Source organism: Neoarius graeffei, chromosome 20 (assembly GCF_027579695.1).
Source record: "Neoarius graeffei isolate fNeoGra1 chromosome 20, fNeoGra1.pri, whole genome shotgun sequence".
NCBI classification, from domain to species: Eukaryota; Metazoa; Chordata; class Actinopteri; order Siluriformes; family Ariidae; genus Neoarius; species Neoarius graeffei.
Genome location: NC_083588.1, coordinates 33,333,275 through 33,468,206, shown reverse-complemented (window position 1 = coordinate 33,468,206; position 134,932 = coordinate 33,333,275). Strand labels below are relative to the sequence as shown.

General features: G+C 41.2%; 2 protein-coding genes across 5 annotated transcripts; one reads left to right on the top strand and one right to left on the bottom strand.

The window, feature by feature from the left end:
- The first annotated feature begins 50,836 nt into the window (after nt 1-50,836).
- zgc:158403 (tetratricopeptide repeat protein 39A) lies at nt 50,837-125,433 on the top strand. 4 transcript variants are annotated; one of them, XM_060901528.1, is made up of 18 exons: nt 50,837-51,236; nt 73,325-73,429; nt 81,775-81,906; nt 95,591-95,649; nt 95,868-95,935; nt 96,353-96,417; nt 97,297-97,396; nt 97,487-97,552; nt 98,902-99,010; nt 112,385-112,452; nt 112,542-112,601; nt 113,090-113,251; nt 116,014-116,105; nt 119,315-119,435; nt 119,668-119,779; nt 123,462-123,576; nt 124,778-124,894; nt 125,103-125,433. In XM_060901528.1, the coding sequence occupies exons 2-18, from the start codon at nt 73,335-73,337 to the stop codon at nt 125,212-125,214; spliced, it is 1,653 nt and encodes a 550-aa protein (XP_060757511.1). In that variant the 5' UTR covers nt 50,837-51,236; nt 73,325-73,334; the 3' UTR covers nt 125,215-125,433. The 4 variants fall into 4 exon arrangements, with proteins under 4 accessions (XP_060757511.1, XP_060757510.1, XP_060757509.1 ...); XM_060901527.1 differs by lacking the exon at nt 50,837-51,236 and adding an exon at nt 69,499-69,741 and having other exon boundaries at nt 97,520-97,552; XM_060901526.1 differs by lacking the exon at nt 50,837-51,236 and adding an exon at nt 69,499-69,741.
- Nucleotides 125,434-129,838: 4,405 nt separating this feature from the next.
- gadd45gip1 (growth arrest and DNA-damage-inducible, gamma interacting protein 1) lies at nt 129,839-132,787 on the bottom strand. The gene is made up of 2 exons (XM_060901530.1): nt 132,357-132,787; nt 129,839-130,188 (listed from the first exon to the last, which is right to left on the bottom strand). The coding sequence occupies exons 1-2, from the start codon at nt 132,743-132,745 to the stop codon at nt 129,894-129,896; spliced, it is 684 nt and encodes a 227-aa protein (XP_060757513.1). The 5' UTR covers nt 132,746-132,787; the 3' UTR covers nt 129,839-129,893.
- Between the last annotated feature and the right edge of the window lie 2,145 nt (nt 132,788-134,932).

Sequence of the window (134,932 nt, the reverse complement as noted above, 5' to 3'; positions counted from 1 at the left end):
CATATACGACTCAATTTAGTGGAATAACTGATATATAACGTGTGTGTGTGTGTGTGTGTATATATATATATATATATATATATATATATATATATATATATATATGTGTATATATATATATATATATATATATATATATATATATATGACCCAAGATGGCGATGCAGACAGACACAGCGGCTCGGGGCTCTCAGTTATACAGCAGCATTTTTGTATTTTTGTGTGTGTTATGTTTACTTGTTCAGTATGCTCAAGCACTCAGTGGGCATTTATATTATGGACGAACCAAACTGCTTAAAATCGGAGATCTATGTCAGGATTACACCTCTGAAAGCATGTGCTCTATCCCACTGGAGATCCTGCGTACTGAAAAGCCCAGCAGAATAACAATCATCCCATCCGTGAGATGTTGTAAGGACAGGAAGCAAAAGCGAGGCAAAAGAGCCGGCATATGAGCTAGGCTACAGGCTAACCCACACAGACCATCCCTGTCAAGTCTCTTCCTCACCAACTCCCAGTCACTCATCAATAAGATGGATGAAATATGACTGAAGATTACCGCTCACTGCATGGATAGCTGTGTGATGGTAATAACAGAGACGCCCCAACACGGCTATCAAGCTAGCAGGCCACTCTGTTTACTGAGCAGGCAGAACTGATGACTCCAGTAAGTGCAAAAGGTGGAGGAGTGTGCATATACATTAATAATGACTGGTGCACATCTACAGACATTATTAGGTCACATTACTCCCCTGACATTGAATCTGCTTTGAAATGCAGACCTTTCTACATGCTGAGAGAGTTTACTGCTACCTTAATCACGGCTGTTTACATTCCACCACAGGCTAATGCTAAGTTCGCACTGGAGGAGCTGCATGATACTATTAACAGCCAGCTGAATGCACATCCAGAGGGAGCTGTGATTGTAGTAGGAGCCTTTAATCACATGGATTTAAAGATTATTATGCAGTTTGGGCATGACAATGTACATTTCCCAACCAGATACAAGAATATTCTGGATCAGGTTTACACCAATATTCCAGGAGCTTATAAAGCTGCCCCATCCCCACACCTTGGCCTATCTGACCACATTGCACTGGAAATGATTCCATCTTACAGACCTCTAATCTACAGAACACAACCAGCTGTTAAAACTGTCCATGTCTGGAGTGAAGAATCCACTTGCTGCAGGACTGTTTTGAAAATACAGACAGGGAGTTGTTTGCACAGAATACAGACTTGGAGGAATACAGCTCATCTGTTTTAGCCTACATAGCCTTATGCACTGACAGTGTTAACCACCGAGACCATTAAGGTGTTCCCAAACCAAAAGCCCTGGTTTGACAGCAATGTTCAGTCTCTGCTCAGGGCACGGGACACTGCCTACAGGTTGGGGGACAAGCTGGCTTACAGTAATGTCCGGAGAGAACTGAAGAAGGGCATTAAAGAAGCCAAGTGCAGACACCAGCAGCACATTGAGGGCCACTTTGATAACAACCACCCCTGCAGCACGTGGAGAGGTATTAAAGCCATAATGGACTACAAAAGTAGCACCCTGCTGGTGCTGACCAGCCATGACACTATGCCTTCTGACACGTTCTTTGCGTGCTTTGATAACCACACCAGCAGAGTGAGAGCTGAAATAACAATTGTGGATGTGATGTGACGTCACACCCGCCTCATTAGTTATTCAAAATTTTAGCTGGTGGTCTACCAAAGTTCAGTTGACAAAGCGTTTTTTCGAAGAAGGTGCATTGCTCGCATTTAAAAATGCCTTACGCTTGCGTTGTTTTAGGTTGTTCAAATCGATCAAACCATGAAACTGATAAAAGTTTCTCCAGGGTTCCCCGTGAACTAATAAAAAAGGGTGAATGAACACAGGATTTCACAAAAAAACAATCGAGAAAGGTGGCTTTTGAACTTCTCACTGAAATAGAAGGGAGCCGAGTCGAAGCATGCTCGAGTTTGCAGTGATCACTTCGTGAAAGGTTTGTATATCCCTCTCAGCTATGTCCTTAGCATTTTCTAAGTACGTTTCTTGTTATGTGCCGTTATTTTATGGTACTTTTTTTAGTCACAAAGCGCTAAAGTCCCCAGCTGTTTCTTTGTTTACTCCTCACAAAGTCCAAATGCATTAAAGTCACGACAAAATTCTTATCCAGCCATACAGTTACAATGCGCCGTGATTGTTTCTCTGTCTTGTTTAACTAAGATCCAGGTCTTTAAAGGGGTTTCTGATGATCTTTGTGAACGATTTACCCGAGAGATAAGAGCAAACACAAGTGAGAATCAAGCAAACTGTTGTTTGTTTACACTTCAACTTGCAGCATGTCGTTGTAAAAATGCGAACGAAAAACTAAAAAAAAAAACTTACACAAGCAAAAACAATACAGGATTCATTCGGCAGGCTTCCGGTTTGGGACATGTAGGAGCAAGATGTGAGAATGAGGGTCTCCTGAGATTTTGACTTTAACTACCTGAAAACACCTATATACACGACCTTACACCGAAGTGATAGTTTCATAAGTTTATTATTTATCATAACAGCTTGTTTTAGGTTACTAAACATGTCTAAGAAAGAGTCTGAGAAGAAGTCCAGCCGAACGCTAAGTAGTAAAGTAGCTAGCATGGCGACAGCTGCTAATGCCGACGACTTTGGTATGATATTGGCGACAGAAATGGAAAAACAATGCGAACATCTGAAATTGGACATGGCGGCTCTAATCAACACATCGTTAGCACCTATCCAGGCATCTATAGCGAATTTCCAAGAGACGGTGGATACACTTGAAAAGAGGGTCGCCATGGTGGAGTCCACAGCAGGTGACAATTTTGATGCACTGTTTAAGGCTGAGCAAGATATCACTGAACTGAAAAAGCTAAACGTTACTTTGATGGATCGCATTGATGACCTGGAGAACCGGTCTAGGAGGGTGAACCTTCGCATCATTAACGTGCCCGAGGGTAGCGAGAAGAAAGGGGACAACATGGTCACGTTCGTCTCGACTCTCTTGATGGATTACATGGGAGATATCTTCCCTTCACCGCCCAAATTGGAACGAGCCCACCGGGTTTCACTACGGAAACCTAAAAAAGGCAAGCAGCCGAGTCCGAGACCCATAATCGTCGCCTTCCTCAGCTTTCAAGACCGTGAGCGAGTTCTGAACTGGGCAAGGCAGAACGAAGTGATATACGAGGAACAAACCCTGAGATTCTACCCCGATCTTAGCGCTCATCTCTCAAGAAAGCGCGCAGCTTTTAAGAACGTCAAAGCGGCCCTTTACAAGAAGGGAAGGGGTGATAGCGTTCCGGCGCACCGCGCCGGATTTCCGGCGCGCCGTGGCTGGGGGAAAAAAAAAAATCTAGTTCGCCCATTGTCCTGTGTCATTCTGAGATGCGCAGATAGACAGTAAAGGGAGAATTCCCTTTACTGTCTATCTGCGCATCTCAGAATGACACAGGACAATGGGCGAACTAGATTTTTATTTTTTTTCCCCCAGCCACGGCGCGCCGGAAATCCGGCGCGGTGCGCCGGAACGCTATCACCCCTGATTCAACCTACTCTACCCTGCCCATCTCCGCATTAATTACGGAAGGGAAACACTACTGTTTGAGACACCCGCGGAGGTTGAGACATTCTACTCTCAAAAGATTGAGGGAAGCCCAGGCATTCTGACTGAGGAGAACTTGGATAGTCCAGCTGAGGAACAGGAGTAATAACGCAACATACATTTCCAGCGATGGATAAAGTAGCCTACGAACTGTTAAGGCATGCTTCGGTGGACACTGTTCTTGATTCGTTATCTTTGAGCTTAAGTTTATTATTCACTCGTTCATTCAATAGTGAACAAATATTTCAGGTTATAGATGGATTTCCCCCCTATTTTTTCTTTATGTCATTACTCAGGAGCTCTCTCGAGAGCGAGGTTACTGAACGAAAGTGAGTTTTTGGAAGTGTTTAGAAGAGGGACGAATCCTGCGTGCTGCTAGTTTAGCAGAGATAGGAGGGGTTGTGTTTTTTGGGGATGAATGGGTAGACTGGACCTTTTATTTTATTTGTATTCTTGCTGATTGTCAGCTTTTTGCTTTTCACAATGTACCTTTAACTTTAATGGTGTTGGATAGAGGTATGACTGACTTTTGGTATGTACAGGGATACAGGCTAATATTATGTGTATCAGTGTGTCTAATGTGTGGCTATGGCTAATAATAGTGCAAATAATGCTGGTTCAGCCGTGAGGTTTACATCTTGGAACGTTAAAGGCCTCAATGGTCCTGTTAAAAGAGGTAGAATACTTTCTCATATTAAAAATCTGAAAACAGATATCGCTTTTCTTCAGGAAACGCACTTAAGCAATTCAGACCAGCTGCGTTTAAAGAAACACTGGGTGGGCCAAATATTTAATTCTAGTTTTAACAGTAAAGCAAGGGGTACAGCAATAATAATGCATAAAAAAATTCAGTTCATCACTTCCAGCTTCATTTCTGACCCACAAGGCCGGTATGTTATAGTATCAGGGACACTTTATCACACTCCTGTCTTATTGGTAAATATTTATGCTCCCAATTGGGATGATGTGGGATTCATGCAAAAGGTTGTCTCTCAGCTACCTGACCTTGACGCTAACCTGTTGATTTTGGGGGGAGATTTTAATTGCGTAATGGATCCTAATTTGGACCGGTCAAATCCCAAAGCGCAGACTCTCTCTAAAATGGCTGGTAGGTTCTCAGAATTTTTCAGCCATGCAGCATGTGTGGATCCATGGCGACATTTCAATCCCCATAGTAAGGCATTTTCTTTTTTTTCAAATGTGCATCATACTTACTCTAGGATCGATTACTTTTTTATTGACAGAAGACTCTTGAATTCAGTAGAGACAGTTGAATATTCAGCCATTGTAGAATCAGACCATGCCCCTATACTAATGAATCTCATTTTTCGCCAAAACTACAGTTGTCAGCCTCAATGGCGTTTTAATACCACACTACTGTCAGATAACACATTCTGCACTTCAATTGAAATAGCCATAAATAGATTTCTGGAAACTAATAAAATTGATGATGTGTCCCCATCACTGCTTTGGGAAACTCTTAAAGCTTATCTTAGAGGAGAAATAATAGCGTATTCTTCTTATATTAATAAGGAAAGAAAGAAACAAAAACAACAGTTGATTGAAGCCATATTTGAATTGGATAAGAAAAATTCCATATCCCCAAGCGCATCACTTCATAAGGAAAGAATATCATTACAAACACAGTACAACCTAATATCCACATCTGAAACGGAACGACTTATTATGAGATCACGAGGACTATATTATGAGCAGGGGGAAAAATCAGGGCGTCTTTTGGCACATCAACTTAAGTCTAAGTCGGCAGCACAGATTATATCAGAAATTGAAGATGAAACGGGGAGGGCCACAACAGACCCCTTAAAAATTAATCACATTTTTAAAGATTTTTATTCTGATTTGTATAGTTCAGAATCTTTGAAGGACACATCACTGTTTCATGATTTTTTCAAAAATCTAGAAGTCCCTACCTTATCTTCTAATCAGAGAGAATGTCTGGATGAACCAATTGAATTGAGGGAAGTTAGCTCTGCTATATCGGCCATGCAAAATGGAAAGTCTCCAGGGCCTGATGGCTTCCCGATTGATTTTTATAAAAAAATTCTCTAAACAACTAGCCCCGCTGCTGTTAGATATGTTTGATGACGCTCTGTCAGAGGGCAAATTACCTGACTCTCTTAATGAAGCATCCATAACTCTTTTGTTAAAGCCAGGCAAGGATGCTTCTAAGTGTGGGTCATACCGACCAATATCCCTTTTAAATACAGATATTAAAATACTTTCCAAACTACTAGCTACACGTTTGGAAAAATTGCTGCCACACATCATATCACCTGACCAAACAGGTTTTATTAAAAACAGGCATTTATTTTCAAACATAAGACGTCTTTTGAATGTGCTATACAGCCCCTCATCAAATGATGTTCCAGAAATTGTGGTGTCTTTAGATGCTTTAAAAGCATTCGATCGTGTGGAATTGGATTTTCTTTTTTTTTGTTTTAAAGAAACTTGGTTTTGGTAAAACATTTCTCAAGTGGATTCAACTGCTTTACTCTTCCCCCCACGCCTCAGTTATTACAAATCGCATCCGCTCCCAAAATTTTCCTCTGTCTAGGGGCACCAGACAGGGCTGCCCATTGAGCCCTTTACTATTCACACTTGCCATAGAACCATTAGCCCTGGCTCTCAAATCAACACCCTCAATAAAAGGTATCAGAAGATGGGGATTGGAATTGAGGTCGTCATTGTATGCAGATGATTTATTGCTTTTCATATCAGATCCATTGAATTGTATTAATACAATAATTTCAGTGTTGCACAATTTTGGTCAGATCTCAGGATATAAGCTTAATTTAACAAAAAGTGAATGCTTACCCATAAACAAACTAGCTATGCAAATCCCAGACCATGCTCTACCATTTCATATTTCTAGGTCAGGATTTAAATACTTAGGTATCAATATAACACCTTCATTTAATAGCCTCTTTGATGAAAATTTTGCACCACTCATGTCTAAATTGAACTCAGATTTGCAAAGATGGGATGTTCTACATCTAACCATGGCAGGCAGAGTGAACTGCATTAAAATGAATGTTTTGCCTAAGTTTTTAATTTTTATTTCAATGCATTCCTATTTTCTTGCCAAAGTCTTTTTTCTATAAACTTGACAAACTTATATCTAGATTCATATGGAAAGGTCAAAACCCAAGAATTAAGAAGGATTTCTTACAATGATCAAGGGTGGAAGGCGGGTTGGCTCTGCCAAACTTTAGAGTTTATTATTGGGCAGCAAATTTCCACAAAATAGCATATTGGATTCAGTCTGCAGATACAGATTGGTGTGAAATGGAGTACATGTCATGCACATCATCATCTCTCCTCGCTCTGGTTTCATCCAACTTTCCCATGAAGATTTCCAGGTTTACATCCAACCCAGTGGTAATATCTACATTAAAAATATGGGCTCAATTCAGAAAGCAGCATGGCCTGAGGGATACTCTTTTGACTTATACTCCACTATGTAACAATCACAACTTCTTACCAGCTAAACTTGACCACACATTTATCACATGGCATAGGAAAGGAATTAAGAGGTTTAGTGATCTGTATATTAACGGATCCTTTTCTTGTTTTGAGGATTTGTGTTCTAAATATGAGCTCCAGCAAAAGGACCTGTTTCGCTATTTTCAAGCTCGACAATTTGCTAGAAGCCACAGCCCACAATTTCCTATCCTTCCAAGTGAATCACTTTTGAACTTAATTTTGAAGGCTCCTTTTTTTCTGAGGGGTTTCACTACACACTGTTACACAATCATCATGAAAACGGACATTGTCAACCTGGACAAGATAAAAAAAAAACTGGGAGAACGAACTTGGAGAGGAAATCTCAGAAGACACTTGGACTGGTGCTTTAAAAAAAGTGAACAGTAGCACGTCTTGTGCAAGACTAAGTTTGATTCAGTTTAAGGTTGTCCATCGCCTACACTGGAGTAGAGCAAGGATCTCATCCATTTACCCAAATGTTGATAGTAATTGTGTCAGATGTCATATTAACGTGGCAGATTTGACTCATGTTTTGGGCTTGCCATTTGTTAACAGGCTATTGGTCTGGTATATTTGATGTACTGTCCAAAGCTTTTGGAGTCACTCTACAGCCTTGGCAATGATAGCATTATTTGGGGTACCGAACAAGGAAGCAAATTTAACCAAGAACCAACAGAACATTATAGCATTTGTTTCACTGCTGGCACGAAGGCGAATTTTGCTTCATTGGAAGTCAGGTGCGCCACCTACTGTCGCTCAGTGGTTGAAAGATGTAATGCTATTTTTACACTTGGAAAAGATCAAATTTGCTGTAAAGGTGCTCAAATTTCAATCTGTTTGGGAACCCTTTCTATCATACTTTAGTGGTCTCCGAGAGCTCCCACAGGCATTGCAATAAATTAAAAGATTCTATGGGTTTAGCCTTACAATTTGAGCACACACAAAGGTACACTTTTGTTTGTTGGCCATAAAGACCTTTGAAGTCAGGTTGTCCCTTGATTAAACTATTTATTTACTGTTTTAATTTGTTTACTTTGACATCTACCTAGGTCTACCAAACATAAAACTAAGGTCTGTTATTGTTATTGGTATGGTTTCTGTTATTTTATTATCACTATTATTTTGGTCCAGTCGGGGTGGGGGGAGGGAAGGGAGGGGGGTGGTTTTGAATGTGTTCAAAAAAAAAAGTTTTAAAAAAATGAAAAATCTTTTGTAACCATGGTGATGATTTATCGCTGCTATCTCTGATTTTTCAATAAAAAGATATAAAAAAAAAAAGGATTCATTCGGCAGCGACTTGACACTGAGGTCCTTTACCCAGCCACATACAAAAAAAGTTGTAAGCCTCCATACTCTTCCACGCTTTCATCTGTTTTGCAGTGCAGAAGGATGTCTGCAACACGACTGAAGGGTAGTTTTTGAGATTGTATGATAAATCCTTCTTTCCTAGACTGTAGGGGTCTATTCCATTACACACAGCAATCTTCTGAATATACCCTGGTGCAAATCCTACACAGGATCCTGTAGGATCCTATAGGATCTTATTTAGGAATGGGATCCTGAATAGGATCCTACATAGGAACAGGATCCTATTTAAGATCCTGAATAGGATCCTATGTAGAAATAGGATCCTGCACAGGATTACATTCCTATTTAAGATCCTAAGTAGAAATAGGATCCTATATAAGATCCTGTGCAGGATCCTAAATAGGATCCTAGAAGAAGCCAAAATCTTGGAAGTGATAGGATCTTGAACAGGATCCTGTATAAGATCTTGAAAAAGTATCAGGATCCTGTAAAAGATCCTAAGTAGGATCCTGAATAAGATCCTAGCTCATATGCTTCAGGATCCTAAGTAGGATCTTGTAGGATCTTAAACAAGATCTTGAGTGGGATCCTGAATAAGATCCTAACTCAAATGCTTCAGGATCCTGAGTATGATCTTGTAGGATCTTAAACAAGATCTTGAGTAGGATCCCGAATGAGATCCTAACTCGAATGCTTCAGGATCCTGAGTAGGATCTTGTAGGATCTTAAACAAGATCTTGAACAGAATCCTGAATAAGATCCTAACTCAATTGCAGCAGGATCCTGTGTAGGATCTTGTAGGATCTTAAACAAGATCTTGAACAGGATCCTAACTGGATACCAACAGGATCCTGGGTATGTTCTTGAAGGATCTTAACAAGATCCTAAATAGGATCCTGAATAAGATCCTAACTGGATACCAACAGGATCCTGAGTAGGTTCTTGCCAAACGAATTCCCAATACTCTGATTCAGCAAATTCAGGGTAGCATGGAAACAAGGCTTGCTAACCCTAAATTCTTGAATAGATAGTCCATTTAAAGTTTTTTTGCGAGGTTTTTTTAAACTTAAATAAATATCCTTCTGTACAAGAGCAGAAGAGGGCTCACACATACTATATGTGATTTAGGGTTTAAATATAGCTAAATATGATGACCTTTATTTCAACAAACCATAATAATGTGAATATGGAAGACAATTTTAACTATTCCATGATAATATTTCAGAGTTACAGTTTTCATTAGGGGGCGGCACGGTGGTGTAGTGGTTAGCGCTGTCGCCTCATAGCAAGAAGGTCCTGGGTTCGAGCCCCGGGGCCGGCGAGGGCCTTTCTGTGTGGAGTTTGCATGTTCTCCCCGTGTCCGCGTGGGTTTCCTCCGGGTGCTCCGGTTTCCCCCACAGTCCAAAGACATGCAGGTTAGGTTAACTGGTGACTCTAAATTGACCGTAGGTGTGAATGTGAGTGTGAATGGTTGTCTTTGTCTATGTGTCAGCCCTGTGATGACCTGGCGACTTGTCCAGGGTGTACCCCGCCTTTCGCCCGTAGTCAGCTGGGATAGGCTCCAGCTTGCCTGCGACCCTGTAGAAGGATAAAGCAGCTAGAGATAATGAGATGAGATGAGTTTTCATTAGTTTGCTTGAATAAAGTTATAAAGAGCAGTGTTCCATATTTATTCAACTATGAAACCTAGTACAATCAACAGCATGTTTGGTTGAAAAATAACCTTCATAATAATGTGATTCATCTAAAAGTATGCATATACCTGGGTCACAGCTGATTCTTTATGAAAATGAATGCAAGCACCCTCTTAAATGTTGATTAAAACAATAATGACTATTCAGAACACCATTTGAATAGGCTTTACTTGTTTAACCTTTTCTACCAAAAAAGAAGTCAGGTCTTACAATATGGTTAATTAATCATGTTGATAACTCTTCAAGGTGGAAGAAACATAGCCATCAATACCATCAACATCATCCTGGTACACACATACAAGTTTGGCTTCTATAGCAGAACATTTGATGAGTTTCAGCCTTCTGCCCTGGTGCAAATCCTGGCCAGGATCTTACCAGGATCCTAACCAGGATCTTGTACAGGATCTGAAATATAATTCTAAAGGATCTTGTCCAAGGTCCTACAGGATCCTGTACAAGATCCTGTAGGATCCTATTCAAGATCCTGTAGGATGTTGTAGGATCCTGTACAGGATCCTGTAGGATATTGTAGGATCCTGTACAGGATCCTGTAGGATATTGTAGGATCCTGTTCAAGATCCTGTAGGACCCCCATACTCAAACAGCGGCCCCTGGGCCATTTTAGGCCCCCGGGGGGTCTATTTCTGGCCCGTGAGCTGTTCTGTGTTTTTTTTTTAATTCGTTTTTTTTTTCAATCGTGCTGTCCGCTCTTATTTTGAAAGAGCGCCCCTCGCGCTGCGACGAGATGTGAGGATTGCCTCCATGGCAACGATAAACAAATAGCAAGGCTAATCTAAGCCCTCGCAAAACTCCAGACAGTCAGTTTACCGGCCGTAGCCACAATGGCATGCTCGAAGTTTGCACCAAAAAGAAAACTGGACAGCGAGAACTGCCAATTCCAACCAGAATGGACAGAAAGGTTTGCGTTCTTTCTTCCACCGTCCAGCACTCGACCTTTGTGTTTAATCTGCCAAGAAAGTGTCGCGGCAATAAAAATGTCCAATGTGAAACGGCACTATGAATCAAAACACAAAACACTGCGGCCAATTTCCCTCTGCTCAAGAAGATGGCTATTCACATCTTGACCATGTTTGGGTCGACATACCGTTGTGAATCCGCGTTCTCCACCATGAACATTGTCAAAAACCAATACCGCAACCGGCTCACTAATGAACATACACATCAGTGTGTCTCCCTGGCTATCACACCATTCAAACCAAGGTTCCAAACATTGGCCAAAGACACACGAGGCCATTTCTCCCATTAAGCAATATTGAGAGTGTGAGTTAGTTCTTGAGTTTGTTAAACAAAGCACAGAAAATGGGCAGCTTGAAGGGTATTTGTTTTGGATTATTAACAGGGTAATGTTTTATTCAGTTATTTATTTGTTTTATTTATTTTATTCAGTTATTTATGCCCAAATGAAAAATATATTTTTATTTTAGGTAGGCCCTAATACTGTTGTGTTCAATGACAAAGAAATGTTAAAATAAATGCGTTACATTATTATGGCATGTATCATACACATTCTCAATAAATGGCCCTTTGAGTAAATGGAAAAAAAAATGTGGCCCCTCATCATTTCTATTTGAGTTCCCCTGCTGTAGGATGTTGTAGGATCCTGTACAGGATCCTGTAAGATATTGTAGGATCCTTCACAAAATCCTGTAGGATCTTACCAGGATCCTACAGGATCCTGTACAAGATCCTGGTTAGGATCCTAAAGGATCTTGTACAAGATCCTACAGGATCTTGTACAGGATCCTGTAGGATCTTGGACAATATCCTTTAGGATTATATTTCAGATCCTGTACAAGATCCTGGTTAGGATCCTGGTAAGATCCTGCTAAGATCCTGGTAGGATCCTGGCCAGGATTTGCATCAGGGTATCTAAAGCAAGCAGTGGCTTCTAGATTATAAGCATTTATTTATTTATTTATTTATTTATTTATTTATATTGATCCACATCAGCTTCCCCTTCACAGAAGGGTGCTGTTCTCCCTGTGGTCAAACATACAATATAAGCATATGCTGATAAGTTATTGCTAGTTATTTGCACTACAGCAGATGTTTAGACCACCACCTATTTCACTTCCGGTAAAACCGCTAAGAAGTGTCACGTGACTGAAACCCAGCAATACCATCCAGGGAGGAGCCTGTACTTGTCTTGCAGTGCCATCAGGTGAGATCCACTCTGAGGAAGGTTGACATCACCAAAGCAGCAGGACCAGACAGGGTGCCAGGCCGCACACTGGTCATGTGCTGACCAACTAGCAGGGGTGTTTACTGACATCTTTAACTTGTCCCTGCAACAGACTGTTATCCCCACATGCCTTAAACCCACCACTATTGTCCCCGTGCCCAAAAAGCAAGCACTCGGTTGTCTCAATGACCATCACCCAGTTGCTCTGACACCAATTATTATGAAGTGCTTTGAGAGGCTTGTACTATCTTACATCAAGGCCAAGCTCCCCATTGATCTGGACAGCCACCAGTTTGCCTAGCATGGAAACAGATCAATGAAGGATGCAATCTCAGTTCCACTTCATACAACCTTGTCTCATCCCAACACATACGTCAGGATGCTATTTATCAATTTTAGCTCCGCTTTCAATACAATAGTCCCAGATGAACTAGTAAACAAGCACAACACCCTGGGATTAATCACCACATTCTGCTCATGGATTTTAAACTTCCTCACCAACACACCGCAAAACATCAAGGTAGGCAACCGCACATCATCCACTCTCACCCTGAACACAGGAGTACCACAGGGCTGTGTCCCAGGAGTACCCAGCCCTTTTCACTCTATTCACGTACGACTGCACACCCATTCACTCCTCTAACACTATCGTGAAGCTTGCTGATGACACAACTATAGTGGGACTGATATCAGAAAATGATGAGAAGCCCTACAGAGAGGTGGTTTAACACCTGGTCCAATGGTGTTCGGACAGTAACCTGGTACTGAACACAACCAAAACAAAGGAGGTCATTGTAGACTTCAGAAGAGCCAGGAAAACAACACCCCACCCCCATAAATGGTGAAGAGGTGGAGAGGGTAACAACATCAAATTCCTGGGACTCCACATAACAAAGGATCTGACGTGGACTCTTAACACCTCACACCTAGTGAAGAAAGCTCAGCAGAGGCTTATCTCATTATCTGTAGCCGCTTTATCCTGTTCTACAGGGTCGCAGGCAAGCTGGAGCCTATCCCAGCTGACTACGGGCGAAAGGCGGGGTTCACCCTGCACAAGTCGCCAGGTCATCACAGGGCTGCAGAGGCTTTTCTTCTTCAGAAAACTTCCCAAACTTCCCTCTCAGCTCTTAGTAAACTTCTACAAGAGCACAATAGAGAGCTTGCTCTGTTACCGCGTCACAGTTTGGTACACCAGCTGTACTGCAGACAACCGGAGAGATTTGGAATGTATAGTTAAGACTGCACAGAGGATTGTGGGGATTAAAGGATATGGGACATGGATTTTTACCTGGGCATAATTATGTATAAAGGACATAAGAAATGCCATCTAAATCACTGCAGGGCGTCAAAAATGTGAAAATCATCACATTATTCAAGTTTTTTTATACATCAGCGTAAAACAAGGATTCATTAATGAGCTAGGTGGTCACGTGACCCGTGACATAACAAAAACTTTCCAAGGAGCCAGCGCTTGGGAATCTAATGTAAACAGGTTACCGAAATGGACACCATCGACAGTGATATTCCCGATGTTTCACAGAGATGTGAAGTTAGACCCTATCAATTCGAACCGATAGCTGGAAATTCACATGAACATAGATCTTGTCTTTACTCTGACGGGTCAGATGATTCTGAGAGTGAGAGTTCATTCAGCCCTCATGAAACTGAAAGCGGTCGGCTCGATAACACTTCCTGGTAAGTTAAAAACAATTCTGCTCAAAGGCTAATGATCTGTTGAAAGAAGTATTATTTTTGTATCATACATTGAAAGTTCATCATAGATCTAGCTAAAGTCCGTTGCAAGCTAGTTTTTTTTGCTGATATTTTTCGAGATTGATTGAGATACAATGCTTCCAGAGTCCGAGATGAAAACATTCAAAATAGCGAAACGAGTCAGAATTATGATAATCAATAATTGATACACCCAAAATTATAATACTAATCCTTACCTCAGCTTTCAGTCGCTTAGCGCAGAGGTCTTCAACAGGGGGGTCGCGAAATCGCACCGGATCACTCATATCAACAAAAATATTCCTGCCCTGTCCCCTGGCCTCCGTGCAGGGATGCAAACAGCGCGCCTTTCGACGGATGCCGCCTTTTTCACGGCTGAATCGCGCAGATTCAATTTAAAAAAAAAAAACGATATTAATTCATGAAACATGAAGTATAAGGATGAGAAAAAAACAGTTTAAATCGGGAAGCTGCGCACATTTGTGCAGCCTGGCGCAAATGTGCGCAACTTCCCGATTTAAACTGTTTTTTTTTCTCATCCTTATACTTCCTGTTTCATGTTTCATGAATTAATATCGCTCAGTACCTGAGTATTAATGTTGAAAGAATCCTCAGTGAAATGGTCCGAACACAGTTTGTGGGAAACAGTAGGTGCAAAGTTTTTTCAACAGGTGTTCTGTAAAGTTATCCTACCTCTTGGATTTGTCCTACCAAGCCTACTGCGCATGCGCAGGTGAGCCCACACTTTCCTCAGCTTCGGGTCCTTGGGGAATGCAAAAAAACTTACTCCAGGGCATTTCCCATTGGAATTATTGCAACCATAAGCAGTACAATACACCATGATGTCCAATGTACTTTAAAGACTATAAAAACAATTTTCTTGTCATCCACTTCTCCATTCATCTACCCGCTTGTGCTGTGCCCGAAAGTTTTTGTGACGTATGATCACGTGACAGCGGCTCTTCCGGTTGCAAAAAATGCATATCGGAAGTCAAGCAGAAATGCCATATAATCATCACGAATATAACGATTTTGCTGAATTTAATAGATGATTTTGTATTTGTTGATGCAATTAATTCATATTTTTAATGGAAAGAAACCGATATAGCGTGCATTTATGTTTCATGTCCCATATCCTCTAAGCTACCAAATCTGGACATAGTTTATGCTAACCATTTATGTAAGAGGGATAACAATATTATCAAGGACTCAACACACCCGGGTCATAAACTGTTTGTCCCCCTCCCATTGGGCAAAAGATACAGGACCATCAGATGGGGTGTGTTCAAAATGTTAAAATATTGTATTGTCATTAAGCATTACATATATAATGTGGTAATTAATAATTGAAACTATTTTACATTTTTTGGGAAAATTATTTTTATTCCAAGCATGTTTTTTTTAATTAAATGAATAAACATTCACACAAAAGAATGAGTAAACCAAATAATTCAGTAAATGTGTTCCCTGTGCCCGCTCATTTTACTGTTACTCAAATATACAGTCAGGATTATTTCAACCGTTATCCACAATGCCAAGTTAGCAATGTTCTCCCTTATAATGTGCACACGCAGAGAGAAAGAGAGAGGTTTTAATCTGTGTATACCTAAGGAGGTTGAATTGACACACACATACATATATAAAAAAATTATAAAACTTTATTAATCCCGGGGAAAATTCTTGTACCAGAAGTCACTCCATAACAATACAGTATAAGTTAAAATATAACAATACAAGCTGGAGGGGAGGGGGAAAAAAGTATGTAATAAGAACTGTGCAAGAAATAAATGCCTAAAAAACAGTGCAGAACAGAACAATAGAAACACTATAAGTTACATAAGGGGAATGGAAAAAGCAAAAACCAGTGCCTCGATGGTTAGCATTCTAACAGTAGAAATAAGGTAAGTTATGTAAGAAATTAACCTAATTGTGAAAGTAAATATTGCACATACGTTGGGGAATATGTGTCAGTTCAACTTCCTTAGGTATAAACAGATCAAAACCTCTCTCTTTCACGCACACGCGTGTGCACACAATGTTAGAGATGCAGAAATGTGTCTCATTTATGACACTAAATTAGTTAATCGCTTGCCTTATGGAATTAAATTTGATTAAAATGTAGCGACATTCCAATATCCATATGTGATTCCAGACCATATTGAAACATATTAGCGTTTTTCATACATTTATTTAATAATTAACTAGACGTACTTGAAAAATAATTGAACACTGGCAGCAGATTCGGCACCAGTTTCCCCAATTGACTGTGAGAATCCCTCGGAGGTGCATGCGCATTCTGTGTATTCAGCTGTGAGCAAATCGCTTTTTGTTTTGAACGAGTGGTCCGGGTCTCCCATAAATTCAGAGCAAACTGAATTTACTACTTGGGCTACAATATTGTTCGGGAAAACCACGTTAGCTCGACGATGGCTCTTAGGAGGTAATTAAAGATACTCTTGGCCTTAAGAGGCTTTTGGGAAATCCACCCCTGGATTTTTATCAGCAAAAAGTTGCAATTTATTTGGAAATAAATTCCCCTTCTTAGTGGACTACCAGGTGAAAATGATTAATATGGTACAAGAGACTTGCTTTTAATCAATTCACATTTGATGATGTCAAAAAATTAATGCACCTTTTAATATAAACAAGCTCTACAGTATTATATTTCTGCATTTTTGCTATTCATGTCTTTGAATACTCTAATCCTTTAAAATGAAATGAAACCAGAAAAAAGTTCTATCATATAATTCTCTTAAGCGTTCTTCTGATGTTATCATGGTAGCAGGAGGTCTTGCATATTAAGCAGGCAACATTCAACATCACTTATCACTTCCCTTTCAACTGTTGTGTGTGTACTAACTAGGTTTTATCTGGACAGGATGTTGTGTAATGTAATACATGTACCATATGGTCAATTTGAAGATCAAGATAGTGATTTTGAATTAAAGAACAAGCATGTACAATTGGCATTACATATTGGAAATTTTTTTAAAATCAAAAACTATAAGTTCATCTCGGCCAAAAAAATTTGGGCAGACGCTCCCGCGCGGCACATGCCAGCAATTCCGTCCCCCTATGAAATGAGCAATAAGTAGGAGAGTTATACACGGTATCATACCTAAAGTTTTATCAGAAACATAGATATGATACTATGATTCTCCCCAACATGGTACATTAGATAAGCTAACCCCATTTATAAAAGATACACACTTATATATGACATGTATTTGATATATATCATGGTTTTCCCCAAAGCATTTTAGCGTGTCGGGCCCGCTTCGAGGTCAGCGCGAACCCAGCGGCGGCCATATTGGAAGTCAAAGGTCACTGTGTCAGTGCATTGTTGTTGTTCAGCGAAGCAAAAAGGGGTGACAATGCCGAATACGTGTGTCATTGTTGGCTGTAGTAGCCGGGGGGAAAAGGGTGGCAAAAGCTTCCACAGACTCCCTAAAGTCGTGACTAACCAGGGAATTGCAGCACAGGAGAAAAGCGAGCGGAGGAGACGACAGTGGCTGGCTGCCATTAACCGATCAAATTTAGGACAACTTGACTGTATCCGGATTTGTTCTTTTCACTTTGTGACAGGTAGGTTAAATTGTCTTGAATTTCATAGTTACTAAAATAAATGTGATACAAACTATTATCTTTTCTATGTACTTTCAGCAATGATTAATGGATATATTTGTCACATTAGGTAACTTGTGTCTACTGCAGTGCATTGTTGCATCAAATGGCATTTAAGATCTAGGCCTAGTAATGTTTATGTACACATGCTTTAGTTCACAAAATGGACTTGGGTGAAACACTAGATAGTTCACAAGATCGATGTATGTCACATGCGGCAACAAGCTGGGGTCAGCTTTCCATTCCTTCTCACTAACAGTGTATGGATCTACATTCCCAATGAAACGTACCTTCTCAGCATAACGCTCCCGTGCCTGCTTATCCAAACTTTCACAGTAGTGCTCCATCACTTCAGATGTCTAAATTCTTAAAAAATCCAAGCTTCTAAGCCCTCTAACGCGGAAATGAATCGGTGAATGTGTACTCTATGATGTGTACTCTATGAGCGCTCTGGAGCGAGTGACTTCCAAGATGGCCGCACAGACCACAGTGTTACTATTTTTAGCATCATCTCGGAGCACTCTATACGCTTGCTCTGCCTGCCGATACACTTAGTCGCTTTAGTTAAAATCCAATACACTTAGATTTATACCGATTCGTTAAATTTCCTACCCACACGTAACTAGATACATAGGAGAGCAAATAACAGATCCATTTACATACTGATTGATATTTGTGTTAAACAAGCGCTCTTTTTTCTAATGTTTGTGTTGATTCTGTCAAAGTAATATGTCCGCATGGTATGATGTAAACAAACTAATCTGTTGGCTATGTCAAGATCATGTGTTCAAACCGTCCAATAAAAACATAGAAAGAAAACGTCAGACATCCCGGAAGTTTCCGATTCATTATAAGCGATCTCATTGGCTGCCGATGTTGTCCCCCACCAGACGGACAAAGCCGACTGATTTTAATAAGCTAGGAGAAGACTCGCTGGACAAATTAATCCACATCAGCATAGATGGCAGCGAGATGGGCTATGAGAGGGCTGCCCAACATTGGGCCAAGCAAAAGCCGAGGAGATGTCACTGCATATTTGGCAGTGACATCACACTGCCAAATATGCTTATCGTTATTATTCGCAATTATGCTACATTTGACATTTATAAATAAATTCCCTTCATGAAATGTGTTTAAACGTACATAATCTTTCTGCAAACTTAAACTGTAGAAATTAAGTTTTCTTTTCCTTTAAATACATGTTTTAATTAGGAGTCGACCGATAATTGGCCTGGCCGATATATCGGGCCGATATTCTGCATTTTTAGGGTTATCGGTATCGGCCATAATTTCCACCGATATGCCGATAACATGCCTTTTTGCAGCCATTTCGTTCCTAACGCGACTGTCACTGCACGTCCTTTCCTGCACTCGCCTCTCTGAGTCCAAGAACATGGTCCTGCCCACCACAACATCTGATTTGTTTGGCACAAGAGATATAGCCAGTCGGCACGTGTAGCTAAACGCTGTGAACTGTTTCAAGGCGGCCGTACGGGCACTCGGGCAGAAGCCGCACAAGGGATACAGCCAATCAACACGCGTAGCTAAATGCTGTGAACTGTTTCAAGGCAGCCGTATGGGCACTCGGGCAGAAGCAGATCCCACTTCAAGGTAAGGACACGCTGCTTTTGCCGCAATAAGTCACAAACACGAGTTGCAAAAGCACAACATCATTATATGTTTACATTCTTAATCTACTACTCATTAAAATTGTCCATTTGCATCTGTGTAGCCAGGCAAACTTAGCTTAGGGAAGGAAGCACTTGAATTAGCCTACAACCAACTAGTCTCGCTGAAACTACATGTAATGCTTCCTTCACTACAGTATAATCCTCCTAAATTGGGAATATTAGGCTTGGGCATTAAAAGCATTAGAATGTAGATGGTTACTTGTTAAGTTGTTACATAATAGGGAGTGATAGCCTACTTTATGTTTGATTTTACTTTTTAAAAAATGCTGCAGGCAGCTCCCTACACTTGATTTGTTATTTAAAAACTACTTGAAGTTGGTAAGTCTTACTTAGTTCTTAGTGTAAAAGAATCCAGAGTGTATTTTCATTTATTTTCCACTGAAAATGGTGAGCTGTAATATAGTAGGGAGTGATTTATTTTTTTATTGGTGAATATTTATTTTATTATTATTTTATTTCTCATTTTATTCTAACTAATGTTTGACTTTATTGTACAAATGCTTCTGGCATCTCCCTGCACAAAATTTCATGTTCAATTTTACAATTAAACATACATTTCATGGATATGAAGGTCTGTGTCAGTGTGTGCCATGTTTAATTTCATGTGAATTATAATGTTTACATTTATCGGTTGCACATATCGGTTATCGGCATCCCAATTCCATAATAATCGGTAACGGTATCGGCCCTGAAAAAAGCATATCGGTCGATCCCTAGTTTTAATCTTCATCTAGTCCATTTAATAAAGTGCCAAAATTTAAACTTTATAATATGCAGTTGCCTTACTTTTCTTTTCAGTGCATCTTAGTTATACATATATTACGGTAATTGCATCCGAAACATTCTAAATCATTACAGTTATAGTAATACAGCAACTTATTTTAAGGTGGCAGGTCTTAGGTTCAGATCCCTTTATGATCAACAGGAGGTCATGATGATCGATTCTCTTCATTGGATTGCATAAGACGGAGCAAACCACTGTTCATATTTTCATGCACATTTTTGTTACAACACCACTTGATCATAGGTAATTAAGGTATCCCCATAGATTTTCAGTCTATCATATACCTCAGTAATCTATAACAAAACAGTTTAACTTGCATGTTGAACTTTAAGGTGAAATTTCAAATGTGTATACATTAATACTATTTAGGTCAGAAATCACTGAAACACTGGTAAAATCTATCCTATAATCATCATGGATCTAAAACCTCTCAGAGACCCTGAAAATGCACCTGAGAGCATCTATTTTCAAAAAATTTTCAGGGGAAGCATGCCCCCGGACCCCCCTAGTTTCGCTTCGTGCCTTTGGCACTTGCTTTCACACCATTAGCACTCAATTGTCTGTGTATTATCATGCCAGAATTTAGGGCTTTAATTTTTTTCTGGGGAAAACACTATATATACATACATATTTTATATATATATAATATTGTGAAAAAGATCAATATTTTCCATCAGCTATTTAAGAAATTGAAAATTTTATACAGTATATTATAGACTCATTACACATAAACTAAAATGTTTCAAGCATTTTTCTATTTTAATTTTAATCAGTATGGCATACAGTACAAAAACAAAAAAAACCCATCTCCAAATATTAGAATATTTCATTTCGAGTTTGAGTAAAACAGTATGAACACAGTGTATCTCTCGGTCTAGTTCAGTACACACAACCACAATCATGGGGAAGACTGCTGACTTGACTGTTGTCCAGAAGATGATCACTGATGCCCTCCACAAGGAGGGTAAGCCACAAAAGGTCATTGCTGAAAAGAGTGGCTGGAAAAGGTGCACAAAGCAACAGGGATGGCCGCAGTCTTGAGAGGATTGTCAAGAAAAAGTTGATTCAAGAACTTGGGAGAGCTTCACAAGGAGTGGACTGAGGCTGGTGTCAGTGTATCAAGACCCATCACGAACAGACATCTTCAAGAAAGGGGATACAACTTTCACATTCCTAATATCAAGCTACTCCTGAGCCAGAGACAATGTCAGAAGTGTCTTATCTGGGCTAAGGAGAGAAAGAAATGGACTGTTGCTCAGTGGTCCAAAGTCCTCTTTTCAGATGAAAGTGCATTTTGCATTTAATTTGTAAATCACGGTTCTAGAGTCTGGAGGAAGAGTGGAGAGGCACAGAATCCAAGGTGTTTGTAGGCCAGTGTGAAGTTTCCACAGTCTGTGATGATTTGGGGTGCCATGCCATCTGCTGGTGTTGGTCCACTGTATTTTATCAAGTCCAAAGTCAACACAGCCATCTACCAGGAGATTTTAGAGCACTTCATGCTTCCATCTGCTGACGAGCTTTTTGGAGATGCTGATTTCCTTTTCCAGCAGGACTTAGTACCTACCCACAGTGCCAAAACTACTACCAAATGGTTTGCTGACCATGATATTACTGTGGTTGATTGGCCAGCCAACTTGCCTGACCTGAACCCCTTAGAGAAGCTATGGGGTATCGTCAAGAGGAAGATGAGAAACACCCGACCCAAAAATACAGATACGCTGAAGGCCACTATCAAAGCAACCTGGGCTTCAATAACACCTCAGCAGTGCCACAGACTGATCACCTCCATGCCACACCGCATTGATACAGTAATTCATGGTAAAGGAGCCCCAACCAAGTATTGAGTGTATAAATGAATATACTTTTCAGAAGTTGGACATTTCTGTATTGTAAATCCTTTTTTTGATTGATCTTAGGGAATATTCTAATAATTTGAGATACTGGATTTCTGATTTTCATGAGCTATAAGCCATAATCATCAAAATTAAAACAAAAGGCTTTAAATATTTCACTTTACATGTAATGAATATAGAATATATGAAAGTTTACCTTTTTGAATTAAATTATGAAAAAAAAGGAACTTTTCCATGGTATTCTAATTTTTTGAGATGCACTTTATATATATATATATATATATATATATATATATATATATATATATATATATTATACGTATACACACACATCATGGCATTGATTCGTGCGATATACATTATAAACATAATGAATCATTGAACAGGCAAAATAATTTTCAACCTACCTTTGTGTTTTTTGGTGTATATGTGAAGTTCGATAGTCCTTGCCCCTCTACTAGCGTAGTTTATCTTGTCAGAACACAACGAGCAAAGTACTTTTCCTGGGACATCTATTTTCCATATGTGATCACAGAGCTTCATTGTGACAGTCTGCTTGTCGATCTCGACATTCAGTGTTCTTTCTAACCAAGCCCATCGAAAACAGTTCTTTATTCCTGCTCCTTTATCAATCTCCCTCACTAGATCCTCTTCTTTCTTATCTAGGACTTTTGCCATTGTCGATATGCTAAAATACCCCGCCTGAATACACGTGTCTTTCCGATGTTACAAATCGTAACAGTTAAGCATGCACCGATACCGATACTGGCATCGGCATCGGCCCCGATACTCCACTAATATACTCATACTCGTACTTGTCAAACAGTTGCCGATACCATGAACCGATACCAGTGCCGATCCCATGCGCCGATACCAATGTTCCCCGCAGCGCTTTTTGTTCCATTCGAGAGAGAAAAAAAAACTGAAGCATTGTTGAGCTCAGGCTTGAGCATAATATGATAGGCTATACCATGCGCCGATAGTGTTCCGTGAAGCGCCTTTTGTCAGCGTCCGTTCGAGGTAAAAAAGCCTCTCCCAGGAAAAAAATTGTAAATCTCAAGCATTGAGCGTAGGCTAATTTCGTCAGAAGACAAAAAAAATTGTTCGACAACAACCCATTTTTTCATGACGAAGATGTGTTTGCGTAGTCATGAAACAGTGCCGTCACAACATCTTTCCCCAACACTGTCATTTTAAACATCTCTCCACACTCCACTCCCTTTCGCTGCCATACGCAGATAGGCCTACGCTAAGATCCCCAACGTTGTCCTTTTTTAATGTTGGCTATTCGCCTAGGTAAGGGTTTTGTAGGACAGGCTACTCACTAACAAACAAATGAAAATCGGATTTTTGTATAGGTGAATCCAACCGGCAGAGTTTTTAAGTACGAGTCCAACCGGGAGAGTTTAAGAGTGAAGAGTGAGAGAGAGAGCTTTAAGAAATGGCTGATTGAGTTTTCCAATTTGTTTCAGTTGAGGGCAATGCTAAGACCAAGGAAATTGACGTCCCATCTACAGGTATGGAGCTCCACGAGCATGGGACGCGATGTTGCGAATGGACAGCAACAGCGTCTGCCTAACAAGTTCTGCGACTGAACAAGAGTGTGCTCGAGGCATTCAACTCTCCTGCAGCACACAGCAGGATGTGCGCACATGCACATGAGAGGAGGGGGGGGCATATTTTAGTCTGCATTACTGGCGATGGAAATTAAATAATACATCGTCGCCGGCCGCCACTGTTATCTTGTGCGCTCTCTGTGATGTTGCGATGGTCACTGCTCCTCCCTTTCACGCCCTTGTCTTGTTGCTAAATGTAATTGGAGTAGTTTAAGCGCACCACCAGAACAACCCTTAAGTCAACCAAGACCGCAATGTTGCGGAAGGCCGATGATAGAGGGGGTAAGTGACCAGCTGAGTGAAATGATCACGCTGCATGTGGTAACTCACTGCTCTCTCCTCCCTTCATCAACAATCGGTCTTACATGTTGCAGGAGTGTAAGTCTTTCTTGACTTCGAAAGTTGGACATTGTAATCTAATCCAAATAAATAGCAGCCTTTTTCAGAAATTGCAGCAGCTAAATATTTAATTCTTTGTGTAGGCTATTTGCAATGAGTGTAGTTTTCTGGGAGTGAATGTTGCGCGACAATCGAGAGAGGTTGCACATGGAAGCGCAGATAGCCTTGTAGTCCACGTTACACTGCCAGCAGACAGCGCCTCTTCATTTCACAGTAGCGCTTCTTTTGCAACATTGTTATGTATAGATATGTAGGTAGCCTATATTTTAATAACATCAACAGTATTGGTATCGGTAGTACTCGGTATCGGCAAGTACTGAAATGATAGTACTCATACTCGTATCGGTTTTCACAAATGTGGTATCGGTGCATCTCTAGTAACAGTGTGTACGGTCGGTGAACGGCGATTGCAAGCCACGCATGGAGAGCATGCGTTCTTGTGTTTATACACTGCACATGATGGGATTTCCCGAAAATTCTACCGCAAATAAGTCGAACATTGTCGCAAGAATGAATGTTAATTACGACATATCGAAAGACTCGAGTGTGTTAACCCGGAGCCCACCAAGAATCAAGGCGTTATAAGGTGACCACAGATCGTTAACCATACACCCACCCACCCACCCCCGAAAAATTCTCAACGGCTTTACATCGATCTCAAAAACGATCATTTTAGTCTGAAAAAGTCGGAAATCCGCCGATCGGCAGAAAATTCTTATCCCTGCATATTAAATTTTATTCCTGCAGCAACAGTAACAAAAACACATATCAGTCCTGAGCATCTGTGCTGCTCTACATTACTTATACTGTCTGATGTCTCACTCTACTAGTGACTGGCATATGTCAAAACACACATTACAAATTAAACAAATCAAATTAAACACCGTGGCAGCATGGTGGTGTAGTGGTTAGCACAGTTGCCTCACAGCAAGAAGGTTCCGGGTTCGAACCCAGCAGCCGGTGAGGGCCTTTCTGTGTGGAGTTTGCATGTTCTCCCTGTGTCTGTGTGGGTTTCCTCCGGGTGCTCTGGTTTCCCCCACAATCTAAAGACATGCAGTTAGGTTGACGTGGGGCAGCCTTGGGTTGAGGTGCCCTTGAGCAAGGTGCCTGACCCCTGACTGCTCCCCGGGCGCTCTGGTGTGGCTGCCCACTGCTCTGTGTGTGTGTGTGTTCACTGCTTCAGATGGGTTAAATGCAGAGGATGAATTTCACTGTGCTTGAAGTGTGCATGTGACAAATAAAGGTGTGGTTTTTAAACATTCAAATTACAGTCATGTAATCATGTAACAAACACCTTTTAAACTTCTTAACTTACTGTCTTTAAAATCATCTGTATTTATTATTGCTTTTGTCCTACTCAATGTTCGCCAAAACAAGAATAAACTCATCTCATCTCATCTCATTATCTCTAGCCGCTTTATCCTTCTACAGGGTCGCAGGCAAGCTGGAGCCTATCCCAGCTGACTACGGGCGAAAGGCGGGGTACACCCTGGACAAGTCGCCAGGTCATCACAGGGCCACAAGAATAAACTTTAATACTGAAATCATGTCCTACATATAAACTCTTATTTTGAAATGTAACAGGAAAACCCATGTTAAATATATATTTTACGCTCTTATTCTGAAAAACCCACAGAAAACTGCCGACTGTCTTCTTAGACTATAACAGGCCATTTGCAGGAATTGGTCAATTTTCCCCATAGCAACAAGCCTGTGGTGGGCAAGCTAACTTGACATTCCTTGACAACCATAAGAGTTTGACTGGTGATGCGAGGCAATCCATTTCTATAATAGCTGTTTTTACCTTTTCTACCCGAATTTTTGTGTGTACTTGGAAAAAGTTTGTGGTTTTAACTTCTGTCGTAAGTTAAAGCGAATCATTGGCCGTAAAAGAGAGTTTTTTGGACTCAAGTTGGTCGCCGCCAAAAGAAATTCACGTGCAAAATGGTGGATTTCTCAGGTATGTTTATAACTTATAATTTCTCATTTTCTACCTTTATCATTCGCTTAATGTGTGAAGATTCTTGGAAATAAATACAGATATACAGTATCTGTAGATGTGGTTTTAGCTGATAAGAAGTAGATTTATTCGCATTTGAGGCCATTTTACATCCTAAAACTTCGCGTGTGATATCTTCGCCATCTTGAAGCTCAAAGAAAATTCGGGTCAAAAAAAGACAGTAGAAAAGGTAAAAACAACTGTTATAGAAATGGATTGCTTCGCATCGCCAGTCAAACTCTTATGGTTGTCAAGGAATGCCAAGTTAGCTTGCCCACCACGGGCTTCTTGCTATGGAGAAAATTGACATGTGACCAATTCCTGCAAATGGCCTATTGGTCAGAGCCGCACTAAACGCAGGCTTTATTATGGTATCATTAGCCTTTGCTCATTCACACACGCACACAGGCTTTTTAAACCTTTTCACATCAGACATTAGTAAGGGCTAGCTTCAAACTATCATCACTGTTTGTGGTTTTATTTACTGTTGCACATTTCTCACTGTAGAAAACAGTTTCATAGCTCATTTTCAATATCATTAGCATCTCCATGTCTAAGGCTTTTACACATTTATATTACTTTCATATTTCATTCTGGTTATGATTTCTGAATATCTTACCTGAAGGAACAGTAACAAAAACACATATCAGCCTTTAGCGTCTGTGCTGCTCTGCATTAAGCTGGGCATACACTGTGCGATTTTTGGCCCGATTTTGACACGATTTTCACTCGTGCGACTATTTTGGAGATCGGGCCGAGTTTTGGCTCAATCATGCGTCTCGGAACATGTAGTATACATGGGGTAACGACAAGCGATTAACACCTCACGACCTCCTCCCAATCGATCGGATGAAAATCAAACCTGTTTGAAATCCTGAGCATCGCATCCGAGCATCGGATCGTATAGTGTGAGGACAGGAATCGTAAGCTGCGTGCTGTTTACCCCTGCGATTCACTCGTACAGTGTGAGCAGCAGCTGAATACCGCAATTGAAAAAAATTGCACAGTGTATGCCCAGCTTTACTCGTACTGTCTGATGTCTCACTCTACTAGTGACTGGCGTCAGCTATTGACACCTTATGCACACAGCGCCCTCTGCTGACCAGGTGCTCCAACCATCTCATCTCATCTCATCTAATCTCATTATCTCTAGCCGCTTTATCCTGTTCTGCAGGCAAGCTGGAGCCTATCCCAGCTGACTACGGGCAAAAGGTGGGGTACACCCTGGACAAGTCGCCAGGTCACCACAGAGCTGACACATAGACAACCATTCACACTCACGGTCAATTTAGTGTCACCAGTTAACCTAACCTGCATGTCTTTGGACTGTGGGGAAAACTGGAGCACCCAGAGGAAACCCATGCAAACAACATGCAAACTCCACACAGAAAGGCCCTCGCCGGCCACGGGGCTCGAACCTGGACCTTCTTGCTGTGAGGCAACAGCGCTAACCACTACACCACTGTGCCACCCTGCTCCAACCATGTAAAACATAACCAGACCTGCTAGGAAAATGAATGAAATCTCATTATCTCTAGCCGCTTTATCCTGTTCTACAGGGTCGCAGGCAAGCTGGAGCCTATCCCAGCTGACTACGGGCAAAAGGTGGGGTACACCCTGGACAAGTCGCCAGGTCATCACAGGGCTGACACATAGACAACCATTCACACTCACGGTCAATTTAGTGTCACCAGTTAACCTAACCTGCATGTCTTTAGACTGTGGGGGAAACCGGAGCACCCAGAGGAAACCCATGCAGACAACATGCAAACCCCACACAGAAAGGCCCTCGCCGGCCACAGGGCTCGAACCCGGACCTTCTTCCTGTGAGGCGACAGCGCTAACCACTACACCACCATGCTGCCTGAATAAAATCACACAGAAAATATTCATACAGTAATTTTAACATATTTTAAGTCCTTATCTATTTTTAATGAGTCCAAGTTTTAAAGGGGGGGCAAGATATTTTAATCAAGTCTTTTTAATGTTAATGTCTTTGAAAACATAGTGCCACAATTGCAGCAAAAGGTGGCTCTACAAAGTATTGACTTGGGGGTGAATGCCTATGCCCACTCCAGATTTCTGTTTGTTCATCTTCATTATTGTTTGTGTCACAATAAAACAACAATTTGCACCTTTAAAGTGGTAGGCATGTTAGGCATGCTGCCAAGAGAGGCAGCAAGGAAGGTGCTAGGGTGGTCATCGGGAAGAAGGAAGAAAGACAAGGATACATGGTGGTGGAACAAAGAAGTACAGGAAATTATAAAAGAAAAGAGGCTAGCAAAGAAGAATTGGGATGATCAGAGAGATGAGGAAAGCAGGCGGTTATACAGAGAGATGAGACAGAAGGCAAAAAGAGCAGTATAGCGAAGGTGAAAGCAGATGCAGACCAGGAGTTGTACAAAAGACTGGAGACCAAAGAAGGATAGAAAGACCTGTACAGACTAGCTAGGCAGAGAAACAGGGAAGCGAGGGATGTACAGCAGGTAAGAGTGATGAAAGATGTAAATGGAAATGTGCTGACAAACAAAGAGAGTGTATTAAGAAGGTGAAAACAGTACTTTGAGGATTTATTAAATGAGGAGAATCCAAGAGAGAAAAGGTGAGATTTGCTGCAGACAGCAAATCAGGAAACAGAGTTGGTTAGTAAGGATGAGGTGAGGGCAGCCATGAAAAGAATGAAGACTGGGAAAGCAGTCGGACCAGATGGTATCCAGATTGAGGCTTGGAGATGTTTGGGTGAGACAGCTGTAGAGTTCCTAACGAGATTGTTTAATAAGATCCTAGAGAATGAGAAAATGCTGAATGAATGGAGAATGAGCATGCTAGTCCCAATATACAAGAATAAGGGAGATGTACAGAGCTGCAGTAATTACAGAGGGATAAAATTGATGAGCCACACCATGAAGTTATGGGGAAGAGTATTGGAGGCGAGATTGAGAAGAGAGGTAGCAATCTGTGAACAGCAGTATGGGTTTATGCCAAGGAAGAGCACGTCAGATGCAATTTTTGCTTTAAGAATGTTAATGGAGAAGTACAGGGAAGGCCAGAGAAAGCTACATTGTGTGTTTGTAGGCCTGGAGAAGGCATACGATAGAGTGCCGAGAGATGAGTTATGGTATTGTATGAGAAAGTGTGGAGTGAATGAGAAGTATATCACAGTGGTGCAAGACATGTATGAGAACAGTGAAACAGCAGTGAGGTGTGCAGTTGGAACAACTGAATGGTTCAGGGTGAAGGTGGGACTTCATCAAGGATCTGCTTTGAGTCCTTTCTTGTTTGCCATAGTGATGGATAGCTTAATGGACGAAGTGAGGCAAGAGTCACCATGGAACATGATGTTTGCAGATGATATTGTGATATGTGGTGAAAGTAGAAAGGAGGCTGAGTTGGGTTTGGAGAGATGGAGGTATACATTGGAATGAAGAGGAATGAAGGTGAGCAGTAGCAAAACAGAATACATGTGCATCAGTGAGAATGGGGATTAGAGTGTAGTGAAGATGCAAGGAGTAGATGTAAAGAAAGTTGGTGAATTCAAATACCTGGGGTCAACTGTGCAGGAAAATGGGGGCTGTGACAGTGAGGTAAGAAAGAGTGCAGGCAGGGTGAAGCAGTTGGAGAAGGATTTCGGGAGTCATTTGTGATAGGAAAGTCCCAGCAAAAGTGAAAGGTAAGATGTATAAGACAGTAGTGAGACCAGCTATGATGTATGGATTGGAGACCGTACCCTTAACGAAGAGACAGGAGGCAAAGTTGGAGGTGGCGGAGTTGAGGATGTTAAGGTTTGTGATGGGAGTGACAAGGTTGGACAGGATAAGGAACAAGCACATCAGAGGGACAGCACATGTGGAGAGCTTGGGAATTAAGCTAAGAGAGATGAGACTGAGATGGTATGGGCATATCCTGAGAAGAGATGCAGAGCATGTTGGAAGGAGAATGTTGAGGATGGAGCTGCCAGGCACACGAAAACGAGGAAGGCCAAAGAGGAGATACATGGATGTGGTGAGAGAGGACATGAAAGTGGCAGGTGTGGTAGAGAAGGATGTGGAAGACAGGGAGCAATAGAAATGAAAGATCCGCTATGGCGACCCCTAATCAGGAGCAGCCAAAAGAAGAAGAAAGTGGTAGGCATGTAATCAAATGGTGTAAATCAAATGGTGCTAACCTTCCAAAAATTCATTTTAATTCCAGCTTGTAATGACAAACACCACAGGGGATGAATACTTTTGCAAGACACTATATATAGATATAATTACATGCTCGCACGCACACACACACACCAAGAAATCAATGGCCACTCTAACAGAGCTTCAGAAGTCCTATGTAGAGCTAGGAGAAGCTGAGAAGCTGAGGAAAGGACAACCATAACAGAAATACTCCATCAATCAGGTGTTTAGAGTAGAGTGTGTAGACAGATGCCACTCGTGAGTGAAAGGTATATGGCAAGCAATAAAAGCACTCTGAGAGCATGAGGAAAAAGATTCTCTGGTCTGCCGAGACAAAAACTGAACTTGGCATAAATCAACAACTGGTTATACCATCCCTACAGTGAAGCATGGTGGTGGGCAGCATTATGTAATGGAGGTGCATATCAGAATATGTTGAGCAAAATCTGCAAAAAAGTGACAGCAGCTGAGAAAATTCAGTGTGTAAGGGTAAACATGCAGAGCATATGTCATAAAGAATACATACAAAATTAAGAATGTGTAGTTTTACTCTCATTAGTTCCTGACTTTTTTCGACACTCTGTATAGGATACATTTTCCATGTACTGTGTGCCATCTGGCACAATTTGCAAGCCATAGCTGGCACACAGCCACTTAAAAATGTATGAAACCCAAGAAATAAATTTCAATGTTTTCCATGCAAATTTGATGCTTAAAATCATTAAGATGATAAAGATTATGAACACCCTGTGCCCCCAAGCATGCCCTCACCCATGGGCACCGCCAGGGGGGGAAAGGTTAGAACAATTCTAGGGGCCCAGCACTGCCATGGGGCCCTTTAAGGGGCTGATAATATGCTTTTAATGATTTTAACAAGACTTTTGAAATAACAACAATGTAATATTCCATCTGGTAAAATGAGCTAATTGAACAAGGTTGTCTATTTCTTGAGTTCTTCAACATATTGTCATTTAACCCTCCCCCTTTTGCGAAATGGTACGGTCCAGTTCGGTCCGTGAGAGGGACCGGAGAGGCAGGCAACTGGTCACTCAGTTTTTCCCAAAGAAAGGTAGCTATCGCTCACATGTGTGTTCAAAATATTAGCGAATGGTAAATGAACAGTATGAACGTGGTTGGATTAGCCTATCAAGAGAACACTTTTACAGTTTGTACAGTGACATTTTTCCATTTTAATAACTGAACTGACTTGTGTGATAAACAAGATGAAATATTACGTTATGCTGGTGCTAATAACTAGTGCTAATAACCAGTTTCATAACTAATGGGGTGCCCTAAATATGCACAGATTCAGCCTCAGGGGGACCTCCGCCCCACCAAACCACTGAACCCCCCCTTTGGAGAAGGAGGTGAGCAGCAATACAACCCATACATGCTTTAGGATTGAAGTTTTTAATGAGTGAGCACCATATACAGTTTGCTAGATTAAAGTGTTGCTAATGTAACAGACGTTGTGTTGTTCACCAGTCTTTTTATTCTGAAGAAATGAGACACAAATACACTGCTGAGGACGGGCTGCAAACGTCCAGTGGCATTGGCGCTTACATTTCCAAACCTGAAAGAGGCCAGTAGTGATGTGCGGATCGATACTGAAACATCGATACCTCCGATACCAGATCTTTATGCTCCAAAATCGATCCTCAAATCAAGATATCGATACTTTTGATACTTCAGTCATTTGAGGTAATGTATATCATTAACAGGAACACAGTGGAAAGTAACTAAACTATTGAGATCTTGTCTAAATGATACGCGGTTGGTGGGAACTACTTTTTCTTCCGGCTGGGTAAGTGCTTAATGCGTAAGCGCTGCGACACGCTGCTCAGTCGGTCAGTCACTCAGTCTGTAGACGCAATGGCAGAACGTAAACGAAGTCATGTGTGGAGCTATTTCAGCTCCACAAACAGCCAAGACGCGGTTTGTGATGTTTGTGGAAAAACAGTAAGGAGTTGTGGCAACACAACAAACCTGGTGAAACACCTCAGGTTAAACCACAAAACAGAATACGAGGCATTTACGATGAGGCGGACAGAAGAGGAGAGCACAGTGTCAGGTGCTGGTGCTAGGGCAAGACAGACGTCTCTATCGGAGTCCTTCGGTGCTGCAGGCAGGCAATATCCAGGTACAGAGGGAGAAAATGCGGAGCTTTGAGTGGCGCTAAGCACCGTTGCTGTTGGAGTTATTCAAATTAATAAATATGGTCATGAAATAAGTAACGAAATAAATACACGCTTCAACAAATAGCTGCATGAGTTCAGCTTGGAGTAATAATATGTGTATCACTGAGATAATCTCACATAGGCAAAAAAGCCTAGATTTATTCAGGTAAGGTTTCCTAAAGAATTGATCATTTAAAGTGTATTACATAGACTAGGTGTCATTAAATTATACAGAGCAATTGCAATAAAACAGCAATGGTGAACTTATATACTACAAAAGATGGATAAAAATAACATTTTATCTCTAAAATATGTCTATTATTATTTACAATCAGTCTAATTTGCTTTAACTGTTAAATGAGTATTTTAAAATCTAGGTATTGACAAACTTGTGCAATTACTGTGGCATTTATTTATTTAATTAAATATTTTACTGGCAATTTCAATTTGAGTCACCCAGTATTATAAAACAGTAAGTGTTTGTATCCCCTTACTGTGGGCTATTTGGAGAGACTACATGCATAGTTGAATCTAAATAAGATTAAGCATTCAGTGCAGAGTAGCCCCATCATTTGTTTTGCTCTGCGATTTTATGTCATTTGAAGATGATTCCCCAAGAGCAGCAGCACTCACAAGATGCCTGGGAGAGATGATTGTGAAGGATCTCCAGCCTCTGTCCATAGTAGAAGACCAAGGTTTCCAAGGATTTGTGAGAGCTCTTGACCCAAAATATAAACTCCCAGGAAGAAAAAAAACTGACAGAGACCTTGTAAAGATGGTTTGATGAATGCAAAGGCAAAGTAAGGGCATCTTTGCAAAATGCTTCCAGTGTTGTACTTACCACTGATATGTGGACTTCAGTGTCCACAGAGGCATATTTGACTGTAACATGTCATCTCATTGAAAACTGGCAAATGAGGGAATTTGTTTTGGAAACCCACACTTTCCATGGGCAGCATACAGCAGATAATATCAGTTTAGCGCTTAAACGCATCACAGAAGAATGGGGCATAACTGACAAGGTTGTTGCAGTTGTGACAGACAATGGTGCAAAGATGGTTGCTGCAGTGCACAAGGCTGGATGGAGGCATCATCCATGTTTTGCACATACACTGAATTTAATTGTAAAGGACAGTTTAAAAAGTGTCCAGGAAGTTGTGAAAGTGCTGGAGAAATGCAGTGCGATCGTGTCCTTTTTTCACCACAGCACACAGGCCACACAGAAGCTCAGGGGTATTCAGCAACAGTTGAAAGTGGCAGAGCACAAGCTAATCCAGTCAGTAGATACTCGCTGGAATTCAGTTTTTTACATGCTGGAGAGACTCTGTGAGCAAAATGAAGCTGTGACCACAGCCCTCTGCCTTTTGGGGAGGAATGCATTGTGCTTAAATGAGGGAGAATTATCCCTCATCAAGCAAACAGTTGATGCACTACGGCCATTTGAAGAAGTGACACGGGAAGTTTCAGCTGAAAAGTATGTTTCAGTCTCCAAAGTGATTCCGCTCGTGTCACTCATTCACAGGGCTGTAGCAGCCTGTGAACATCAAGGCAGCTCCCTTGCCACGCAACTGGCACAGCAATGTCAGCGCAGATTCAGGGGTATTGAGAGCATTCACTGTCTAGCTGCCAGTACATTTCTGGATGTTAGGTTTAAACATTTTGGTTTTCGAGACAAAGACAATGTGGAAGTAATGAAAAAACGTCTCCTCTCTGAAATGCAGGAAGTCTATCAGACAGGAGAGGCAGCTCCCACTCTAGCCCCAAGCTCAACAGCTACTGTTAGTTCTACCTCATGGCCTTCTACTTCAGAGCCTTCTACCTTACGGCCTTCTGCCTCAGGGCCAAACCAGAGTCCTGCCCCCTCAGGTTCAGCTGTATCAAAAGGAGGGATATGGACTGATTTTGACATGCAGGTTTCGTCAGGACAACATCACCGGTCAGCTGCCAGTGATGTGCTCATTGAAGTACGTCGGTACTCGGAAGAAAAAGTGATTCCCTGAGATAGGGATGCACTGACTTGGTGGCAAGAACATGAACCAACCTTCCCAGCCCTGAGCAAACTAGCAGTGAGATACCTGGGAATTACTGCCACTTCTGTACCGGCAGAGAGAGTCTTTTCCAAGGCAGGAGAGGTTCTGAGCAAAAAACGTAACAGACTAAAGGGGAAGACGGTAAATATGCTATTGTTCCTTAACAAAAACATTTGAATGAGGGAAAGTGAAGTGTTATTTACATCAGTTCAGTATGTTAACATGTTCATGTAACGTGAATTAAGCAAGTTTTTATTTTTATAGTTCTTAATAATTAAACAATATATTTTAATGGTTGGGCGGCACGGTGGTGTAGTGGTTAGCGCTGTCGCCTCACAGCAAGAAGGTCCTGGGTTCGAGCCCCGGGGCCGGCGAGGGCCTTTCTGTGTGGAGTTTGCATGTTGTCCGCGTGGGTTTCCTCCGGGTGCTCCGGTTTCCCCCACAGTCCAAAGACATGCAGGTTAGGTTAACTGGTGACTCTAAATTGACCGTAGGTGTGAATGTGAGTGTGAATGGTTGTCTGTGTCTATGTGTCAGCCCTGTGATGACCTGGCGACTTGTCCAGGGTGTACCCCGCCTTTCGCCCGTAGTCAGCTGGGATAGGCTCCAGCTTGCCTGCGACCCTGTAGAAGGATAAAGCGGCTAGAGATAATGTGATGTGATTTTAATGGTTTTATTATTAGGGCCCGAGCCCTATGGGCGAAGGCCCTATTGTTCTTGTAAGAGTTCACTATTATTATTCTTCCGTCTTCTTCTTCTTCTTTATTTTTCTCCGCTGTTGGGCCATTTTCGGGGCGGTTGCCATGGGCGAAAACGCACGAAATTTGGCACCAGTTCCGAGAATTGCCACCGCTACTCAGAACCAAAAGCCCACACTTGGCCGGGGCTCAGGGCCTCTATAGCGCCCCCTAAGTCGTTGTGATTTTGGTCTCCCGCATTAAGGTGCCTGGTTGCCATGTAGTTTGTAGTAGTGGCATGCCATTTGGTACGCATATGTATCTCACTAAGCCGGACAAAAATGTAATGCCAATGCATTAGCCACGCCCAACAGGAAGTGAGGTCCTTTCACTTTTGTGCGAAATGCATGGCCACAAAGACGGCGCAACTCCTCCTAGACCGTTCATAGGAATGTCACCAAAATTGATGCACATCATCTACAGACATGGGTGACAAAAGTTTCTAAATACGTTTCACGTAGCATAAGGCGTTCAGAAGTTATACGTCAATCAATTTTCAATGCAAAATTTTACATGCTTAAAAATTCATATCAAATCTTCTAATTGCTCAAAACTGCTCATACTTCACACGCAAATCATTCATTGGGCTTCTGACATGTTACCCAATTTCTGTGATATTTCGCCACTGGGGGCGCTATTTTTGGGCAAAAAATCCAATCTTTCCTCAAATTTGGTCAAACTTCACGGCCACCCTCTTTCTACCTCCCATGTCATGTATACCACATTTTGGGAATTTTCGTCCATGGGGGGGCGCTGTTTTTGGCCGACGCAATTGCTCCAAAACGGGTTTTTGGTAAATAATTCCATAATGCTTTTCCTTCACACCACTACCTTGTGACAGTGCGTTGCTGTTGTAGACACTTATTTTTCCAACTCATATTCGCTCATGTACAGCATAGCGCCACCTTCTGACATGGGAAAAACCAATAAATTTATTCTTCAAAAATCTATATCTCATCTTCTATTTACTCAATTGTCATCAAACTTAATACGCAAACTCTTCATAGCTCACCTGACATGCATGCCAAATTTTGTGCACTTTCGCCCCTGGGGGTGCTGGTTATGGCAGAAATGATATTGCAGCTTCTGATTTGTCAAACTTGGCAAGCAAACTCTTTACAAGACCCTTATTGGGGCGCTTGCCATGGTCGACAACGCACGAAATTTGGCTCCTTTTTCTTAGACTGCCACCGCTACTGAGAACCAGAAGCCCAGATCCAGGCGGGCCTCAGGGCCTCTATAGCGCCCCCTAACTCGTTGTGATTTTGGCCTCCCGCATTAAGGTGCCTGGTTGCCATGTAGTTTGTAGTGGTGGCATGCCATTTGGTACGCATATGTATCTCACTAAGCTGGACAAAAATGTAATGCCAATGCATTAGCCACGCCCAACAGGAAGTGAGGTAATTTCACTTTTGTGCGAAATGCATGGCCACGAAGACGGCGCAACTCCTCCTAGACCGTTCATAGGAATGTCACCAAAATTGATACACGTCACCTACAGACATGGCTGACAAAAGTTACTAAATAGGTTTCACGTAGCATAAATCATTCAGAAGTTATACGTCAATCAATTTTCAATGCAAAATTTTACATGCTTAAAAATTCATAACAAATCTTCTAATTGCTCAAACCTGCTCATACTTCACACGCAAATCACCCATTGGGCTTCTGACATGTTACCCAATTTCTGTGATATTTCGCCACTGGGGGCGCTATTTTTGGGCAAAAAATCCAATCTTTCCTCTTTTCCTTCACACCACTACCTTGTGATAGTACGTTGCTGTTGTAGACACTTATTTTTCCAACTCATAATCGCTCATGTACAGCTTAGCGCCACCTACTGACATGGGAAAAACCAAAAAATTTATTCTTCAAAAATCTATATCTCATCTTCTATTTACTCAATTGTCATCAAACTTCTTACGCAAACTCTTCATAGCTCACCTGACATATACGCCAAATTTTGTGCACTTTCACCCCTGGGGGTGCTGGTTATGGCAAAAATGATATTGCAGCTTCTGATTTGTCAAACTTGGCAAGCAAACTCTTTACAAGACCCTTATTGGGGCGCTTGCCATGGTCGACAACGCACGAGATTTGGCTCCTTTTTCTTAGACTGCCACTGCTACTGAGAACCAGAAGCCCAGATCCAGGCGGGCCTCAGGGCCTCTATAGCGCCCCCTAACGTGTTGTGATTTTTGCCTCTCGCATTAAGGTGCCTGCTTGGCATATAGTTTCTAGTTATTATTATTATTATTAGGGCCCGAGCACCGTCCAGTGCAACACCCTATTGTTTTTGAAGGATTATTATTATTATTATTATTATTATTATTAGGCCCCGAGCACCGTACAGTGCCAGACCCTATTGTTGCCATGTGTCCAATTCTGTGCTTTGTCGCCATTGTGGGAGTAATGTCTCTTGCCGAGGAAGCTGTGGAAGGTATTTCGCGGGGACGCATGCCCCTGCCCCCCTTGGCCGCTGGCGCGAGGGCCCGTCGAGGCCGCTTGCGGCTTTAATTTTACTTATTATCTTTTTTTCGTGTTTGAAACACCATTTTCACATATTTTGTGTCCTCTGTTTGGTTTTTCTGTTATATTAGCTCGGCTATATTGTAAATGAGGCCGCTACCTCAATATACTTCCGAGTTTAAAATAAATAAATACATTACTCTGATGTCTTGTATTCTTTATGAAGCTATGATTTGAAATACACTACTTTTTTTAGATTTACCAGACATAGTTGGTGTATTTGCAAAAAGTATCGGTATCGCCGATACCAGCCTGAATTTTACTCAGTATCGGATCGGAAAGGAAATCGGTGGTATCGAACATCACTAGAGGCCAGCGCCTCGTTCCCATAACTACCTGCGCTCTTAAAGGGCCAGCACAGAATTTCCCCACCACTACACACAATGGCAAGTGGAAAAAAATAAACCCGTTACACTAATAACGGACACCAGTCAAGTGTTTGACATGGTTACGTGTGTGGAATGTTCACACGTTCTAAACCATAGGTTTCAACCATTGGTTAATACATAAAATGTAATAACAAAGTCACAAACTCAAGGTCCATGGGCTATCAAAAGTCAAATAATGACAGTCAGACACACAGCTTGTGAACAGGCAAGGCAGGCAACTGCTTGGGCCCCCCTGGCCCAGGGGCCCCCTGAGAGTCGGGGGCCAAGGGCTTATTTATTTTGTTTTTTATTGTTTTTATTGTTCTTTACCATTGTATTTTCACATTTGGAATTTAAAAAACTTTGGTTTCATACATTTTTTGTTGGTGTCAGATTATTTATAACATATTGGTGATGAACACTGGTCAGAAGGGCCCCCTGGAAATTTTTGCTTGGGGCCACAACAGACTCTAGAATCGCCTCTGATGACAATAGTGCAATTGTGACGAGGGTGGGCAAAGTTGGGGGGCCCAAAATTCTAATCTTTCATGGGGCCCAAAATTTCTGGCGGCGCCCCTGCCCTCACCCCAAACCCTCCCCACCTCTCCTTAGTACTAGACACTTTGACTCTGTCTGTAGGATAGTCTAACACACTGTACCTTAAACTTTTTACATTTTTACCATGCTATTTTTTCCTATCTTACCCTGCTGCTCACATTTACCATGTGGAAAAGTTTTGTGTAATTATTTCTGTCATATTCAGCTGGATATATCGTAACTTATCTCAGTTGTAAATTTTATATATATTTTAACCTTTTTAATCTGTCTGCGAAGTTTTACAGAATTTCTCTATTTTAGATATTATTCTTTATCTGTTCTGCACTGTTTGTTCTATGAGAAATGGCATTTCATTTTATGTATCCAAGTGCAGAAAATAAAGGAAATCTTGAATCATAACCAACAAAAAATAAATAACATTTAGAACGGTGATACTCCTAGTCAACAGGAAGGGGAATTAAGAACAAGAGAGAGAGAGAGGAGGGCTGTTGTTCTTTTTTATTAAACAGCACTTTTGTGCCCTATGCCCTTTGGTACTCAAGCACACACACAACATTTTTTTTTTTTTAATTTAAATTAATTTCAACATTTGTTTCAAGGGGCAGGACGGTGGTGTAGTGGTTAGCGCTGTCGCCTCATAGCAAGAAGGTCCGGGTTTGAGCCCCGTGGCCGGCGAGGGCCTTTCTGTGTGGAGTTTGCATGTTCTCCCTGTGTCCGTGTGGGTTTCCTCCGGGTGCTCTGGTTTCCCCCACAGTCCAAAGACATGCAGGTTAGGTTAACTGGTGACTCTAAATTGACTGTAGGTGTGAATGGTTGTCTGTGTCTATGTGTCAGCCCTGTGATGACCTGGTGACTTGTCCAGGGTGTACCCCGCCTTTCGCCCGTAGTCAGCTGGGATAGGCTCCAGCTTGCCTGCGACCCTGTAGAACAGGATAAAGCGGCTAGAGATAATGAGATGAGATCTGTTTCAGTTTAGCTCAGCTGGGTCAGGGGATTTAAGGTCAGCTCCATCTCTGTCTAGCATCTGCTAGGCATCTGGTGGCTTAGTGGGGAGGAAAAGTAAAACATAAATTGGCTGCCATTAACCACACACAGATGCAGGCAATCTTTTATTACTCATTTTTCCTTTCTCACTCTCTGCTTCACTCAACTGCACCCCCTACTGACAGAACAGCAAATACAAATCTATCATAAAAATTTTACTTTAAAAAGTGGCTCAAAGTTGATAAGAATATGCTTTCTCGTGTGGAAAAATCACTCAGTAGAATAGAAGATTCATCCATCCATCGGCTGTAGCCGCTTATCCTGTTCTACAGGGTCGCAGGCAAGCTGGAGCCTATCCCAGCCGACTATGGGCGAGAGGTGGGGTACACCCTGGACAAGTCGCCAGGTTATCGCAGGGCTGACACAGAGACACACAACCATTCACACCTATGGTCAATTTAGAGTCACCAGTTAACCTAACCTGCATGTCTTTGGACTGTGGGGGAAACCGGAGCACCCGGATGAAACCCACACAGACACGGGGAGAACATGCAAACTCCACACAGAAAGGCCCTCAGTGGCCACTGGGCTCAAACCCAGGACCTTCTTGCTGTGAGGCAACAGTGCTAACCACTACACCACCTGAGAATAGAAGATAAAAATATCAATATTGAAGCATGTGATGAACACTTTACATGTTCTGGTTGATGTCAGTTAAGTGCACAGTGATGTGATGTTTTGGGTGATCAGACGCAAGCAACATAACAATCACCAGTCAGTGACATTGCTTTCAGGTGATAGTCCAAAAAATCAATGAACAATGAAATAATGTGATAGGTCCTGTCCTTGCATTCTTCATCTATATGTGACACAGAGCAGAGCAAATAATAGTTAATAATTAGTTAAAGTTAGCCATTCTTTTGTTTAGAATGTGTGTCTTACAACTCGACTTTAAAGTGATGGTTCGGTGAGCAAGGGCATCTTATGTGGTGGATACTCTGTTCTTATATTTAATTTATCCTCAAAAGAAGCAGCTATGAGAAAGGAATGCAAGAAAAGGCAGTAAGTAAGCACAGTTAAAGGTGATAACCCTGTCTGTCTCTTTCTCCATTTCAGTCTTTGCAAGATTTCTGTCAGTGTAACGTTTACTCTGGTGAAAAGGAATATGAATGAACCCATACCTAACTTTGGACAACATGTAATTGGCTATCTTTGGTTCAACATGGACTTTGCCAATTTTCTAATCAACTTAATAGGGTTCTATGCAGCCTGGATAGAGAGTGATGAACTCTTAATTCTGGTGTGAAATTGTCTTTTTATGGTTTCTGTTCTCTTTCTCTCTCAGTAGCTTTATTCCCTGCTCACTAGCTCATATGTAACTTAAAATAAGGTGGAGAGGTATTGAGAAAATGATTGAGAGAAAGAACAAACTGACAAGTCCTTGTGTATGCAAAAACATTTCCAAGTCTGGTTATTTGATTATACAGTATACACTCACTTATCACTTATCACCGTGGGTGGCACGGTGGTGTAGTGGTTAGCACGGTTGCCTCACTGCAAGAAGGTTCTGGGTTCAAACCCAGTGGCCAGTGAGGGCCTTTCTGTGTGGAGTTTGCATGTTCTCTGTGGGTTTCCTCCGCGTGCTCCGGTTTCCCCCACAGTCCAAAGATATGCAGTTAGGTTAACATGGGGCGGCCTTGCGCTGAAGTGCCCTTGAGCAAGGTGCCTAACCCCTGACTGCTCCCTGGGCGCTTTAGTGTGGCTGCCCACTGCTCTGGGTGTGTTCACTGCTTCAGATGGGTTAAATGCAGAGGATAAATTTCACTGTGCTTGAAGTGTGCATGTGACAAATAAAGGTTTCTTCTTTATTAGGAACATGTGTGCCCCTGATCATCCATGTAATTATCCACTCAGCCAATCATATGACAGCAGCACAATGTGTAAATCATTTAGATACAGGCCTGAAACTTCAGTTAATATTGACATCAAACATCAGACGGGGAAAATGTGATCTCAGTGACTTTGACCATGGTGCAGCTGTTAGTGCTGCACAGGCTGATTTAAGTGTTTAAGAAACTGCTGATCTGTTGTATAGAGACAACCATTTCTAGAGTTTATGCAGAATGCCTTGTTGATAAGAGAGGTCAGAGGAGAATGGCCAGACTGGTTCAATCTAACAGGAAGTCATGAGAACTTAAATAACCACTCTTCACAACCATTGTAAGCAGGAAAGCATCTCAGAACGCACATCTGGAACCTCAAGGTGGATGGGTTACAATAGCAGAAGGCCAAAACAGGTTAGACTCCTATCAGCCAAGAGGAACAGGAATCTGAGGCTACAGTGGGCACAGGCTCACCAAAACTGGGTCACTGAAGAGTGGAAAAATGTCACCTCCTGTTCTTCCAGTTTTTAACTGTGTAGTTTCATTGATCTTGTGTGTTCACAGTACTGTTGCTTACTGGATTTTTTTACACCATTCTATATAAACCAGACACTTTGTGTATGAAAATCCGAGGAGATAAACAGTTTCTAAAATACTCAAACCAACCTGTCTGGTACCAGAGACCATGCCAATCCAGTCAAATTGAGATCATGTTTTTCCTTCAGTTTGATGTGAACATTAACAAAAATGTTTGATTTGTTTATGCATGATTTGGATAATTGCACAATTGAGCAGGTGTTCCTAATAAAGTGAATGTAACATAGCATAGTTAACACCCTTACTGTCCAAATATCTAAACTGTAATTTTGTTCCAAACTTGCTTTTGTTTTCCACAGTTTATCATCTTCCTAAAACCACTGAATTTTGTCAAACGTCTGTTCTGCACTACAACCACAAGCTGATGGTAAAATCCACCCTTGTTGTATTCCATCCATTTGACACTGGTTTATATATTACACACACACACACACACACACTAGTGCACCTCAAAATATTGGAATATTGTGAAAGTTCATTTTTTTGGTAATTTAATTCAAAAAAGCAAACTTTCATATATTCTATATTCATCACACAAAGTTAAATATTTCAAGCTGTTTTTATTACATTTTGATGATTATGGCTTATAGCTCATGAAAATCAGAAATCCACTATCTGATATTATTTGAATTAGATGAATATTTCCTAAGCTCAATAAAAAAAAAAGACTTACAATACAGAAATGTACAACTTCTGAAAAGTATGTTCATTTATACACTCAATACTTGGTTGGGACTCCTTTACCATGAATTACTGCATCAATGTGGCATAGCATGAAGGCAATCAACCTGTGGCACTGCTGAGGTGTTACTGAAGCACAGGTTGCTTTGATGGCGGCCTTCAGCTCTTCTGTATTTTGGGGTCAGGTGTTTCTCATCTTCCTCTTGACAGTACCCAATAGATTCTCTATGGGGTTCAGGTCAGGCAAGTTGGCTGGCCAATCAAACACAGTAATATCATGGTCATCAAACCATTTGGTAGTAGTTTTGGTACTGTGGGCAGGTGCTGGAAAAGGGAATCTGCATCTCCATAAAGCTTGTCAGCAGATGGAAGTATGAAGTTGTCTACAATCTCCTGGTAGACGGTTGTGTTGACTTTGGACTTGATAAAACACAGTGGACCAACACGTGCAGACGACATGGCACCCCAAATCATCACAGACTGTGGAAACTTCACACTGGACTTCAAACACCGTGGATTCTGTGCCTCTCCACTCTTCCGCCAGACTCTAGGACCTTGATTTCCAAATTAAAAGCAAAATTTACTTTCTTCTGAAAAGAGGACTTTGGACCACTGAGGAACAGTCCAGTTCTTTCTCTCCTTAGCCCAGGTAAGATGCTTCTGACGTTGTCTCTGGTTCAGGAGTGGCTTGATATTAGGAATGTGACAGATGTAGCCCCTTTCCTGAAGACGTCTTCTCTTGGTAGCTCTTGGTGCACTGACACCAGCCTCAGTACACTCCTTGTGAAGCTCTCCTAAGTTCTTAAATTGACTTTTCTTGACAATCCTCTCAAGGCTGCGGTCATCTCTGTTGCTTGTGCACCTTTTCCAGCCAGCTTTTCCAGCAATGACCTTCTGTGGCTTACCCTCCTTGTGGGGGGTGTTGATGATCGTCTTCTGGACAACTGTCAAGTCAGCAGTCTCCCCTGTGATTGTGATTGCGTGTACTGAACTAGACTAAGAGATACATTGTATTTATACTGTTTTACTTAAGCTTGAAATGAAATATTCTCATATTTTGAGATTTTTAAAAAGATTTTATGCTGTAGTCCGTAATTATCAAAATTAAAATAGAAAAATGCTTGAAACATTTTAGTTTGTGTAAGGAGTATAGAATATATTAAATTTTCACTTTCTTAAAACAAATGATAGAAAATATTGAACTTTATGATATTCTAATTGTTTGAGATGCACGTGTGTGTGTGTAACAGCATGGCTCTATGCGTTTGTTCTAATATATTTTCATTTCTCTAGCAACACCATATTCACAGGGACTTGGCAAACCACGTAATCTAAAGCTAATAATAAACGCATTATTATTTCTTCTTCTTTAGTGTTCTGCCTGATGGCAGGTTCACTCTGACAGCTTCACCCATCAAAGGGAAGAATTATAGTAGTGGTTTCCTGTTGCCTTCTACTGGATTATTATTATAGAGGTTTTCTCCTCTCAACCATTCACACATATGGACAATTTAGAGTAGCCAGTTAACCCAACACAGGGAGAACATGCAAACTCCACACAGAAAGGCCCCCATCGACCACTGGGCTCGAACCCAGAACCTTCTTACTGTGAGGCGACAGTGCTAACCACCATGCCGTCCCACATTATTATTTAACAGGGGAAAATGTGCAATGTTCGATATGGTTGCATTTATGGAAGGAGTCTCCTGCATCGTCACTGCATATTTTGTGTAAAATCTAAGAAATATGTTTTATGTTTGTATAAATGTATATTTCAGAGTTTTACTCTTATGCTTGCCCTACAATTTGATAGTTAGATAGATATTGATGAGGTTGAGTAGCATAGTGACTCAGCAAAGCCAACGTTTCGGTATGTTTCCAGTAATTCTTCCACAAGGCTACAAATATCATTTTACTATGAAAGATAAGGTTGAATTCATTTAATTTTAGTTTATATTTGTAAAAACCGATTTTAAAAAATCCACTATCCTTCAAAGAAAACCTCTAATTCAAAGACTGTAGAATTAGATACAACTTTTTAGCTTGTGCTGCCACCTCCTGGCAAAATTACAGCAGCTAGGCTAGCGTATAGCACATAATATCATGTGGAGACTGTTATCGTGTAGCATAGTCTTTAAATTTGAAGGAAATTACAGTTGATTTTACTAGAGCTTTCATTACATGTATACCATTTTGCTAGGAGAAAGTATAAAGGCTCTATAAAATTGAATTTACATTTAGTTTGATATAGGTTGGTGTTTGGGTCAAATTTACAATCACAGAGGTAAATTTGATTTTTCTTCTCAGTACAGTGGAGAGGATGATGAGGTTCCCAGAAAAAAACTGTGCTCAGCTTATCTTAGCAAAGTTAATGATACACAAAATAGTTTTCATTGTAAATCTTTTAATTTATTTTTTATTTTTGCGGTCCAAATCCTGCGCTCTGATTGGCTGGCGAGCGGGTCCGTATCCTACGGTACGGACCTCTGGCGACTCGCTCGTTCACAACAAACATAGTAGCTTTTTTTTTTTTTTTGTCAACATTTATCTTTTTTTTTATGAGATTTATTTATAAGATTATCAAAAATCTTGTAAATTTTTGCCAGCATTTCTCAGAAGAATAGCATTAATTTTACAGCATGGATAGTGATAACGACAGTGTTCACAGCGAAAGCGAGTTTTACTACCCTGAGGAAGAAATAAAAGAAAACATTTCAGGAGAAAGCTAAAAACTGATGCTGCGTTCATGTGCTATGGGAAGATGATATTTTCCAGTTGGGAAGTGGTATTTACCAGTGTGTTGTGTTCACATGCTTTTGTTGTTGTTGACAAATTAAAGATGGTGGACCAGATTCAGAATCAGGCCTGTTATTTGGCTAAAACAATTATAGATTGCCTTGTTCATCAGCTGCAGCAGGAATACGAGTTATCAAAAGTCAAAAAATGCTGAATATTTCCTGATCATGACAAGTAGAGATTTTCTTAACACATTGAATGCCACGCAGTTTTTGGAAATTTGGCTGTAGCCACAGTGAGAGTAGCCAGTATCTAGATCATTGTTGGCGTTCTTTGGACAGCCACAGAATATTTTGTATTAGGCTATAATATACATATTATAATAATATAATATACATAACATGACTCGTTTAAAAGGTGAGAGTCAGCTTTCCGTAGGTGAAAACCACTTCTTTCTTGGTTCATAAGCTAGTCTTGTACCGCTCGCCGCCATGTTGAAAAGGTTAAAGTTCATCTCATCTCGGCAACTCGTGTATCAAAATTTTCTACGAGTTGCCCAGTGGAAAATACCACAAGAGGGGGCGTTCATGTGTGCTTTCCATGTCGGTGTTTGGTATTTACCATAATTCCCATAGCACATGAACGCACCATAATTTGCTAACGCCGAGCAAAAACATGGCTGAATCCTGAATGACTCCTATTTGTATAAATAGGGGACTACATAGGCGGCAAAATGTAGTTGGTTTTATTCCTGCCATGGAAGTGCACTTGTATACCGAGGAGAAAGCAATTTGCATTACAGCCGTGAATGAGGATTCAAAATGGCGTTTCGGCTCGGTTTTCCCTTCCGGGCGCTCTCGTTTTCTGTTAGAATTTGGTAAAGAAAAAAATAAATTAGAGTAGCATTAATTTTACAGCATGGATAGCGATAACGACAGTGTTCACAACGAAAGCGAGTTTTACTACCCTGAGGAAGACAAAATAAAATAAAGCATTTCAGGAGAAAGCTAAAAACCTCTAACTTGCTAACAGTTTGATCTCATTAGTTAATGAGGCCTATTTTGGACCATGTTATCCTAATACATAATATTACGTTAGGTAAAAACTTTAAACCAGTACAATCTCTTCTTCAAAGTTTCACCAAATGGCTTTGTTTATGCAAATATAAAGGTCAATAATACTGTATAACTTTGGTCGAGCAAAAACATGGCTGAATCCTGAATGACTCCTATTTGTATAAATAGGGGACTACATAGGCGCCAAAATGTAGTTTTTTTTCCCTGCCATGGAAGTGCACTGAGGAGAAAGCAATTTGCATTACAGCCGTGAATGAGGATTCAAAATGGCGGCTCGGCTCGGGTTTCCCTTTCGGGTGCTCTCGTTTTCTGTTAGAATTTGGTTAAGAAAAAAATAAATATATTATTTTCCAGCTTAAGGTCAGTCTGTATGGTGAAATACCCTGACCTCGGCCCAGAAGGCCTCGCTCAGTACTTTCAAGACTTCGGTCACGGTATTTCACCATACGGACCTCCCAGCTGGTAAATCACACACACACACACACACATAAGGTTTAAATGTATTATGTCACAGTGATAAAATCATGGCAATATATTTCAAACAGATGAAGGCTTCCTGAAGAAAGACAAGCAATGAAAAAGGAGAGAGAAAGATTAAAAACATAAAAAAAACCCACCTCATTAACACATGATCACAGATGCAATTCTGCAACCACCATAAAAAATAAAACTAGGCAATATATAGAATATTTAGGGTGAATACCAAAACCTTTGACTTTCTGATCGTACAGTGCCTTGCAAAAGTATTTATCCCCCTTGGTGTTTGTCCTGTTTCGTCGCATTACAAGCTGGATTTAAAATAGATTTTGGGGGAGTTGGTACCATTTGATTTACACAACATGCCTACCACTTTAAAGATGCACAGTTTTGTTTTATTTTTGTGACACAATAAGATTTAAAAAAAAATCTGGAGTGTGCATAAGTGTTTACAGCAAAGTCAATACTTTTACAGAGCCACCACAATTGCAGCTGCAAGTCTCTTGGGGTATGTCTGTATTAGCTTAGCACATTTAGCCACTGGGATTTTTGCCCATTCCTCAAGGCAAAACTGCTCCAACTCCTTCAAGTTAGATGGGTTGCATTGGGGGACAGCAGTCTTCAAGTTATGCCACAGATTCTCAGTTGGATTGAGGTCTGGACTTTGACTAGGCTATTCCAATACATTTAAATGTTTCCCTTTAAACCACTCCAGTGTAGCTTTAGCAGTATGTTTAGGGTCATTGTCCTGCTAGAACATGAACCTTTGTCCCAGTCTCAAACCTCTGGCTGACTCAAACAAGTTTTCCTCCAGAATTGCCCTGTATTTAGTGCCATCCATCTTTCTTTCAGTCCTGACCAGCTTTCTTGTCCCTGCAGATAAAAACATCCCCACAGCATGATGCTGCCACCACCATGCTTCATTGTAGGGATGGTGTTCTCAGGATGTTGGGTTTGCGCCACACATGGCATTTCCCACAATGGCCAAAAAGTTCAATTTTTGTTTCATTTGGCCAGAGAATCTTCTTCCATGTGTTTGAGGAGTCTGCCACATGCTGTTGGGCAAACTCCAAACGTGTTTTCTTAAGCCATTTTTTCTGGCCACTCTTCCATAAACCCCCACTCTGTGGAGTGTATAGCTTAAAGAGGCCCTATAGACAGATACTCCCATCTCCACTGTGGATCTTTGCAGTTCCCTCAGTGTTATCGTTGGTGTCTTTGTTGCATCTTTGATTAATGACCTCCTTGCCCTGTCTGTGAGTTTTGGTGTGCAGCCTTCTCTTATCAGATTTGTAGTGGTGCCATATTCTTTCCATTTTGCTATAATGGATTTAATGGTGCTCCCTAGGATATTCAAAGTTTGGGATATTTTTTATGACCCAACCCTGATCTATACTTCTCCACAACCTTGTCTCTGACCTGGTTGGAGTGCTCCTTGGTTTTCATGTTGCTTGCTTAGTAGTGTTGCAGAGTCAAGGTCCTTCCAGAACAGGTTGATTTATACAGACATCATGTGACAGATCACGTGACACTTTGACTGCACACAGGTGGATCTTAATCAACTAATTATGTGACTTATGAAGTAAATTGGTTGGGCCAACTTTTATTTAGGGGTTTCTTACAAAAGGGGGTGAATACTTATGTACATTAGATTTCTGTTTTTTCATCTTAATTATTGTTTGTGTCACACAAAAAAAAAACAATGTGCACCTTTAAAGTGGGAGGCATGTTGTGTAAATCAAATGGTGCGAACCCTCCAAAAATCCATTTTAATTCCAGCTTCTAATGCGACAAAACAGGACAAACAGCAAGGGGGAGGAATACATTTGCAAGACACTGTAAATGGTAAGAAAATAAATGTGATCAAATATAGTGCTAGCTTAATAAATAGATCAACATGCCACAAAGGAAGTGACTAACCAGCTAGCAAATTAACATTGCACATCTGTTTATTTATGAAGGTGTGTAGACAACCTTTACAAATTGTACGTTTGTGTCTCGTCTCGTCTCGTCTCATCTCAGTGTCTCGTCTCGTCTCATCTCATTATCTCTAGCCGCTTTATCCTGTTCTACAGGGTCGCAGGCAAGCTGGAGCCTAGGTCATCACAGGGCTTCACAGGTCATCACAGGGCTTTTGTGTCTTATTATTATTATTATTCATCTCATCTCATTATCTCTAGCCGCTTTATCCTGTTCTACAGGGTTGCAGGCAAGCTGGAGCCTAGGTCATCACAGGGCTTCACAGGTCATCACAGGGCTTTTGTGTCTTATTATTATTATTATTATTATTATTCATCTCATCTCATTATCTCTAGCCGCTTTATCCTGTTCTACAGGGTTGCAGGCAAGCTGGAGCCTAGGTCATCACAGGGCTTCACAGGTCATCACAGGGCTTTTGTGTCTTATTATTATTATTATTATTATTATTAAAACAGGCCATAGAACACTTTCTTCGCTTTTTATGAAATTTATAGAGGACAGTCTTTGCTATCCTCACAACAATTTTGGTGTACGCCAATCAAGAACTCTAGTGCTTGGTTAATATGCAGTATGCTACAGATGAACAAAATACAGTTTCTGTGAGTCATACTGACATGATTTATGGAATGCATATATAGAAAGAGGAACCTTTTTGGAACCATGGAGCTACAGAGACAATAGCACCAGATAGTGGGTCGTGAATATATGCCACTGTATGACTGTGTATGTGTGTGTGCTGTGGTTTTCTGTCACCATATGCACAGCATACATTGTAGAACATGAGAGTCTTGCTCATTCCTCAGAAGTGTTTTTAAATGCACACAATTCAGCTTTGTACTAAAGTGTACAGATCTATCTTTTTCAAACATTTAATTCCACCATTATAGTGGCCTAACTTGTTTCGAGTTTGTAAAGCACTTTTTAGGCTTTGCTTACTTAAGCTATACACTGAAATTTTAAATTATCTGCATTTAATATCCTTTTTATGAGGAAGATGAAATTGGTCATAGGATCCAGTTACTTCTAGAATGCACCCAAGTAGGAAGATCGTAAAACAGGTTAGAAAAGATAACTACAGTATTGGTGTATATACAGGGGCGCAGATAGGATTTTTGAACTGGGGGGGACTGAGCTGTCAGCAAATGATTCCATTTTGTGTAAATGCATATATATATATATATATATATATATATATATATATATATATATATATATATATATATATATATGTGTGTGTGTGTGTACTGAAGCTTCAATATACATTCGAATTGTGAGTTTTCTAACTGAATGAACATTGGTAGACAAAGGCCTACCTGGTCAACATTGCTCAGTTTTTGAAAAAACGCTGTAATTGTTTTTTGTTTTTTCATTGTTGACCCCACCAGGGATTGCCTGCAGGCCAGGAGGACAATGTTAACATCTTGAATCTCATAATTTCAGTTAACAGTTGCTGCTTACTAAAATAACATTATACATAAAAATAACAACATTAAAAGATATTCACCTACAGCCTAGAATGCTGTTATTTTACATTTAGCCTACTTCAGGTAAGTCCAAATTCCTTCTTATTATTATCCGACTAGCTACTCAACATTACAAAACAAGTATTTGTCACATCTGGGAAAGGCAACAGGCATAGGATATTTACATCTTTTGGTTCTTGAAACAAACGCTGTGATTTTTTTCCCCTCTTCTCTGGCTTAATGTGGCAGAAAGATCACCAGCTCGGTCATTAGACAGTTGTTTATGATCACTATGGTTACCGCGACAGGTAAAGTCACAAGCTCCCCTTAGGACCCTGGGGTTGAGATGGTGCGTTACATTTACATTGGAAGTCGGAACTTGGAGCTCCGAGCAACATAACCTCAGAACTGAGCGCTTCCCAGTTTAAAAACTGGGACATCATGGAACATGGAATTCGAAAAAAATGGCCAGTTAATGAAATGAAACGAAAACCCCAACGTTTATGTTGGGAGATGCTGGATTTCAATGCTTTTCCGACTTCAAACTTCCAACTTATGAGTACACCTGAACGCACCATTAGTCGCAGCAGAAACACCGTTGCTATCAAATGGATGAGCTGTGCAGTGTTATTAACCGAGAATTACGTGGAAAATGAACACCTTGCTTTCCCAACTCTGGAAGGATCTGCTCCAGCCTACACCGATTCAAGAAGGGGAAAATGTGGATTGATCACTGACAAGGCTGCTGCTGCTGCCATTTCAACTTTGTGCTGCAATGTAAGTTAGTCTAACTAACGGAACATTAATCCTCACTTTTTCTACCTGTGTGTGGCGCCTTACGTAGGGACGGTGGGTGGGTGGGGGGACAGATGGGGGTCACTATAAATCTGGGGGGGACATGTCCCCCCGTCCCCCGTGCTATCTGCGCCCTTGTGTATATACTCGAAAGGGTCTACTACATGTATTTTTTTTTTAAGATTTTACTGCCACTTTGTATCTTCACAGGAGGTAAAAATATGAACATTACAATCATAACCTCTTGGATCTCTCTCTTTCTCTCTGGCATATCACTACAGTGCTGTGTGCTAACAGCTTTTTTTTTTCCAGCCATCAAAGTTTCTAGGGGAAATTACAGTAGTGGTTTCGTGTTGCCTTCTACTGGATTATTATAGAGGTTTTCTCCTCTCAACCACTCACATACATTCACACCTATGGGCAATTTAGAATAGCCAGTTAACCTAACCGCATGTCTTTGGACTGTGGGGGAAACTGGAGCACCCAGAGGAAACCTACACAGACACATGGAGAACATGCAAACTCCACACAGAAAGGCCTCCTTCGGCCATGAGGTTTGAACTCAGAACCCAGCTGCGGGCAGTTGGTTCCAGTGGAACAAACAGGTGTGGAAACAAGTTCACCAACACCTAGAGCACACTGCCCAGGTACCAAAGAAGTTTGCAGACAGATGCCATGGAGAGACACCCAGCTACGAACCATGGGATCAAGTATGACTCTTCACCCAAGACATTTGGGTCACTGAAGGGTGCAGAAAGCTAGTACACTACTATACTGGCTCATTAAAAGTCCTCCAATGCATTAATGACATGCACAAGCCACCTAGCCTCTTCCTTCCATGTTTCCCACTTGAAACCAATCATTCAAGGTCCCCTTACTGACAGTATCCCTCATCCATGCCACCAGCACCCTTGGACATTGAAGTTGAACCAGCCTACATTGTAAAGGAGATCATAAACTCACAGTGCAGACAGGGTAAGCTGTAATATCTCATAGAATGGGAGAGCTATGGACCCAAAGAAAGATGCTGGGTCCCAGCTCAAGATGTGCTCGACGCCCTACTTTGTCAAGAATTGCACATTCACCATTCAAATTGCCCAGGTCCACAACCTAGGCAGAGGTCTAGAAAAGGTCCCATTCCCGGAGGTAGCTCTTCAGAGGGGGTTCTGTCATGTCAATGTCAAAATTGACTTTCAACTACAATTCACAGAACACAATGTAGCCTACAAACATAGCCAGCAAAGACTACAACACCCAAATATCACAGATTCTCTCACATTCACCAGATTACTGATCGCACACACTTGAACTCAATTGCTTGACAGCCACACTCACAGTATTAAAGGACACTCAGTTTTCACAACCACTGTGAAGTATATGTGCAGTGTGTTTCTACGTGTTGTTACCAAGCCTTGCTAGATTGTCATGGTGTCGTCCTGGTTTCGATCATTGTTCTGGTTTCCTGATTCTTGCTTTGTCTAGTTTGTTTTTTACTCATTGCCTGACCATTGTGTTTCCTGACACCGAGTTGTGTTTGCTTGAAAGCCTTAATAAAGCTGTGTTTTACCTGCACCTGCATCCACATCAACCTTCCTGACAGAATACTTTGCCATCCCATGGATGCAGCAGGTAACCATGAGTGACGTCAGGCTTTAGTGGCGCAAGGCCATGCCATTGGAGAGCAATAGCAGCAACAGATAAAGATGTTCAGTGAGCAACTAATCCAACTCCAAGCTACTGCTGCAGCTCTGTTAACCTCAGACCTCCCAAAAATATGCAGGAAGGTGGACTGGTGACTCCAAGTTGCCTCTGTGTGTGAATATACACCGATCAGCCATAAAATCAAAAGTACTGACAGGTAATGTGAACTACACTGATTGTTGTTACAACGTCACCTGTCAAGAGGTGGGATATATATTATATACAGAAGAGCTACTGTAGCACAAACTGCTGAAAAAGTTAATGCTGGTTAAAATGGAAAGGTGTGAGCATGAACTTTTTCAGCAGTTTGTGCTATGTGAATTTGAAATTGTGATGGCTAGATGACTGGGTCTGAGCATCTCCATAATGGTGTATCTTGTGGGGTGTTTCCGGTATGCAGTGGTTAGTACCTACCAAGAGTGGTCCAAGGAAGGACAACTGGTGACAGTCATGGGTGTCGAAGGCTCATTGATTCGCACAGAGCACGAAGGCTAGCCCATATGGTCCAATCTTACAGAAGAGCTACTGTAGCACAAACTGCTGAAAAAATTAATGCTGACACCTTTCTGTTTTAGCCAGCATTAACTTTTTCAGCAGTTTGTGCTACAGTAGCTCTTCTGTAAGACTGGACCATATGGGCTAGCCTTTGTGCTCCATGTGAATCATTGAGCTTTCGACACTCATGACCCTGTTGCCGGTTCACCGGTTGTCCTTCCTTGGACCACTCTTGGTAGGTACTAACCACTGCATACTGGGAACACCCCACAAGATATGCCATTATGGAGATGCTCAGACTCGGCCATCACAATTTGACCCTTGTTAAAGTTGCTCAGATCCTTATGCTTGCTCATTTTTTTTTTTCTGCTTCGAACACAATTTCGAGATCTGACTGTTCTGTTGCTGCCTAATATATCACTCACACCCCTTGACAAATGCCACTGCCACTGTAACAACATAACCAATATAATTCACTTTAGCTGTCAGTATTTTTAATTTTATGGCTGATCTGTGTTTTTTGTATATATATATATATATATATATATATATATCTCATCTCATCTCATTATCTCTAGCCGCTTTATCCTTCTACAGGGTCGCAGGCAAGCTGGAGCCTATCCCAGCTGACTACGGGCGAAAGGCGGGGTACACCCTGGACAAGTCGCCAGGTCATCACAGGGCTGACACATAGACACAGACAACCATTCACACTCACGTTCACACCTACGGTCAATTTAGAGTCACCAGTTAACCTAACCTGCATGTCTTTGGACTGTGGGGGAAACCGGAGCACCCGGAGGGAACCCACGCGGACACGGGGAGAACATGCAAACTCCGCACAGAAAGGCCCTCGCCGGCCCCAGGGCTCGAACCCAGGACCTTCTTGCTGTGAGGCGACAGCGCTAACCACTACACCACCGTGCCGCCATATATATATATATATATATATAGTGCCACTCAACATATGGACACATACATACTACAACCTTGTTATTCAACTCATTATTTTATTAACGTATAAAGACCTAAGCCAAGGATGACACATAATTTCATTCCATTCACCAACTACAAGGCTCTCTTCAGTCTCATATAAATCTCTAGGATCTGTACATTTTTTTCTCAGACAGAGACTTAAATTGATAAGGCTCCTAAGTGACCGCATGCTTATCCAGATTATTATTATTATTATTATTATTATTATTATTATTATCACCACCTCTCCATCAGACTCCCACTGGTGTGGTGAAGTGTGCCACTTCAAATGATCTCTGATGTTTTGCTATCTCTGCTTGCCCCATCATTCTTTTGACATAAAGCTTCGTGTTATTGCTCATGCTGACAATCCCTCTCTTTCGGTGCCCCCTTATTCATGTCACACACTTGTGATCTGCACACAAAAATTCATTTTTCAAATCTGCTTAGACAGTAAGGACTAACCAAATTCAAAGGTGTAATTATTCTTTGAAGTTACTGGATGCAAAATCTGGCATTTTAAAGCCCTTTCTGGTAGAAAAATGCTATCTGAGAATGTACTCTCAGAAGAACATTTTCTGACATGGCTTGTGCTTCATACTTTAATCTGACACTGTCTTTTCTTGTACCTTCTAAACTGCTGCTGACTGTCCTGTGCTTATCCCAGGACTTCTGTTCAAAACATGCTCATCTTGTAAACATACTTAATACTGTTTTTTTGTCTAACCCAGAAGAAGATGGGTTCCCTTTTGAGTCTGCTTCTTCTCAAAGTTTCTTCCTCATGGCATCAGAGTGGTTTGATTGCCAGTGTCCCTGCTTCTCATTATGGCTCTATATCCATTGTATATTTTGAGATTTCTCAAGAGCAGAAAGCTGTTTTATGTCAGTGTATATTAAGTGCTGTAAAATTTTTAAAAAAGTACTTTAAATTGAACTAAATTATATTTATAGTAAGGGTGTAATGATAAAATATTCAAACAAGTTTAAGAAAAGGCCTATTTGCTATTAACTTTTTTCATTTGTAATAAAAGGAATAGTTTACTTAACTATTAGGCCTATATTTTACTCCGACCTGTACAAACATGGGTAAATAATTATTGTTGGTTATTAAGAAAATGGAATAAAAGGGTTTATTTATTTAACAAAATGAATATTTAAGTTGATAAATAATAGGAAAATAGATCTTGCGTCTTTGGTAATTTATTATTATTATTATTTTTTTTTCAAAAAACACCATGGGAAAATCGAATCGTGAATTGGGTAAATTTATTGGGTGAATTACATGCCTACATTATAGGTTATACTGTTACACAACCACATTATAACACAAAGTATTTCATCTGTAGCTTTCAAACAACACCATCGCCACTACAATTTACAGTGCCTGAGAAAGAAGCTGTGGAAGCAATCATTTTAGCTGACTTTGGAGCTGTATTTCTGGGTAAAATTATGCCTCAGGCATTGCTCTACTCATTAACTTTCAGTCATTTTCTCCAGGTCACAGATTGTTTATTTCATCAAATTTTTAAGAGAATTTGTAAATGTATTCATTTAAGATAAATAAGTGTGTAGCAAGGCGGCACGGTGGTGTAGTGGTTAGCACTGTCGCCTCACAGCAAGAAGGTCCTGGGTTCAAGCCCAGTGGCTGGTGAGGGCCTTTCTGTGTGGAGTTTGCATGTTCTCCCTGTGTCTGCGTGGGTTTCCTCCAGGTGCTCTGGTTTCCCCCAAAGACATGCAGGTTAGGCTAATTGGTGGCTCTAAATTGACCGTAGGTGTGAATGGTTGTTTTTCTATGTGTCAGCCCTGTGATAACCTGGCGACTTGTCCAGGGTGTACCCTGCCTCTCGCCCATAGTCGGCTGGGATAGGCTCCAGCTTGCCTGCGACCCTGTAGAACAGGATAAGCGGCTACAGATAATGGATGAAAGTGTGTAGCAAATATTCTAGTTTACAATATTAAACCTTTCAGATAATTGAATTGAATCTTGAAGCCAGTATCATGAATCAAATCAAACTATGATCAGAGTATATTGTTACACCCCTATGTCAGTGGTTATAGTGTGATGGCTGATTGGTGTATACTGCTGCTGATGTTAGTACCCTAGTTCAGCTAACTTGTTAGAACACAGTGTGGAGATCCAAACTTACAAGATTGGTCATGTTTGGTCTGTTCATTTTATTACCGAATCTGTGCTTTCCATGTATTTTGTACAACCCCAATTCCAAAAAAGTTGGGACATGGTGTAAAATCTAAATAAAAACAGACGCTACGTTCACACTGCAAGGCTTAATGCTCAATTCCGATTTTTTTGTGAAATCCGATTTTTTTGTGAGGTCGTTCACATTAACAAATATATGCGACTTGTATGTGATCCTCAGTATGAACGAAAAGCGACCTAAAAGTGTTCCGCATGCGCATTGCAGGATATGACGACATCACACGCAGTGAGCATGGCCAGTGTTTACGGAAGTAAAACCGCCCGGTTGCGGTATGACTCATCCAATCTAGCTTGAATAGCTGCATCCCCCCAAATGGAAATCAGCTCCCTAACCTCTGCGTCCTTCCATTGAGAAGATTCAGAACCTTCACAGCCCAAAGCGTCCCTCGCATTGATGTCATGCGCAGGGGCGCAGATACGTTTTTTGAACTGGGAGGGACAAAAAACTGGGGGGGGGGGACAAAGCTGCCAGCAAACCAACCCCGATATGCCTGTCAAACTTGTTGTTAGTAACCATAGCAACCAAGCTCGAGCTCGCAACCTGTGCAGTCTGCGCAGCTCAACCAACCGAATATCAGTCTTTGTTTTATGTGAGTTGTTGCAACTATGTATGTAGTGCTGTGCACCTCAATAAACCGAATGGTAATTAGTCTTTTGATTTTTCCGTGAGGTTTGCCTTATGCAAAGAAAGACAGCATAGACGTTTTTTCCTCCCTATAAGTGGGGGGACCGAACGAGGTGAATTTAAATCTGGGTGGGACGAGTCCCCCCCCTCTATCTGCGCCCGTGATTATGCGCCATGTTGTTGTAACTTTTTTTGAGAGACCCGCCGCCTACTTCAGCGCAGAATAGTGACGTTTGTGGCTTGTTGATGACGTGTAAGTCGGATGAATGCGACCTGGCGGTTCAGACTGAAGTCGCATATGAAAAGAGCGGATAGGGATCGGAATTAGGACCACATATCCAAACGGCCTGGGTCGGATTTGAAAAAATCGGATCTGTGTCGTTCATATTGTCAATAAAAGATCGGATACAGGTCACATATGGGCGAAAAGATCGGATTTGAGTCACTTCAGCCTGCAGTGTGAACGTAGCCAGAATGAGATTTTCAAATCATGGAAACCCTACATTTCATTGAAAATAGTACAAAGACAACATATCACATGTTGGAACTGAGAAATTTTATTGTTTTTCAAAAAATTTCTGCTCATTTTGAATTTGATGTCAGCAACATGTTTCAGAAAAGTTGGGACAGGGGCAACAAAAGACTGAAAAAGTTGTGTAATGCTAAAAAACTAATTTGGTTAATTGTCAACAGGTCAGTAAGATGATTGTGTATAAAAAGAGCATCCCAGAGAGGCAGACTCTCTCAGAAGTAAAGATGGGGAGGGGTTCACCGCTCTGTGAAAGACTGCGTGGGCAAACAGTGCAACAATTTAAGAATAACGTTCCTCAATGTAAAACTGCAAAGAATTTGGGGATCACATCATCTATGGTCCATAATATCATTAAAAGATTCAGAGAATCTGGAGAAATCTCTGTATGCAAGAGACAAGGCTGAAAACCGACATTGGATGCCTGTGATCTTCAGGCCCTCAGGAGACACTGCATTAAAAGCAGACACATGTCTGTAGTGGAAATCAGTGTATGGGCTCAGGAACACTTCAGAAAACCATCATCTGTGAAAGCACTTCATTACTGCATCCACAAATGCAAGTTAAAACCAGATATATACAATATCCAGAAACCCCGCCCCCTTCCCTGGGCCCAAGCTCTTTTACGATGGACTGAGGTGAAGTGGAAAACTGTCTAATGAATCAAAAGTAGAAATTTTTTTTAGAAATCGTGGACCCCACGGGGTGGCACGGTGGTGTAGTGGTTAGCACTGTCGCCTCACAGCAAGAAGATCTGGGTTCGAGCCCCGTGGCTGGCGAGGGCCTTTCTGTGCGGAGTTTGCATGTTCTCCCCGTGTCCGCGTGGGTTTCCTCCGGGTGCTCTGGTTTCCCCCACAGTCCAAAGACATGCAGGTTAGGTTAACTGGTGACTCTAAATTGACCGTAGGTGTGAATGTGAGTGTGAATGGTTGTCTGTGTCTATGTGTCAGCCCTGTGATGACCTGGCGACTTGTCCAGGGTGTACCCCGCCTTTCGCCCGTAGTCAGCTGGGATAGGCTCCAGCTTGCCTGCGACCCTGTAGAACAGGATAAAGCGGCTAGAGATAATGAGATGAGATGAGATGGACCCCACGTCCTCCAGGCTAAAGAAGAGAGGGACCATCCGGCGTGTTATCAGTGCACAGCTCAAAAGCCAGCATCTGTGATGGTATGAGGGGGCATTAGTGCACATGACATGGGGAGCTTGTACATCTGGGAAGGAATCATTAATGCTGAATGATATAAACATGTTTCAGAGCAATATGCTGCCATCCAGACTAAATCTTTTTCAGGGAAGGCCTTCCTTCTTTGGCAAGACAATGCCAAACCGCTTTCTGCACATATTAAAACTACATGGTTCCGTAGTAAAAGAGTCTGGGTGCTAAAATGGCCTGCTGCAGTCCAGACCTGTCTCCCTTTAGAACAGGATAAAGCGGTTAGAGATAATGAGATGAGATGAGAACTACAGCAGCTGATCTCCTCAGTTCCCAAACGTTTACAGAGTGTTGTTAACAGTAGAGATGATGCAACACAGCGGTAAACACGCCCCTGTCCCAACTTTTCTGAAAGATGTTGCTGACATCAAATTCAAAATGAGCATATATTTCTCAAAAAACAATAAAATTTCTCAGTTTCAATATATATGTTGTCTTTGTACTATTTTCAATTAAATATAGCATTTCTATGATTTGTAAATTATCGCATTCTCTCTTTATTTACAGTTTACACAGTGTCCCAACTTTTTTGGAATTGGGGTTGTAGTTCAATCAGATTTGGGGTCTCCAGTCTCTAACATTCGCCAGCTAACCCTACTATGGTTGACTAAAGTCAAATTTATTTATTTCAAGGCTAGGATGTGCTGACTCAAAGCTACTGCCAAATTGTACCTGAGCAGATCTTACTGAGAATTACTAATACAGGCTTGGCAGGGTGACTCTCAGCAGCATAGAAACACTCCATTTTAGAGCAGAGACACTCAGCTAAAATTTGTAGAGCAGTTACCTTTTAATGCTTAACCATTCGTGACAATTTGAAGTGTTTATGGTTTGTTTAGTGATGTCTAATGCTTCCACTTTTGATTAGCACCACAGAGTCGGAACAGATAAGACAAATATTTGAAATTTGCTGTGGGGAAAAGCATATTTTATCTATTAAAGTATCATGTAAAGTGACCTTGAGTTTGAGAAAGGCGCTATATAAATGTAACTTAATAATAATAAAATATTATTTTTATTATTGCTCTTTAAGTATTGGCTTTTCTTTAAACAAACCATGTCAGCAGTTCACTAACCAGACCAAAAAGTAAATAAAATCACAAATTAGTCCTGTAGCTTTTGTCCTTGGTTTGATGAGCTGCATTCAGCTCAGGACTATAAATAAATGCAGGTGATTCATGTTTCAAAAGCTTGTCACTGAACTCATCTCATCTCATCTCATTATCTCTAGCCGCTTTATCCTTCTACAGGGTCGCAGGCAAGCTGGAGCCTATCCCAGCTGACTACGGGCGAAAGGCGGGGTACACCCTGGACAAGTCGCCAGGTCATCACAGGGCTGACACATAGACACAGACAACCATTCACACTCACATTCACACCTACGGTCAATTTAGAGTCACCAGTTAACCTAACCTGCATGTCTTTGGACTGTGGGGGAAACCGGAGCACCCGGAGGAAACCCACGCGGACACGGGGAGAACATGCAAACTCCACACAGAAAGGCCCTCGCCGGACCCGGGGTTCGAACCCAGGACCTTCTTGCTGTGAGGCGACAGCGCTAACCACTACACCACCGTGCCGCCGTCACTGAACTCAACAATTGTAAAAGTTGTGTAAAACCTGTCAAGGAGTGATAAATGACATAGGTGTAGAGGTTGAAACCAGTCATAAAGGCACTGGGAGGAACTGTATGTTTACTTTTGGGGATGTACATTTAATCAGTTTAACCCACTAGACTTGGCCAGAATAGTGTTAGAATGAATAATGCCAGAAGGCTGTCAGTGGTGGAAATCACCACCCACCATTAAAAAAAAAAGTTACAATGCCAGTACATAAATGCCAACTGGAATAATATTTGTGGTTGGTAAGGAAGTATGTATGTACATCTCAAACAATATCATGAAAAAAAATAAATTTTTTCGTAATTGAATTCAAAAAGGTAAACTTTTCATATATTCTATATTCATTACATGTAAAGTGAAATTTCAAGGCTTTTTTATTTTAAATTTTGATGATTATGGCTTATAGCTCATGAAAATCAAAAATCCAATATATCAAATTATTAAAATATCTTCTAATCTCAATCTAGGCATATCAGGTGAAAATTCAATCCAAATTGCTTAAAACTGGTGGCACTGAATTCAGAACTGAATGCAGAATATACCTTTTACAGAATTAAAATGTCCGTTCTTGACATATTACAAATCAAAAATTGAAAAAAAGTCTTAATTTTTAGAAAACTGACGTAATATGTATTAGGACAACATGATCCAAAATGGTCCTCATTAACGAATGAGCTCAAATATTTTTTCTTAAATTTATTTTTCAAGATATTTACATGGAAATTGGCAGATACATAGATGGTTGTATACTGAAGATAAAATTAGTAAAAACAAATTATGCAAATGAGTATTTATTATGCCAATTTGGTAAAAACGTTAAATTGGTACACTCTTCTTCAAAGTTTCACCAAATGACTATTTGTGCAATATAAAGCTGATCTTCACTCTCATTTATACATCACAAAGAAGGAGAAATCAATGTTAATTACAAATACAGTTATAAAATATGCATAAATAAACATTGTGTCATTCACATCTACCATTCTCTATCAAAAAGTAATTTTTTTTTATATCCTCTTTGTGCTCTGTAGGCCATTGTATTTCTAAGTAGGGCCTACGAGTGTTTATGTGAAAGAATATAAATGATTATTTCAATTAATATTCACAGCTTTCAAGGCTAACCTTAAAAAAAAAAAAAAAAACACTGTGCGAGTCACATCCAATAAACAATTCCATCTAATTGAACTGGAATTAACACTCGCGTTTCTGACTACTGTTTTTTTTTTTTTTTTAATATCATTCCGACCACCAAGATCTCTCATCAAAACAACTAGTTACCGTATATGCCAAAATGGTTATTTATTTACACTAATCACTTTAATTTGAAAAAAATAATTCGGTAAAGCTATGAAAACTCACTTCAAAGTCTCCCGTGAAGCATAACATCAAAACTATCCATCCATCCATCCATCCATTATCTGTAGACGCTTATCCTGTTCTACAAGGTCACAGGCAAGTTGGAGCCTATCCCAGCTGACTATGGGCAAGAGGCGGGGTACACCCTGGACAAGTCGCCAGGTCATCGCAGGGACAAACAACCATTCACACTCACACCTATGGTCAATTTAGAGCCACCAGTTAGCCTAACCTGCATGTCTTTGGACTGTGGGGGAAACCGGAGCACCCGGAGGAAACCCACTCAGGCATGGGGAGAACATGCAAACTCCACACAGAAAGGCCCCCATCGGCCACTGGACTCGAACCTAAGACCTTCTTGCTGTGAGGCGACAGTGCTAATTACTACACCTCTGTTCAGTAACCGACCTGAACGAGAAATTTCTTTGAAAAGCAGAGATAAGCTTTAATGATAATATTCATTATCGAAAATATTCAAGAGTTAAGCAATGACAGATTTGGAAAGTTAAATGAGCATCTGCATGCAGAATTTTTGCAGCACATCCAGCAAGCGTCTATTCAATCAAAAAAGGATTAACAATACAAAAATGCCCAACTTCTGAGAAATATGTTCATTTATACATTCAATATTTGCTTGGGATACTTTTACCATGAATTACTGCATCAATGCGGCATGGCATGGAGGTGATCAGCCTGTGGCACTGCTGAGGTGTTATTGAAGCCCAGGTTGCATTGATAGCAGCCTTCAGCTCTTCTGTATTTTTGGGTCAGGTTTTTCTCCTCTACCTCTTGACAGTACCCAATAGATTCTCTCTGGGGTTCAGGTCAGGCTGGCCAAACAAGCACAGTAATATCATGGTCAGCAAACCATTTGGTAGTAGTTTTGGCATTGTGGGAAGGTGCCAAGTCCTGCTGGAAAAGGAAATCAGCATCTCCATAAAGCTTGTGAGCAGATGGAAGCATAATTTGCTCTAAAATCTCCTGGTAGATGGCTGTGTTAACTTTGGACTTGAAAAGCGCAGTAGACCAACACCAGCAGATGACATGGCACCCCAAACCAGAGACTCTAAAAACTTCACACTGGACTTCAAACAATTTGGATTCTGTGCCTCTCCACTCTTCTTCCAGTCTTTAGGACCTTGATTTCCAAATAGAATACAAGCATCGTAGCACAAATACAACCCTGGTTCCAAAAAAGTTGGGACAAAGTACAAATTGTAAATAAAAACAGAATGCAATAATTTACAAATCTCAAAAACTGATATTGTATTCACAATAGAACATAGACAACATATCAAATGCCGAAAGTGAGACATTTTGAAATTTCATGACAGCAACACATCTCAAAAAAGTTGGGACAGGGGCAATAAGAGGCTGGAAAAGTTAAAGGTACAAAAAAGGAACAGCTGGAGGACCAAATTGCAACTCATTAGGTCAATTGGCAATAGGTCATTAACATGACTGGGTATAAAAAGAGCATCTTGGAGTGACAGTGGCTCTCAGAAGTAAAGATGGGAAGAGGATCACCAATCCCCCTAATTCTGTGCCGACAAATAGTGGAGCAATATCAGAAAGGAGTTCGACAGTATAAAATTGCAGAGTTTGAACATATCATCATCTACAGTGCATAATATCATCAAAAGATTCAGAGAATCTGGAAGAATCTCTGTGTGTAAGGGTCAAGGCTGGAAAACCATACTGGGTGCCCGTGATCTTCGGGCCCTTAGACGGCACTGCATCACATACAGGTATGCTTCTGTATTGGAAATCACAAAATGGGCTCAGGAATATTTCCAGAGAACATTATCCGTGAACACAATTCACCATGCCATCCGCCGTTGCCAGCTAAAACTCTATAGTTCAAAGAAGAAGCCATATCTAAACATGATCCAGAAGCGCAGACGACATCTCTGGGCCAAGGCTCATTTAAAATGGACTGTGGCAAAGTGGAAAACTGTTCTGTGGTCAGACGAATCAAAATTTGAAGTTCTTTATGGAAATCAGGGACGCCGTGCCATTCAGATTAAAGAGGAGAAGGACGACCCAAGTTGTTATCAGCACTCAGTTCAGAAGCCTGCATCTCTGATGGTATGGGGTTGCATTAGTGCGTGTGGCATGGGCAGCTTACACATCTGGAAAGACACCATCAATGCTGAAAGGTATATCCAGGTTCTAGAGCAACATATGCCTCCATCCAGACGACGTCTCTTTCAGGGAAGACCTTGCATTTTCCAACATGACAATGCCAAACCACATACTGTATCAATTACAGCATCATGGCTGCGTAGAAGAAGGGTCCGGGTACTGAACTGGCCAGCCTGCAGTCCAGATCTTTCACCCATAGAAAACATTTGGCGCATCATAAAACGGAAGATACAACAAAAAAGACCTAAGACAGTTGAGCAACTAGAATCCTACATTAGACAAGAATGGGTTAACATTCCTATCCCTAAACTTGAGCAACTTGTCTCCTCAGCCCCCAGACGTTTACAGACTGTTGTAAAGAGAAAAGGGGATGTCTCACAGTGGTAAACATGGCCTTGTCCCAACTTTGAGATGTGTCATCATGAAATTTAAAATCACCTAATTTTTCTCTTTAAATGATACATTTTCTCAGTTTAAACATTTGATATGTCATCTATGTTCCATTCTGAATAAAATATGGAATTTTGAAACTTCCACATCATTGCATTCCATTTTTATTTACAATTTGTACTTTGTCCCAACTTTTTTGGAATCAGGGTTGTACAAAAGCTTTCATCTGAAAAGAAGATGAAATACAATACAAGCACAATACAAAAGCTTTCATCTGAAAAGAGGACTTTGGACCACTGAGCAACAGTCCAGCAGTGCATTTCCCAAAAACCTCTTAATGCTAAGAGCATCTTAATTAGGAGAGAACATTCATTGTGCTGCTTGCTCTACCATTTAACGATGATCTTTGTGCTACGATGCTTTTGGGAAACCCAGCCCTGAGAGATACACTGTATTTATACTGTTTTACTCAAACTCAAAATGAAATGCTCACATTTTCAGATTTTTTTTGCACTGTAGACCATAAACAAAATTAAAACAGAAAAATGCTTGAAACATTTTAGTTTATGTGAAATTAGTCAAGAATATTCCCTTTCTTAAATAACTGATGGAAAATATTGAACTTTTTCACAATATTCAAATTTTGAGATGCACTTTATATATATATATATATATATATATATATATATATATATATATATATATAAATAAAATTTATTACACACACACACACACACACACACACACACACACACACAGTGATGCTTGAAAGTTTGTGAACCCTTTAGAGTTTTCTATATTTCTGCATAAATATGACCTAAAACATCATTAGATTTTCACACAAGTCCTAAAAGTAGATAAAGAGAACCCAGTTAAACAAATGAGACAAAAATATTATACTTGGTCATTTATTTATCAAGGAAAATGATCCAATATTACACATCTGTGAGTGGCAAAAGTATGTGAACCTTTGCTTTCAGTATCTGGTGTGACCCCCTTGTGCAGCAATAACTGCAACTAAACATTTCTCGTAACTGTTGATCAGTCCTGCACACTGGCTTGGAGGAATTTTAGCCTATTCCTCCGTACAGAACAGCTTCAACTCTGGGATGTTGGTGGGTTTCCTCACATGAACTGCTCACTTCAGGTCCTTCCACAACATTTCAATTGGATTAAGGTCAGGACTTTGACTTGGCCATTCCAAAACATTAACTTTATTCTTCTTTAACCATTCTTTGGTAGAATGACTTGTGCGCTTAGGGTTGTTGTCTTGCTGCATGACCCACCTTCTCTTGAAATTCAGGTCATGGACAGATGTCCTGACATTTTCCTTTAGAATTCACTGGTATAATTCAGAATTCATTGTTCCATCAATGATGGCAAGCCGTCCTGGCCCAGCAAAACAGGCCCAAACCATAATACTACCACCACCATGATTCACAGATGGGATAAGGTTCTTATGCTGGACTGCAGTGTTTTCCTTTCTTCAAGCATAACGCTTCTCATTTAAACTAAAATTCTATTTTGGTCTCATCCGTCCACAAAACATTTTTCCAATTGCCTTCTGGCTTGTCCACTTGATCTTTAGCAAACTGCAGTTGAGCAGCAATGTTCTTTTTGAAGAGCAGTGGCGTTCTCCTTACAACCCTGCCATGCACACCATTGTTGTTCAGTGTTCTCCTGATGGTGGACTCATGAACATTAGCCAATGTGAGACAGGCCTTCAGTTGCTTAGAAGTTACCCTGGAGTCCTTTGTGACCTCGCCGACTATTACACACCTTGCTCTTGGAGTGATCTTTGTTGGTCAACCACTCCTGGCGAAGGTAACAATGGTCTTAAATTTCCTCCATTTGTACACAATCTGTCTGACTGTAGATTGGTGGAGTCCAAACTCTTTAGAGATGGTTTTGTACCCTTTCCCAGCTTGATGAGTATCAACAACGCTTTTTCTGAGGACCTCAGAAATCTCCTTTGTTTGGGGGCGTCGTGGCTCAGGTGGCTAAGGCGCCATACCATAAGTCCGGGGACCCGGGTTCGATTCCGACCTGAGGTCGTTTCCCGATCCCTCCCTGTCTCTCTCTCCCGCTCATTTCCTGTCCTGTCTCTACACTGTCCTATCCAGTAAAGGTGAAAAAAGCCCAAAAAAAAAAAAAATCTCCTTCGTTCATGCCATGATGCACTTCCACAAACATGTGTTGTGAAGATCAGACATTTCATAGATCCCTGTTCTTTAAATAAAACAGAGTGCCCACTCACACCGGATTGTCATCCCATTGATTGAAAACACCTGACTCTAATTTCACCTTCAAATTAACTGCTAATCCTAGAGGTTCACATACTTTTGCCACTCACAGATGGGATCATTTTCCTCAATAAATAAATGGCCAAGTATAATATTTTTGTCTCATTTGTTTAACTGGGTTCTCTTTATCTCATCTACTTTTAGGACTTGTGTGAAAATCTGATGTTTTAGGTCATATTTGTGCAGAAATATAGAAAATTCTAAAGCGTTCACAAACTTTCAAGCACCACTGTAGATAGTTAGTTAGTCCCTGATTAAAGCTTTTGAGATCCCCTGCTGGAAAGCAGGTTAACAAACGGGTTGTTTTACAATCAGGGTACGCAAGCTAAAAATCACATTTAACACTTATTATCTTCAATATCAAAAGGCTTGACTAAATAAACTTGGTTGTTTATTGTAGCCCTGTGATAGCTCTATTTACCATGCAAAAAAAAAATTGGTGATAACGTTATTTTTGGTGAATGCATGGCAATATATGTCATATTTAGCAAAATTACTCGTGTCATTTAGAAAAAGTGCTTTTTTGACCACAGGTAGCTCCAAAAGGGATGCACTTAAATCATTCTTTATACCATAAAACAAATATTTGGTTCCATATCATTGGAAACATAATTAAGTTTTAATGTTGAATGGCAGTAAGTTTTCAGACTATTTTGATCAAATTAGTATGTAATTGTGTCAAAAAAAATGTCCTCTCTGAGACAGCTAATTTTTCAATATAAAATAACATATCTAAAATGATTATTTTCATCCTAAAATGTGGTCAAGATATTGGGACATAAATATTAGACACAACTAACACAAAGCTTACAGCCTTATATTTAAAAGCACTATGGAAGTAGTGGATTCTGAATTTATCTCATCTCATTATCTCTAGCCGCTTTATCCTGTTCTACAGGGTCGCAGGCAAGCTGGAGCCTATCCCAGCTGACTACGGGCGAAAGGCGGGGTACACCCTGGACAAGTTGCCAGGTCATCACAGGGCTGACACATAACCATTCACACCTACGGTCAATTTAGGTGGGGTTTACATTAGACCGTATCAGCGGATCATCATATTAACGTTTTTAAAACGATTAGCGTGCACACAGCAACACCAATACACGATTCGCGTGCACACAGCACGGATACGCTCGGCTCTGCAGGCATCCTGCGCTCCAAATCACTCCGCCCTGAACAGCGAGTGCCCTCTGGAGGGTGCGCACTCCGGCCCTGCGCAGCTCACAGAGCGCGCGAGTGAAGTGCACGAGCAGTGATTCGGGACTGAGCCGCTGTGTGTGTGATCCCAGCGCATATCACTTACCACTTGCAAGTGGAAGGATGGCAAGCCTAAAGACAATCATAACTACACAATGGGCAGTATTTGCATCAGTATTTGCAGTATTTTCATACTTTTATACTCTTTAATGAAAGGTGATACAAGGCGGAAGTCCGCGCCGTTTTTCAGCAGTCGCATCACATGACCAACGCCAGCGAATCAGGAAGGTGGATGTCACAGTGACGTTGTCCAATGACGACGCCAGCTAGAGCTCAGCACAGCGTATCCGCATATTCTCAATGTTTACACAGCACCGGACCAGACACGATCTGGATTGAATACGTGGACCCTGGCGGATTCCCGTTTCCCGGCGTTTTAATGTAAACGGACAGTGCATCCGCGAAGAAAACGAGACAGATACGGTCTAATGTAAACTTGGCCTTAGAGTCACCAGTTAACCTAACCTGCATCTCTTCGGACTGTGGGGGAAACCGGAGCACCCGGAGGAAACCCACAGGGACAACATGCAAACTCCGCACAGAAAGGCCCTCGCCGGCCACAGGGCTCGAACCCAGACCTTCTTGCTGTGAGGCGACAGCGCTAACCACTACACCACCGTGCCACCGGATTCTGAATTGTCAAAAAAAAAAAAAAAGTCCTCTCCGAGAATCACTTCATTTGTTTCTCCCATCTTATAGCAGGGGCGGCACGGTGGTGTAGTGGTTAGCGCTGTCGCCTCACAGCAAGAAGGCCCAGGTTCGAGCCCCGTGGCCGGTGAGGGCCTTTCTGTGTGGAGTTTGCATGTTCTCCCCGTGTCCGCGTGGGTTTCCTCCGGGTGCTCCGGTTTCCCCCACAGTCCAAAGACATGCAGGTTAGGTTAACTGGTGACTCTAAATTGACCGTAGGTGTGAATGTGAGTGTGAATGGTTGTCTGTGTCTATGTGTCAGCCCTGTGATGACCTGGTGACTTGTCCAGGGTGTACCCCGCCTTTCGCCCATAGTCAGCTGGGATAGGCTCCAGCTTGCCTGCGACCCTGTAGAACAGGATAAAGCGGCTAGAGATAATAGATGAGATCTTATAGCAGATTACACAAAACTCCCATACACACGTCAAAAAATGACCTGAAATCTGTTCTTTAACTTGTCCTTCACTTAAAAACCGGTACAAGAACCAGTTTGAATCAATTTGAATTTTGGCCCCCTGTGACACAAACTTTGTACCCTGATTGTAAAACAACCCAAACCTAAACATTTGCTTCACGTTTTGCTTTCTACAATCAATCAGTTTTTGTAACTATGAATAATTCAACTGGACTCTGTGGTAATGCGGATGAGTATTTCAGTCATGGCATAAAGTTAAACCGAGGTTGACGAGGAGGAGCTTAGAAAGCAGTCGTGTTCCCGGAGCAGCAGGAGAAAAGCGAGCAGCTTCTTCTCTTCACATGAGTCAACGCTCCTGTTCGAGTCCTCAGGATTCCTGAGCTCAATGCGACCGTACGAACTGTCGGCTCTGTTCTCCGAGGTCACTGGCTGTTTGGAAGCGAGCCGAGCCGAGCCTGGAGCATTTCCTGACAGGTGTTTCGGTTCGACCCAGGACTCAGAGGAGACTCGGAACTGAAATCATGTCCAACGGGAAGGATGCACCTGTTAGCAGAAAGTAAGTAGCAACAGCTGCTCTTGTGTGATTAGCCGCTCGCGCGCTGCTGTGTGAAAGCGCTAATAGAGGAGGATGGTCAGCCTCTGGCGGATTGGTTTTTAATTAGCTCTTTTCTTCAGTAGGGCGACAGTTATGTTAAAGTAATGGCTTTAATACTTTCTTCCGTACTGTAAAATATGTGTGATGTGACGCCTAACACTGGCGGCGCAGCAGCTCAGTGCCATTATAGCAGCGCTGGAGGTGTTAGTGACTGTTAAAGCGCCTCCACACTTGTAGACTGAAGGCTGAGCTTTGTTTTTGGCTGATTCAGTTTGTTTGTGGTGAGTTTTTTACAGTTTGTTCAGGATTTTCTGTTCTACTTGGGTCGCTTTTCACACCCTTGTCTCCTTCCTCTCGACTCTTCCTTCCTTGTTGTGTATTTGCTTTTTGTGAAGTGTGTGTGTGTGTGAGAGAGAGAGCTCTTTAATCGGCAGTATTGTTGTACTCTCTACTCTACTACAATAACAATAATAAGTAGTCCAGTAATAGTAGTAGTATTTTCCCCCTTATACTAGTGCATCTCAAATTAGAATACCATGAAAAAGTTCCTTTTTTTTTCCAGAATTTAATTCAAAAAAGTAAACTTTCATATCCGCGTGGGTTTCCTCCGGGTGCTCCGGTTTCCCCCACAGTCCAAAGACATGCAGGTTAGGTTAACTGGTGACTCTAAATTGACCGTAGGTGTGAGCGTGAATGGTTGTCTGTGTCTATGTGTCAGCCCTGTGATGACCTGGTGACTTGTCCAGGGTGTACCCCGCCTTTCGCCCGTAGTCAGCTGGGATAGGCTCCAGCTTGCCTGCGACCCTGTAGAACAGGATAAAGCGGCTAGAGATAATGAGATGAGAAACTTTCATATATTCTGTATTCATTACATGTAAAGTGAAATATTTAAAGCCTTTTTTGTTTTAATTTTGATGATTATGGCTTATAGCTCATGAAAATCAGAAATCCAGTATCTCAAATTATTAGAATATTCCCTAAGATCAATAAAAAAAAAAGGATTTACAATACAGAAATGTCCAACTTCTGAAAAGTATATTCATTTATACACTCAATACTTGGTTGGGGCTCCTTTACCATGAATTACTGTATCAATGCGGTGTGGCATGGAGGTGATCAGTCTGTGGCACTGCTGAGGTGTTATTGAAGCCCAGGTTGCTTTGATAGTGGCCTTCAGCGTATCTGTATTTTTGGGTCGGGTGTTTCTCATCTTCCTCTTGACAATACCCCATAGATTCTCTATGGGGTTCAGGTCAGGCAAGTTGGCTGGCCAATCAAACACCGTAATATCATGGTCAGCAAACCATTTGGTAGTAGTTTTGGCACTGTGGGTAGGTGATAATTCCGGCTGGAAAAGGAAATCAGCATCTCCAAAAAGCTCGTCAGCAGATGGAAGCATGAAGTGCTCTAAAATCTCCTGGTAGATGGCTGTGTTGACTTTGGACTTGATAAAATACAGTGGACCAACACCAGCAGATGACATGGCACCCCAAATCATCACAGACTGTGGAAACTTCACACTGGCCTTCAAACACCTTGGATTCTGTGCCTCTCCACTCTTCCTCCAGACTCTAGAACCGTGATTTCCAAATTAAATGCAAAATGTACTTTCATCTGAAAAGAGGACTTTGGACCACTGAGCAACAGTCCATTTCTTTCTCTCCTTAGCCCAGATAAGACACTTCTGACATTTGTCTCTGGCTCAGGAGTAGCTTGATATTAGGAATGTAAAAGTTGTATCCCCTTTCTCGAAGCTGTCTGTTCGTGATGGGTCTTGATACACTGACACCAGCTTCAGTCCACTCCTTGTGAAGCTCTCCCAAGTTCTTGAATCAACTTTTCTTGACAATCCTCTCAAGACTGCGGCCATCCCTGTTGCTTGTGCACCTTTTCCAGCCACCCTTTTCAGCAATGACCTTTTGTGGCTTACCCTCCTTGTGGAGGGCATCAGTGATCATCTTCTGGACAACAATCAAGTCAGCAGTCTTCCCCATGATTGTGGTTGTGTACTGAACTAGACCGAGAGATGCACTGTGTTCATACTGTTTTACTCAAACTCGAAATGAAATATTCTAATATTTTGAGGGGTTTTTTTTGTACTGTATGCCATACTGATTTAAAATAGAAAAATGCTTGAAGCATTTGTTTGTGTAATGAGTCTATAATATAACATTTTCACTTTCTTAAATAACTGATGGAAAATATTGAACTTTTTCACAATATTCTAATTTTTTGAGATGCACTAGTATAAGTGCATTGGAATAAGGCTGTACATGTAATGAGTATACATCAATATACCCTTCTGAGGACACCTGTATCCCTCATTCATACCTGCATGATCCTTTTAGCCAATTATGTGGCACCAGCACAATGCATAATCTTCAATTAATGTTCACGTCAGACATCAGAATGAGGAAAATATGATCTCCGAGACTTTGACCATGGCATAGTTGTTGGTGCCAGATGGGCAGATTTGAGTACATCACAACCAGCCAGAACTACCCGCAGAACTGGTGCTCACTGGATGTTTTTTTTTTTTTTTTCCCACACACCATTCACATCATAACCCCTGGACATGATTGTGTGTGAAGAACACAGGAGATCAGCGGTTTCTGAAATGCTCAGACCAGCCTGTCAGGACATGGTCAAAGTCACTGAGATCACACACATTTTTTCCCAATTCTGATGTTTTGATGTGAACATCAGAAACAGGTTTGGGAAAAACATCTGAACTGTACCTGCATGATGATTTTAAAGATTTATGTATTGTGCTGCTGCCAGAGTATTAATTTTCAATCGTGAATGTACAGGTGTTCCTATTAAAGTGGTGTGTGTCTGTGGTTCTAAAGTGCAACACACACTACAAAGTGAATTGAATTGTAGTTCATCAAGGAATTTTATTTATTTGCTTGCTTGTTTGCTTGCACTTTTGACCCATAAGCACTTGAAAACTGTTGGCTACTTACCTGGAGTAAACATTAGACACCTTGTGGGGAGGATTTTCTGCTGCATGGTGTTTTCACAAAGCTCTACATGTGACAAAATTCCCAGCAACTGTGCGTGCGTGTGTGCGTGTCTATGAAACACAGGCACATGTTGAAATAGCCCATGAAGGCAATTTCACTATGCTGATCCTATGATGATGAGAGTCCTGTGTGTCCCTAAGAGCAAGTGTGTGTGTGTGTGTGTGTGTGTGTGTGTGCGCTTTACAATGATACAGACGTGATATCTGGTACAATCTCATTGGATCTTCTTACACACCTTAATATATCTTTCTACAAATATTAAAATGTTTTATTGAACCTCTTACACCAATCACTACCATTTGACTTTCTCCTGTTGCACTGGGGGCTTTTTATAGCCCCATGTCATCAGGCATAATTTATAATTAATAAAGGGCATGTTTCAAAGCGGAAGACATTGCTTATTAGTTTTTTATCATCATCTCACGCTCTGTGTTTATCAGGTGGCAAACGTTTGTTCTGTCAAAATCTAAATGATTTTGATCATTTGTTTCTGTTTTTATGTGCTTATTTTCACTCAGCTCCACACAGATGTCCTTAAAAGCATGTCTTGAGGAGTGTATGGAGGCCTTGGATCTGTTTCTCAACAACCACTTCAGTGAGAGTCTGGACAAACTGCAGCCACGGTGAGAACAAGTAGTCCTGCCTTTCTTTTGCCTTTACTCTTCTTTACAGCACTGTCACTTTCATATGCACTATTCATGATTGACTGGTTGAACTTGATGCAAGAATTCATTGTGACCACACCATTCAGGAAAGGGAGTTTGAAAGAAGTGTTCAAGTTTGTTTAAAATCTTAAATGCCTAAAATGATTTCTATAGGGTTAACTGCGACATGGCTTTTGGCTGAAATGTTTCACCATGTGTTTGATTATGTGCGTCATGCCAACTCCCTTGACCAGGATATGAGGTGTTTACTCAGGTTCACACCCAAAGGCACACACACTCCTGCATTAGACTGCCTTGGTCAGGAAATGAGGAACGCTTCAGTTCTGCCCAAAGTTAGTGTATTTGTCTCACATATCAGGGAAAAGTGTTTTTAACAGATACATGTAACTACTTGCTTCTCTTGGGGGGGATCCTGATTGAAATATAACTGGAGATGGCAGTCATTTGGGCCACCTTTTCCTTGGAATGGTTATTGCTTTAAATGCAGCAGTTGTTCTGAGCAACTGGAGGCTGCTATTTGCTATTATGACACTGGAACTAAACTAACCTGCCAGATACTAGAAGAAGAAGCCTTTATTTGTCACATGCACACTCAAGCACAGTGAAATTTAACCCATCTGAAGCAGTGAGCACACGTGTAATGAACACACACACACCAGTGGGCATGCCACAGCGCCCAGGGAGCAGTTGGGGGTTAGGTGCTTTGCTCAAGGGCACTTCAGCCCAAGGCTGCCCCATGTTAACCTAACCGCATGTCTTTAAACTGTGGGGGGAAACCGGACCATCCAGAGGAAACCCACACAGACACAGGGAGAACATTCAAACTTCACACAGAAAGGCCCTCCGTCAGCCGCTGGGCTCGAACCCAGAACCACCTTGCTGTGAGGCGACAGTGCTAACCACTACACCACTGTGTCACCCATGATGTCCTCCCATGAGGAATACGGTTAACTCCAGAGGAAATGACAATACTTGTTTATTTCTGTGCTTGTAATAAAACCAAATCTATGACTGCAACTTAAACTTCTCAGTGAAAGAGAATTCTCTTCAGTAAAGCAGAGTAAAGTTACATGGCATTTAGCAGGCGCTCTTATCCAGACATACAACGAGTGCAAAAGTCAGGTACATGAAGTGCTGAACTTCTAGACAAGAAAGTTCTAGTGCCAACTGAACAAGTGACTAGTGTAATATTCTATTGAAATATCAATACTCAGGAAACAGCCAAGGAAACAAACCAACCATACAAAGTCAGAGCCTAATCTAGGGCGCGTAATACGCGATAATGTGCGTTTTTTATCTGTCTGTCGCACATCCACTTTTTGGGCACGAGAGTGATATCGCGTATCTATTCATTTTGTCGCGCATTTATAAGTAGAGAGCGTGTAGTCGCGTTTTACTGAATCTTGTGCGCATCAATTTGTCAGCACCAGCTAGCAAGCACTGCGGTAAATATAGCGTTGTTTACACACCAATCGGAAAATATCGGAAAGGACCGAAGTATTCCAAATGGTTTATTTAGCGGGTAAAACAGTTTTGTGAACTATTATATCATTGGTCACTGAACCGGAAGACAGTGTATCTCAACCAATCATGTGAAGTGTTTTAAAAATACCCAAAAGCACATGGCATATCATTCTATCTCATCCAAACATAACAATGTCAAAACGCGTGGTCACGTTGAAAGACCTTTGGAAGAAAAAAGGAAACAAAACGAAGACACAGAAGTGACGGATACTAATCCAGCCGACATTACACAACCGAATACAAGATATTATGAAATAAATTTAATCTGTTCTTGTATAATGGTAGGTACTGTAAATAATAAGAGATTATCATGATAATATACTGTTTAGGAAATCTGAATTTTGGGATTATCTCTAGTCATCTATGTCAAAAACTAGTTTAAAGATAAGTTCTACATGAATGCTAGGTTTTTTTTTTTTGAGTAATTTGTTTAATTCAGTTTAGTATTATGTTATTAATCATATTCAAATAGTAAAGGTGCTTGATATATAAGACATAAGTTTGTGTACAAATATGATCTTAGAGTAATTATATGACAGTGTGAAGACATACTAAGTCATTTGATTCTGATTTGATGTTTTTTTGAAGTTTGAATTTGATATTTTCCTAATGCCAATATACAATTAGTTTGATAATGTTTGGTATTATGTAAGTTTTATTTAAAAATATATTTAATCTGAAGGGCGGCACGGTGGTGTAGTGGTTAGCGCTGTCGCCTCACAGCAAGAAGGTCCGGGTTCGAGCCCCGTGGCCGGCGAGGGCCTTTCTGTGCGGAGTTTGCATGTTCTCCTCGTGTCCGTGTGGGTTTCCTCCGGGTGCTCCGGTTTTCCCCACAGTCCAAAGACATGCAGGTTAGGTTAACTGGTGACTCTAAATTGAGCGTAGGTGTGAATGTGAGTGTGAATGGTTGTCTGTGTCTATGTGTCAGCCCTGTGATGACCTGGCGACTTGTCCAGGGTGTACCCCGCCTTTCGCCCACAGTCAGCTGGGATAGGCTCCAGCTTGCCTGCGACCCTGTAGAACAGGATAAAGCGGCTACAGATAATGAGATGAGATGAGAGATTTAATTTGTTCTTGTGTAATTGTAGGTACTGTAAGATTGTAAATGATAGAGATTATATACTTTTAGGAAGTCTGAATTTTGAGATTATCTCCAGTCATTTATGTCAAAATCTAGTTTAAACATGGGTAGATTGTTTGTTTTTCACTTTCATGAAAGGTGGTCTGAACAAAACAAATGATAGCATTTTTAAATATTTGATAGTGATTTTATTTTATTCAGAAAGTCAGATTTTTCATCTTATTAATTAATAGTGGCAAGACTACATGGATTTTAGACTTAACTATATCAAATGATGTAATATTAACCTAGTCATATTTGATATGCAATATTAACCTAGTCATATTTGAAATGCAACATTATACTACTGGTGGTCAAATTGGTAAAAATAGGCTAGTCACATGATTTATAGTAAAGCAGTAACCTAGTCATATAACAGAAAACTAGTCATATTTGTAAGGTTTTGCAGTATATAATTCTTCATAGTTTTTTATCTAAAATCTTTACATTTTTAAAGTTCAGATCTGATCATAATGTTTGTGCAATACTATAAACTGTGGATACGTGTTTGCTGATGATATTATATAGATTAACATCTGATATGAATGTACATAATGTACATAGTACACAGCCTGGGTTGGTCTAGACCAGGGGTCACCAAACTTTTTTTTTTTTTTTTTTTCTCTGGGGGCCACATTGTCGTTCCTGACTGTGATGGGGGGCCGGGGTCAGGTCAGCTATCTCATATTATCTCTAGCCGCTTTATCCTTCTACAGGGTCGCAGGCAAGCTGGAGCCTATCCCAGCTGACTACGGGCGAAAGGCGGGGTACACCCTGGACAAGTCGCCAGGTCATCACAGGGCTGAGGTCAGCTATATAACATAGAATTGTATGACCCAGACAAATATGATCACCAGCAGGCCTCATTGTGTAGTAAAGATTACTAGCCTGGCACAGCCAGCCCCACTACTATATCCACACTACTTATATCAACACTTGATTCCTGGCACATATTTGTTTATCTTTACTAGTGGTTTGCAAAAGTAGTAATCGAGTCTTCACACTTTGTTTTAATTTGAAATACCACAGATATTCCATTTATTTTCTAATAAAAATATCAAAGCTGTCAAGGTAAGAAACATCTACCTAGTTGAGGTGATTGACACTGGCAAAGGTGAGTGGAAAATTATAAATTGTAGGTAGGCCTGTTGATATTATTAATAATAGTGTGCAGCACTTAATAAAGGTCAAATAAATAGGCCTATAAAATAAATACATTTTTAAAAACAGTGAAATTATAATATGATCAATAGATCACAGCAGTTGTGCTGTGTCCTGCACGTCATTGCTCTCATCCATGGCCAAAGCAAAAAACTTGAATTCTGATGCGTTCTCATTCAGCTGGTCATACACGTTGTTCCCCAAATCTTCGGTTCGCCTGGTCATAGTAGGTGCGGAGAGACTTGCCGCGTTGAGCGCATCCTTCTTGTCGGGACACACCTCCTCGGCCACAGCAAGCATGCGTACTTTAACAAAGTCCCCATCAGTAAACGGGTTTCCATGGGTAGCTAGTAGGTGAGCCACCTTATAGCTAGCTCGGACAGCAGCCTGGTTGATCTGGGTTTGGTGAAGGAATACATTCTGTTGTGCAGCCAGTCCGCATTTCATCCTCCGAATCCTGTCTTCTCTTGTTTGCCCTCGCAAACTAGCATACTCTTTTGTGGCGGGTTTCGTAGTGATGACGCAGATTATATTCTTTGAAAACCGACACACTTTCTTTACATACAAGACAAACTGCACGGTCCTTACACTGAACAAAAAAATAATCGGTGGTCCACTGTTCTTTTAAAAACTCTGCACACTCTGTCAGCTTTTCGCTGACCGCTAGCCATTTTGCTGTCCTGAACACTGACAGTTCTCTGCGCGTGCGTTGCCTGTCACTGCTTGACATATGATAAAAATTCGGAAAATATGAATAGTTCATTTTATAACTAAATATCAATTTTAATTGATAAAATCAACAAAATACAAGATGCAGACATGTTGTTATTTGCCAAAAAGTAATTTAAAAAAATAGGCCATGACCACTTTTGGGGATTGCCTCATAAGTGGTGGGGGGGCAGAGGGGCTGGGGGGCCGGAGTCAGCCCGTGGGCCGTAGTTTGATGACCCCTGGTCTAGACCGAAACCTAGTTATAAAGTGGGCAGGGAAGCAGAAAGCATTTTTTAAGTAGTGCAATAATATCCTAAAGTAAGCCTCTCAAAGATCTTGATCATATTGTACAGCCTGTTTGTTCTGAAATGTACTTGCTTCCTGAGAACATTATTATGAATATTTATTATAGTATATTATGAATATTTATTATAGTATGTTTAGAATTTCGATTAATTGCATATGATTGCAGCAGTCTGTGGTTGTGTACTGGGATTAGGATTTCACTCCAGGCATGCCTCTGTATTATATTTAAAGTGGAAGTGAAGTGGAACACAGACTGCTTACATAATACCTTGAGATGATTAAAGGGAACTGGACGAATGATTCTGCAAAAAAACATTTGTGCGTTTCAGTTTTTAATTTTCTAAATATAAGGTGTGCAAAAGCAAATGTTATATAACAACTTGCCTTGGACTATTTTACTGTTCTACGCTAATCTAAATATTGTGAGATGGTGTGTGTGGTGTGGTGGGTTTTTTTTTTTTAAATATGTGCCATCACTTTCCACTGCACTGAGCATGTGATATTCAGCATGTAAACCCTGGAAAGTTAACTAGATACAGTCCAATGGAGTTCATTTTAGCCAAACTAAGCAGGGCCTTGTAGATCTCAAGGCTAGAAAAAGTGTGTATTTGACCAGGGCAGGATTAGGACCTTTCAGCTAAGTAAAGTTGACCATGGTTGTGAAAAGCTGAAACCACCATCACAAGCTTAGGATGCTCTGCTCAGGATGATGGGAACTTGTGGGCCTGGGGATGATGGGCGCTTGTGGACGATGGGATGAAAAGTTTCTGGGCTTTGGGGTAATGGGAGCTACTGGGTCTTGGGATGTTGGGAACTTGTGGACTTTGGGATAGTGGGTGCTTGTAAACTAAAGCGTGATGGCAACTTGTGGGTTTTAGGATGATGGGGGAATTTGTGGGCCTCAGAGTGATGGAAACTAATGCACTTCAGGATGGAAGGATCTTGTAGACCTCAGGATGCTCCGAGTGTGTGGATTTCAGGATAAGAGCTTGTGGATCTCAGGATGGTAAGAGCTCATGGACCTCGGGATGATGGGACCTGATGGTGGGAACTTGTGGGCCTCAGGATGAACAGTAGCAGGAAGAACATTTCAGTGTCAAAATAAGTAAGGTAGGCCAGGGGTAGTTCAAAGAGAGTTCTTTTAGTTTAAAAAAAATATTTTACACAGCAGTGAATGGGTGAGTTTGTTTGTCTTCAGTTTTTCATAATTCCACACATTTCAGCTTACCATGCATTTCCTTTGGCAAATCAATGAGAGCATTGACTTTGTTCATATTGGAGGTAATTTTTAAAACAACTAGACATTTCTTTCAGCTTTAATTTGCTATATCAGAATTCCAGTAGGTCAGAAGTTGACATGCACCAAGTTGACTTTCTCTTTATACAATCTGGAAGATTCCAGAAATTGATCTGATGACTTTTAGAAGAACTTTAGGAGTGAATTGGGAGTACACCTGTGGCTATAAAAGGGCCTACCATGATACCATGCGGAAAATATGAGCAGCTCTGCCAAGACATCAGGAAAAAAAATGGACTTCTACAAGACCAGTTCCTCCTTTGAAGCAATTTCCAAACAACTTGAAGGTACCAGAAGAACCTGTACCAACAATTGTATGCAAATTAAAAAAAAAATCTTTGAGCCACACAGACAGTGCATCACTCAGGAAAGAGATGCAAATTAACTCCTGAGAAAAAAAAAATGAACTAGGGTCCAAAAGGTTCAACTAACCCTCAAAATAACAACAAGGGGACTAGTGAGGGGGTTGGAGGCACCAGGTACCAAAATATGTGCATCCACCAGTATGAATATCCTATATCACCCTTACCTGAAAAGATGATGTGCAAGGAAGAAACCTGGACTCCGAGACCTGCATTTAAAAAAAAAAAAAAAAAGCCAGATTGAAGTTTGCAGGTGATCCAACATTTTGGAGGGGTGTTCTCCAGTTAGATAAAACAAAAATTGAACTGTTTGGCCCTAATGACCGGCGCTATGAAAAGAGTGTGGGGATCTTTTGCTGGGAAAGGGACTGGTGTACTTTGGGAAAATAGATGGAATTGCAAGGAAGGAGCAGTATGTAGGAAAAACTGAAATAAAACTTCAAGATGGGCAGCACGGTGGTATAGTGGTTAGCGCTGTCGCCTCACAGCAAGAAGGTCCGGGTTCAAGCCCCGTGGCCGGCGAGGACCTTTCTGTGTGGAGTTTGCATGTTCTCCCCGTGTCCGCATGGGTTTCCTCCGGGTGCTCCGGTTTCCCCCACAGTCCAAAGACATGCAGGTTAGGTTAACTGGTGACTCTAAATTGACCGTAGGTGTGAGTGTGAATGGTTGTCTTTGTCTGTGTCAGCCCTGTGATGACCTGGCGACTTGTCCAGGGTGTACCCCGCCTTTCGCCCGTAGTCAGCTGGGATAGGCTCCAGCTTGCCTGCGACCCTGTAGAACAGGATAAAGCGGCTAGAGATGATGAGATGAGATGAAACTTCAAGACATAAGCCAGAAAGTTAAAACTTGGTCGCAACTGGGCTTTCCTGCAGGAGGATGATCTGAAGCATATGTTCAAAGTCTACTTAAAGACTACAAAGTGAAAGTATTGCTGTGGCCATCTCAAATCCTGGACCGGAGTCTCTTTTTATTTATTTATTTTATTTTATTTATTTATTTTTTTAAATAAAATGTCCTAGCAAGGAGACCCCCAAACCTGATTCAAGAATTACAACAGATCTGTCAGGAGGGATGAATAAAAATTTCTGCAAAGTATTGTGAGAAGCTTGTAGAGGCCTATCCCAAGAATTTGATTCAAGTTAAGCAATTAAAAGGCAATGCCACTAAATATGAATGAACAATTATTCGCTGAAGGCAAAGTGAATAATAACCAAGATGAAGCCGAGGTTATCGTTCACAGATGTTCACTGAGGTGGATAATTGTTTCAGTATAAATACACAGGTGATTTTTTTTTTTTTTTTTTTAAATCATTAAAAATCTTTTGTTTCAAACTTCGAAAGTGGTATGCAAATGTAATAACAGTGTGGCGCAGAGTTATCGCTTATCTGTGCCAACTCGCATAAAATACTTTTGTTTTGAAATGGATAAAATAAATCACAATTCCACCTTACCTTTGAATAGTTTTAGACCAAACTTCATAGCATCTTTAGTGCTTTTACGAACAGCATTTTCTTTCATAATTTGTAATTCTTCCTCACTTACAGTGACAAAGCGATTGGCTGCATTTAATCGCCTGTATTTATACCAAGTGTATATAAACCTTTTAGCCCTCTGAAAATCTGATGTAGTAAATCAGTGTCTTGGCTATTATTTTGAAATTAACTCTTATGGAAGTAAAGTTGATATTCTAATGGTAACATGAAATGTGTGGGCTATGTAAACTTTTGGTCTCGCACTGCTTACTGTTGTATACATTTAGGACTAGGTTAGTTTAAGCTGGGTGTGGGTTTGTCTATAACGCTATGTGATGTCATGTTGCAGATGTAAGGAGAGTATGTATCATGCTCTGATCTACGCTACAGTGTTGGAGATGCAGGCTATGATGACCTTCCAGCATGACGACATTGTCAACGCAGGGAACACAATGAAGAGTGCTCAAGAAGTTTGCCAGAGGTATACATTTGAATGCATACACATTATTTTTCTCCTAGAATAGTGTATGCTGTCAAACTTTACCGATGCACATGTGTTTGGAGTTTTAAAAAGCCCATGATGTTTTGAACTTTAGGAAAACGAGTACAATTTCATGGGCTGAAACAGGACTGTTATTGGGTGGCCGTAGTGATTTACCTGTGCTTGCGTGGGGATAAAGTACAGCCCTGTCTCAATAGCTTTAAATGGTCGACATCTGATAATTCCCTATCTGCTATAATGAATGTTACCCTGTGGTCAACTAGAGACTCTTGGTCAGAGTAGGGTCTGTGTTCTTCCAACAGATACTGCTTCAGGTGAAAATTATATTCATTCTGATCCAGTTTATAATATAAATTGATTTCGAGGCCTCTGAGCAAGCATGAGAAAGGTCCAGGAGCAGGTGTGTGTGTGTTGTTTTTAATTTATTTATTTATCTATTTATTTTTGGTCTTGTACTGTGGTGTAATTATGTGGAAGAGTGACCACTGCTCTTTCAGGAATCATTTTTCACTGTCATTAACTGTCAAGCATAGGTTTATCATATGTACATTAAATCTAGAGATAATGATCAGTGAGAATCTGTTTGTGCTCCCTACCAGAGTTAATTTTTTTTTTTTATCTTTTAAATCATTTAGTTTTTATTGAGCCTTTCAGTTCAGGTATTGCACAGCCATAAATGTCCTACAATAACTAGATAGGACACAAGCTGTTTACTTCCAGTTAGACACTACATTGGTTTGCTGATTCTTGTCATAAGTATCCCATTTTGTATATTACGTTGTCAACTAGATCAGTAAAAATGGGTGTCTTAACACCTGAAATAATGCTTAGCAATAATGAAAACGTGCCTGAGGGTTTGTGATCACTCTAAAGGTATCGAACAGGAGTAAGTTTTTCATATGTTTATAGCCAACTGTCATGGCCCTCTGGGCTTCGCCCCTTTTCCCCAAGCTGTGTTGTGTTTTCTTGTTGATTCCCTGCAGGTGTGCTTCTGACAGGGAGGAGGCAATCAGCCCAATTGGATGCACCGGGCGCACGGGTGTATCCAGACTTTATCAGTGTGGCTACTCCTCTTGTCTTGGGGATGCAGTGGCAGAGACTTGTTCGGGAATGGCGGTGCTAGATTGTTGGAGAAAGGCTCGTTGCTTTGGCTTTGTGTTCTGATAGACTTTTTGGGATAGACTTTGAGCTTGAGTTTTGGACTGTTTTCGTTTAGAGTTTATTGCCATTTGCCCAAATACACTGCAGTACAGGTACATTGGAATTCTTAAGCATTTTCCACGAGTCAGCTTCATAGACATTATATAAAATAAATAAATAAACTTTGTTTGGTGAAACTCTGTTCCGCCCCCTCTCCCATTTAGTTGGTTATACTTCCTCGTGAGCGTAACAATTGGGGGCTCGTTAAAACTAGGCCGCACATTTTTGTAGCTTTATTAAATTGGATACGTAAAACATGTATATAATTTAATTAAAATAATTGGTGTTTATAGCTGCACTCTTTTGATTTGAATTAAGTACCGCATTGTTGGGAAAACTTTGTTGGTGTTTTTCAGAATTTATAGTGCATCATTACCCTGCCTCAACCTGTCTGAAGTCTAGGGTCTACCTTAGCTAGTGGGGGATTGGTGTTAGTCAGGGCCAGGGAACTTTTGTATGGTTAACAAGCAATGACAGGTTATTGCGTCTGTGTACAGACTTGGTTGAAATCGTTTGCGAGTTTGAAGTTTCTATTGTTAAATTACAGCGGCTGAAAAAATGGCAACCCAGCCTGTTCAGGAGTTCATTCAGTCTCTCTCTGATGAACTTCTGGATGTACTGATGAAAGAGCACTTGTTAGAAGTCACTGTGCATTATAAAATTGAAGTATCTGCGCTACAAAACATTTGAAATAAGGTGTTAAGAGTATTATTAGGCCTTCTTTGAGTGACCAGGGAATGCTGCCACCTCAGGCATCCACTCCTGAGTTGCCACCTGTTTTGAGTGGCTTCACATTTGAGCAGCAAAAGAATTACTCTTAATCCAATGTGAAACAGAATTGGGGGGGAGGTGTCTTGAATACCAAATGGAAATTGAAAAAAAAAAAAGCGTATCGAACAAGAAACCAAGACTAATAGGCAGAATTTTGAAAAATGCTGTTTGGAAATTGAACAACGCCTAGAGCTGATAAGAGGGCAGGTTTTCTGTGCCGTTTGGTTCTGATCTGTCGTCTTCTCCCAAATTAAACATTGGACACCACTCTCGTTTAGTTCCACCCTTTAGTGAGTCTGATGTGGATATGTTTTTCAATTTATTTGAGAGAGTCGTGGATGCCCATGCCCGGGCAGATGTTGTACAGACGTTGCTCCTTCAGTGTGTGCTAACTGGCAAGGCTCAATAATAAGCTTATTCTTCATTGTCAGTGGCAGAGAGTCAGATGTATGAACACGTTAAGTCAGCAGTACTGAAGACTTATGAACGGGTCCCAGAGGCTTATCACCAGTCTTTTCGGAATTTGCAGAGAAAACCTAATCGGACGCACGTCGAGTTTGTTAGAGACCTGACCCTACAGTTCAATTGTTGGTGTGCATCTGAAAAAGTTCAAACATTAGACAATTTGAATGACCTTGGTTCTTTTGGAACAATATAAAAGGCTCCCTGAAAGTGTTGCTACCTTCATTGTACAACCCTGATTGCAAAAAAGTTGGGACAAAGTACAAATTGTAAATAAAAACGGAATGCAATGATGTGGAAGTTTCAAAATTCCATATTTTATTCAGAATAGAACATAGATGACATATCCAATGTTTAAACTGAGAAAATGTATCATTTAAAGAGAAATTAGGTGATTTTCATGACAACACCACATCTCAAAAAAGTTGGGACAAGGCCATGTTTACCACTGTGAGACATCCCCTTTTCTCTTTACAACAGTCTGTAAACGTCTGGGGACTGAGGAGACAAGTTGCTCAAGTTTAGGGAAAGGAATGTTAACCCATTCTTGTCTAATGTAGGATTCTAGTTGCTCAACTGTCTTAGGTCTTTTTTGTTGTATCTTCCATTTTATGATGCGCCAAATGTTTTCTATGGGTGAAAGATCTGGACTGCAGGCTGGCCAGTTCAGTACCCGGACCCTTCTTCTACGCAGCCATGATGCTGTAATTGATGCAGTATGTGGTTTGGCATTGTCATGTTGGAAAATGCAAGGTCTTCCCTGAAAGAGACGTCGTCTGGATGGGAGCATATGTTGCTCTAGAACCTGGATATACCTTTCAGCATTGATGGTGTCTTTCCAGATGTGTAAGCTGCCCATGCCACATGCACTAATGCAACCCCATACCATCAGAGATGCAGGCTTCTGAACTGAGCGCTGATAACAACTTGGGTTGTCCTTCTCCTCTTTAGTCCGAATGACACGGCGTCCCTGATTTCCATAAAGAACTTCAAATTTTGATTCGTCTGACCACAGAACAGTTTTCCACTTTGCCACAGTCCATTTTAAATGAGCCTTGGCCCAGAGAAGACGTCTGCGCTTCTGGATCATGTTTAGATGCGGCTTCTTCTTTGAACTATAGAGTTTTAGCTGGCAACGGCAGATGGCACGGTGAATTGTGTTCACAGATAATGTTCTCTGGAAATATTCCTGAGCCCATTTTGTGATTTCCAATACAGAAGCATGCCTGTATGTGATGCAGTGCCGTCTAAGGGCCCGAAGATCATGGGCACCCAGTATGGTTTTCTGGCCTTGACCCTTACACACAGAGATTCTTCCAGATTCTCTGAATCTTTTGATATTATGTACTGTAGATGATGTGTTCAAACTCTTTGCAATTTTACACTGTCGAACTCCTTTCTGATATTGCTCCACTATTTGTCGGCGCAGAATTAGGGGGATTGGTGATCCTCTTCCCATCTTTACTTCTGAGAGCTGCTGCCACTCCAAGATGCTCTTTTTATACCCAGTCATGTTAATGACCTATTGCCAATTGACCTAATGAGTTGCAATTTGGTCCTCTAGCTGTTCCTTTTTTGTACCTTTAACTTTTCCAGCCTCTTATTGCCCCTGTCCCAACTTTTTTGAGATGTGTTGCTGTCATGAAATTTCAAATGAGCCAATATTTGGCATGAAATTTCAAAATGTCTCACTTTCAACATTTGATGTGTTGTCTGTTCTATTGTCAATACAATATCAGTTTTTGAGATTTATAAATTATTGCATTCCGTTTTTATTTATAATTTGTACTTTGTCCCAACTTTTTTGGAGTCGGGGTTGTAGACCGCCACATTCAGACCGCTTCTCAATCTGCTGTGTTGGCTGATGAGTGGGAGCTTACCCATAGGTTTCGTTCAGAGAGGGTAAAGGGTGAGGGGTGTGGGTGGTGTCTGGGTTTTTTTTTTTTTTTTGGTTGTTTATTCTTCGCCCTCACGCTAATGTACAGAATATTCCGCAACCTCAAAAGAGGTATGTGGGTAAAGGACAGCCAGCTAGTTTTGACCTGACCTGTAATTACTGTCTAGGAGAGAGCCACTGGAAATCAGATTTGCCCTGTCCATCCATCTATTATCTGTAGCCACTTATCCTGTTCTACAGGGTCGCAGGCAAGCTGGAGCCTATCCCAGCTGACTATGGGCAAGAGGTGGGGTATGCCCTGGACAAGTCGCCAGGTTATCACAGGGCTGACACATAGACACAAACAACCATTCACACACTCACCTGCTGTCAATTTAGAGCCACCAATTAACCTAACCTGCATGTCTTTGGACTGTGGGGGAAACCGGAGCACCCGGAGGAAACCCATGCAGACACAGGGAGAACATGCAAACTCCACACAGAAAGGCCCTCGCTGGCCGCTGGGCTTGAACCCAGGACCTTCTTGCTGTGAGGCAACAGTGCTAACCACTACACCACCATGCCTCCCTGATTGCCATGTCCTTAATTCTTTACCCCTTAAAGTGCCATTCCACCATTGGATGTATTCTTTGGCATAAAATACAATATATTTTGACAACATGTATAAATGGTATCACTAGATAGAGAAATCTTTTAGCTTCAAAATGATATATCAAACATAATTTTTTGACAACGACAAGTATATTAATTTTGCGACCAAAGTCACCTACCCTTTTAATTTCCGCGTGTGATGTCATCGGCAGGTTCCCCTTCTTGTGTACCACGTGACATGTGACGTGGCACATATTATCAGCAATGGCGGATAGAACGCGATAAAAATAATACCAATAAATCTAGCTAACTGAAAGATTAACTCAATTTTTCGCAATTTTTTTGGCCCCCATATACGAGGAGAAATGACTCTCACTTTGGGGGTTTCCTGGTCTAAAAATAGACCGACACGTGGTACACAAGAAGGGGAACCTGCTGATGACATCACGTTTCACTACCGCGCGGAAATTAAAAGGGTAGGTGACTTTGGTCACAAAATTAATATACTTGTCGTTGTCAAAAAATTGTTTGATATATCATTTTGAAGCTAAAAGATTTCTCTGTCTAGTCATCTCATCTCATTATCTCTAGCCGCTTTATCCTTCTACAGGGTCGCAAGCAAGCTGGAGCCTATCCCAGCTGACTACGGGCGAAAGGCGGGGTACACCCTGGACAAGTCGCCAGGTCATCACAGGGCTGACACATAGACACAGACAACCATTCACACCTATACGGTCAATTTAGAGTCACCAGTTAACCTAACCTGCATGTCTTTGGACTGTGGGGGAAACCCACGCGGACACGGGGAGAACATGCAAACTCCACACAGAAAAGCCCTCGCCGGCCCCGGGGCTCGAACCCAGGACCTTCTTGCTGTGAGGCGACAGCGCTAACCACTACACCACCGTGCCACCCTGTCTAGTCATGTTGTCATAAAATGTATTGTATTTTATGCCAAAGAATACATCCAATGGTGGAATGGCACTTTAAAGCAGTTGCTACAGCCACCCTTGTATAGGTGTATATACTGTTCACCCTGAGAACATATTTACAAGGAAAAAAAGTCTAAAGACAAGGTTTTGACAAGGTTTTAGACAAGGCATCATATGTCATCATTATGGGATATACATGGGGTTGTCATATGTCGTCATTAAGGGGTAAAGAGTTAAGGCAAAAAATACTGTCATCAAGCTCCGTAGTTGTTCTGTGAAACCCATGGCCCTGGCTGCTCCCTTCCCGCATCTGCTGAGTTGGTCATTCCCCTTGAAGCTCCTACAATACCTGTTGCAGGTGCGACCGACTGCAAGGTGATGTTTGAGCTGTTTATTTCTGAGGGTTTTGTGTTGCTTATTGGCAGCGACCAAAAAGTGCCCGTGAAAATTTTAAGGGACACTGGGTTGTCAGTCATTCATTTTAGAGCCAGTGTTGCCTTTTTCACCCGATCATACACAGGAAATTCATTACTGATTCATGGAATTGAATTGAACATGTTGTTCCTGCCACTGCACAAGGTGACGCTTATGTGTGATCTTGTGCAGGGGGACATGTAGCTTGGAGCACAGCCTGCTCTGCCGGTTGATGGCATGTTGCTAATTTTAGGAAATAACCTGGCTGGAAGAGTCTCCACCAGAGGAGGTGACTGATGCGCCTCTCTTTGACAGTGGCACCGATGAGAGTGCGCAGCAGTACTCCGCAGGTTTTTCTGCATGTGCCGTAACTCGCTCTGCCAGTAAAAAGGTGGAACCTGTGCCGGTAGAATGAACAAAGTCTGATAAGGTTTTGTTTTTTGTTTTCTCCTTCTGGCTGATTTACCCGTTGTCTGTCTCTTGTGGGGAACTATTTAAAGAACAGAAGAGCGATGAGACACTTAAGTCTTTGTTTGAAGAAGTTCTTGCTGACAATGAAATTTGGAATAGGGCTAGGGGTTATTACCTTTAAAGATGTACTGTTGCGAAAATGGTCACCACATGCCAACTGTTTTGTTGGTGATCCAATAGTCCAGGTGGTGGTGTCCATGAAGTTCCATCCGCTAGTTCTTCAAACTGCTCATGACAAACTTGCCAGTCAAGTTGGTGTAAAGAAGACGTATGATCGAATCCTTGGGTATTTTTACTGGCTGTGAATCAAGTGGGATGTTGCCAGTTTTGTGAAAATGTGCAGGACATGCCAGCTGATGGGCAAGCCAAATCTGGCACTAAAACCTGCCCCACTACATCCCATTCTGTCTGCGTGCCAACCATTTGAGCACCTAATAATTGACTGCATCGGTCCTCTTTCTCGCTAAAAGTCTGGTAGCGAATACCTGCTCACCATAATGTGCCAGGTTACTCGTTACCCAGCAGCTTATCCTCTGAGGTCAGTTAACACAAAATCAATAGTAAAAGCCTTAACCCAGTTCATTTTCTATTTTTGATTTGGCAAAAATTATTCAGTCGGATCAGGGGAGTAATTTTACAGTGTTTTCTGATGTCCTACGCCAGTTGGGAATCAGGCAAAATCTGGCAACTGCATACCGCCCTCCGAGCCAAGAAGCTCTAGAGTGGTTCCATTCCACACTGAAATCGCTGCTTAGAGCCTAATGTGTGGAGTTGGACTGCAACTGGGAAGAGGGCCTGCCCTGGCTGATGCTGGCAGCCAGGGAGGTTACTCAAGAAAGTAGCGGTTTCAATCCAAATGGTCTTGTTTTCGTGCACTGGCTGTTATCTATCCTTCATGATCAGTGGACTGACTCTAAACCCCTGAGCAATTTATCTGATTAAGTTTTGAGGTTCTGCCGTCATCTCTCTTCTGCCTGGAGAATGGCTAGAGCGTGACTGACAGACTCTCAGAAAAAGATCAAGTAACTGTTTGATTGTCGCACTGAGCAGCATACATTTAGTGTTGGGTATCAAGTCATTGTGCTGCTCCCTGTAATTGGCTCTCCATTCCAGGCCAAATATACTAGACCTTATACGGTCCTGCATTGTGGCCCAAATGACAACTAATATGATTTCGACTCCAGATAGGAGAAAGAAATCACAAGTGTGTCACTTCAATCTATTAAAACCATCTTAGTCGTGATACTGAAACACAGGCTTCTTCGCTTGGTAGACCTGTAGTGTTAATGGACAGATCCAAAGTGGCATCAGAGGATGGTGAGCTGAGGACATCAGATGATTGGGTGTTACAGGGCCATTTTAAAAATAAATAAATAAAAAATTAAATTTGGAAAGCTTGCAAAATATGTCTTTTGATTCTTGGACACTTGAGCCCAGCTCAGCACAATGAACTGATTTATCCTGTTATTAGATTTCCCAACTTTGTTCTCTGACGTACCGACACAAATGAACGTGCTACAGCACGACGTTGACACTGGAAGTGCTGAGCCCATTCACCAGCATTCCTATCAAGTTTTGTTTGAAAAGAGAGAAATTTTGGAGCAAGAGGTCCAGTATCTCCTCTCACACAATCTGGCCAAGCCCTCCTTCTCTAGCTCGTCATTGCCTTGCCTTGCTTCTTGGTTAAAAAAAAAAAAAAAGATGGTACATTTGGCTTCTGCACTGGTTATAGAAAACTTAATTCCGTAACGAAGCCTGACTCCTTTCCTCTACCAAGAATAGAGGACTGTGTTGACCAGGTAGGAGCGGTGAAATTCGTAACGAAACTAGACTTGCTCAAAGGATACTGACTGGTCCCATTGACTGAGTGTGCATGAGAAATTTCAGCTTTTATTACTCCTAATGGTTTATTTTCTTACTGCGTTATGAGTTTCAGTTTAAGAAATGCCCCTCCGACATTCCAGAGATTAACGAATTGAATGGAGTTGCTGTTTTATCTAGATGAGGTGGTCGTAGTCAGTGAAAGCTGGGAACAGCTGGAGCACTTGCGCCTTCTCTTTGCTTGCCTTGCCCAGGCGTGTCTCATGGTCAATCTAGTGAAATGCGAATTCGCTGGAGTGACCGTGACTTACCTTGCCCAGGTATTAGGGCAGGGGCATGTACGCCCTGTCCATGCCAAAGTAACAGCGATTTGAGGAGTTTCCTGTTCCAACCACTAAAAAAGAACTGATGCGTTTTCTCGGCATGGTTGGTTACCATTTGTTTTTGCAAAAACCTTTTTTTTTTCTGTTGTAGCTCTGTTAACAGATTTGTTAAAGGAACAGTCCACCGTACTTCCATAATGAAATATGTTCTTCTCTGAATTGAGACGAGCTGATCCGTACCTCTCTGAGCTTTGTGCGACCTCCCAGTCAGTCAGACGCGCTGTCACTCCTGTTAGCAATGGAGCTAGGCTCAGCATGGCCAACGGTATTTTTTGGGGCTGTGGTTAGATGCGACCAAACTCTTCCGCGTTTTTCCTGTTTACATAGGTTTATATGACCAGTGACATGAAACAAAGTTCAGTTACACAAATTGAAACGTGGCGATTTTCTATGCTATGGAAAGTCCGCACTAGAATGACAGGCGTACTAACACCTTCTGCGCGCTTCGACAGCGCATTGATACCTGCACTCAGGAGTAAAGGTATCAATGCGCTGTCGAAGCGCGCAGAAGGTGTTAGTATGCCTGTCATTCTAGTGCGGACTTTCCATAGCATAGAAAATCGCCACGTTTCAATTTGTGTAACTGAACTTTGTTTCATGTCACTGGTCATATAAACCTATGTAAACAGGAAAAACGCGGAAGAGTTTGGTCGCATCTAACCACAGCCCCAAAAAATACCGTTGGCCATGCTGAGCCTAGCTACATTGCTAACAGGAGTGACAGTGCATCTGACTGACTGGGAGGTCGCACAAAGCTCGGAGAGGTACGGATCAGCTCGTCTCAATTCAGAGAAGAACATATTTCATTATGGAAGTACGGTGGACTGTTCCTTTAAAGTCCAAAACCTTGTTTATCTGGACTGAGGCTTGTCAAAAAGTATTTGAGGGCATTTAAAGCCCTTTTAACCTCTACACCTGTCTTTATGGCTCCCCAGCTGGAAAAGTCATCAAAGATTCAGATAAATGCCAGCAAAGTGGGGGCAGGGGCAGTACTATTACAAGACCATGACATTGAGCACCCAATTTGTTGTGTGTGTGTTTTTTTTTTTTTGTTTGTTTGTTTTTCCCACGCAAATTCACAATCAGTTGAATTACTCCACTATGGAAAAAGACGCACTTGCCTTAGTGTTGGCATGCCAACATTTTGAAGTGTATGTAGGAAGTGGTGGTTCACCTGTTGTCATATACAGTGATCACAACCCCCTCACCTTCCTGCATTCACTGCAAAACACAAACCAACGACTGATGCGATGGAGTCTTTTCCTCAAACCTGATTACTTGGATATTAGACACATTAAAGGCTCAGAGAACGTAGTGGCCAATGCGTTGTCTAGGGCACCTGTGTGTTAATTTTCAAAGGATTGTGTATAAAAAAAAACATTCAGGCTTGTATTTCTCTTCCTTTGTCCCAACAGCACCTGGGAAGCTTGTTGTAGTCACGATGAAGTGGAAGGTCTTTTAATGTAATTCATATGTAATTCATATGTATGTTTTGTAAATAACTAACTTTTATTTATATTTCAGCTGAAATTTAGAGCTTGTTTTGGTTGTGACGTGAAATCAAGAAACTACGTAAGTAGTTCCCTGCTGTTCAGGGGGAGGGTGTCCTGGCCCTGTGGGCTTCGCCCCTTTTCCACCAAGCCATGTTGTGCGTTTTCTTGTTGAGTCCCTGTAGGTGTGCTTCTGACAGGGAGGAAGCAATCAGCCCAATTACAGGCACCGGGTGCGCGGGTGTATCCAGACTTTATCAGCGTGGCTACTTCTCTCGTCTTGGGGATGCGGTGGCAGAGACTTGTTCAGGAATGGCGATGCTAGATTGTTGGGGAAAGGCTCGTTGCTTTGGCTTTGCGTTGTTCTGATGGACTTTTTGAGAGAGGCTTTGAGCTTGAATTTTGGACTGTTGCTCTTTTGTAAAATAAACATTGTTTGGTGGAACTCTGTTCTGCTGCCTCTCTTCTTTAATTGGTTATACTCACTTGTGAGCGTAACACCAATGTGAAAGAAATCAGCAATTACTCAACAAAATGAAACTGGATATTATGACCGGTTAGGCTGTCATGTTTTATCATAGGTCTTTCTGATGGAGAATTCTCCTTTGTTCCTTACAAATATAATCTTTATATTTTTAAATGTCACGAAGTATTGTGTAATTTGAAGTTATTGTAAATAGTGTTTGCTTGGAATCTTGATTTGTGTTAGCTGTCATACTCGTTGTGACATTGAGACGCATCATGATGGATGAGAGCTAAATGAGAACAGGGGAATTGCCTTGCTTAACATGCAGTTCATTCATGCATAAATCCCTTTGGTAAAGTTAGGTTGCGGTTAGCTATTCAGAGTGGGTGAAAGGAATTTCACAGAATCACTCATCTGTCATATTAAAGGATGCTGAAAACAGTGGCACCTCCAGAAATATTTCATAGGGGTGGCCAGATGGGGACACTTAAAATCTTGGGGTGGCACACCAAAACTAAAAGCCATAATTTCAGGATATCATTATACTGTTGTAGTAAACCGGCCAGTAGAAAACTATCAGAAAGACTTGAGGAAATGCCTACTGATATACTTTGGTTTATTGTGTTATATTTAATATATTTATATTTATTCTGACATAATAATAATTAATAATAGTGGTAATAATATTTAGCCCCTCTCCGTAGTAATTATCAATTATAGCTGTAATAATAACCTGTAGGAATTTCTATTCAGACAAATGAAACTCAACTACCAATAAACATGAATCAAAAAGCTTTAAATGACTGTCATGATTTGTAATTTAATGGAAACACACACTAAACAAAACATACATTTCTTCAGATGACGTTACTATCTAGGTTAGCCATCAATTTCATTATTAAGGCCACACAGTCATAATTTCACCTGTTGGTCCAGGAACAGGTCGAACAGCTGCTTTTGTTGAGTCCTGCCTGGCTTCTGGCTCTGTTATTGATGCTGGCTGTGTATCCTGCTCTGTCTTTTCCTCTACTCCGTCCTTCTCCTTCTCCTCCTCACTTAAGCCTCTGTTGCTCCCCTGCCGTCTCTTTCTCTCCTGTTCTAATATTCTTCTTAAAATAAGAAGAGATGTCTGTGGACTTTCTCTTCATTGTCGGAAAATGACTGACATAACATACAATCAGCAGCTAACGTTAGCTACGTAACTCAGTTATACATGTCAAAAATCCGTCAAAAAGCTGCTGTAACAGCACTATTTAGCACTTAAAAAGCACACGTTACGACGCATACTTCCCCCTCTTCTTTTACTAAAGAATATTTTGACTTATTTACTTACTGGTAGTCTTCTCCGTCTTCTCTCTTAACTCCTTTTGAGGTCATTATTTACCTGTGTAGGTACAAGCGGCGGTCACGCGCACACGCTGAGCCGTTGCTGTAGGAGCGCGCAAAAGCGGCGGGGGGAGGGGAGGGGCTGCTGTGAGTGAGGGAAGATGATCTTCCCTCACTCACCGAAGATCAAGAGCGTCTTGCCTGGCTGGCTGTGCATTTGGGATGAACTGCATAACTGAGGCTACTACAATCTATACTGGACAGTGGGGTGGCCAGTAAATTTGTAGGGGTGGCCACAGCCCCCCCTGGCCACCCCCTGGTGGCGCCACTGGCTGAAAAATCAGCTTTCCAACATGGCATCATGACGAACCCATGGCTTACCAATATGTTTGACGCAGCGTGTCTGTTGTAGTGCATTATAGGATTTCTACATACACAGCAAGCGTCATCTTTGGAGTTTTATGGCAACTGGCATTTACATTACTGCCACTTTCTGGAACTAGTCCGTTACTGTCTTGAAGGGAAAATGAAATGAAAACAAAGCTGATTTTTATGCCTCCGCCACCGTAAGGTGCAGCAGGCATTATGTTTTTGGGTTGTCCGTGCATGCGTCCTTCCCGAAACCTTGTGAATGCGATATCTCAAAGGCTAATGAAAGGAATTTCACCAAACTTTCACCATTTGTGCACTTTGGGACAAACATGAACTCATTAGATTTTGAGATCAAAAGGTCTAAGGTCGCGGCACGGTGGCGTAGTGGTTAGCACTGTCGCCTCACAGCAAGAAGGTCCTGGGTTCGAGCCCCGTGGCCGGCAAGGGCCTTTCTGTGTGGAGTTTGCATGTTCTCCCCGTGTCCGCGTGGGTTTCCTCCGGGTGCTCCGGTTTCCCCCACAGTCCAAAGACATGCAGGTTAGGTTAACTGGTGACTCTAAATTGACCGTAGGTGTGAATGTGAGTGTGAATGGTTGTCTGTGTCTATGTGTCAGCCCTGTGATGACCTGGCGACTTGTCCAGGGTGTACCCCGCCTTTCGCCTGTAATCAGCTGGGATAGGCTCCAGCTTGCCTGCGACCCCGTAGAAGGATAAAGTGGCTAGAGATAATGAGATGAGGTCTAAGGTCAAGGTCACTGTGAGGTCAAATGTCTGTCCGAAAACCTTGTGAACACAATATCTCCAAGGCTAATACAAGTAATTTCACCAGGTCAAGATTACTGTGAGGTCAAATGTCCATCCCCAAATCACAACTTAATAAGGTGTGTAGTCTACCAGGTGGAGGCATCCCCATCAACGCCGTTGGTGTCGAGTTCTATCTAGTGACGTTTTAGTTTGTACTGCATTGTTCGTTGTGTGGGTTTTTTTTTTTTTTCCCCCTCCGAGTTAACGAAATTTTCATTGCTAGTTTTAGTCTTCACAAAAAATATTAACCCTGCCCCCTACAGGTTTCGTAAGAGGTCTGGCAGTCTGGCAACCAGAGCAGCAGGAGATGAGCTGTGTGAACGTAAGTAATCTGAACAATATACATTTGTAAAAGTTCTGGAAATATTGTAAAAGGTCTGTTGTAATTCCATGTATGCTTGCACCTTTTAATGCTGCATATTGTGAGAAAAATCCTGCATGTCTCTTTCCAGTACAATGAAAATGTATGTTTTTGTATGATGCTTTTAAAAATGCTTAAAGTCAAAGTCTACTTTGTATTGTGTACATGTGTTTTTATAGAGGAGCTCCATGCTGAGGCGTGTTATGCTGAATGCTTGCTACAAAGAGCTGCTCTCACATTTTTACAGGTTAATAGAGCGATTTCAGGCAGTAGTCTCCCTCTACACACAAACAGCCACGTAACACACACATGCAGTTCCACTGAAAACTACACCTACGTTCAAACACCCACACTCGCTATCAAGCCTCCTAATTGTAATTCATAAAAAGTATACCATAGACATTCTGCTCCTAGATTTTGGGCTTTATCTTTAGGTGCATTGTTTTTGATGAAATTAAAAGTCCATAAAACTGCCTTCTGCACGCCTACCTACAAGTAAATCTTATAAGATTTCCACTAATTATCAATTTACATGATGAACTGGTGATGCTGCACATGCCCCAACTACTCAGACCTTTTTTTTTTTTCCTTTCTGAGTGATTTTGCTTCATCATTCTCTGTCCTTTTTTCCTCTAACTTTTCTGCTCTATTCCTTTGCTGACAGGATGAGAACATGGTGAGTTTCATTAAAGGAGGAATCAAAGTACGCAATAGCTACCTCATATACAAGTAAGTAAGCTTTGTATGCCTTTGACCTAATTATCCTTAGAGGAATACTCCAGAGTTTTTCAGTCTAATCGGTCAGCCACATTTGTAGAACATGTGCATGTAATTTTTGCACACTGAATTTTAGACAAGAATTTCATTTCGACACATTGACTTAAAACTCCCTTATATCAGGGGTGGACAAATCTGGGCACCTGGGATGAGCAGATTTCAGACCTTGGCAACTAGTTTCATCACAGTTGCACATTGCACAACAACCAGAAAAAGGAAAAATGTCACACTGCTCACTTTTTTTTTTTTTTTTGCAAAGCAAAATTTTTGTTTTAAATTTCATGCGCTACATGGTGTATTATGCAACTCAATGTTGTAACTGTAGTGTGTGCTTCTAAATCCCACCACCTGATGCACTGCATACAATGGCCAAGGTGAGATCTTGGTGACGGTAGAATTTTTATCAGGTGGATTAATTAGAATGCATAGATCTGCAGATACTATGTATTGTTATATCCTGGAGCAATACAGTAAGAAGTAATTCTGAACCATCAGCGAAAAATTATGCACTTCTGTGATTTACTTTGAGTGGTTGAAAGCATCAGTAAAACACAAACTCTGTAGGTCCAGGTCTGACAGAACAGGAACTTTAATTTTTAAATAAAAGTAGGTAGAATAACTGGTATTTAAGAAACTAATGAGACAGTACTGACTGCAAGAGGCTCACTTGCAAATAAGGTTTTGTCATTACTCCTATGGCTGCCTGGAAAACTGCTTAAGGTTTAAACCTATTTATATCCTCTTATAAATTCGCATTCAGACAAGCCCAAAGCACGCTGATCAATCATAGTCCAGTTACAGGAAATTATTGTGCTGTTATTCCACACACAGGGAGCTCCACTCCTTTATTGAGTCACAACGCTCCTTCAAGGGGCCAAATCACAAGCACCTGGAGGGAGGGGTGGCGTTCGGAATCGGTGCTTTCAACTTGGTATGTTCCACAAGTTGCTTGGAACTTTTCATAAATGATTTTTAAATAATGCATCATTTAATTGACTTTCCCAGTCACTCATTATTTCAGACACTTTCCTTGTTCCCTGCACGGATTCTCAAGGTTTTAGAATTTGCTGGATTTTCTGGGGATAAGGTAACTTTTTTTTATTTATTTTTTTTATTTATTTATTTATTTTTTTTGTCGTCTTTGAATTAATGAGAGAAATGTGGATATACATTAGCAATCAAAAGTTTGGACACACCTACTCATAGGTTTTTCTGTATTTTAACAATTTTCTACATTGTAGAACAATACCGAAGACATTCAAACTATGGAATATGTGGTGAACAAAAAATTTTTCATGTTTACATTCTTCAAAGTAGCCAGTGTTTACCTTGACGATGCTTTGCACACTATTGGCATTATCTTAACCAGTTTCATGAGGTAGTCACCTGGAATGCTTTTCAATTAACAGGTGTGCCTGGTCAAAAGTTAATTAGTGCAATTTTTGCCTACTTATTGCATTTGAGATCAATTATGGGGCTTTTCCACTACCAACGTGGCTGAGTTGGGCTGAGCCGTGCGGTGCTGAGTCGAGCTGAGTGGGGCTGTTGGGGTTGCATTTCGACTACAACCGCGCTGAACCGTGCTGGCTGGAAGTGGGTGGACACATTGGGTGGAGTTAGCGAAAGTGGGTGGACGTCACGTGATGTCGTTAGGCGGTGCAAACAGTGACATCAGTGACCTTTTAAGCGGTAGTCTCACGACCCGGATAGTAAACAATAAACATGGAGGACATGGAGTCGTTAGTGTTGCTGGTCTTGGTGCTGTGGCTTCTAGTTTTCTGATCATCATCTTCCGGGTTTACAGTGTTTACAGATCCCAGCGTGCTCGCGGGGCGTGTGGGCATGTGAGGACACTCCTCACCAATCAGTGCGCAGGGGAGTGTCTCCTCACGCCCCTAGCCCCACTCGGCTCGGTTGGGCTCACTTCAGCCCCACTCCAAAACCGTGCGAGTGTTGGGTGCTGAGTAAGGCTGAAGTGAGCTCAGTCGTGCTGCTCTGAGGTAGTCGAAACGCAAGCCGTGTTGGGCTGAAGTGAGCTGAAAAAGGGTAGTGGAAAAGGCCCATTAGTAAATAATAAAAATACAGTAAATGGCCCTATTCTGCAACTCTAGTAATCCATATTAGGTCAAGAACCGCTCAACTAAGTAAAGAGAAACGACAGTCCATCAGCACTTTAAGACATGGTGTATAAACTGATGATAAAGAAAAATCATTGAATTAGGCGTGTCCAACCTTTTGACTTGTACTGTATATACTCCTGTTTTTAAAACATTTACCCTGAAATGTCCTAAAACCTAGATAAAGAGAACCCAAATTTATGCCGAAATATCGAAAATTTTGTGAACCCCTTATAACTTTTTAGCAGCACAAATGTAAGACAGTTAGGCTCTCTTACACTTTTTTGTTTTGTGAGATGTCGTGTGTGTGTGTGTGTAGGAATATGGGCTTTCCCGGCTGTATGAAGGGGCCACCTCCTATAACCTGCGTTCTATGCTATGTGCTCTGCTGCTGCTCTGCTACTACACCTTCCTCTCATTTATTTTAGGTAATGGCAATGCTTATTTTCTATACCTGCTACCACAAGTACACAAACATTTCACTCAAGGTAAAGCCCAATTACTTGTATTAATCAATAACCTGATAAAATTTGAAGTGCAGCATCAAATTCTTCACTCAGGTTAAAGCAGAAAAGTGTAAACTCTAGGGATTGGATTAAATTGGCTAAAAGTACAAGATTCCCAAAAGAAAAAGATGTCAAATTTCTTAGTATGAAAAGGCACATCTACATCACCTTTGTTAACATGTATACCAAGTTTCAAATCTGTATCATGGATAGTTTTGGATCTATGCTCCGGAAACAAAGATTGCTCTTAGAAACGAAGTCAAAATCTAGTTTATGTAAAAAAAATTTGAAAAGTACTCCTCCCCCCCCCCCCCCAAAAAAATGACAAAAGGCTACATGTTGCTTGATATGTATACAAAGCTTCATGAAGAGATCTAAAGTAGTTTTAAAGATATGCCCTGGAAATGAAAACGTGACCGGACGGACAGATGAACGGACGGAACCTGTTTCTATATCCCCTGCAAAACTTCATTTGGGCAGGGGATGATGATAAAAAAAAAAACCTAATAAAATTTGGAAGTCTGTGATTTGAATTCAGTAGCTTTTGGTCCACTAAACAAAAATAATTGGGTGTCAGGGAAGATTCTTTTTATGACCTACACTTGAAAAATCTGAAAGACAGTCTACCTTTAAATGTATTAAAGTTCATAGGCAATGGTTGGAGGTGAAACATAGAATATCAACTTTATTGTCTAGAAGAACGACCCAAAAAACAAATTCAATCTTCCTGGTGTCTAATTTGCACCCTAAAATTGAATAAAACGGTTAAAATATACTGTTTTGCCCAATTTCCGAAGGTTTGTTTGTCTCTCTTATGCCCACTTTTACCGCCAGGGGACAGTCATCGTGACGTCATTTAAGCCAAACAGACTGGGAGCAGTTCTGTGTTTACTTGCAAACTGAGCACACGTGTACGGACTTTGGTCATGAGAGGTTGTGTAAAATGTCTGATAGCGATTTTGAAGTAGGAACTCTCCAAATTAAATATCGAGAGGTGAAACCATGCATGTATGAACCTATGGCTGCTGCGAAGCAATCTGTGAACGTGGCTCACTGGTTTGACCGTGCGGCCTCGGAATTGGACAGTGACTCGGCCGACTCTGATCCCGGTGACCCCGGACCTCAACAAGACTCGCGCCCAAACGATTTATCCTGGTAGTTATGATAAATTCTTACTTTTGTCGTAATGCTAAATAAGAGCCCTTTTGAAGAATAATTAAACCGCCCTTCCTAGTGGATATAGGTAACGATTACTTGACAGTGTGCCGGTAGGCCACATTAGCCTGCCATCCATGGCATTATACTATTTATAGCCTACTCTAAGCGAGGAAATGTCCCTTTGTCTCATTTCCACAATGATTGTACAGGATCCCTCAGGATTCTTGACTTGTCAATTGCAAGCAGAAGTAAAAATGTTTACCTCCAATCTTCTCCTTTTTGCTTGAGCGTTGCTGCTCCGTTTCTTTGACTGCTTGATTTTGTTTCACGTGCACAATCCACTCTCTCCGCTTCTTCTCCTCTTTTGGAAAAAGCCAACCCTCTGGCTTCACGTGCACAATCCACTCTCTCCGCCTCGTCTCCTCTTTCGGAAAAAGCCAATCCACTCTCTCCGCCTCTTCTCTCTCGGAAAAAGGTAAAAACTTCTTCCTGAACCGGTCCTGTTACAGTTCACTGCACAACAATAAGGTATGTTTTGTTTTGTTTTTCTTTGGAAATTCCCAAACGCACGTCTGCACTCAAGCTGAACGGCAATGTAACTAAATGGAAGTGGACTCAACTCAAGCGATTTGTTTGTCTTAAATGGCGTCACACACCGAGTAGTCCGAAAATATCCGAACAGATCCGCACTAACTTATTTTAATTAATACTTATGAACAATACTTCTTGGGACCAGAAGAAAATTACAGAAGGTTTTTTTACATATAAAGTTTCAAATGTGCATAAAATTAAAACCATTGCCTATGAGCTTTAAGTGAAATAAGTAATAATTGTAATAACTTAAGTAAGTTACATGTATTAGGTGAAAATAATAAAACAGACTTAAATACAGTAACACTTGTACTTTACTTCCAACCTCTGCTCACTACACAAGAATGCATTGTGGTTGCACATACTTGGTCTATTCAGAGTTCTAACTGTGGATTCCTTTTAAAACAGTGGTTTTAATAAGAATAACTGCATGTCAAATGGTGTTCTGTGCACTACATACTTGTATGTAGACCCTGCATTTTTGTTCAGTTGTAAAGCACTAATATTTTACACGAAACAAAAAATGACTGTGTAACTGATCTGCACCAGAAAAAAATAAATCAAAATGAAACAGCCCAGGATATCTGGTCTAAACTTTTTCTTCCTAATGTGCTTCAAAGGTAATCTACTGTAGTGTTGTATTGGGCTATATTCATATAGCTGGTTTGCAATCATGTGACTTACGACACATGAAATTCAGATGGAGGGCAGCAAGTCAAGTCTATATACTGCATGAATTGGAAATGGAGGAAAGCGAGTACATAAGGTTGGATGAACCTGCATGCAGCAGGTACTGTCAAAATTGAAACACACATTGGATGTGATCCATACAAAATGATAAACTATTTTTCCCACAACTTGACCCATTTAGGAGCCTGGTCTGAGGCCTAAAACCCCAAATCAGAATAAGTTGGGATGGTATAGAAAATGCAAATTAAAAAAGAAAGCACTGATTTCTAAATTTACTTTGACTTGTATTTCACTGCAGACAGTATAAACCCAAGATATTTCATGTTCTTTGTCTGGTCAAATTAATTTCATTTGTTAAAATGCATCCATTCCTGTATTTTAGGCCTGCAACACATTCTAAAAAAAAAAAAGTTGGGATGGGAGCAGTTTAAGGCTAGTAATAAAACAATTTTATAATGATGTGATTTGAAATGGGATATGTCAACAGGTGACCTGTAATCATGATTTGGTACAAAATCAGTATCCAGGAGAGGCCCAGTCTTTTGAGCAACAAAAATGAGCCGAGGATCCTCCAGTTTGTCAACGCATGCATGAGAAAACTATTGAAATGTTTAAAAACAATGTTCCTCAGAAAGCTAGGAAGTGATTTAGATAGTTCGCCCTCTATGGTACATATTAAATGATTCAAGGAATCTGGAACAATTTTGTTGCGCACAGGTCAAGGGTGCAAGCCTAAGCTGAACACCCATGATCTCTGATCCCTCGGACAGCACTGCATCAAGAACAGTCATTCATCTATAGCTGATATAACTGCACGGGTTCAGGATTACTTTGGCAAACCTTTGTCAAGCACTACAATAGAGCTATATCCACAAATGCCAGTAAAAAACTTTATTGTGCAAAAGGAAAACTTGTGTTAATTGTGCAGAAGTACCGTTAACCTCTCTGGGCTCGGAGCTATCTGGGATGGACCATCACACAGTGGAAACTTGTATTGTGGTCAGACGAATCAATATTAAAGGCCTCTTTTTTTTTTTTTTTTGGAAGAAATGGATGCCATGTGCTCTGGACCAAAGACAAAAAAAAAAACATCCAGACTTTTACCAGTCATAAGTCCAAAAGTGAGGGTCTGTCATGATGTGGGGTTGTGTCTATACCCTTGGCAAAGGTAACTTGCACTTCTGTGATTTCAGCATTAATACTGCCAAGTACATTGAGATTTTGGAGCAACATATGCTGCCTTCCAGATGACATCTTTTCCAAGGATATTGCTACAAGACAATGCAAAACCACATTCTGCACACATTAGAAAGGCATGGCTGTGGAATAAAAGGGTGTCTGTTCCCTCTGTCCCCAACAGAGAATGTATGGTCATTTTTCATTTCAAAATTCATCACAACAACCTGTACTGTTACACACTTTAAGATGTGCTGGCAGGAAGAAGGGGACAAAAGAACACTGGAAATTCGTAATCATTTGGTGTCTTCAGTCCCTAAATGTCTTTTGTGTTGTGAGAAGGAATGGGAACATTACATAGTGGTAAATGCTTTCCTGTATCAACTTTTTTGAAATGTTTGTTTATTTTGAAAAATAAACAATATTCATGCGATAAAATATCAAATGTGCTTCTGTTGTGGTGTTTTGAATGCAATACAGGTCAAAGTTTATTTACAAATCCTCGTTTTCAGTTTCAGCATGCCATCCCAACTTTTTTCTGATTTGGGGTTGTATATTGTGATGAATTGCATCACAATAGACTTGTAAATTTTATTTATTTATTTAATTTTAAAAATCCTTTACTTAAAGCTAGATGGCCTTTTGATTTCATAACATCGGTGAAATTTAGTTCCCTCTGAAATTTGGTCATTGTGATCTGTTTATTTCTGCAACATCTCAAAAAAAAAAAAAAAAACACCCCAGGCCATTCTGTGGCTGGGAAGTTATTTAATTTGAGGGGCTTCTCTAGTGAATAATGTGCATGAAATCACTCGCTTTGTGCAGTCAAGCAGACCAAGGAAGTCCGGTGTGCGCATGCGCAGGTTTACCTTCTTTGGGGTTTTACGGCAGCTGGTGTCCAGTGTTGCATTACTGCCATCTACAGGTTTACCTTGACTGTGCCCTGACCATGACATCATTCTGTCGCTAAACGAACAGTTGATCACACAGAGGTGCTCGCTGACCACCGATATCCATTTATTAGTTTGGTCCTGCGTTTCCTTTCCTTCACAACATAATGTCTTCTCGCTTTCCGTTACTGTAGTTAGTCTTTCATGTTTCGTTCGCATCCTCCATTTCCCTCTCCTGTTTCAAATTTGTATCCCACAGCGTCTTGTGCGAACAGGAAAAGCCCACCATGTGATGCATGACGTAGTATCTTGAATTGGGTCACGGTGAAGCAAGAAAAATTCTCCCTTATTTAGGGCCACGTGGCCTTAAATTAATTTAATTGTTCTGTTAAAAAAAAAAAAACCACACAATTTGAAGTCTGTGATTTGAATTCAGTAGCTTTTGGTCCACTAAAGACAAATAATTGTCAGGGAAAATTCTTTTTATGGCCTAAACTTGAAAAATCTGAAAGGCAGTCTACCTTTAAATTATTTTAAATAGAAATACTTTTCCTCATTTTTCAGTTCATGTTTTTATATCATGGTGCATGACATGGTTATCAAAATGGTCTAAATGTCTATCATGATATTTTTGCCATATCACCCACTCTTATGATACATTATCTTCACATTAATGGTATATACTTTTTGACCATTAGCCAAATTATATAGCACTGCAAGATAAAGTGGGTTATCAAATTGTTTCAGGTGTTCATTGGAAATATGTAGTAATTGCACATTTTTACAGAAATAGAGAGCGGGTCCTACTTAGTCATTGGTCTTGGAGCATATAGACATGCCAGCTGCAAATGTCAACTGTACCGTAATATTACAATCATGACACAGAGTTGAAAGAAATATTGACCGGAGACATGAAATGACTACTGGAGAGATGTTTATGTGCCAGAGAACACAAGTTGAAAAGGCAGTTTCTAATATGTGCTAAGATGACGAAGCAACGGTTGTCCAAACCTGAATCCAAAAAAGTGGGGAGGCTGTATAAAACACAAATAAGAACAGAATGCAATGATTTGCAAATCCTTTTTGACCTATATTCAACTGAATACAATACAAAGACCGTATGATCAATGTTTAAACTGATTTGCCTTTTTTGTAAACATACACTAATTTGATGCTTGCAGCTGGGACAGGGGCATGTTTACCATTCTTATATCTCCTTTTCTATTAACAACATTCAGTAAGCATTTGGAAACTGAGGACACAAATTGTTGAAGTTTTAAATGTGAAATTTATTTTTTATTCTTGTTCGATATACATCAGTTGCTCAATGGTCCGGGGTCTCCATTGACATGTTTTGCATTTCATAATGTACCGCACATTTTCAATGGGAGGCAGGCAGGCCAGTTTAGCACCTGCTCTCTTTTATTATGAAGCCAGACTGTTGTAACACATGCAGAATGTAGCATGGCATTGTCTTGCTGGAATAATCGGGGACATCTTTGAAAGATGTCACCTGGATGGCAGTATATGTGGCTCCAAAACCTGTATGTACCTTTCAGCATTTAATGGTACCTTCATAAATGTGCAAGTTACCCATGCCATGGGCATTAACACACCCCATACCATCACAGATGCTGGCTTTTGAAACTTATGCTGGTCCTTTTCCACTTTAGCCTGGGGGACATTACATCTGTGATTTTTCTAAAACCTTTTGAAATGTTGACTCCTCAGACTACAGCACACTTCCACTTTGTGTCAGTCCATCTCAGATGAGCTCGAGCCCTGAGAATTCGGTGGCATTTCTGATTGTTGATATTTGGCTTTTACTTTGCATGGTAGATGCACTGACTGTGTTTATGGTCAACCTTTTTCTGAAGTGTTTCTGAGCCCATGTAATAATTAAATAATATTGGCTGGTGTTGAGTGGTATATCAGATATATTCCGTTCAGCTAGCATGATACTGAACGAGTTGAAGACAAGTTCAATATCATGCTAGCTGAACGGAATATATCTGATATACCGTGAAAAAGCCTTTATTATTATTATTATTATTATTATTATAATAACCCCGATTCCAAAAAAAGTTGGGACAAAGTACAAATTATAAATAAAAACGGAATGCAATAATTTACAAATCTCAAAAACTGATATTGTATTCACAATAGAACATAGACAACATATCGAAAGTGAGACATTTTGAAATTTCATGCCAAATATTGGCTCACTTGAAATTTCATGACAGCAACACATCTCAAAGTTGGGACAGGGGCAATAAGAGGCTGGAAAAGTAAAAGGAACAGCTGGAGGACCAAATTGCAACTCATTAGGTCAATTGGCAATAGGTCATTAACATGACTGGGTATAAAAAGAGCATCTTGGAGTGGCAGCGGCTCTCAGAAGTAAAGATGGGAAGAGGATCACCAATCCCCCTAATTCTGCGCCGACAAATAGTGGAGCAATATCAGAAAGGAGTTCGACAGTGTAAAATTGCAAAGAGTTTGAACATATCATCTACAGTGCATAATATCATCAAAAGATTCAGAGAATCTGGAAGAATCTCTGTGTGTAAGGGTCAAGGCCGGAAAACCATACTGGGTGCCCGTGATCTTCGGGCCCTTAGACGGCACTGCATCACACACAGTCATGCTTCTGTATTGGAAATCACAAAATGGGCTCAGGAATATTTCCAGAGAACATTATCTGTGAACACAATTCACCGTGCCATCCGCCGTTGCCAGCTAAAACTCTATAGTTCAAAGAAGAAGCCGTATCTAAACATGATCCAGAAGCGCAGACGTCTTCTCTGGGCCAAGACTCATTTAAAATGGACTGTGGCAAAGTGGAAAACTGTTCTGTGGTCAGACAAATCAAAATTTGAAGTTCTTTATGGAAATCAGGGACGCCGTGTCATTCGGACTAAAGAGGAGAAGGACGACCCAAGTTGTTATCAGTGCTCAGTTCAGAAGCCTGCACCTCTGATGGTATGGGGTTGCATTAGTGTGTGGGGCATGGGCAGCTTGCACATCTGGAAAGACACCATCAATGCTGAAAGGTATATCCAGGTTCTAGAGCAACATATGCTCCCATCCAGACGACGTCTCTTTCAGGGAAGACCTTGCATTTTCCAACATGACAATGCCAAACCACATACTGCATCAATTACAGCATCATGGCTGTGTAGAAGAAGGGTCCGGGTACTGAACTGGCCAGCCTGCAGTCCAGATCTTTCACCCATAGAAAACATTTGGCGCATCATAAAACGGAAGATACGACAAAAAAGACCTAAGACAGTTGAGCAACTAGAATCCTACATTAGACAAGAATCGGTTAACATTCCTATCCCTAAACTTGAGCAACTTGTCTCCTCAGTCCCCAGACGTTTACAGACTGTTGTAAAGAGAAAAGGGGATGTCTCACAGTGGTAAACATGGCCTTGTCCCAACTTTTTTGAGATGTGGTGTTGTCATGAAATTTAAAATCACCTAATTTTTCACTTTAAATGATGCATTTTCTCAGTTTAAACATTTGTCATCTGTGTTCTATTCTGAATAAAATATGGAATTTTGAAACTTCCACATCATTGCATTCCGTTTTTATTTACAATTTGTACTTTGTCCCAACTTTTTTGGATTCAGGGTTGTAGTATTATTATTATTATTATTATTATTATCATTAGTGTGCTTGCAAAAGCACACTAAGTTTTTATTATTGTTTTTTTTTTTTTTTTTTTTTATTATTATTACGTTTCACCTGTTTTTTGGATCCACTACTCCTAGGGCTTTCAAGATAGACACCGTTCCAACGCTGAAACATAGGGCCTGATCTAGAATGGCGTGCTTGTTTTCAGCTTTTGGATCGACACACCCTGTTCTCTCGTTCTTGTCGTTTTTCTGTCATTTTTTTCCCATAGAGAATGAATAGGGCTCACGAATTGAATCGTCCTGCTCGGACACGCGTCATCGCAGACACACCAAACCTCATGTGATACCTCAGGCCAACTCCCCAGACACACACATGCATTCGGTTCTGACCCGCACTCATTTTTTCCTTTTCATGCCCCACTTTTTCATCCATTCACTTCCATTCATTTTTGGCCCCATTGTAAATGAATGGCGTTTTGGGAAAAAAGCTTTCACTCTCCATCAAATTTTTTTAACTGAGTGACCAAACTTCAAAAGACTTCATATGATGCCTCAGGGCAAGTCCCCACACATATCCATCCCCTCATCTGAGACCTGCACTCGTCTTTTTCTTGGTTTTCACACATCCTTTTTTCTCCTCCATAGGCTTCCATTGATTTTTGGCTCCATTCAAATGAATGGAGTGTTAGTATGCTAGCTGTTAGCATGCTAGCTGTTAGCATGCTAGCTGTTAGCATGCTAGCTGTTAGCATGCTAGCTGTTAGCATGTTAGTATGCTAGCTGTTAGCATGTTGGCATGCTAGCTTTTAGCATGATAGCTGTTCTGCTACAGCTCAGCAAGCACACTTTGCATTTTCTCTGCGGAAATTCAGTCTAGTTGTTTATTATTATTATTATTATTATTATTATTATTAATGCACCTTCATTTGGAGTGTTCAACACATCTTTCTCTTAAAATTCTCTCAATCTTCCATATTTTAATGAGGCAAACCTGACAATGTTTGTTTTACAAATTGTCCGTCATTTGCTAGCACGGAAGTTTTACATCTCCGACGTGTGACGTCATGTCTTGACAACCATGCGATATCGTAAACCATATTCAACACTCATTCTCCATTGGGTAGAATGACGTAATACACGTAGGATAAGTGATATGCTAAGAATATTGCATGCTATCAAACCAAATGAATGCAACCCGCTGGAAGGGAATAGTATACATGTTTTTATTCCATTGAAAGTGTCCTGTATGTATGTCCTTTATACAATCTTGTTGGTTTTTAATGCAGTGCCTCTTGAAGGTCATAGGGGTGCAATGTTGGCCTTTTTCAGCCTTGCTCTGTGCAGAAATTTATCTGGATTCTCTGAATCTTTTGATGATATGGATTGTCAGTGGTGAAATCCCTAAATTCCTTGCAGTTGGGTCATTCCGTGCCAACTCACCTAAATTTCAGGAACTCCCCCACATCACCGTCTCAGATTTTACTCAAAAAATTCTCTAATCAAGAATCATATGTTTGTACCACACATGCAAAATATTAGCCCCCAATTATGTTGTAGTTTTGGAACTACAGGCCTTTGAAATATTGATGTCAAAACACCACATGTCGAAATTGGCTCTTTCCCCAACTTCAGAGACCCATAACTTTTTATTGCAGCTATCTAGAAAGTTGTGTGTGCAGATTCTTACTGAATGATACCCACTCTTTTCAAATCTGTTGCCAGAAAGCCTCTGAAGGACATACTTTTTGCATAATAGGAAGCCAAAAATGGCATTTTGGCCAAAATCGCTTAAAATTCATTAAAACTCAAAGGGGCCTAGTAGAAATATGAAACTAGTTAGATTTTTTTTCCTCATTACATAGTAATTGTAGGGTTGTTATCTGTTCACAGAAACATATTTTGCAATGAAAATTATATTCCTGAATTTTTAAAAAAATTTTTAACATCTTACGTCCTTTCCGAGGGGGCTAAAATAGGGCATTTTTGCCATCTTATTTGTTAATGTGGCTAGGGGTTTAGGATCTTCTAGTTTTTTGTGAAGATGCTCTCATATAAGATGTAACTACTCCCTGATTTTTTTTTAACAAACGCCCCTTGCTTCATATTTTAATAATTTTTTTTGTACATGGACAGTTTCATCATTTTTCACTTTTTTCCACATTCAGAACTCTGTAACTCTACATTGGAAAATTCCTACTAGCAGCTATTTCAGATTTACATACACTGACTGACATACAAATTTTCATATTTTAGTAGTAGTCTGCCCAAGAAATTCATATTTTTCTTTCTATTGGGACCTAAAAACAGCTATTTGGCCAAAAATGACAAAAATGTTGACTTGATATTTTTCAAGTTCTGGAGGGAATGGGCTATTTTCCTCATAAATTAAAGATGTGGTGACTTTTTCTATCCTGGAACAAGATCTCATCACAGCTTCTGCCCAATTGCACCCACTCAGCTGGAGATGAGAAGGGTTTCTTCTGATGTGGTACCATCATCGGTAGTGGACATAGGACCTGAAACCACACCAGTTTTACAGTCCCAGTTACAGGCCCCAAGCCAAATGTCCCAATCTGCACCAAATATGTACCAGCCAGGCAAATATATTGCCTGTGTTTATGACAGAAAATGGTACATTGGAAATATTGTCACCAGAAATGAAGAAGAAAATGATGTGTATGTCAATTTCATGAGACAAGGACGAGGCAACACATTCTCATGGCCACCACAAAGCAGGAAAGATGAATGTTGGGTGCCTTTGCTTCATGTCCTTTGTGTGGTAGAGGCCCCAAACATAAAAAGTGGGGGACGCCATTACCAACTAACAGAGGATGACTTCAAACTTGTGAAAGACTTAAGTTTTAACTTATGTACTACTAGATGACAGTTTATGAGTGTCTTAGCACATCACATGAAACTGTACTGCCTGTGAATGAATTACCCATTATCACGGATGCCCATATTTGACTTTAAATTATGTACAAATCTTGTGATGTTTTTCAACATCATGATCATGGATCATTGAATGTGTTAATATGTAAATAAAACCTCATTGCTAAATGTTTTGTGCTTACACAACCTTGAAGTATATAAAAAATACTACTCCAGAATTTTGTTATTTTTCTATATTTTCCAAGGATATTCAACAAAAATTGCAATTATACCTAAAATTTTCTAATTGCAAAAAATAATATACAATACAGAAAAAGTTGTTCAGGAAATGTGTATGCCTAGATTAGGTTCTTATAAGCCTTAATTTGTGTGCAAAACACCCCTTTATTATTCCCTTGTTTATTAAAAGCTGCCCAGCGTTTTTGTCATTTTTGGCCAAATAGCTGTTTTTAGGTCCCAATAGAAAGAAAAATATGAATTTCTTGGGCATACAACTACTAAAATATGAAAATTTGTGTGTCAGTGTATGTAAATCTGAAATAGCTGCTAGTAGGAATCTTCCAATTTAGAGTTACAGAGTTCTGAATGTGGAAAAAAGTGAAAAATGATGAAACTGTCCATGTACAAAAAAAATTATTAAAATATGAAGCAAGGGGCGTTTGTTAAAAAAAATCAGGGAGTAGTTACATCTTATATGAGAGCATCTTCACAAAAAATTTGAAGATCCTAAACCCCTAGCCACATGACCAAATAAGATGGCGAAAATGCCCTATTTTAGCCCCCTCGGAAAGGACGTAAGATGTTAAAATTTTTTTTGTAAATTCAGGAATTGAAATTTCATGGCAAAATATGTTTCTGTGAACAGATAACAACCCTACAAATACTATGTAGTGAGGAAAAAAATCTAACTAGCTTCATATTTCTACTATGCCCCCTAGAGTTTTAATGAATTTTATGTGATTTTGGCCAAAACGTCATTTTTGGCTTCCCATTATGCAAAACGTATGTCCTTCAGAGGCTTTCTGACAACAGATTTGAAAAGAGTGGGTATCATTCAGTAAGAATCTGCAAACACAACTGTCTAGATAGCTGCAATAAAAAGTTATGGGTCTCTGAAGTTGGGGAAAGAGCCATTTCGTCATGTGGTATTTTGACATCAAAATTTCAAAGGCCAGTAGTTCCAAAACTACAATGAATTGGGAGCTAATATTTTGCATGTGTGGTACAAACATATGATTCTTGATTATAGAATTTTTTGAGCAAAATCTGAGACGGTGATGTGGGGACCCTTAGGTGAGTTGGCACGGAATGACCCAGTTGTATATTCTTAAACTGTTGGACTATTTTCCCCTCGCAACCTGCTATTTACCCATGCCCCTGCCAATTTGAAAAACAAATTGGCAGGGGCACCACTAGAAATTTTGGGCTTTATGAAGGAATAAAATATCCCCCCCTTTGTTTTTGGTAACCCGACTTCATAATGGTGTCCATCTACTGATGGTAGATAGCTGTGCTTCTACCATGTGCAGCTATTGTTGCTGCTGGATTGGAAAGCAACAAACCTAGCATGGTGTCATGCTCTGGCTCCACCTACATAAGACTGTACCATGTAATGAATGGGGAGAGGGGTGAAATATTAAGACTATTTATTCTAATAATTTTGTGGAAAATGGAAAACCAAACCAGGTGGTTGTTGTATTTGCTCGTTTTAAGAGACAAAATTATTATTATTATTTTTCTTAAATTTATTAAATTAACTTGTACATGATATTGTCCTCCTGAGGACCCTCTGTCAATGCTGGACTTTTAGAATCCTCCTAACAGCGCCCTTGCAAATTGGTGAACCTTGCCCCATCCTTACTTGTGAACGACTGAGCTTTTCCAATTACCAGTTAACCTCTTTTACCTGTAGAATATTTCAAACAGGTGTTTTTTGAGAATTTCATTACTTTCCCAGTCTTTGTTGCCCCTGTCCCAACTTTTTTAGAATGTGTTGCAGTCATCAAATTCAGAATGAGTGTATGTTTACAAAAAAAACTAAGGTTTATCAGTTTGAGCATTTAAATATCTTGTGTACCCCGCCTTTCGCCCATAGTCAGCTGGGATGGGCTCCAGCTTGCCTGCGACCCTGTAGAAGGATAAAGCGGCTACAGATGATGAGATGAGAGACAATGACCCAACCTTTGTGGAACAAGGGTTGTACATGTGCACGTAGGGAATGTTTGTTTGTTCATTTGTTTTTTTTTCCCCTGTGCAGGGACAGGTGAGGGAGAAGTAGCTGATGCAGAGAAACTGCTGAAGCCATTTCAGCTACGATATCCGCAGGTAGTTGTGTCTCTCTCTCTCAATTCTTGAGTGACATGCTATAGCTGTGCTTTTGAAATTATCCTCTTCTCTCTGCCTCTCTTCTCCAGGGGGCCATTTTTCTTTTCTTTGCGGGCAGGCTAGAGGAAATAAAGGGCAACATTGATGAGGTGAGTGAATTGAGGGTGGCTGTGTGTAGGGAGTGTTATTAAAATTATGTCAGGAAATGATTTCCGCTGCAATTTCATGCTAATCAGAGCCCCTCTGTTTTGTGTTGTAGAGCTTGTACATTTCCGTGGTTGTTTGGCATACTTGTGAAACCAGTGGGCATGCCCCATATACTTTTAAGTGTAAATGTATTTGAGGATAAAATAAGGCACAGTACTTGCTCCCTGTGCTAACATCCTTCATTTGAAATATTATTAACCAGGCCCATTTAAAAACTATGGCACCACTGGCTGTAATGTTGACTGCTATCCAAGGACAAAACACAAACTGTTCTTGCTGTTTGAAGCTTTTCAGCAGTGTAAACAAAGCCACTAATCACTATGCTATGTGAAGATTCTCACCTGAATGTCAAGGCGAGTGGACCAAGGGTTCTAGAGTTCTTTAGTTTTATTAGAAAACTTCGCATAACTGAGTTTGTGTCCATATCCAGGCAGTATTGCTATTTGAGGATGGTTGTAAAGCACAGCAGGCCTGGAAGCAGTTTCACCACATGTGCTACTGGGAACTGATGTGGTGCTTCACCTACAAGAGGCACTGGAAAATGGCCTACTTCTACGCCGACCTGCTCAGCCAGGAAAGCCGCTGGTCCAAGGTCAGCCAGCACTTCTGTCTAATGTTGTGCTTAAAGTGCATATCGCGGGTAAATTCAGGAGCAAGATCAATGTAATTCTCCTATTTTATATTAAACTTTGGTCAAATATCTGTCACATTTTGCATTTTGTGCAATTTTTTTACCTTGCGCAATACCAGAAAAACTCAGTTGAAATCAAGCCATTTGAGGCGAATTGGTCTGCCTCTGAAAAAAACTTGGCATTTGGATTTTCCGGCAAACATTGATTTTCGTGACGTCGCGTGCGGGACGCCTCCCTCTGAATCCTACGTCAGCGCTGGTTTGTTTGAGAAAATGACCTGGTGGTTTTCTGCAAATTTCTTTAATGTTATCATGTAATTATTAAAATGGTTAACAGATGTATCGTAGGAGGGTGTAGCAGCACCAATCTTGATGGGATTAGTACTCATCGTTTTCCAAAAGACCGGACAATGAGAGAGAAATGGGAGCTCTTCGTGCGAGGCACCCGGAAAAACTGGCTACATGCTACAGACTACAGCATTATTTGTGGTGCTCACTTCACAAGGCCCGACGGCTTTGAGAACTATTTGCAGTGGGAAATGGGCTTCGCGAGGCAACTTGATCTGAAAAAAGATGCAGTTCCATCCAGTGCTCAGGTGACAACTCCATATTTCAATGCAAAATCGCTAGCTGCTAAACTTGGTCTACACAGACTGTGCACTGAAACCGTGCAAGCTCTCTCAGCCTGCTGGCGCTTCCGCAGGTGACATCACGAATCTGGCTCCAGACTCCCTTGGGATTTTTCCAGACGCATTTTATTTTGTTTTTTTTTTTCTGCTGTAGACAGATGGCCTTGTGCAAAATTACCCTTCTGGATGAGTGTGTAAAGGGACATACTTTCATATCAAAAAAACAAAATTGGTCCAGGATATGCACTTTAAGATTCTAGGGCTCAAATGTGGTTTCCAAGACATGCCAACTGAGGAACAGCACCAAAAAATAACCGCCAGTCACGGCAAGCGCCCTGATGAAGAAAAACAACTTCACTGTGCTGTAATGTATATGTGACAAAGACTTCTAACTCTAATCAGAAATTTTCTGTAACCTTGTGATTTTTACTGGCAACAAAATGCATGAATCAACAGACTTTAACTTGGTTTAACAATGTACCCATAGTACAGACACTAGTAAACAATGTTATAGCAACGCGATTCTTGCCATCTGAAAAGATCACTTTTCTTGATGAATAAAAACAAAAGCATGTCACATAAAAATACAATGAAAAGTTTAATTTTGGGGTGTTTAAAAAAAAAAACCTGAGTAGCCAGCAATGGAGTGTTTTATAGGCAGTAAAAGGCTCCCAAAGGCTGGGTATGTGTGCGCTCACTGTTTACGTGTGTGTGTTCACTGCTTCAGTGATCAGGCTTATTTTTACAGCCAAATGCTTGACATTCAAGCATCTTCAGGGTAGTTTATAACAATTTAGATCCCCTGTGTCTCAGCCTCAGTAAGTCATGTCGTGGGTAAGTGATGTCACAATCTGACGTCATATTTGAACCTTGGAGAGAGTAAGAGGTCAGTGTCCAGGGACGTTGTTTGTTTTTCTTTTAAAATAAAATCTGTATACATTTATACAAGTACAAACATGAACAAGTGAACACCCGAACATGTTTTGTATGGATATTGTCAGTATAAAGGAGTTCATTTTTTGGGTTTTGTTTGATCTTGATGGTGCCGAGTGCCAACTTGAATTCTGGGCAAAATGCTTCGTTTCTGTTGCCGTTGGAGTTTCGAGATGTTTCACTGCTGCACGCACCGTGTATCCTATGTGTAAATGTTTTGCTCAGATAAAAAGCGTCCTGCATTTTATGATTCTGGAGCTCGCCAAAGCAAGTGAGCAACAATATCACGTGATCACCATGGGGCGTTTTTCAGCTACTTTTAACCAAAACAAAGTCACCGTGGGCAAACGTGGCAGACTCCACTCCCCCACGAGCTAAAAGTCAGCAGAAAAGAAAAGGAAAGCCTGCCTAGTGAGTGCAACTGCAAGAAAGAGCAAGGTTAGATGATTAAATCATTCTAGCTAGTGCTTAGCGATCTTAGCCTTAGAATGCATGGACACCTGACTCTACGGTAGCGAGTATGGAGTTATACACCTAAAGTTTTGATCTTGTAAAGAAAGAAACAATAACACAAAAGCAGTAACAGAGAGAATATATATTCGTCTTTAGTTTCACTGATCTATTTGTGAATGTCCACCACAAATTTCATATCGGTGACTCAAAACTCTCCGAGGTCGATGCAGAGTCCCAATGTTTTCTGCGCGTCACCATCTTGGTGTGACCCAGTTCCATAATTATGCTAATTAGTTAAAGCTCCTCACATTTGTCTGTTTCCATAAGGCCATACTGTTGACCTCAAGAGGGAGGAAAACGGTCCCAAAACGGAGAAAATCGACCCTCAGCACATCAAAACGATCACGTCTTGTCTGCATGATATTGGTCTTGTGAGACATGGGAAAATGTACAAAAAAAAATTGAAAACTTCAAATGACTTTGCAGTCAGCACCTTTTTAAGTGATGGAGTGAACATCTGTCCAATCAACACCTTTTTGAAGCCATTTCCATTCAAAAAGTGGGAATGGTAGCTGAAGTTGAACACGGTTGAAAAGTTGAACTGAGATGATGCATTGCATCACTTTTGAGATTCTCTCTCTCTCTCTCTCTCTCTCTCTCTCTCTCTCTCTCTCTCTCTCTCTCTCTCTCTCTCTCTCTCTCACACAGGCTATGTATGTGTACATGAAGGCTGCTTGTCTCAGCATGCTGCCAGAAGGAGATGCTCGGCCATTTGGGGAGAACGAGATTGAGCTCTTCAGGTAAATACATTTGCATTTACTCTGTTACAAAGGCATTCAGGTTTTTGTGCCTTCCTTTGCTAACATTGGGCCTCATTTATCAAACTGGACAGGAACAAATTTATTCATAAATTGTTTGTAGGAGCATTTGCACAAATTTGGTATTGATTGAAAAATCCTGTTGGTTCAGAAACTTTTATATCCTTCTCGAAACTTTGATCAGCTTGAAATCCTATAATTGGGGATGAGTTACTGCAATTTTATATACACATTATGCTGTCACGTTTTTAAGTACTTTATTGCAGTTGCATACAGGAGGATGGGTTACAGTTGCTCAGCTGGTGTACAAGTTGGTTTTGTTTGCCACAGCATCTTCTTTTAATACTACAGATCTGGTGTGTCTCAGTTTGTAATGAGCCATATGCTCCTTCATGTGCTACATGCCGTCATTTGGCTGCTTCTTGAATACATCAGGTTTCTTATGACACATGCCCGCTTGCTTTTCCAACACAGTGTACTGGTGCATATGAAACCAAAGAGTGAAACCACGTGAATGACTTCTGGCAGACAGTCACCACGACACTTAAAACAAATATAACAGTTTTCCCTGTACGATATGTCTGGTGTCCTTTATCACTTGGGTACAGTGGAGATATTTTTACTCTCATGTCAAAGACTATTTATTTTCTTTTCACATTCACATCCAAGTCACCTTTCTCTAATGTCTCCAGATGTTGGCCTTTTCAGTTTCTGTTACACTGCTAAATAATGCAAATTAACTCTGCTGTGTGAAAGGTGCTTTGCATTTTAAAGGTGATGGACATTTATCAACATGTGTACAAGGAAAATCAGCATTACTGAAACTTTTTTTTTTTGTTTGGCTCACACACACATTTACACAGGCCTATACTAAAAGAATGATAAATGAGGCCCATTAAGTAGGGTGACCAGACGTCCCGGTTTTACCGGGACAGTCCCGATTTGGGGTTGTGTGTCCCGAGTCCCGACAAAAGTCTGTCGGGACACGGATATGTCCCGGTTTTCGCCACTTGCAACGTTTGCGACTGAGCAGCGTGGGAATCATTAGCGGAGAAATGTCTGCATTTACTATTTTGATGAATTGACAGGAATCGCAGACTTTCCTGGTTACTGGCCCTGTGACATGGGTGTTTATTTAGCCACATTATTCCAGACAACAGAACGTGTTGCCATGCAACAATAAAATAAACATTAACTGGCGCGAATGCTCTTTGTCTAGCAGCTAGCAGCAGTAATGCTGCAGCAATTCTGCCGGAAAGAAAATGTACCTTTTTCCAGAGATTTACAGGGCACCTACCCCTTCCTCCGAGAGGTGCAGAACAATGCGCACGAAGCCTACTGCACACACTGTAAGTGCTTTGTTCTTGTTCTGAGTTGGGTAGCCTACAGTATGCTGCAAATGATGTGCGCTCCTGTGGGGGCTTTCCTCGGGCTGTCGCCCCTCTCCTCCTTTACTGCTGTTTTGTTCCAGTGTATATTTACGGAAGCCGCGAGAGGCCCTTCATATAATCTTCTTTTTTTTATTCACCTTGTTATCCTGAGATAACGACATAATTAATTCAGGATCTCGAGAAAACAACACAACCAATTCGAGATCTCGAGAAAACAAAACAATTATTTCATGATCTCAGCTGGATCACTGTATCTCCGTCCGTAGAGACGAAGCTGGGCCAGTCTTCTGTGGAGGTGCCACGGACTAATTTTGAAATTATCCCTTATTAAAAGACTTAATGCAATCTCTCCCTGTGTCAACCCCTGATCAAAATATTGCCTTATTAGGTGATCGATTATTCCAGACATTCTAATGACCAAAGTTGCGTCTATACAGAATGAGAAATAGCCCCAAAGTCAGCATATCACAAGTCTCTTGGCGCACCTGAATGAACCATTTCTCAGCTGTTTACTCGAGATCATGAAATAATTTTGTTTTCTCGAGGTCTCGGAATAACGGTTTTGTTTTCTCAAGATCTCGAATTAGTTGTGTTGTTTTCTCGAGATCCTAAATTAATTATGGGCGGCACGGTGGTGTAGTGGTTAGCGCTGTCGCCTCACAGCAAGAAGGTCCGGGTTCGAGCCCTGGGGCCGGCGAGGGCCTTTCTGTGCGGAGTTTGCATGTTCTCCCTGTGTCCGCGTGGGTTTCCTCCGGGTGCTCCGGTTTCCCCCACAGTCCAAAGACATGCAGGTTAGGTTAACTGGTGACTCTAAATTGACCGTAGGTGTGAATGTGAGTGTGAATGGTTGTCTGTGTCTATGTGTCAGTCCTGTGATGACCTGGCGACTTGTCCAGGGTGTACCCCGCCTTTCGCCCGTAGTCAGTTGGGATAGGCTCCAGCTTGCCTGCGACCCTGTAGAAGGATAAAGCGGCTAGAGATAACGAGACGAACGAAATTAATTATGTCGTTATCTCGGGATAACAAGCTGAATTAAAAAAAAAAAGATTATATGAAGGGCCTCTCGCGGCTTCCGTAGTATATATTCTCAAATCACTTGTCTCTCTTTTTTGTTTCTGTTTAACATACCATTCTGACAGTTTGGCCATATGGCTGTGTTGAACAGCTTGTTCCACCTTCCATTAAAGTGTTCACTTTTGTACACATCATCTTGCTTTATTCGTTCAGTTGTGGGGAATGGTTAGTAAGGTTGATTCTGAGCTAGGCTATGTTGAGGTCACATATCTACTTTTTAAGTTCATGCTATAGTGCATACAATTTTAGAGATATAGCCTACATGTGCATATGCATTCTTCTTGGTGTTCTCACAAACAGGTGAAATAAATCAGTTTAAATTTGGCCTATGGACATAGCCTGGCCTATTCTCAGCCATTACAAAATCTGTTGTCTGACCATAATTTAACTGATCTGTATACCACTATGCTACTAGATAACAAAATGCCTGTTTGTTTTATTTCATGTGAGATGTTGATAAATGTGAGCTTCAACAAAATAAGAGCACCTCTCTGAGTGTCACGTTTACGTAAAAAAAAAAGGTACGTGCACGAGCATGGTCGTGCGCAAAAGTGTCCCAGTTTCAGACTAGGGAAATCTGGTCACCCTACCATTAAGTGTATGAAGTGCTGTTATATACAAAGTAACATTGTTCTGTAATCAGTTGGTTCCACTTTTGCATAAAAGCGTTTCCTCTCTCTCACACACTTTCTCTCTTTTTTGTCTCTTGCTTTGTCTCACTCTCAGGCAGGTGCCAACCTTCAAACAGAAGATAGCAGGGAAGTCTCCTCCTACAGAGAAGTTTGCTATCCGCAAAGCACGACGCTACAAAGCTAGCACCCCCATACCACTCCCTGTTCCTGTGCTTGTAAGGCAACTCCATATCCTCAGAATGCATCTTTCTTCTAATATTCTTAAATGTAAATGTATGAATTTCACATAATATCCTCAAGTCTTGGAAAGTTCTAAGTCAGCAAAAGATAGTGGTTTACTCGCATACAGACACATTTCTGTTCCTGTGACACACTTCCTGTAAACTAAAGATAGAAATGGCAATTACAGTGGGTAAATATGGTGACTGATTGTGCTGCCTGTTCCAGGAGATGATGTATATGTGGAATGGCTTCTCCATGATAAGCAAGCAGCCAGAGCTCACAGCGGGCATGCTGGAAACTCTCCTGGAGGCAGAGCAAACCCTGCAGGCTGCTCCTGGTACTGCACTCCATACTTCAGTGTGTTTGAATCTCATCTCATCTCATTATCTCTAGCCGCTTTATGCTGTTCTATAGGGTCGCAGGCAAGCTGGAGCCTATCCCAGCTGACTACGGGTGAAAGGCGGGGTACACCCTGGACAAGTCGCCAGGTCATCACAGGGCCGACACATAGACACAGACAACCATTCACACTCACATTCACACCTACGGTCAATTTAGAGTCTCCAGTTAACCTAACCTGCATGTCTTTGGACTGTGGGGGAAACCGGAGCACCCGGAGGAAACCCACGGGGAGAACATGCAAACTCCACACAGAAAGGCCCTCGCTGGCCACGGGACTCGAACCCGGACCTTCTTGCTGTGAGGCGACAGCCCTAACCACTACACCACCGTGCCGCCTGTGTTTGAATCATTACCAGGTTTTTTAGCAATGATTAGAACAGCATGTTTAAAACAGTTGAGTTTTTTTCACATTTACATCACTCAGTAGATACAAGTTATAGAAGTGCTTGGTAGTATTCCAAGGTAAGGTGATGAACTGATGAACCATAATGACTGTGGGGTGGGGGAATGAAAGTGTGTGTATGTGTGTGAGGGGGAGAGAGAGAGAGAAATAGCTTTAATTTAATTCAACAAAAACATCGCATTAACCATATGGAATTACAGACTTTCTGTCCATTTTTAGCTCACTGGCTGTAGGGCGATGAACTATTGCTATCACGCGACGTACGTCGACAATTCATAAAAATTGCTACTCCTTGTTTTCAGTGGATTTTTTTGGGGGGGGGGGAATAGATTTAACCAGTTTGCACAAAAGTTACTCCCTGGTTTTGTGATTTCTCATTAACGAGTTGCTAATTAAGCCGGTTAACGAACTTTGAGGAAAATCACTACTCCTCCCTCAGGCTACATCCACGCGACAACGGCAACGAGATTTTTTTTTTTTTTTTAAATATCGCGTCCACATGGACAACGGATCAGTTAAATTTCAGGTCCATATGGCAACGCAACACTTGCTGAAACCAATGCAATACACATGCCACACCTCTAGGTGCGCTGTAAGATGGTCCCATCAGAGACACCAGAACAATAGAAGTAGATGCATGCACATAACTGCGCATGCGCACAGTAACTATCCCTGTCACTGTCACACGCACACACTTTCTCACTCCCTATCCTATGGATATAGTCCCTTTAAATCACATGCTCTGTTTTTGAATGGAGACGCGGAAAGAGGAATGAACGGGGGTAGATGGAAGCCGGTACGCCAACATTCTGATATGCTCCAGAATTCTTTAATGGTCCGGAATAAATTGAATGCTACACGTTGATGGATTACTTTATTCTTCTACGCCCTTTTTGAGGAATGTATTGTCGGACTTAAACCAACATCTGAAGAGGTGAGATCGCTCCTTTTTTTTTTTTTCCCTATTTTTGCTGGCGGGATTGACTCTGCCCTAAGGGCTATTCTCTCTCTCACACTTTGCACCATTACACAATAAATATTCACAGTGAAAATATTTTGTAAGCGCGTTTCATGAACCAAGTTATAGGATTTGTTGACAACTCGCATCGAGTTCGTTACACTTCTACCCGGCGTGAAGCACATGTGGTTGTGACGTCATCGTAAACAAATCCGTTCTACTCATCCAGACGACTTCGCAACGGCTCCACTGCCAGATTTTTCCATTCTGGAACCCGTTCTCAAAAGATTTCGTTTTGGGGCACCCAAAACGCCGGTGCCGTGTGGATGACAGGCCGAAACGATAAAAAATTTAATCAGATTCACCTGAATCCGTTGCCGTGTGGACAGGGCCTCAGTTTTCAGTGGATTTTGATTCTGATTTTGTTTGGAAGATCTAATTGTTCTCATGAAGAACAACTTAGCTAGTTATAAACAAGTCTTGTTTCTCATGGTACGGCCGTGTGAGCAACTGCGTCACTGACACACTGGTTACAGGCTCAAAAGTAATTGGACATCTGACTAATGAGCAGTTTCATGGCCAGTTATGGCCTGTTTCCTCATTATTTCATGACAGATTAAGGAGATAAACAGTCTGGAGTTGATTCCAGTTGTTGAATTTGTATTTGGAAGCTTTTTATGGGAACTCTTCAATATGCAGTCCAAAAAAGGTGTTGATCCAAATGAAGGTCATCATTAGTCTGAAATAACAAAACGGACCTATCCGATAGCAAGCAGAAACTTGATGCAAACCAGTGATAACACTCAAGAACAGAAGGGCCAGATTAGACTTTGTTAGAAAGCCCGTCCAGTTCTGGAACAAGGTTTGCTGGACAGATGAAAAAAAGATTAACTTGTGACCAAATGACAGGAAGAGAAGAGTATAGTGAAGGAAAGGAATTGCTCATGATCCAAAGCATACCACATCTGTCAAACATGGTGGACATGGGCATGTATGACTGCCAATGGAACTGGATCACTGGTGTTTCTTGATAATGTGATTGCTGATAGAAGTAGCAGGATAAATTCTGAAGCATCTAGAGCTATAATTTCTGCTCATACTTGGTCAAATGCTCCAAGCCTGATAGGATGGCACTTCCCAGTAGAGATGGATAATGACCCAAAACATATCACGAAAGCAACCCAAGAGCTACCCTAACGCAAAGAAATGGAGTGTTCTTAAATGGCTGACTCAGTCAGCCTAACTGAGCATGCTTTTCACTTACTGAAGACAAAACTGAAGGCATAAATACCCACAAACAAGCAGCAACTGAAGGTGACTGGAGCAAAGACCTGGCAGAGTATCTTGAGGGAAGAAACTCAGCATTTGGTAATATCTGTGGGTTCCAGACTTTAGGTAGGCATTGACTGCAAAGGATTTGCATCCAAGTATTAAAAATAATGGTTATATTTATAATTGTTTGTCCAATTACTTTTGAGCCTGTGAAAATGGGACTGTGCAAAAATGGCTGTAATTCTTAAATGGTTAAGATATTAGCATGTCTGTTAAACTGCTATTTATTTAGGTACTACAGAATTTTAGTGGGACGGCACGGTGGTGCAGTGGTTAGCGCTGTCGCCTCACAGCAAGAAGGTCCGGGTTCGAGCCCCGTGGCCGGCGAGGGCCTTTCTGTGCGGAGTTTGCATGTTCTCCCTGTGTCCGCGTGGATTTCCTCCGGGTGCTCCGGTTTCCCCCACAGTCCAAAGACGTGCAGGTTAGGTTAACTGGTGACTCTAAATTGACCGTAGGTGTGAATGTGAGTGTGAATGGTTGTCTGTGTCTATGTGTCAGCCCTGTGATGACTTGTCCAGGGTGTACCCCGCCTTTCGCCCTGTAGTCAGCTGGGATAGGCTCCAGCTTGCCTGCGACCCTGTTGAACAGGATAAAGCGGCTAGAGATAATGAGATGAGAATTTTAGTGACATGCTCACTAACGTAGCTTGTATGTAACCACGGTTTTGCTTACTGTACAATATCCGACAATGGGTTAAGCAAAAATTATTTAAAATGCGTTTCTGAAACACAGAAATTTATTAAACGAGAGAAATTTCACTGAGATTAAAGGTAAATGTTCAGTGTTTTCTCTTAAGTGCGAGTAAACGGGGGAGGGAACAACCCACTTTTCACAGACCCTGGCATTAAGTATGAAAACGTACAATATCAAACAGGAAGTAATGGATCAGATGTGTTAAGTAAATGTGATGTCTGTGTCCTGAAGAGAATGAGTACACCGTGGATGACAGCTGCCTGATTTTGCTGTTGAAGGGACTATGTCTGAAGAACCAGACCCGACTGCACGCTGCTGAAGATTGTTTTAACAAAGTTTACAGCAGGCCAGTGCTACTTTCCATTTACAGTCCACATACACACATGGCCAGTCAACAGTAGTGTTCGTACATGTAGTGCAAAATTTAGACTCGAGCCTTGCCCTGAATTGGCACAGTGCTGCAGAAAACCTCTTGAGATGAGAAAGAAGGTGGCATAATGTAAGAGAAGTTTCCATTTCTAGACAGTTTTTGACCCCAGCTTATCAGTATGGGATTTACTGTGTAATCACCGTCACTTTATTAGGAACACCTGCACATTCATTCAATTATCCAATCAGCCAATCATGTGGCAGCAGCGCAAAGCACATCATGTCGACACAGGTGAAGGGACATGAGGGGAAAATTGTCAGTGCCTTTGCTGTAGCATGGCTGCTGGCGCCTGATGTAGAACATATGAAAATTATTGCCTAAATTAATCAACTCCTCAGTCAAAACTGTCCAAGTTTGGTGAGCCTCAGATGCCTGTTTTTGGCTGACAAGAGTGGAAACTGATGTGGTCGTCTGCTGTTCTAGCCTTATGCTCTTCTGCTCACCACGGTTGTAAAGACTGATGGCGGTTGAATTACTGGAACCTTCCTGTTGGCTCAGTTCAGTCTGACCATTTTCTTCTGAGCTCTCATCACCAAAGCATTGCATTCTCAGAACTGCCTCTCACTATATGGGAGGGGTGGATTTATTTATTTATTTATTTATTTATAAGTAAACTTTTCACACTATTCTGTGTTAACTGTTACAGACTTTTGTGAAAATCATAGGAGATGAGCAGTTTTTGAAATGCAACCCATCTGACACTGATGAATATGGCACAAGGCCACTGAGATTCAGCATTTGGGGGAAAATGTATTTTCTGTGAACATTTTAAATGAGGCTGCCATGATTTTATGCATTACACTGCTGGATGATTGATTAGATAAATGCATGAATTATTGAAGTGGATAGTGAATACACAGAGTAACCACATTACTGCATTTCAATAAATAATGTGGCAGTCATCAATGCACTTCAGTCAAAACAGAGCTTCATTTATGCCACACATAAGTGTAATAAGTGTCCAGTCACAAATCCTTGTCCAATCCAGTGGTCCTTTTGAAAAATGACATGGTGTTTTTTCAGGGCAACATGAATGTAGCTGTACCTATTGAAGTATGGTGGAATGTGGTGGAATGTTAAAAGGGGGATTAATAATGTATGCATTTATGAAGTACAGTGAGAAGAAAGTGAAGTATGACCACTACCTGATTCCTAACACTCTGCTGGAGCTGGCTCTGCTCTACGCTGATACAGGAAGGAGAGATCAAGCCATCAGACTCCTGCAGAAAGCCAAGTGAGTAGAGGCCAGGATGAAGCTGAACACTTTAGATTATTATTATTATTACTACTACTACTACTTTGGATTCCACTGCTGTTAATTCAATACAGTAAATTCTAAATGCAAAACAATGTTAAATGATGCACTGGTTGCATGTCCTTACCAAGCCTAGACGTTTCTTAAAGAAAACTCCTTTACTTTCAATTTCTTCCTTCCCTCTCAGGAATAACTACAAAGAATACTCAATGGAGTCCCGCACTCAGTTCAGGATCCACGCAGCTCTGTCCAAACTGAAGGCTGACACGAGTGACCAGGACGAGATCACAGCCCTGTAACTATTACCAGTTGAAGTGCCATGTTGGGGACTGACTGTTCCAGTGAACTACGATACCAAAGAGATGTTGTCGTCCTCACTCCCTAATGCTGTCCAGTGGAAGGTTAAATATGAAGGACTGAACTTAGCCTTGTGGACATCTTGGACACTTAAAACACTGCATTCATAGCCAATTTACATGAGATGTGTATTTTAAGATAAATAGCTTCGTTCTAAGTAATACAGTTTACTTGTGAGTGAGATTTCCAAACATTTCCACATGAGTATTATATAATAATAAATCTACCTTGCGCTACAGCAGCACTTTTAGGAAGGATATAATTCTCAGGCTTTTTCATTTGTTGAAGATGATTAGGTATGCCATCTTTGGTACACTCTGAAAACATTGCAAGGTGGTGTTTTTCTCTAGGCAGTGAGATGAAGCATTTATTTCTCAGTTAGAAAAGCACCATGTACAATCCTCTAATTTCAACAAATATTAACTGAAGGCTCACAACTTAATATAGTGTATGACTCCTCTTGACGAGGAGCTAAATTTCCCACTTAACGATGATCAATATATTCCAGGAAGGACTAAATGTGGTTTGAGGGCCAAATTTACACTGCTAATTGCTTTTAAAATGGATTTGTGTGAAAGCCAAGACTCATTTCTAAGGTGCGTCTTATCAGAGCTTAAGCTGAAAGGATATTTTTGTAAAACTGACAGTGTTGCTCCAAAGTTTTGCCACTTCTTGAAACCTGCATAAGCTGCAGAAAATAAATATTAAGTCCAGTACCAAGAGTTACTTTTGATATCGGTTGCCAAAAATTAATATACATTTTTGGTCCTAAAAATCATTGAAAATCTGAATTTTATTTAAATACCAAGTTCACGTACAAGTTGCTTAATTTTGAATTTGTAATTAATTCCAGTACTGACTTGCATGAACTGAAAATAGCCACCTATTATCAATGAACCCCCGATATTAATTTAATCTGTATGAGTCTGTTTTATGCATGATCGCTGTAATGCTTTCCATCAGTAACACATTTTGACTTCCATTCATTTAAGAAAAACTTGATCTTATTCAAGAAATATTTGACAGACCTTTTATAACTGATGAAACGGTGTTTGTGGCTGTGCACTTGGTTGTTTGTATGCTTGTATGTCAGTCAAACACTGCACCAACATCTGCTTATGCCATGTACACAATATTCTGCTTATGGAGTATGAGAACACTCATGCTACTGAGGGAAGAATTCACACATTTGGTATTTTGTCATCTCATAAATCTAAACTTTTTCTTTAATATGGTATTGATTAAAAATAAAGCCTACAATTTGGGGTAGTTAGTAAATCATACCTGAAGGCAGTTCTATAAATTAGATCTGGACTTCCATTGGTCATTTGTATGTCTCTTGTTTTTATGGGCGATTAGTTATTGTCTTTTTAAATGTTAACAGCGGTTATAAAAGTCAAGATGTAAAGGCTAGTGTATTTCAGTTGTTGGGACACTAGTTGAATCATACAGTCAGGTAAGAGAATAAGTACATCCCATGAAAATTGTAGACTTCTCTGTATATTTAAACAAGCAAACATTTCACCCTTTTGTATAGTGCCTACAGATAAAGGTAATGAACAAGGGAAAATTAGTTCCTTCAGTCATTTATTCAACAAAAAGATCAACAGATGTAAGATTCTTCTCTGGAGAAAGTACACACACCCTTGGCTTCAGGAGTTAGTATTGCCCCCTTTAACAGAAATAACTTCCTGTAGGCGTTTTGCATAACTGTTTCTGAAATCATCTCATCTCATTATCTGTAGCTGCTTTATCCTGTTCTACAGGGTTGCAGGCAAGCTGGAGCCTATCCCAGCTGACTACAGGCGAAAGGCAGGGTACACCCTGGAGAAGTCACCAGGTCATCACAGGGCTGACACATGGACACAGACAACCATTCACACTCACATTCACACCTACGGTCAATTTAGAGTCACCAGTTAACCTAACCTGCATGTCTTTGGACTGTGGGGGAAACCGGAGCACCCGGAGGAAACCCACGGGGAAAACATGCAAACTCCACACAGAAAGGCCCTCGCTGGCCACGGGGCTCGAACCCGGACCTTCTTGCTGTGAGGCGACAGTGCTAACCACTACACCACCGTGCTGCCCACGTTTCTGAAATCAGCTTGCTGAAATTTTTTGACCACTCTTCCATGCAAAATTCCTTCAGTTGCAAGCTGCTTGAGAGTTTTCTTTCATATACTGCCCTGTTCAAATCTCCCCACATTTCATTGAGGTTCAAGCCTGGGCTTTGACTCAGCTGTTCCATAACCTATTTCTTTTTTTTTTTTAACCTTTCCTTGTGCTAGTGTGCTTAAGATCATTATCTTGTTGAAAGGTCCACTTCCAGTTCAACTTTTGAACAGATAGCATCACGTTATCTTCAAGCACTCTTTGATATGATTCAGAATTCCTACTTGAATCAATGAATTCAAGGTTCCCAGTCCCTGAGGCAGCGACACAACCCCAAACTATAAGACTTCTACCACTATACATCACAGATAGCATGAGGTGGTTCTCCTGAAAAGCCATCTCTGGTCTGTGCCACATGTGTACTCTTATTGTGGCCAAACAACTCAACCTTTGGGTCATCTGTTCCAAGTACATTATTCAAAAAGGCCTGGTCTTTGCCTGTATGTTCATTGGCAAACTATAGTCTTGCTTTCATGTTCCTTTTGGAGAGCAAATGCTTTTTCCTGGCATGCCTCCCATGCAGGTCAAATTTGTCCAATCTCTTTCTGATTGTACATGTATGCACTTTCAAACCAACAGTTGCAAGAGTTATCTGCAGGGCCAGTGTTTAAATAAGATGGGTTCCACCTGCAGGAGGCACCTAACCTGGAACATCTGATTCTAATTTTAAGAATTTCCATCTATTATCTGTAACTGTTTATCCTGTGCAGTGTCGCAGGCGAGCTGGAGCCAATCCCAGCTGACTATGGCCGAGAGGCAGAGTACACCCTGGACAAGTTGCCAGGTCATCACAGGGCTGAAACACAGAGACAACCAACCATTCTCACACACACATGGTCAATTTAGAACCACCAGCTAACCTAACCCCTATGTCTTTAGACGAAACCAGTGCACCCAGAGGAAACCCACACAGGCACAGAAAGGCCCCCCATCAGCCACTGGGCTCAAACCCAGAACCTTCTTGCTGTGAGGTGACCGTGCTAACCACTACACCACCGTGCTGCCAGTTTTAAGAACTTGAATGTGTGATAAATGTAAGTGTATTTACTTTTTATTAGTTATGAAAATGACTGTCAGTTTTACGTGTCATTTGTTGGAGTATGTCGCCTTTTTTCTGTAGGCACTATATCAAAGAATGAAATGTTTGCTTGTTTAAATGTTATGAAAAGTCTACAGTTTCCATGGGATGTACTTTTTTCACAACTGCATAAATGTAGCTGAAATGAATTCAATATGACTATAACTAAACGTATGACAATGTATGATTTGTATAATTATACATAAAATTATATAAATATAAAAATTGTGTATAATTGACTGTATGAATGAATAATTCAAGTTGAAATGAATATAATTTGCAGTTCCTGAAGTAAAAATACCCAGGGATTGAGGGATCAGAGAAAGAAAAAATAATTAAAACAAACAAGGAAAGACAGACAATAGGATTGAAGACAGGGGAAATAAGACAAGACAGACAGTCAGATCATGAGTAAGAGGAACAATTTTTTTTAAAAATTGAAAGGAACTGGCAAAGAGAAAGAAAGAAGAGAAAATGAAAGAATTAATTTGAGGAAAAGCATTACAGCATGAGAAGGTTGTAGAAAGTATTAATGAGAAGTAAACGAGAGAGAGAGAAGCCAGGCCTACAGTGCTGCATGCAATTTGGTCAGCTGTAAAAACCCAGACAGCACAATTTAATCCAGAACATTACATTACAGGTATTTAGTAGACACCCTTATCCAGGGTGACGTACAACATACCCAGAGCAGCCTGGGGAGCACTTGGGGGTTAGATGCCTTGCCCAAGGGCACTTCAGTCATTCCTGCTGACCCAGGGACTCAAACTGGCAACCTTTTGCTCCCAAAGCTGCTTCTCTAACCATTAGCCCATAGCTTTCCCTGTACATTACATCAAATGTACTGTATTTCAGTGGGGTAATCTCAAACACTAAAGAGTATAAATGCAACTGACTGCAAATAAGAATCAGGCTTTACATTTTAATTAAGGGTTTTTTTGTTAGTTTTTTTTTTTTTTTTTAAATATGAAAGAAGACATGATGTTTTCCAAAATGCATTACGATGGTCAAACACATCACTACAATGTCATATGGTTAGTCAAAATTACGTTAACATTAATGGATTATTTTTCTCCTGCAGATAGACGTATGCCATGGGTGACCAATTAAATGGTACTGCTGCTCGCTGGCTTTTGTGTGTTGAACACGATGGTGAACAGGTTGAGACCGTCCTGTGAATCATTTTGCACATATGTATGTTTTGTGAATAAATGGTTTCTACCATACAAGTGTTAACATAATTGACTATTTCAATTATACACATTTTTTATATATATATATATATATATATATATATATATATATATATATATATATATATATACACACATATATATACACACACAGTTTGTATTCCCTCAGGCAGAGTCTCTATGAGGATTCAGCAGCTGGTGCAGGAGTCGTCAGCCCCTGTTCCTCTTCTCTCTTTCGACGTTTCAGGAGCTTCCTCTTCTTCTTTTCCTCCTTTTCGATCTCTGCAAGCATCTCCTGGAACTTGGAACTGCGTGGGTCCAGCGCATAACCAAAACGCTCCCGAGCCTCAGCCAGCAGCCGCTCCCTTTTGGCTTTTTCCTCCTTCTGCTTTCTCTTTGCCTCCTGCTTCTCCTTCCTCCAGTCTGCTATCATCTTGGGCATTTTAGCCATGTTTTCAGCAATCAGCTTCTCTCTGTAAGCAGGGAAAAAAAAAATGTTCAATGAGACCCAAAGTGCATCAGAAAGCACAAAAAGACCTTGGTAGGCACAGTGCAGCATGTTTCAGGGAGGTGCATGTATGTTTGTGTGGCTTTTCCAGAAAAAAAGTCATAGTGTCCACGTTTATCAGTCTGTCTTATGTTTCATTTCTTACATAGCAGTCAAAACAACTGAACAGCCTTGAACCTACTCTGCAGGATCGTAATCTGCGCTCTATTGTAATGCTTCTTTTTAAACAGCTATGAAGGATGGTGCTGTTTTGAATGTGAATGTAATTTTGTGGTATGTTAAATTCAACCCCAGTGCCCATATAAAATTTTAAAATCTGCCATATGACCGGGAGTACCTATTGAAAAAGCAACCAGCAAGGATTCTATAATTCATCAAGTATAGACATGTTTATAAAAAAAAAAAAGTAACCCTGCTGAAAAATTTTGGGACCCTCAACTGATCCTTTATTGAGGGCCAGGCAATTATCTAAAAAATAAATAAATAAATTTTTCCAAACTGATAACCAGTTTCTTTGGGTGATTTCATTATCTTTAGTTTTCCAGTGTGATCACACCCAACATGCTGAAAGTATAACTAGTATACATCATTTGACATGCCCAAGAGTACTTCAAAAAGTTTTTGGCCTCACCCAGAAATGAGGGGCATTACCTCCTATTTTGAGGCATAACTGCATACTATAAAACCTTATCACAACTCAAATAAAAGACGCGATAAAAAAAAAAAGATGAAGCTTCAAGCTGCTGCTCCAGGACAAATCGCCCATCCATACAGCACAGGTGGCAGTGGCAGCCAAATGTGGCTTTGAACTGTTGCCCCATGCACCTTACTCACCCAACTTGGTGAGTTGTGGTTACATCATTTGACATGCACAAGAGTACTTCAAAAAGTTCTCGGCCTCACCCAGAAACGAGGGGCATTACGTCCCATTTTAAGGCATAACTGCATACTATAAAACCTTATCACCGTCTTACTTGTCTGTTTCCCAAACTGAAATCCCACCATTTTCAGAGTGATGAAGTAATCCATGCTGTTGAGAAGGAGCTGAAGTCTCAAGATGTGACCCCCTTCCACGAAGGGATAGCCAAGCTGGAACATCAGTGGACCAAGTGCATTGAAGTTAAAGGAGAACATGTTGGAAAATAATGCAAGGACAATCTTTCTCCTGGCGGCACGGTGGTGTAGTGGTTAGCACTGTCGCCTCACAGCAAGAAGGTCCTGGGTTCGAGCCCCGCGGCCGGCGAGGGCCTTTCTGTGCGGAGTTTGCATGTTCTCCCCGTGTCCGCGTGGGTTTCCTCCGGGTGCTCCGGTTTCCCCCACAGTCCAAAGACATGCAGGTTAGGTTAACTGGTGACTCTAAATTGACCGTAGGTGTGAGTGTGAATGGTTGTCTGTGTCTATGTGTCAGCCCTGTGATGACCTGGCGACTTGTCCAGGGTGTACCCCGCCTTTCGCCCGTAGTCAGCTGGGATAGGCTCCAGCTTGCCTGCGACCCTGTAGAAGGATAAAGCGGCTAGAGATAATGAGATGAGATGAATCTTTCTCCTGCGATATTTTCTGGGTGAGGCGAGCACTTTCTGAAGTCCCCTCATAGTGTATGTCTGCTTCATCAGTAGCCTTCAGCTCCGTTCTCTCTAGAAGCTCATTTCTGGGCCAGAAAAATGTAAACAAAAGCCTGAAGAGGAAAAAAATAAATAAATCTAGCAAGACCCACTGCATGACGATATTAGAAAAAAAACAGTTTTCATAAGGCGTTTGAAATCAGATGATTACTATGGGCCTTGAAAGCCCTTTAAAATGTACAAACTGCACCACTAATCTCCGCCTGTAATGCCCAGGTCACGTGGTTTAAAGAACAGGCGGAGTGTGTAGGTATCAACATGCCAAACTATTAAACACTAACATTAAATATATCGCTTAATGTGGCCTGGGTGTTAAATAAAGGTCGGACTTCAGGTTTCACGTATTCATCTGTGTACAACAACCTTGCACTGCCACATAATTTACACTGACGTTAATGAATTAATTAACCAAGACCACCACAGAGGACACGTCAAGTGGCCATGTAACCGTAAATCCCCGTATACACGCGCGCCTTCATTTCTACCGCAGTGAGCTAAGCAGCTAAAGTACCTCGCCAGCTGTTTATCCGCTCGCTCTTTCTCCCTCGCCGCGATGTTTTTCAGCATTTCTTCGAGCGGCGGGTGCCACTGCTTCTCTTCCTGGATTAACTCCTCCAGCTGGGCGGCAGTGGGCCACAGTTTCACTGGATCCACACCGGATGCGAAACCATAACGTGCAAAAAGCTTGCGCTCATATTTCTCAGTCTTCTGCCACTCCGGGGTCTTCTCACTGTTCCTATCCGGGATGTAAGGCTCCTTTAAATTCAGCCTGAGAGGTTTCGGGTTATAACCAGCTATCAACTGTACGATATTATTCCCAGAAACAACGGAGATAAAAGAGTTTGAACGAGAAAAGCCTAATAGCGCGACTCCCCTCCTGCTCAGTAAGGAGGCCGCCATGTTTGATTGCGTCCTTCAACGGGATACGAGCGGATCACGTGACACAATAGTGTGCTGTGTGTAGATGGTGATATACTTTTTAGGCTGTACTATTTAGTATGGTAGTATGCGGTGAGAGATGTAGAGCGCCCTCTGTCGGCTGGAGTCTGCTAATGCTTGCACCATCTAAGAGCCCCGTTCATGACATGAAACAATGGTTAGCAAAAAAAAAGGTTTAGGAAATCGAAAGATGTTACAGTTATAAAGGAGGCACAGTGAGGGAAAGTTGTTGGAGTATATATATATATATATAAATAAAATCTCATCTCATTATCTCTAGCCGCTTTATCCTGTTCTACAGGGTCGCAGGCAAGCTGGAGCCTATCCCAGCTGACTACAGGCGAAAGGCGTAAAAGGCGAAAGTATCACAGGGCTGACACAGACAACCCTTCACACTCACATTCACACCTACGGTCAATTTAGAGTCACCAGTTAACCTAACCTGCATGTCTTTGGACTGTGGGGGAAACCGGAGCACCCGGAGGAAACCCACGCAGACACGGGGAGAACATGCAAACTCCGCACAGAAAGGCCCTCACTGGCTACGGGGCTCGAACCTGGACCTTCTTGCTGTGAGGCAACAGCGCTAACCACTACACCACCGTGCCACCTATCGCAGAGATAATAATAATCTCATCTCATTATCTCTAGCTGCTTTATCCTGTTCTACAGGGTCGCAGGCAAGCTGGAGCCTATCCCAGCTGACTACGGGCGAAAGGCGGGGTACACCCTGGACAAGTCGCCAGGTCATCACAGGGCTGACACATAGACACAGACAACCATTCACACCTACGGTCAATTTAGAGTCACCAGTTAACCTAACCTGCATGTCTTTGGACTGTGGGGGAAACCGGAGCACCCGGAGGAAACCCACGCGGACACGGGGAGAACATGCAAACTCCACACAGAAAGGCCCTCGCCGGCCACGGGGCTCGAACCCAGACCTTCTTGCTGTGAGGTGACAGCGCTAACCACTACACCACCGTGCCGTCCCATAATAATAATAATAATAAAATCTGTGAAACATAACTCAATAAATGTGTTCTTGGTAGAGGGGGGGTAGGGTTTCAAATTTAGTAAATCAAAACAACAGACAGATGAATAAGTTAGATATGTGTATAAAAGCACAACTTTATTCATCACACACTTGTGAAATTCCTTTCTGCATTTAACCCATCTGAAGCAGTGAACACACACATGCACACACACGTGAGCAATGAGCACACACACATACCCAGAGCAGTGGGCACTCATGCTAACAGCACCCGGAGAGCAGTTGGGAGTTAGGTGCCTCGCTCAAGGGCACCTCAGCCCAAGGCCGTCCCATATTAACCTAACCGCATGTCTTTGGACTGTGGGGGAAACTGGAGCACCTGGAGGAAACTCACACAGACACGGGGAGAACATGCAAACTCCACACGGAAAGGCCACCGCCAGCCACTGGGCTCGAACCCAGAACCTTCTTGCTATGAGGTGACACCAGTGTGTGTGTGTGTGGTGTCCTGTTATACTGCACTCCTAACTCCTACCAGATGCAGTGATTCCTCTGAATTTGTGAGGTGGTTCCATTGTAATACAGGTAGTCGTCGACTTACGACCGATCGACTTTACGACCGTCTGGTTATGACTGGCAAGTGTTTCCTAGCTGAGCGTACGACAGTTTCCACCCCAGCTCCCGGCAGCGCCTCTTGCCGCATACAACAGTTTCCGCCCCAGCTCCAGGCACAATTGCAGTCTCTCTCGTGCTCCCTCGTGCACTCCGTCATACAGTTTCCGCCCCAGCTCCAGGCACATTCGCAGTCTCTCTCGCGCGCCCTCGCGCACTCCGTCATATAGTTTCCGCCCCAGCTCCAGGCACAATTGCAGTCTCTCTCGTGCTCCCTCGTGCACTCCGTCATACAGTTTCCGCCCCAGCTCCAGGCACATTCGCAGTCTCTCTCGCGCGCCCTCGCGCACTCCGTTATATAGTTTCCGCCCCAGCTCCAGGCACATGCGCAGTCTCTCTCGTGCACTCTGTCATACAGTTTCCACCCCAGGTCCTGGTTTATGAAACGAGCAAATGCTCCCGCCAGCCCGAGCGCTGCAACAGCTGATGATGATGTAGACAACCCACAGCCAAGCACCAGTGATGCCAGCGGTCACTAAATT

What these genes read in the sequence shown, in the direction of transcription:
- gadd45gip1 (XM_060901530.1), bottom strand. Translation starts at nt 132,745, where the DNA reads ATGGCGGCCTCCTTACTGAGCAGGAGGGGAGTCGCGCTATTAGGCTTT. An exon ending in GCGGATAAACAGCTGGCGAG is followed by an intron (nt 130,189 to 132,356) that starts GTACTTTAGCTG and finishes CCCTGCTTACAG; the next exon opens with AGAGAAGCTGATTGCTGAAA.
- zgc:158403 (XM_060901526.1), top strand. Translation starts at nt 69,707, where the DNA reads ATGTCCAACGGGAAGGATGCACCTGTTAGCAGAAA. An exon ending in AATAGCTACCTCATATACAA is followed by an intron (nt 96,418 to 97,296) that starts GTAAGTAAGCTT and finishes TTCCACACACAG; the next exon opens with GGAGCTCCACTCCTTTATTG. An exon ending in CACTCCCTGTTCCTGTGCTT is followed by an intron (nt 119,436 to 119,667) that starts GTAAGGCAACTC and finishes TGCCTGTTCCAG; the next exon opens with GAGATGATGTATATGTGGAA.